The 140,328-nt window shown below is 54.2% G+C and overlaps 3 protein-coding genes across 3 annotated transcripts; all 3 read right to left on the minus strand.

Moving 5' to 3' along the window:
* Nucleotides 1–1,727: 1,727 nt before the first annotated feature.
* Nucleotides 1,728–23,761, minus strand: DNAI2 (dynein axonemal intermediate chain 2). Its single transcript, XM_047081729.1, has 12 exons — nt 23,579–23,761; nt 21,439–21,600; nt 20,367–20,488; nt 17,222–17,364; nt 16,147–16,260; nt 12,522–12,661; nt 11,301–11,423; nt 9,057–9,280; nt 5,063–5,198; nt 4,393–4,539; nt 3,474–3,698; nt 1,728–1,814 (listed from the first exon to the last, which is right to left on the minus strand). The coding sequence occupies exons 1-12, from the start codon at nt 23,759–23,761 to the stop codon at nt 1,728–1,730; spliced, it is 1,806 nt and encodes a 601-aa protein (XP_046937685.1).
* A 14,105-nt stretch (nt 23,762–37,866) lies between these two features.
* Nucleotides 37,867–75,962, minus strand: TTYH2 (tweety family member 2). The gene is made up of 14 exons (XM_047080556.1): nt 75,834–75,962; nt 68,767–68,939; nt 64,072–64,183; nt 58,994–59,214; nt 54,402–54,497; nt 53,760–53,832; nt 49,225–49,294; nt 48,915–48,970; nt 48,528–48,620; nt 48,142–48,234; nt 46,221–46,363; nt 45,351–45,536; nt 44,762–44,840; nt 37,867–39,755 (listed from the first exon to the last, which is right to left on the minus strand). The coding sequence occupies exons 1-14, from the start codon at nt 75,960–75,962 to the stop codon at nt 39,675–39,677; spliced, it is 1,605 nt and encodes a 534-aa protein (XP_046936512.1). The 3' UTR covers nt 37,867–39,674.
* Nucleotides 75,963–81,298: 5,336 nt separating this feature from the next.
* Nucleotides 81,299–86,151, minus strand: RPL38 (ribosomal protein L38). The gene is made up of 5 exons (XM_047081484.1): nt 86,089–86,151; nt 85,852–85,890; nt 85,630–85,690; nt 82,103–82,225; nt 81,299–81,373 (listed from the first exon to the last, which is right to left on the minus strand). Exons 2-5 carry the CDS (start codon nt 85,852–85,854, stop codon nt 81,348–81,350), a joined length of 213 nt encoding a protein of 70 aa, XP_046937440.1. The 5' UTR covers nt 85,855–85,890; nt 86,089–86,151; the 3' UTR covers nt 81,299–81,347.
* Nucleotides 86,152–140,328: the final 54,177 nt, after the last annotated feature.

Below are 140,328 nucleotides of genomic sequence, written 5' to 3' on the forward strand. Positions count from 1 at the left end.
CAATGTCTCATTGGGAGCAAAATCTCCCCCAGCTGAAACCACTGCTCTACAGACAGCTCCGGGGCTCCCCATGTCCCCACACAGAGAGGCACCTATCACAGGACTGTACAGAACGAGGCACGTGATGTGTGGGGACCCTCTGCTCAGAGGTCAGTGCTGGGCAAGGAGCAGAAACATGGCCGGCTCACCCCACTTCCTGGGACTCAGGCATCCCTCCCTCTCTCTCCGTCTCATGTGGCACATCAGTGACTTGGGGATCGAGGATGGGGACAGCACTCCCTCTGGGACTCTTGTGCAGGTCAAGCACCAATAAATATGTTCCTCGATGATTATTTTATCAGTCTAGCCACAGTGGCAACTTCATGTTTTTCCTTTAGTCACAAAGGATAGCTGGCCCCTCCCCAATAAGATTCTTTTCTTTTCTTTTTTCTTAATTTTCTTTTCTTTTTTTTTTTTTTTTGAGAGAGAGAGAGAGAGACAGAGCACAAATCAGAGGAGGACAGAGAGAGAGAGAGAGAGAGGGAGACACAGAATCCGAAGCAGGCTCCAGGCTCTGAGCTGTCAGCACAGAGCCCGACGTGGGGCTCGAACCCACAAACCGTGAGATCATGACCTGAGCCGAAGTCGGACGCCTAACCGACTGAGCCACCCAGGCGCCCTCCCCGCCCCGATAAGATTCTTAACACAGGCAATTTTTAAAAGGGGACTTTGGGTCCCTGTTAGGACCATCCAACACGCACAGAAGGAACGGTGGTCGAGGGACTTCGCAGGTGCCCTCTTGCCTACAGACGTTTCCGGCAATGGTCCCTAAAGGTTCCAGAGCACTGCCTTTCCTGGAGCCCCCAGTGGGCCCTGCAAGTGCCTGGCTTACCATCGATGGCTGTGCAGGGTGGGGACTGAGCCGCCCGGATTCCTGTCCCTGCTCTGCCCTGCGCTAGCTCTGTGACCCGGCCAAGTCCCCACGCTTACCCCGGAATCAGGCTGTTCCTCTGCAGAGTAAGGGTCATCAGAGTGCAGACCCTTCTAGGGATTTTATAAAAAGAATTGGACGAGGCTAACACGGAAAGCGCTCGGCACAGGTATCCAATAAGCACTGTTATAGCACCATTATCGTTAATTTAATCTAAGAATTAAGCCAGTAGAAAGCTCACAGGCGTACAGGAAGGAGCAAACTCATTCGTCCATCTGCCCTCAGAGTTGGGGGGGGGGGGCGGTGCTCAGAGACATGTTAGAAGTGGACAGACCGCCCTTCCGAGCTGTGTGTGGAGGGGAGGGTCAGGAAGGGAGGAGAAGCCCCTCTCCCCGCCCACAGGTCTTTCTGAGGCTGAGGCCAGCCCGTCGGAGGCTCTGCGAGCTTTGAGGGAAAATGACTGCCGGGAAAAACCCCGGGGAAGCAGAACCCACGGGAAGAGGCAGGGCCAGGCTGAAAGGCAGTGTGGAGCCCGTCGGGGTGTGCTCGGGCGGCTGAGAGGACGGGTACCCAGCTCGGGCACGAGCCCTGCCCCTTCCCTCCCTCCAAGAGGTCCCCTGGGCCTGGGCTCAGTGAGTAGTGGGGGCCAGCACTCGGTGGGGCGTCGGGTCGGGTCAGGACCCCTCTGCTCCCCCAGCCCTCCCTCCCTCCCTCCCTCGTGAGCTCAGCGCCCACGTGCAAAGCCAAGGCGGTGCCAGGGGATGGGAGACGGAGGTGCGGCGCGAGAGGGGCCGCGGGCAAGGCTGGCCTGCCCCTTCTAGGTCGGAGCCTGGGCACCGTCGCCTTCTTCCTCACCAAGGTCCTCTCCTTCCACCTCTTCATCTGCCTCCAGACCCGGCTGTTTCTGCCAAAGAAAGACAGTGCAGAACCGTTGGTGGGGCCGGGCCCGCCCTGCACCCTGGGAAGTTGATCCCCTGAGGCCCAAACCAGCCAACTGGTGGAGGCCCAGGAGACTGTGCTTCTGGCTCTGTGGCCTTGAGGCCCTAGCGGGTGCTCAGAGCGAGCCAGCGAGCGTGGACGGCGGGCACGGCCTCGGGCATCTCGCAGGCTGGGGTCCAAGTCCTGCTTCGGTCGCTTTGCTGCCTGGGTGACCTCGGGCTAACGCTCCTCCTGAGTCTCCTTGGTCCCCTCGCCCGTGAAGTGGACACGATTCCTCTCAGGGCTGTGGCCCAGGTTAGAGATACAGGTGTAAGGGCTCAGCACTGCTTTCTCAGCTCTGACCCCAGAGGTTCTGGCCAACTGCAGAAAACTAAGGCTAAGCGGGTTGTTCTGTGCACCTTACTCCCTCCTGAGGCCCAGCTTCTCCGCCTGGAGTGTTCAAGCAGCGGGAAGGAGTGCTTTTCGGGACTTGCAGCCCCAGGCCGGGTGTCTGTCAGGCGTACTGCGCTGTGGGAGGTGGCCACTACCAGCACTGCCTTCTGGAGGGCAAGGGTGGGGGGGCTGGGAAGCTGGGACTCCAGTCCCGTCTCCGCCGTAAGCGGAGGGAGGTCTCTGCCCCACCTTGCCACACCGACGATGGTGTGAGAACAAGGCCCCTCCTATCCAGGTGCTTCCAAATGCAACACGAGGGGCAAATGTCACAGCCTGTGGCCGGCTCCAGAGGGGGGAGGCAGAGGGGGAAGAGGTCTTGGGATGGAACCAGTCACCCCGTCCGCGTGCTCGCCCGTCTTCCGCCAGCCTGTCTGCGAGGTTGGCACCCAGGAGGCCAGCGGGCCTGACTTTGCGGGCAGGTGCCCTGCACTTACGTTTTCATTCCGCCCCAGCCCACGCCCTTGAATCGTGTTGATGCCCTTGCTCCCGGGGTAGGTCCCCCGCTGTGGTGTTCTTTGCCACCCTTGGCCTCTCATCTGGAGGCCCCTGAAGGCCATGACCCACGCCAACAATGCCTTCTTCTTCCTCTATCCCTGGGTACAGAAGAGGGCCCGGAAGGCGACCGGGCACCCCCTTTATAGCTCAACCTCCTTCTTTTCCAGATGCAAATGAAGGAGCCAAGAAGTGAAGCGACCGGCCCAGGCGATACCCCTAGAAGGTGCTCTAGAGCCAGAGAGCACGGATGGGTGAGCAGAGCACGGATGGGTGAGCTCCGCACAAACCATACCCCCGCGACACCAGGTGGGGTCAGCAGGCGGCCTCCGTGCCTCGGACCTCCCAGCCCAACCCCCCCTCCCTGGGCCTCGGGGCTCACTCTGAGCTGCCAGCTCATGCAGCCCCGGGTCTTTGTGGCACTGGCCACGCGTGTGTCCCAGTGCCGGCCGTGTCGGCGGGGAGGAGGGCCACAAGAAGCGTGGAGCGTGGCCCCTGCCCTCAAGCAGCCTACAGTCCACGTGGAGACTCAGGATTTCTCAGGAGGAAGGGAGTAATTGCTCCCATTGGCCAGATGGACAAGTTAAGGTCCATCTGCTGAGGCCACTTGCCCAAGGTCACCCAGGAGGGCAGCGAGCAGGCGGAACCCAGGCGCCAGGGCTCCCACCCGGGCCACCCGAGCCCCCGTTCGGGACCCTACAGGCTTTGTCTTCTTCATGGCTTCCGTCTCTTTCTTCTTCAGCTCCGAGTAGATGATGTTGAAGAACTCATCCTCGGCCTTGGTGACCAGCTCCTCCAGGTGGAAGGTGGGCTCCTCCTCTCTCAGGGAGTCATCCCTGCCCTCCGCCTTGCCTTTCTCCTTCAGCCGCATCTCCCGGTGCCTCGCCTCCAGAATCTTCTCCCGCCGGGTCTCCCGCTCAAATATCTGGGGTACACGGGGACAGGGAGGCCCGTGGGGAGAGGGTGGCAGCCGGCGGCCGGCTCCCAGCACGGGGCCGGGTTTAGCGCTCTTGCTTCACTCACAGCACAAGGCAGGGGTCTGTTCTCAGCGCCAAGGGCAAGAAAGGAGGGCTGGACATCGAGATCAGGAGGCAGGAGCAGAGCCACCACGTCACCCAGTCCTGAGAGGTCCCCAGAACGGAGAAGACGTGGAACAGAACAGCCACACAGCCGTGCACCGTGGGGCCCTGGGCCAGGGGAGCACCCGCTCGGTGGTGGGCCCACAACCTTGGGCAGAGCCGGGGGGCTCGCCCAGGGCCTTGGCACTGGGGGGTTCAGTGCCACGGTGTGCCCACAGTGCTGGGGTGGGGTGGGGGGTCGTCACGATGACTCTCAGCCTCCCAGCCCCCCTAGCCCCCTGCTTGGTGACCTCTGGGACCAAACAAACTGACCTAGTCAAACCACTCGGGCAGCGGGAAAGCCGAAGCCTGCGGAGGTGACAGGACTTGCCCAGGCCGGCTTGGCTCCCGAGTGGCGAAGCCAGGGCTGAGTCAGACACTCCTGACCCCACTTATGCGCTCATTTCGGGACCCCACGGCACCTCCCCAAAGGCCCACGCGTTTCTCTCTCTCTGCCTGGCCTGCTCTGCCACGGGGCCGGGGTCAGCGCCGGGCACTTACCAAAGAAGCCGTGTTCTTCTCATTCTTCTGGAGGGTGCACAGCCCATTCGAGACCTCCAGCAGCGTGGTCGTCCCCAACTGGGAGCCACAGGCGATGAAGCATCCGTTGTCCTGCACCCGGAGGCAGAAGAGGGCCTCGTCGCACACCTGTCGGAGGGGCCAGGCAGATGCGGTTGGGTTGGAGAGAGGAGCCAAGCAGCTTGTCTTGAGTCCCCGGCCCCTGGGGAGAGGGGCGCTTGGCCCGGCTCCGTGTTCGAATACCCTCGGGGACTCCCCTGACTCACAAGACGAAGTTCAGAAGTTCACGCTCTGAGATCGGCCGTCAAGACCCTTTGCCCCCCTCCGGCCTCACCTTCCGCCACACCTGACCCCACCCGCCACGCCTCACCCCTTCAGTCCAGCCCACGTCCATCCTGCAGCTTCCCAAACGCCACGCCCTTCCATGGCCCACGCCAGCGGGGCTCGGGTGTAGCTATGCCGATGTGGCCTGAGCGTAGGCTGGAAGGGTCAGCTGCCAGGAGCCCATGCCGGGGCTGCCGAAGGAATAGGTCTGCTGGGAGGAGAGGCCAGGCTTTCCGCTTTTCTTTTCTTTCTCAATTTCCCCCAGGTAATTCTGCTGGGCCACCAGGGCCCAAGGGCCTGGATGCATGGGGAGTGGGATACACGTGACCTTGAGGCTGAGGGCAGGGTCACACTGCTTGAACACGAAGTCCCAGATGTCCAGGGTCCCGTCCATTCTGGTGGTGAAGAAAACCGCTGGCCTCACTGGGCTCCAGGCGCCATCGGTGAGGTAAGCCATGTGGTACCTGTGGGGAGCCGGGTGCCAGCGGTCAAGGCCCACTGTGGTCGGGAGGCACAGAGAGGCTGCTGAGGCGCCGCTCTGCTCATCCAGGCCCCCTGGGCTCTAGGGTCTCGTCGCTGGGCAAGAAGTTCTTCCTCGTGTCTGACTTCTAGCCATGCCAGCCTCGCCCACCAGCCGTGGGCAGTATGCACTTTATTTAAAAAAAATTTTTTTTAATGTTAATTTACTTTTGAAAGAGAGTGAGAGAGGGGGAGGGGGAGTGAGACACAGAATCGGAAGCAGGCTCCAGGCTGTCAGCACACAGCCCGACACGGGGCTCAAACTCACGAACCACAAGGTCATGACCTGAGCTGAAGTCGGATGCTCAACCCACTGAGCCACCCAGGCGCCCTGATAATATGCACTTTAAAGGCTCTGGTCCTTCCCAGGGGCTGAGCCACTAGAGTTTCTCTACAGCTAACTCCAGGGGACAGGCACATGTTGCTGGATCTGGGCCCAGTCTCCCAGCAATGGGACTCACGGAAAGGAGTCAGAAGAAGAATATGCCCAAGGAAGCATATGCCCCAAGAATATGCCCAGAGGAAGAATATTAGAAGTTCCTAATATCGACATTAGAAGAACGTTATGCTTCCTACTCGGTGGGGGATCTAGATTTTCGAAGACTTCTGTGGTGAGGAATGAAATCGGACCCTTATACCATATACGAAAGTCAACTTGAAATGGATGAAAGACTTAAACATAAGACCCGAAACATAAAATTCCTGGAAATTTTATGGGAAAAGCTCCTTGACCTTGGTTTTGGTGGCCGTTTTGTAGACATAATGCCAGAAACACAAGAGAAAAAGCAAAAATGAACAAGCGGGGTACATTGACATCAAAAGCTTCTGCACAGCAAAGTCAAAAACTGAAAAAGCAAAAAAATTACAAAGAGAAGATAAAAGAAAAAGCAACCCATGGGATGGGAGAAAATATTTGCAAATCATATGTGTGATGAAGGGTTAGTATCCAAGATATACAAAGTATATAAGGAATTCATTCCAAAAAACTCAATAGTGAGAAAACAAATAACCCGATTAAAAAATGGGTGATCGACTCCCTCTCTTTCTCTGCCCCTCCCTGGCTCACACTGTCTCTTTCTCAAAAATAAAGAAGGATTAAAAAAATTTTTAAGGGGCGCCTGGGTGGCTCAGTCGGTTAAGTGACCGACTTCGGCTCAGGTCAAGATCTTACAGTTCGTGAGTTCGAGCCCCGAGTCGGGCTCTGTGCTGACGGCTCGGAGCCTGGAGCCTCCTTTGGATTCTGTGTCTCCCTCTCTCTCTGCCCCTCCCCTGTTCATGCTCTGTCTCTCTCTGTCTCAAAAATAAATAAAAAACATTAAAAAAAATAAAAAAAAAAATCTGTGCTGGCAGTTCAGAGCCCGGAGCCTGTTTCGGATTCTGTGTCTCCCTCTCTCTCTCTCTCCGACCCTCCCTGGCTCTCACACTGTTGCTCTCTCAAAAATAAATAGGCATTAAAAATTTTTTTTTAAATGGGCAATGGACTTGAACAGGTGTTTCTCCAAAGAAAACCTACCAATGACCAACAAGTACATGAAAAAGTGCTCAACATCACTCATCGTCAGGGAAACGCAAATCAAGAACCCAAGGAGATAGCTCCTCACACCTGTTAGAGTGGCTATTCTTTTTTTTTTATGTTTATTTTATTTTTGAGAGAGAGAAAGAGAGTGCAAGCGGGGGTAAAGAAGACAGAAGGAGACAGAGAATCTGAAGCAGGCTCTGACAGCAGAGAGCCAGACATGGGGCTCGAACTCACGAACCATTGAGATCATGACCCGAGCCAAAGTAGGAGGCTCAACCAACTGAGCCACCCAGGTGCCCCTAGAGCGGCTATTCTTTTTTTTTTTTTTTTTTTAATTTTTTTTTCAACGTTTTTATTTATTTTTGGGACAGAGAGAGACAGAGCATGAACGGGGGAGGGGCAGAGAGAGAGGGAGACACAGAATCGGAAACAGGCTCCAGGCTCTGAGCCATCAGCCCAGAGCCCGACGCGGGGCTCGAACTCACGGAGCGCGAGATCGTGACCTGGCTGAAGTCGGACGCTTAACCGACTGCGCCACCCAGGCGCCCCCTAGAGCGGCTATTCTTAAAAAGACAAAAGATAATAAATGTTGGCGAGGATGTGGAGAAAAGCGAGCCATTGTGCAGTTGGTGGGATTGTAAGCTGGTGCAGCCACTGTGGGAAACAGTAAGGAGGATCCTCAAAAAATTACAACTAGAACTACCATCTGGTCCAGTCATGGCATTTCTGGGTCTTTATCCAGAGGAACTAAAACCAGAATCTCAAAGAGATATCTGCACCCTCATGCGCACTGCAGCGTTATTGACGACAGCCAAGATATGGAAACAACCTAAACGTCCGTCAGCAGATGAGCAAATAAAGCAAATGGGGTATATATTCAATGAAATATTATTCAGCCTTAAAAAAGGAAATCCTTTCATTTGCAACAACGTGGATGGACCAGGAGGACATTCTGCTAAGCGAAGTAAGCCAGACACAGAAAGCCTGCGTGATCTCACGTATATGCGGAATCTAAAAAAAAAGTCAAACTCACAGCAGCAGAGACTGGAACAGTGGTTGCCAGGGGCTGGGGCGGGGGTGAGGGGGGGAAACAGGAAGGTGATGGTCGAAGGGTACAAACTTTCATTTATGCAACATGGGTCAGTTCTGGAGATCTAGCATGCAACATAGTGCCTCTAGCTAACGATACTAGACCAAATAGTAAAATTTGCTAAGAGAGTAGATCTCAAGTGAAGTGACCCCTGCCCCCACCCCCCCACCACAAGAATAATTACAATCAAGGAGGTAGGAGAAAGGTGATGGATATGTTTATGGCTTTGATGGTGGTGATGGTTTCACAGGTGTAACTTAGCCCCAAACTCACAGAGCTGTAGGCATTAAGGATGTACAGCCTTTTCTGTGTCAATGACACCTCAACAAAATGGTTGAATATGTATGTGTGTGCATATATATATATACATATATATATATATATATGTATATTTTTAATAAATCTTCCCAGGAGATCTTGATGCAACCAGATTGGGGAGCCACTAGAATAGAACATGCTCATTAGGGTCCACAGCGACACCAGCACTGCAGAGACTGTGATAGCGTGAGCTAGAAAGGAACCCCAGATTGTCACACAGGAAAGCTGAGAGGGCACCAGTCCCCCACCTGATGCCTCTGCTCCGGTCTCTTGGCTCTGCCTGCATTGCAGCATCTCTGTGGATGTGGCACTCCCTGGCTCACCCAGGGGCAGTGAGACCACCCTGAGGGGCTCAATCTCATGGCCCCCCCTTGGCCTCTCCTCCGGGCAGACTGGGAAAGCCCACAAGCTTCTCCGATCCAACTACAGTGCTCACAGCTGTGTCCCTCTCTGCTCCTATGTGCCCAGCCTTGCATGAGGGGAGACCCACCAAGCTGTCCTGATGAGGTGCCCAGATTCTCAGTCCAAGCTTCCTGGGTTCAAACCCCACCTCAACTCCTTACCAGCCGGGAGAACAGAAGCAAGTGGCTTTGCCTCCCCATGGCTCTGTCCCCTAACACACACAATGAGGGACAAGAGGAGTATTGCTACCTACTTGTAGGGTGGGCTTGAGGGTCATGAAAACACCCAAGGCTGTTATTATGACTAACACAGGCTGTTTGAAGCACATTCCTTTATGAAGTGGCTGGATTAGGCTCAGGTGTGCATGGAGGGGTGTTCTGGGTGGACACGTAGAGGCTCAGGGCACTCCTGGGCTGGCTCCCTCTGTCCCTCCCACCCTCCTACATTCCCCTCCAGCCCCAACCTCCCTCTTACTTGGTCCACATGATGGACGACTCCCGGCTGTCTTCTGACCAGATGCGGGCGGTCCAGTCGCCCACAGTCAGGAAGTTCTTAGGGTAGAATGGATTTCTCTGGAGGGCATAGATGGGGCCATGGTGGCCTGAGAAGGTGCACACAATCTTCTCGGCTGACGTTTTGGCCTTGCGGTTGCAGGAGATGACAATGCCCTGCTCGGTGCCCACCATGAACTTGGTTGGCTGTGGAAGGGGTGACACAGGAGTGAAAGGTTCCATGAAACGTCAACTCAGGGTTTATTGTCATGGTTAGCAGCCTTCTGGAGTCAGATTGGATGCGTCTAAAGGTGCTGGAAGGGACCTTCGTGTAAGCTTATGCTCAGGCTGTTGCCCAGCCCCTCCTAAGGAGCTGGCCTTGCCCTTCCTGGCTTCATCAGACCCCATCCTCTGTTAGAACCTGCTCAAGGGCGCCATGTTTAATGAAGCCCTCTCGACTCTTCTAGACCTTGGAGAAACTCATCAGCAGCTACGTGATACACACCTCTTCACGTAGCATCATTGTGTCCACTAGGCACTTTGCCATAAAGATCCCGAATGTCTGTTTATGGAAAACGTGAATGATTGAATGAATAATGTAAAACAGGAGTCTAAAAAGTCCCCTCCCCCAGCCTTCAGTTACTTCCTGAGAAACTGGGCTATACTGCATACCCATATTCATCCCACCTTTATTCACAGCAGCTAAGAGGTAAAAAGCAACTCGAGTGTCCCAACCCAAGTGACATGGATGGATTGACAAAATGTGGTCTATACCTACAGTGGAATAAAAAGGAAGGAAATTCACAGCTTTAAAATGAAGAACATTCGGACACACACAACAATGTGGGTGAACCTTGAGGACATGACGCTCAATGAAATAAACCAGTCACGGAAGGATGAATACCAGAAGAGTAGAGATGGAAAGTAGAGGGGCCAGGAGAGGAGAAATGGAATGTGAAGAGACACAGCTCGAAAGGCCCAGAAAAGCGAGTAAGGAAGTAAAACGCAAGGCTCCTGCAAGCTAGTGATGGAGAGAAGTACCCAGATCCAGATGGCCTGCCATGCCTCCACCCTTGGACTTCTTGGTGGGGTTGGAATGGTGAGCCTGGACCTTGAGTCAGAGCCCTGGGTTTGAGCCCCAGTTGCACCGTGTCCTAGAGCGTATGACTTACCACACTAAGGCTCATTTGTTTGTCTGGAAAGGAGGGACAATAACATTATGGTACAAGATGGTCGTGGGCGATTACGCAAGCTCATCACTGGAGGGAGTTACAAGTGTCCGGCACACAGAGTGTGCTCAGTGACAGGCATGGGAGAGCTGGGGGACTACTGGTGGTATTGTCATTACATCAGGCACTTGCTCTAGAAGTCCCTGATTTCAGGACAGAATGCTTTTCTGCATCCGCCCCACACTGACTCTCATGCCCAGCGTTGGGGGTCAGTTAAATTGTCTTCCACCTGACTTCCCCAGCATTCCTTCCTCAGCCTTGGGTGAGGGCTCCCAGGGCAGGGGTGAGGCCAGAGCATCTCCAGCTCCCAAGAGCCTGGGAATGATGTCACATGACCTGAAAACAAACAAGAGATGATCCCAAGGGGGAGCCAGACCTGGGCTTCGGTGACACATAAGCCAGGAACAAGCCCAAGCCAAGAGTCATCTGGGAAAGTTGTTTTCTTGCTTTGGTGGGAATCCTCATTTGCTGCTTCTAGAAGCTTCCATCCTTTGACACCTTCATGTTACTGCTCAACTTTGATCTTTCTTTACCATTCCTTCCCATTGCTAGATGCTCTAATTGTGCCTGTGCTCTGGTTTTCCAAGGAGCCTCCTCTGACCTCATTTCCCTCTCCAACACCTCTTCCTTCCCCTCAGACTGTGAAGCGACCCACACTAGGCAGGGGCAGGGCCTGGGCTCTCCATGTTGGTCCTGGGCGGGGCTCTTCCTACAGAATGGGGACCTTCTGGAATCCTGTCCTCTGCGAAAGCTTGCCTTCTGTTCAGCACAGCTGCTACCCAAGCAGTAACTTTGTGTGAATGAGGATTGGCTTCCTTCCTCGAGAAGCTCTGCTGCCCCCTGCTGGAAAGTTCCTGGAAAGACCACACACAAGCCCGACGACCACAGGAGGGAGGGCCTCCATGCCGCTGTTGGGTGCACGTGGTAGACGCTGGCTCCACCCGGCTCTGGCTGCCCCAGCATTGGAAGTCGGGGAAGGGAGAGCAGGGAACACTCACCAAAGTAGACTCGAACTCCAGGGAGATAGCCCCCAAGGCATTCTCCAACTGCTCCTTTCTGGCAATGTCCAGGATCACCACCTCGGTGGGCTCGCTCATCTTTCGGATATCCCACCACATGACCTAATGGGAGGGCGGGGCAACTTTGAGAACGGAAGTCCCTTGATTCTCCTAGCTTTTGACTTCCCTACCTTCCTGGGGCCAATCACTGGGGCCAAAGGGGTGTGTGTTAGAGATGACCAGCGATCCTTAGGACAAACACACTTGGAGAACCACTGCTCTGGCCCCACAGTCCCAAACCTGGCCGCTCATCAGGGTCATGGGCAAGCTTCATAAAATCCAGATGCTGGGGCCTCACCCCAGACCTACTGCCTCAAAATTGCCAGACGTGGGCTCTAGAATCTGAAATCTTTTTTTTTTTTTAATTTACTTATTTTGAAAGAGGGAGAGAGTGGGGGAGTGGGGGAGGGGCACAGAGAGAGGGAGAGAGAGAATCTCAAGCAGGTTCTGCATTGTCATAGTGGAGTCAGATGCAGGGGCTCGACCCCATGAACTGTGAGATCATGACCTGAGCCGAAATTAAGAGTCAGATGCTTAACAGACAGCCACCCAGGTGCCCCCTGGAATCTGAATTCTTAAAGCCTCCCACAATATGGTAATATATAGAAACATTATAAATGCCCATATGCTTTGATCAAGAAGTCCCACTGTACATTGGAGATGTATCTTCACATGTGTGCAAAAACTTAGATACAAACACACTCTGCTACACAATCATGACATTAAAATCCACTGAAATAAACTTTGGCATACCTAATGCAGTTCCTAACAGGCACGAGGCAGTGCTTTGTGAAATATGACATCATCTTCAAGATACACTAAATGAAAAACGTCAAGTGCAGACCAATGCACGAGGTGTGCAGAAAGAGTGAGGAAGACAGATGTATTTGCTCCTGTCTCCAGCGGCGGTCCCTGAAGGCGGCCGTGAGAAACAGATGAAGGTGGGTGCCTACAGGGAGGGGGGCCGGGAGGTTTGTGGGCAGAGGTGGGAGGAAGGCATTTCCCCGTCTGCCCTTTTTGCCTTCTGGACTTTGTTCCATGTGCATGTATTACCTACTCTTCAATTTAAAAATAAAATGCAAAAGGAAACGCTCCCCAAGGGGCTTCTGGAGGGGAACTGGGGAAGTATCACTGCTCCCCACACTGTGGCCGGCTGGCTACCTGCCCGTCCGTGGATGCTGAGAAGCACTCAGTGCCCGTCTTCGACTGTAGCCAGATGCTGCCGTACACGGGGTCTCGATGGCTGAACTCAATAGTGGACAGCTCCGCCACCAGGCTGCCCTTCCGGGTGTCCCAACAGGCTGGCAGGGAGAAGGGTGAGGGCAAGGTGAACGGAAGCCCAGGCTTCTTGCTCTGCGCAGGAAGCAGGGGATGGAGGGATGCTGCTTCTCTTGGTTTGGCAGGTATGTATTTTTTTTTTTTTGTTTTCTTTTTTTTTTTCAGAAGCAGGGTTCGGTCCTAATCTGCCTGAGTTTCCTCCCAACCCCTGAAGTTCCCACACAATCTCTACGGAAAGACTCCCAGAGTGCAAGCTTCACTCATTCCATTGAGTTCCTACCATGTGTTGAGCACCACACTACCTCGGGAAGCCACTGGAAATACGACCATCCCTGTCCCTGAGAGGCAGGAAGGGGGACCTGCTGTGATTTTCCTGGTGGGGAACACGTGAGGGTGGTCAGGGGGAGCTTCTTGGAAGGAGTGAGAAGGATCACAGACTGAGGAGAAGCCTGGGATGGCAGTTGGGGGGGGGGGGGGGAGCGGCCAGAGAGAAGAGTGTCTCCACCCCCAAAGAAAGGTTCCTGAAAGTAAAAAGTAAAAAGTAAAAGGTAAAAACACTGCAGCAAATCTCTTCTGCTACATAAACTCCCTTTTACCCTCTGCACTTTGGCTGCCCTGGATGGGAATGCAGATCACAGACCCTTTATTCAGATCTGTTACAAGGGCTTCACTTCTTCTGCTTTACCAAGAAAGCCTTGAAGCTTCTCTCGTTTTTGTCCTGGCAGATTTTTTATTTGGGGGTGGGGAGAGAGAGAGAGAGAGCAGGGGAGGAGCAGACAGAGATGGGGAGAAAGAATCCCAAGCAGGCTCTGCACTGTCAGTGCAGAGCCCGATGCAGGGCTCAAACTCACAACTGTGAGATCATGACCTGAGCCAAAATCAAGAGTTGGATACTTAACCAACTGAGCCACCCAGGCGCCCCGGAGAAGCTAGTTTTGTAAGAGAGCAACAAAATAACTCAATCCATAAGTTTTGATTTATGGACTCCAAGTCCGAGACCTTTGCCCCTGGACAGGACTGGCCCAGAGATGAGCTTTCTTGGCCAAGTTTGCTCGGCTAGGGACAGAGCAGCGCTTGGGGGTGGGCCCCCTGGCAGCCCCTCTCAAAGGTGGCACAGCCCCGGAGCCCAGCTGCTCTGAGCTGGCACGAAGAACCCTGAAAGGGATTATGAATAATGAGCGAGGGAAGCCTCCTGAATAAATCATGGCACAGTGGCTCGGCTCCAGTCTTCTAGAGCCCTGGCACCCAGGTAATTTGGCAGGGAGATGTGTGGGAGCCCACATCTATTCCCAGGGAGGAGATGGCAGGTCTGAGAGGGGGGTCAGAGGCTTCAGAAGAGTGTCTAAGAAGTTTCCCAGCCATCCAGCTCCTACTCTGGGAGGAATAAAGGTAAATAAAACAACATGCGAGGGTAAGATGGGAGGGGGCTCTTTTCATGCCCAAGGTCAAGTCAGGCCTGGGATGCAGTTAGGCTGAGCGTCCACTGCTTGGGGGCCAATGTGGCAGGCAGGCAGGCAGACAGGGCCCATGGGGGCAGTTTCCTTCCAAGCTCCCTAGGGATCCAAATCCCGGTTTTCTAGGTGTTCCATCAGCAAAATCAGCCGAGCAAGGGCCTCTGAAAATCTTCTCCATAAAAGCAATGAGAAAACGGGCAACAAAGTGAGTCAACTTTTTCAGGACAACTTAGTCAAAGGCTTGCAGCCATCCAGAGAATGCTTGTTCAGGAGAACCAGCTGAAAATCGGTAAGGACACTGAGTTTTGTGGCATTTTTAACTTGCCCTAGTTAAGACCCCACACTCTCTGAGTCCCACGGTAGCCTTGAAAAATAACATTCTGCCTTCCCGGTGAAAACTGGCTGCCTCACAGCAGCAGGAGGGGTAATCCGGCTGAGGTTCATTCACAGTCTTCCAACCAAAGAACGTGACTCTATGAACTGTCCGGTGGATCCCTGGATGACCATGTCCCTCCCCACCCCCTGCAAGTTATCTGTATTTAACCTGACTTAGAGCTTGCTCCGTGGGAAAAAAAAGAGGCAACTGTTGAAAATAATAATTGTAGGCAATTGATTAACTTTGCAGTTTCCTGAAGTGGTAGGTAACAGCAAACTATCCAAAAGGCTTAAAAAGGCAAGCCCGGAGGGGCACCTGGGTGGCTGGTTGGTTGAGCGTCTGACTCTTAGCTTCAGCTCAGGTCATGATCTTACGGTTCGTGGGTTTGAGCCCTGTGTCAAGCTCCGTACTGGCAATGTGGAGCCTGCTTGGGATTCTCCCTCTCTCTCTGCCCCTCCCCTGTACTCACTCTCTCTCTTTCAAAACAAATAAGTAAACTAAAAAAAAAAAAAAAAAAAAAGGACAGGCTTGGAGAACAAGGTGTCCATTGGGATGTCCACTGGGGCTTTGAAAAGCTCCACCATTTGCCTGGAGATCTGGAAGGCCACATGCCCGGGTAGGGCTGTGTGCATGCCCAGAGCTGTGCACTCGCTCAGGAAAGAACTGAGGAGGCCCTAAGCTGTCACCTCTGCTGACCCTGAGGCTTTGTGCAGAGGCACGGGTGGGGCCGGCAGCTGCCCCGCGGAGTGTCGCGGCCATGCTCAAACAAGCACACAGAGGCACTTGGCAAACACTGGTTGCCTGCAGGTGCTTGAGGAAATCTCTGTCCCGCCACTAAGCTAACCAAGCAGAGAGCATGGCGGGCACGCATGATAGAATGCAGACTTCACAGAATTAGATCAGACAATTCACTGAAGAAACAAACAGCAGCAAATAGCAACGAACACAAAGCCTACAGTGGTACAAGTACCTGATTTCCAAAACTGTCACTTTATATTGTGTAAAGAGAGAAATTTTCAACAAAAAAGTTACAAGATATACAACGAAATGAGGAAGTGTGGCCTATACACAGGAAAAAAGGCAATAAATAGAGACTGTCTCCAAGGGAGCCCAGCTGTTGGACTTACTAGACAAAGACTTTAAATCATTGTGGTTTTTTTTTCATTCTTTTCTTATTACATCAGGATCTCTTTTTTTTTTAATTTTTTTAATGTTTATTTTTGAGAGAGACAAAGACAGAGCATGAGTGGGGGAGGGGCAGAGAGAGAGGGAGACACAGAATCGGAAGCAGGCTCCAGGCTCCGAACTGTCAGCACAGAGCCCGATGCGGGGCTTGAAATCACAAACCTGTGACCTGAGCTGAAGTCGGTCACAAAATCATGACCTGAGCTGAAGTCGGACCCTTAACCGACTGAGCCACCCAGGCATCCCTTGACCTGTAGTTTTCTTAAAACTTGTTATTCTGAACTGGTCTTAGACTTACTTGAACTGTTACAATTGGAGACACTGCTGAGCTATCAGCAAAACCTGACTACCCAGATGTCTGGAGTTCATCTTCTGTGGGAAGTCCCCACCTCACTCAGTGCTCCCTGGGAAGCCCGGCCAGGTACTTGGGCCCTGGCAGACAGCAGCGGGGGGCTGGGCTTGCTCCTGGTTAAGCACCTGGGTCCCTCCTTACCCAGCTGCCCGTTGTAGCAGCCTCCCAGAAGCACGTGGGAATCTTTGGGGTTGTACTCCAAGGTGACAAGAGGTGATGATGGTTTCAGGACGATTTCAGGCTTGTTGGGATTTTCTATGAAACAAACAAACAAATTGATCCCGCCAAGTCTGGAAAGAAAAGAACGGGGTCAAACAGTTTAACCCTTCCTGAGATGGGTGATGGTAGGGGGATGTCTGGAAGTCCCTCCTGTCTTTCTCCAGGCTGCAACCTCTAGGTCCTGGGGGCCAGAATCTGGCACTCTTGGCCCTAGGGGCTCTTTTAGTGGTTTTATTTTTGGTAATCAGCAGCGTGTGTGTGTGCGTGTGCACGCGCACCCGTTTTGGAGATTCGGTAGGAAACCGGGTTTTGACCCCAAGGCTTTTCCATAAATCCAACTCTCCCTGACTTCTCCAAACCAGTTTCTTTGTCTGTATAGTGGGGCTAATGAAGGAGTCCACCCCCCCTTGCCCCCTAGGGCTGTTCAAAAGCATAATGTGCTCAGTTCTGAGCTTGGCACTCACACCTACTAATAACGGCTAACGTTTATTTTCACAATGGCCACAGTGACGGGATGTCCTAAAGTGTATCGTCCACCATCGCTGGCCACCTGACAAGGCTCGTGCCCTTAGAGTGAGTGCTTCTGTCAACAACGGTCCCTGCTCCCAAGTGGACGCATTGCCCCTACTGGCCATGAATTAAGGACCAATGCCAGGAAAGTGGGACAGAGGTGAGTCCCCTTCTCAGTCCGCTGGGGACTCTATCTGAGTCTGTGGAGTCTGGGACTGGGATTCCATGGGGTTTGGTCTTGAATGCCCTGATCAAGGATCTGGAAATGAAGGGAGTTTCCTGCTTCTAATATGGCTCTGGTTTGGCTGCTCCTGAACCCAGACAAGGAAGGGATGGGCAGCTTCCTGGGGCCCCTGGTCCCTCCCTAGAAGGGACCGGCCCTGTGAGAGTCCCCTGCCTGTGGCTTCTACCTTCCACTCTTGTGCTTTGCTGGCCTCTGCCCTGCCCCCTCAGTTTTCCTGGACCCCCGGACCCTTCTGCTTCTCACCCAGGTCCCAGATGTACGATTCATGGCTCATGCCCTCGGGCGCACGTTGAAAATTCAAGCAAGAATATGCCACTGCCAACTTTCTGTTGCCATCAGGGTGCCAGGAGAGGTGCGTGGCTGACCGCTTGATTTCCTGGGGATCCCTTTACAGGAGAGGGCAGAACACTGGCATGGAAGGCTCCCCACACCTCTTATTTACTCAGTTATATGTCTAAAAAATTCAAACGTATTTAAGCAATCACATTCACTCGGAGAAATTTATTTTTAAGAACAAAGTTTAGAAGAGCCCTTAATCCAAACCCGGATCTCACCAGCCATAAATAGAAGGTAATAATAAAAACTAAACCAGTGGGAACAAAATATCAAATTCCAGTCCGATATTTCCACTTGCTGAAAGTTTTGAGCCTGAGGCCTGATTTCCCATTGCTATTACAACGAAAGGGGAAGAGGAGAATCCAGCAATCCTCCTCCTTGGTATTTGCCCAAAAGAGTTGACAACTTTTGTCTAACAAAACATTGCAGGTGAATGTTTCCAGCAGCTTTGTTCATAGCTGCCCAGACTTGGAACCAACGAAGACATCTTTCAGGAAGTGGATGGATAGATAAGCTGTGGTCCATCCAGACAGGGGAATATTATTCAGCATTAAAAAGAAACAAGCTATCAAGCCATGAAAAGACACAGTGGAAACATAATGCACGTCACTAAGTGAAGGCAACCAGTTGGTAAAAGGCTACATACTGTATGATTCCAACTATGTGACATTCTGGAAAAGGCAAAACCATGGAGACAGTAAAAAGATCAAGCATTAGCCAAGGGCTTGGGGGTAGGGAGGGATGACTAAAAGGAACATGGGATTTTAGAGCAGTGAAACTATTCTATACGATGCAAAACCGACTGAGTGGGGCGCCTGAGTGGCTCAGTCGGTTAAGCGTTCGACTTTGGCTCAGGTCATGATCTCACGGTTCGTGGGTTCGAGCCCCGCGTCGGCTCTGGGTTGACAGCACGGAGCCTGCTTCAGATTCTATGTCTCCCTCTCTCTCTCTGTCCCTCCCCGGCTGTGCTCTGTTTCTCTCTCTGTCTCAAAAATAAACAAATATTGAAAAAATTAAAAAAAAAAAAACACCCCACAGAGTATGCAACACAAAGAGTGAGCCCTAATGGAAACAATGGACTTTGGGGTGCCACAGGTTGACTGTTGTGTCCCCCAGATTCATATGTTGAAACCTAATGTCCAATGTGATGGTGTTAGGGGGGTGGCTGTGGGAAGTGATTAGTCCTCGATAAAGGGGCTCCAGAGAGCCCTCTCACCCCTTCTGCCATGTGACTTCCGGCAGTGAAAAAATGGCCGCCTATAAACCAGGAAGTTGGTCTTCACCAGACACAGAACCCAACCACCTTGATCTGGGACTTCCAGCCTCCAGAACTGTGAGCAGTAAGCTTCTGTTGATTATAAACTACCCAAGTTATGGTACTAAGACAGTACCAGAATGCTGGTTCCTGATGGTGACAAAGGCCCCACCCTGGGGCAGAGTGTTGATAGTCAGGAAGGCTGTGTGGGCTGGGGGCGGAGGGGGCGTGTGGGAACTCTCTGTACTTTCTGATCAGTTTCGCTGTGGGCCTAAAACTGCTCTGAAACATCAACTCTTACTTCAAAAAAAGAGGGGAGGAAGGAGAATGAGCAAGAAGTAAAAAAGAATTAAGCACTTAATGGCCCAAACTGAGACTTTGCCCATGAAGTAATCAGAAGGGATGAAGGAAAGTGGAAAGCAAGATAACCTTCTTGCCCTGTGATTTCTCCACTTCACTCCTCCCCAGGAGCACGGTTAGAAGGCTGGGATCCAGGAGACCTTAGTTCCGTCCCTGGTTGGGTCACCCCTTCCCCCTCCCGTGTGCCCTGGGCACCCGCCCCTCCCTGAAGTCAGTCCCCTCATCTGTCAAACATACAGGTTGAATGGGATAATTTCTTTTTCTTTTTTAAGTGTTTATTTATTTTGAGAGAGCACATGCACACACGCAGGGGAGGGGCAGAGAGAGGGGGAGAGAGAATCCCAAGCAGGCTCCAGGCTCAGCACAGAGCCCAACGTTGGGCCAGATCTCACCACCATGAGATCATGACCTGAGCTGAAATCAAGAGACGCTTAACCGACCGAGCCACCCAGGCACCCCTGTGAGATGATTTCTAATCCATCATCCTGCTAAGGTATCCATATGTGAGGTCAGACCCCAGTAGGGCTGGGGCAGCAGGGAGGACAGCCCTCGCCCCTCCCCCCTGGCCCCTCTCCCAGAAGTGCTTGCTCCTACTCTGCACACCACAACTCAGCCATGGATCACAAAAGAGTCCTTCCTAGTTGTGCTGGGACTGGGTCAAGTACTTCCCAGGACCCTCAGTGAGCCATGGTAGCAAAAGGAATCCCCCCAGAGTTGGCATTTGAGACTAGTCCCTTCCAAAATCACAGGTATATAAACGTATTTTAAACAAACAAACAAAAAAAATAGTGCTACGCTACACGCTGTTCTGCACCTTGCTTGTTTTGCTTCACAAAGTAAATCTTGGAAACACTCCCCAGCATGCTGCCTCCTTCATCCTGACATGTGCGTGCTATCCCCCGGGTAGGCGTGTCAGAATTGCTAGAAGCACTCCCCTACCGATGGGCTTAGCTTGGTTCCAGCCTCTGGCTAGAGTGCCTTCTGCTGCAGTGAGCGTCCACACACACGGTGACTTCACACACATGTATCTGTGGGATCGAGTCCTGTTGTCAAGCTTCTGTCCTTGGAGGTCATCACCAGGTACACTCCCACGAGTGTGGGATGAGGGTCCTGTGTGCCCACAGTGCTGCCGGGTCACTGATGGTCCATACTTTGGACTCATTGTGCCCTGCGTGACTCAACCCGGCTTGCACACGGCTTTGCAAATTCGCTTAGTCTTTCCCTGGACTCTGTCCTCTCTTTCCATCAACCAGACCCGCCCCCAGGGTGGGGACCAGTTGGTTGCTGGGTGCTCTGTTGCTCTGCTCCCTACAAAGCTCAGAGCACAGAGGGCATTGCACCCACGGCATGGAGTGATCGGCAGAGAGTGACCTTGGGAAGCACACAGCCACAGGGGTGGCAGAGAGCGTCCCGACACCTGCCTAGCTAGGGAGGTACCTTAAAACATTGATGGTTTTAGCTGAAGGGGCCTCATCTGTCACCTCCACCGCATCCTCGTCATCAAAATACTCCTGGTAGATGTCAATGGCATTATTCTGCTTGATGCAGTGCTCCATGATCTGAGGAGAAAACATCAGGAGTTCTTAGCAGGAAAGAGAGGTACCTGCAGCCTGACCAGGCTGAGATGGCAAGAAATATCTAATGGTCTTTCCCAACCTTCCAGCCCGTTGCATTTTCAGTGGGGGCAGCATTGCTTCCAAGGGAAAATTGGTCTTGGAGGGTGAAATATTACTTTTCATGCATAAAGCACAGATATACATATAGTACATAAAGAAATATGCCAATGGTATTAAAATTTCATGGGGGAGGCAGTTAGGAAAAACATGAAAAGACTCGTTGGGGGACAACAATGAAAAAAAGGTGAAGAAACACGCCTCCAGTCGCACAGAACTGGTAATCGCTCCATATACAGCACCAATCTTCTGCTTCCGCCACCCAGAAGGCCCTCTCCATTTTTCCAGATGTCCACCAAGGAAAAACCTCAAGCTCAGGTGTCTCCTCTTCCAGGAAGCCTTCCCTGATCCCTTCAGCGGGAAATTGAATCTCCCTCTTTACGGAGCAAAATGGCAAGAGTCATCCCTCATAGCATGTCTTTCTACATTACACGGTGATATCTCTGTATTTGTCTCTGACCTCCAATGGATTATGATAAACTCTTTGGGGCAGGGTGCATGTGAATTTTATTTTTTGCCATCTCTCCTGTGCCTGGCAGAGACTACAGGCTCAGTCCAAACGTGCCGAATGAATGAATGATCCCTGCTGGCACGCAGCTCCTGGGTGGGGTTCTTTGGAGTCCTTCTTGCTCAAGGGGAGCACCTGTCAGACTCCTCCTCAAGCCTGTTCAGCCCTGGTACCTTCCCATCTTCCCCTCTGGTCTGTTGTTGTGGACTGGTCTGCCTGCTCCCAGACAGAAGGTTCCTTAAGGTACCTAGCGATGTTCGTCCGGGTAGCGGCAGGAGCGGAACCCCGGGGCCAGGCAGGTGGGGCACCGCAGTGATGCAAGCCTTACCGAGCCAAGCTGCGTGATGGCGTTGATGTAGTTCTCGTCCTTCTCCACCTTCTTCCGGAACCGGATCGTCTGCTCCAGCTCCAGGGGGTTCACATCCTTGGGCCAGCCCCCCTCCACGTGGTTAATCCCCCGGGACTCCATCTCAAACCGCTCCGTGTTGACCTACACAAAGCCCCAGGTGAGAAGATATCTGCCTGCCCCGGGTGTAAACATTAGGCCATGTCCCCAAACCAGGATCCTGGGGCTGCCTGCTCATGGGCCCTGAGCACACAGGGAGGGATCAGCGAGGTGCCCCTGGCCAAAGCCACTTTCAGGTTCCGGCAAGGAACTTTGTGGTCCTCGGGGGGGTCCCGGGTAGCCACGGAAGTGCCACCCTGTGGAGCTAGCAGCTTCGAAGCTGATGCCTCTGGCCGTGGAAAATCCAGTTCTGACTTTATCGAAACCCTAATGCACCAGAGGAGCCCCCCACCCCCACCCCCGTGGGCCATTCTGTGCGATCCCAAAGAAAAAGAAGTGACTAGTCCCGCTCTGCCTTACCATGTGCAATGTCATAGGATTCGAAACACAGAAATGATGAAAAGTTGGGGATTACTTTGCCCGTTCTCGGTAGTAGGGAGGATAGTATGTGCAGATGGACTTTTACCCCTTAAACTTGCCACTTTGCTTCCTTTCCATTTGTTCCCCCATTTAAAAGATTGTGGTAGGGGCGCCTGGGTGGCTCAGTCGGTTAAGCGTCCGACTTCGGCTCAGGTCATGACCTCGCGGTCCGTGAGTTCAAGCCCCGCGTCGGGCTCTGTGCTGACATCTCAGAGCCTGGAGCCTGCTTCGGATTCTGTGTCTCCCTCTCTTTCTGCTCTTCCCCTGTTCATGCTCTGTCTCTCTCTCTATCTCAAAAATAAATAAACGTTAAAAAAATTAAAATAAATAAAATAAAAGATTGTGGTAAAAGACATACAATATAAAAACTCCCATTTTAACCATTAAAAATTTTTTTTTAATGTTTATTTATTTTTGAGACAGAGACAGAGCATGAGCAGAGGAGGGGCAGAGAGAGAGGGAGACACAGAATCCCAAGCAGGCTCCAGGCTCTGAGCTGTCAGCACAGAGCCCGACGTGGGGCTTGAACTCACGAGCTGTGAGATCACGACCTGAGCCGAAGTCGGACGCTTAACCGACAGAGCCACCCAGGCGCCCCCCAATTTTAACCATTTAAAAATGTATGATTCTGTGGCATGAAGGACAATTCATACTGTTAGGCAACCACCAACACTGTCTAGTTCCAGAACTTTTTCATCACCCTAAGTGGAGCCCCCAAAGCCATTAAGCGGTCACCCCCCCCTCCTCTTTTCCTTTCTAAGCCAGAGCTCACGAAAGCTCTAAGTCGTCCCGGGATGGAGATGTGGCAAGAGACCCCAGCGCGTGTGGCCTTCACGGTGGCCATCCTGTTGAGTCAGCCACGCTGTGGACAAAATCGCCCCGGTCCCCGTGACAGCAATTAGCCCTGGGAGAGCAAGAGACTCAGTGTGTTTGAACCGTGAGTTATTGGAACCTCCCGCAACGTGTTTTGGCCGAATCAAGTGTGATTTTCACCCAGATGATTTGGGACATGACAAAGCGGGTTCTTCTCTCCTCCAAACTAGTTTTGTCTCCGCAGTGCCTGGCATAGTCCAAGGCGGATCGCGGGCTCTAGACAGGCAGGGAGCTCCGACTGCAGTGTGACGCCCAGTTCTCTCATCACATCACCAGCCCCTCTGACCAGAACTTTCCACGGCACCCTTTCCTTTCCACCAGCTGGGCAGGCGCCTGCCGATCTGAATCCTTGCCCCCTCAGGATACCTCTCCCAGCTGTACCACATGCCTAAGATGACTTAGAGGTGAGACCAGAGCCCATGGGAGAGAGAACGTCTTGATTCCCATTCACCTGGCCCAGGGAGCGGCTGGTGCTGGGTCTTTTCCCGCCCCAGGCACCGTGGTGGGTCGTGGGGGTGTCTCTGTCCTCATACTTCCAGCATCCGCCCTGGGCCATTCTAACTGGCTTCCAGTCACCCAGATGGAGCCACCCAGTCCCACTGACCACCCTGACTGGCCACCCTGCCAGACCCCACCTTCGCTGGCCCAGGCCCCGGGGCCAGGGACCCACCTCATGTTCTGACATGCTGGTGGAGCACTGGATGCCCGTGTCCACGGGGTTCCGCTCCACGAACTGCTCGGCCAGCTCCGGGTTGGGCGGGATGTTGATGTTCAGCTCGGCCTGGCGGTCGGAGAAGTTGCATTGCTTCCCGAACTCGCTTCGCTTCTTGACATACACGTACACGATCTCCATGGTCCCGGCTGCTACAGGGGCAGAGGAAGGGTGTGAGGGAAGGGGCCCCACCTGGCTGCTTCCCTGTCCCCCCGGGCCTCACCGGGGGCGGCTTCCAGGTTCCTAGTCTGGTTGGGGGGAAGGGTCCTAGGAGATTTGTTCAGAAGCTGCGTCTGCACTTTTAAAAAATCATTTATTGGGGCGCTCGGGTGGCTCATTCGGTTGAGCATCCGACTCTTGATTTGAGCTGGTCATGATCTCACAGTTTTGTGAGTTCAAGCCCCGCATCGGGCTCCGTGCCGACAGTGCGGAGACTGCTTAGGAATTTTCTCTCTCTCCTTTTCTCTCTGCCCCTACTGGGTGCACTCTCTCTCAAAATAAATAAATAAACTTAAAAAATCATTTACGGAAGGGCGCCTGGGTGGCACAGTCGGTTAAGCATCCGACTCTTGATCTCTGCCCAGGTCATGATCTCACGGTTCGTGAGTTCAAGCCCCGCAGGGGGCCGTGTGCTGATGGTATGGAGGCTGCTTGGGATCTTGTCTCTCCTCTCTGACCCGTCCTTGCTCGTGCTCTCTCTCTCTCTCATAATACACAAATAAACTTAAATAATAAAAGATCATTTATTGAGTACTGAGTACCTGCTAAGCATTATCGTGTTCAGTTCTTGCAACTGCCCTTTGAGGTAGACAATAAAATCACCATTCTACCTTTCAGGAATCTCATACTTAGCGATACCCTGGGTGTCTTGCCCAGGGCCACATACGTAGTTAGTAAGCGGTTCAGCTGCTCTGCCTGACTCCAAAGCTCTTACTCACCAAATGATGCAGTTTTTACCGAGCTAACATGTTTACTGGGAGGCAGGGAGAAACACTCATGGTGATTATGTTGAACTAAATCTCCGGCCACGCCCTGGATCTGACCCTACAGCACACAGATCGGAGAGCCCCAGGCCTCTCTGGAAACTCTCCCACCCAACCACCCGATTGTCCAAAAGGCCACCCACCCCTTCCCAGAGTTCTAGCTTACTGGGCGCTACCCTTCACCGCTCCTGGGGGGCCCTTCCGGAGACTCCCCTCTACATCACTCCGACCGCGATGGGGCTGGGAGTCTGCCTGAGAAGGGGAGAGACTGCCAGACCACTTCCTCCACAGGCAGAATAGTGGGCCTTTGAAAGACCGGTTGGGGGGCGCCTGGGTGGCGCAGTCGGTTAAGCGTCCGACTTCAGCCAGGTCACGATCTCGCGGTCCGGGAGTTCGAGCCCCGCGTCGGGCTCTGGGCTGATGGCTCGGAGCCTGGAGCCTGTTTCCGATTCTGTGTCTCCCTCTCTCTCTGCCCCTCCCCCGTTCATGCTCTGTCTCTCTCTGTCCCAAAAATAAATAAAAAACATTGAAAAAAAAATTTAAAAAAAAAAAAAAAAAAAATGAAAGACTGGTTGGGCAGGGCACAGTGTGGAACTGGAAAGCGGGCTGGGCTGGGCACTGACTTCAAGTTCTGGCCCTGCCACTTGCCAGCTGCTTGACCATGGCTAGGCCACTCTCTCTGCCCCTCTCTGGCTTGTGCTCTCTCTCTCTCTCAAAATAAATAAACTTAAAAAAAACTAATTACATAGACTTCTCTTTAAAAAATTTTTTTTGATGTTTATTTGTGTGTGTGTGTGTGTGTGTGTGTGTGAGAGAGAGAGACAGAGTGAGAGCCGGGGAGGGGCAGAGAGAGGGAGACTGAATCCGAAGCAGGCTCCAGGCTCTGAGCTGTCAGCACAGAGCCCGACGTGGGGCTCGAACCCACGAACTGCGAGATCATGACCTGAGCTAAAGTCAGATGCTTAACCGACTGAGCCACCCAGGCGCCCCGAATTACATAGACTTTTCTAGGAATGCATAGGTTTTGTGAATGCCAGACTTCATGCTTTACATTTGTTCTCATAGTTTCCCTTATTTCACCTACTCATTTGGCAAACATTCACTCAAAGCTGAATAATCAAGAAAGCGTGGTACTGGCATCAGAATAGACATATGTATCGATTGAATGGCATTGAGAGTTTAGAAATAGACTTTGATACTTATGGCCAACTGACTTTTGAAAAAGGCACTAAGGCACCTTATCAGAGAAATGACGGTCTCTTCAACAAATGGTGCTGGGCCAACTGGATGTTCCCATGCGAAAGAATGACCGTGGACCCCCTACCTCATGCCACACACACAAATTAACGCAAAATGGATCTCAGGCACCAGCGTAAGAGCGAAAACTAAGGAGAGAAACGTAGAGGGAAATCTCCGTGACGCTGATAGGGCAGATTCTTTAGACATGGCATCAGAAATATGGTCCATAAAAGCAAAAACAATGATAAATTGGACTTCTTTTGAATTAAAAGCTCTGCACCTCAAAAGATAACATCAAGAAAACGAAAAGACAAGCCACAGACTTGGAGAAAATATCGGCATATTGGGTCTGATAAAGGACTTGCATCCAGGATACACAGAGACTTGCGGGGTCCCGGGCGCCGTGGACTTCAGTTTAGAGGTTCCCTCACTGCATGCTCCCCACAACCCCCCAAACTCACAATTCTCATTCTACATATGAAGAAACAATACCCAGAGAGTTCAAACATCTTGTCAAAGGTGGTGGGTCTTAAGTTGAGGCAGAGCTGGGGCCTAGACACGTCTGGCTCTACGGCAGAGTGATTCTTAGCCTTGGCTACACAGAAACTCCCAGAGGGCTTTACAAAATCACAACCCTCAGGTTAAACTGCAGACAAACGAAATCAGAATCTCTCGGCAGTAGGTGTTAAACTCCTGGGTGAATGAATCCTAGCGTACAGCCAAGGTTGAGGAGCACCGATTTAAAGTGAGGGTTCTTAATTTCTCAGCCAGCATGCTCCAAACCTGGGATGTTCAAACTATGGAGGTTCCCAGGCCCCTCTTGCAAATGTGGACTGTATGTCTGGGGGGGGGGGGCTGGCAATTTGTGCTTTTCACAATCTGGGTGAATGTTACGACCAGACGTGTGTCTAAGCTGCCTCCTCTTACCTCCAAGGCTGCAAGGTGCCAGACCAGTGGGCCATGGCCACTGGCGCCTGAGATGCAAGGCCAAGAGTTATTGTGACAGCCCAGAAGCACTTGCTTGGAGTGGCCTTGGGCCTTGGAGCCGCTGGGGTAGGAGTGAGGGAGTGAGGGTTATCCTAGGCCCCTTTGCATCTGTGTACGATGTTCCTCGAAGGCAGCGTCATCCCAGCCTGCTTCCAGCCCCAGAACTGCTTGACCTGAGTCAGACTCACAGGAAACAGGATCTCCTGCTCTTTCTCCTGGTCTGGAAACTCTCTTGTAACCCGGGAAAGGTAGAGGCCGTGGCTCGGACAGCAGAGGATGGGAACAGAAACACAAGTGGCAGAAGTTGCCCCAGTGTGTCCATTCTACATGGGCAAGGGTAGGGCCTTGTGAAGACGACGGTCAGTTCTCGCCTTCACCAGCGCCCTGCGGAGGGGCCACAGCGCTGCTCCTGGGCCCCCACAGTGACGACGGGCTGCCTGTCTCTCCTTCTGGTAAAAGACACTTGCTGCAAAAGCCAGTTCTCTGGGGACACAAGGAGGCTTAAGAACGTGAGGAAACTCCAGGGGCGCAAAAATAGCCTCTTTAGCCCAGATCATATGTGAAACAGCTTCGCTTTCCTCCTTGGTTCCTCCCAAGGCCAAACCAGGGGCGAGAACGGAGGCATTGTTTTCTATCTGGTGGCAGACAGAGGGGACATTTAAAGGCTGGCCCGGTGACGGGAAGACAGCTCATTCAGGGACCCAGAGTGAGCTCTTTCTCCCAAGCCGGCAGGGCCCGAAGATGAATAGCGAGGTCAGAGCGGGGGTCTCAGGAGGTCTCTCCCCGCCCTGGTGAGACAGAGGCCGCCGGCTGCAGAGCTGTCTGCCTGTGGGGGGGGGGGGGATGGCAGGGGGGCTTCCAAGGGAGGCGGGGGCAGTACTGCTGCTCTTTGGGAGTCTGGGGAGGGGGGTCCCCCACCCGTGGGAACCTAGAGACCCAGGGGCAAGCGGGACTCTGCAGCGAGTCCCAAACATAAGAACACGTCTGGCTGGGGACGTGCTGGCGTGAACATCAAAACTGCAACCGTCTCCCGCGTGCCAGGACGGTCAGACTGGGACCTCCAGCAGTTAACAAAAACTCCTCTCGCGTAATGATAAGGCGCACCGTGATTCCTGGAAAGAACTTCCCTCGACTTAAGAGAAAGTGTGTTTTCCAAGCTTGGGTGGGGCTGAGGGAGCCGCGGGGCGGAGGGGCTCCGTTTGGGAGCTTAGTGTAGAGGCAAGAGGAAGGTGGCTGGCCTTCCTTCCGCGCTGGACTCCACGCGGTATAGACGCGAGAACATTTTCCCCTTCCTTGTGGTCCCTGGGGCAGCCCTTAGTCTTTGTGCCTGGGACTGATGGCCTCTATGTGGCCTCTATGTGGCCTCTATGTGCCCCTGGCTGGGCAGAGGAACACAGGTGGAGAGCTTCCTTCCCTCTTTCTTATGTCCTTGTGCACCTTCTGGAATACGGGGTCCTTCAAATGAGACAGACCTCGCTAGGAATCCACCCTGCCCTCCCTCACCAGGGCATCCCACCAGGGCAATGCTAGGCACACTGGGGTCCACCTGGGGTGAGCTCCAGGTGGAGGGGGAGGACAGGCAGAGGTGGGAGGAGGTCCCCAGAACCGAAGGGTGCTGTGTTGGTGGTAACCTGCTCTCCCCACTACAACACTGTCTCCTTGAGGGCAGACTGTGGTCTTTTCATCCATCGTCATCCCCAGTGCCTGGTGCAAGAAGGAGCCCAACACTCCCACTGTGAGCATGCTGAGGGCCAGCAGGGTCCCAGGGCTCTCTCCTAGAACTCTCTCTCCCCTCCTCTTCCTTTTCTGATTGGAAAAACAAAGCAGAGCTAGAGGTGAGAGGGGGAATCACAGGGTCTGAACGCCCGAGAATGCACTTCTGTGGTTCAAGAGAGCGTGATCAACTTCGAACACGTTGCAGGAAGGTGAAACTAAGCGTGTGACCTTGAACGTGGTATCCCAATGGGCATAAGGGGCGCCTGGGTGGCCCAGTCCTCTAAAAGCATCCGACTCTTGATTTCGGCTCAGGTCGTGATCTCACGGTTTGTGGACTCGAACCCTGCATCCAGCTCTGTGCTGACAGCACGGGGCCTGCTTGGGATTCTGTCTCCCTCTCTCTCTCTGCCCCTCCCCTGCTCGTTTTCTCTCTCTCAAAATAAAAATAAACTAAAAAAAAAATGTCCCCCTCAGGTTGGGGAGTAAATAAAATCATGCATTTTAGGGGACCTGCTGCCTAGCCTGTGCTCAGTAATTTTGAATTCCCTTCCCTCCTTTCTTATGAGAAAGCTCACCTCCCCCCAGTTCAGCCCAGACTCTACTTTCCCACCAGCCAGCTGTGAACCCTTTAGAGGTCTCCCTCCCTCCAAGAGACCCCGGGGATCAGGGCCAGACCGACTGGGAGCAGGGGGTGTAGGAGGCAAGGTGACCAGAACCTGCATGGTCCGGTGAGTCGCGAGGACTGAGGGCAGCCGGGACGAATGGGGCGCGGACACCTGGCCCCCCACCCTCCGGCAGAGCTGTCCCAGGAGGCTGCCCCCACGGAGAGTTTCTGGCACTGTCGCTGATTATTACCGTCGGGGGCTCCCTGCTTCACTCTCCTCTCCTCCTCAGCCTCGGCCTCCTCCCGGCCCGCGCCCTTACCCTCGTCAGCTCGCTCGCGTCGCCGCCTGGCCGCAGGGGAAGCACCTGAGCCCCCGCCACCGGGCTTCTCCAACGGCTCCGAGGTACGGCGTTTACCCGTTGCCTAGCAACCCCCAGCTGGGCCTGGACGCGGGGGCGGAGGGCTCCCCAGAGCACGTGACTGCCCATCCCGCTGCGTCGGAAGCACTCCCTCTTGTGGAAGTCTCCAGAGTCGGGAGAAAAATTAACCAAGCCGATCAAACACTGGCAAGAATAGACGTTTGTGTCATCTCTGCGAAGGTGCTTATCCAAGTCTACAGAAAACGCACCGGGCAAGATCCTGAGACGATGCAAACTATTGTAGACAGCGCCTCGGAAGTCATGCGCCCTGGTTGGTGATGCCGGGCTCTGCTACTTACTTCCCTGTCGCCTGGCAGGTTGTCTTCCTGTCCCTTCCGTCGGGGTCCCTCAACCGCTCACTGGGAATTAAACCCCCCCAGTCGCCCCTGTGCTACCCTATCCCGGGCACCTCGTGCAATAACCAAGCCCCGGAAAGTGGGGCGGGGTGTTTCCACAGCTTAGCTGCTGGTTGTAAACAGGCAGTAAGTGTTCACGGAATGCATGAATGAATACGATGAAGTTTCTCCTGGGGTTAAGGCAATGAAGCTAGATAATGTAAACGGGGAGCGGGGTATGGGTGGGGGGGGCTAGCTCACGTGGGTTTGAATCCCAGCTGGGCCGTTTACTGATCATATGACCTTGGGAGAGTTACTAAGACTCAACCTTCTTTAAAAAAAATTTTTTTTAATGTTTGTTTATTTTTGAAAGAGAGAGAGAGAGAGGGTGCACGAGCGGGGGAGGGGCGGGAGGGGGACAGGGGAGATAACAGCAGACAGCCTGTGTGGGGGTCAAACTCAAGAACTGTGAGATTGTGACCTGAGCTGAAGTTGGACGCTCAACCAACTGAGCCACCCGGGCGCCCCGAGACTCCTGGGGCGGACAGTGACAGAACTGGGAGACACAACTGAGACAACACAGCAGAGTGCCCATGGCTGTCAGCTCTGGACTTCCCATCTCGGGGAATCAGGCTAACCAAGTTTAGGGATGGGTGCTGGAGATCCGGACGGGGGTAGACAGGGGATGTGTCAGCCCCCAAAGTGGGATTTGGGGTTGGAACTGGTCTTGACAAATGGTGGTAAGTCGCAGGGGAAGGCGTGGGGAGAGCATTCCAGATTGGGGGGAGGGCATGGTGTATGCAAGGGAGGGGCATTTGTGATGGAAGAAAGACACTTGGGGGAGGTTGACGCATCATTGTGGCAGGAGTTGACAGTCCCTGTAGGGGAGAAAATCAGAGAGGAATTTGCAAAGGCCAGCTGGGGCCAGTTTGTGGGGTGTCCTGTGAGGAAGGCTGAGGCATCTGGACAGCTCCCTGTGGGTTTTTGGAGCTGTCAGATTACAGGAAGAAAGCAAATGTCCCCGACTCTGGCTCCCCAACTTCTCCATAGTGTGTCTTCGCCACTAGTCACCTGCCTTTAACTGGGCAGGTGCAACAGAATTCCCAGCACGATGGCACTTTGCCCAAACATACTAACAAGCCCCACAGTGACGGCTGCCACCAACCCCCCCTCCCCTCCCCCCGGCCCTTGCTCCCACCAGCGTCTCTAAGCAAAGGGTTTCCTCGGGGTGGGCGCTGAGGGTGTTGCTGGCGGCTGGGTGCAGGAGCGTCTAAAAGCCCCACCGAACTGGCTTTGTGTGCTCGGAGGCAAATCAGACGCAGACAAAACGTCCAGAAGAAACAGATCGGCTGCACAATGGAGCACTGGCTGGTTGGGGCTGGAAACATTGGCATCCTCCTCCCCCTCCCCCACCCCCAGCCCTGGAAAGAGGAGACCCTCTGTGCACACATTATTCCCTGGGTGGGGAAGTGGGAGCAGCGTACCTGCAGCCACCTTTCTCTTGGGATCGCAGTGATTTATTACAGGTTCCCTCCCCCCATCCTTCCCTGCACTCAGAAGGCCTCCAGTGCTTCCAACAGCCTTGGGCACCTCTGTTCTCTGGCACAACGGCCGTCACCCCTTGGCAGGTCTGTCTCAGCCGCGCCGGCCGGGAAAGCCAGCATGAGGTCGTATCATTAGGAGTTTGCACAGGGATCCCGTTAAAAACAATTTTCAATTCTCTCTGATCTCTGCCCAATCACAGGGCAATGGACTCCTGGAATCCTTGGCTGAAGGCGCCCCCCCCATGTCCCCCCCCCCCCCAGGCCAGTCCATGATCCATTGCACTGCTGTCTTCCCCCACCTGTTCTTTTTCCGATTTTTTTCTATCATGGTAAAATACGCAGAACACAAAACGTATCACCTTAACCATATTTAAGAGTTCAGTTCAGCAGCATTAAGTGCACTTACAACGTTGGGCCACCGACCATCTCCAGAACTTTTTCATCTTGCATAACTGAAACTCTGTAGCCATGAAACCCTAACTCCCCATTTCCCCCTCCCCCACCTCCTGCCACCCAACAGTCCTACCTTCCGTCCCTATGATTTTGACTACTCTCAGCACCTCAGAAGTGGAATCACACGTCTTTTTGTGATTGGCTTATTTCATTCAGCATAATGTCTTCAAGGTTCAGCCAGGTTGTAGCCGGTGTCAGAATTCTCTTCCTTTTGGGGTGCCTGGGTGGCTCAGTCAGGCATCTGACTTCAGCTCAGGTCATGATCTTACAGTTTGAGATCGAACCCTGCATTGGGCTGACAGCGCAGAGCCTGCTTGGAATTCTCTCTTTCTCTCTCTCTGCCTCTCCCTCACTCGTGCTCTCTCTCAAAATAAATACATAAACTTAAAAAAAAAAAAGAATTTTCAGGGTGCCTGGGCGGCTCAGTCTGTAAGCGTCCGACTTCAACTCAGGTCATGATCTCAGGTTCGGGAGTTCGAGCCCCGCGTCGGGCTCTGTGCTGACAGCTCGGAGCCTGGAGCCTGCTTCAGATTCTGTGTCTCCCTCTCTCTCTCTGCTCCTCCCTCGCTCACACTCTGTCTCTCTCTCAAAAATAAATAAACATTAAAAAAAATTTTTTTAGGGGCACCTGGGTGGCTCAGTCGGTTAAGCGACCGACTTTGGCTCAGGTCATGATCTTACGGTCAGTGAGTTCGAGCCCCGCGTTGGGCTCTGTGCCGACAGCTCGGAGCCTGGAGCCGGCTTCTGATTCTGTGTCTCCCTCTCTCTGACCCTCCCCCACTCATGCTCTGTCTCTCTCTGTCTCAAAAATAAATAAACATTAAAAAAAATTTTTTTTTAAGAATTTTCTTCCTTTTTAAAGACTGAATAATATTCCATTGCATGTATGCATTGCATTTTGTTTATATCCACAGATGGACACTAGGATTGCTTCCGCTTTTTACTACTCTGAATAATGGTGTTGTGAACGTGGATGCACAAACCTCTCTTCAAAAGTGTGCTTTGGGGTGCCTGCCTGGCTCAGTCGGTGGAGCTTGTGATTCTTGGTCTCGGGGTTGTGAGTTTGAGCCCCACGGGAGGTGTAGAGATTACTTAAAAATAAAATCTTAATGCCCCTCCCCTGCTCGTGCTCTGTCTCTCTCTCTCTCTCTGTCTCTCAAAGATAAATAAATATTAAAAAATAAAATAAAATCTTAAAAAGAAACGGTGCTTTCAAATCTTTGGGAAGGAGAATTGCTGGATTCTATGGCAACCTTATCTGCTTAATAGAATTTATTAATTTTTCCAAGAGCCACCGTACTGTTTTCTACAACAGCTGTGCCATTTTGCATTCCCATTGATAGAGCACAAGGGTTCCGGTTTCTCCACGTCCTTTCCAACAGTTGTTCCTTCCTGTTTCTTTTTTTTTTTTTAATTTTTTTTCAACGTTTATTTATTTTTGGGACAGAGAGAGACAGAGCATGAACGGGGGAGGGGCAGAGAGAGAGGGAGACACAGAATCAGAAACAGGCTCCAGGCTCCGAGCCATCAGCCCAGAGCCCGACGCGGGGCTCGAACTCACGGACCGCGAGATCGTGACCTGGCTGAAGTCGGACGCTTAACCGACTGCGCCACCCAGGCGCCCCTGTTCCTTCCTGTTTCTTGATAGTTGCCATCCTAATGGATGGGAGGCAGGACTTTACCATAGCTTTGCTTTGCATTTCCCCAGCGATTAGCGATGGGGAGCATGTTTTCATGTGCTTCTTGGCTGTTTGTGTGTCTTCTTTGGAGAAATGTCTACACAAGTCCTTTGTCCAGTTTTGAATCAGGTTTTATTTTGTTATTGTAGGAGCTCTTTATATATTCTGGATATGAATCCCTTATCAGGTACGTGATCCGCAAATATTTTCCCCCATTTTATGGGTTGCTTTTTTGCTCTGTTGATAGTGTCTTCTGATGCCTCCAATTAAAACTTTTTCATGAATTAGGGGCACCTGGGTGGCTCAGTCGGTTAAATGTCTGACTTCAGCTCAGGTCATGATCTTACGGTTTGTGACTTCAACCCCCCATCCGGGTCTGTGCTGACAGCTCAGAGCCTGGAGCCTGCTTCAGGTTCTGTGTCTCCCTCTTCTCTCTGCCCCTCCCCTGCTTGCACTCTCTCTCTCAAAAATAAATGAACATTACAAAAAAAATTAATTTTTTTTTCATGAATCCAGCTTGTCTATTTTTTCTTTCATTGTCCGTGCCTTTAGGGTCATGCTCCAGAAATCACTACCAAATCTGACGTTGTGAAGTTTTTACCTTATGCTTTCTTCTAAGAGTTTTATAACTTTAGGTCTTATTTTGAGGTCTTTGATCCATTTTTAGCTAATTTTTGCTGTATTTGCTTTTTGGTTAAGAGACCAACCTAATTCTTTTCCATGTAGATATCCAGTTTTTTCTTTTTAAGTTTATTTATTTATTTTGAAAGAGAGAGAGAGAACAGAGGAAGGGAGAGAGAGAGAGAGAGAGAGAGAGAGAATCCCAAATAGGCTGTGTGCCCTCAGTGCACAGAGCCCAATGTGGGGCTTGATCTCGTAAACTGTGAGATCATGACCTGAGCCGAAATCAAGAGTTGGTTGCTCAACCAACTGAACGACCCAGGTGACCCAGATATCCAGTTTTTCCAGCACCTTTTGTTGAAAAGATTGTCCTCTCCCCCATTGAATTACCTTGACCTTGACCTTATTGAAAATCATTTGACCACACATGTGAGAGTTAATTTCTGGACTCTGTTTTACTCTGTTGGTCTCTATGTCTGACATCATGCTAGCATTACTCTCTCTTAATTATTGTGGTTTTGCAGTAAGTTTTGAAATCAGAAGTGTGAGTCCTTCAGCTGTGTTCTTTTTCAAGATCTTTTGCCTATTTGGGGCTTGAGGAGATTCCATATGGATTTTTAGGATGGGTTTTTCTATTTCTGCAAAAAAAAAAATGTCATTTTTCAACAGGGGTTTTGTTGAGTCTGTAGATCACTTTGGGTAGTATTGACGTCTCAACAATATTGTTTTCCAATCTGTGAACATGGCATGTCTTTCCATTCATTTATTCCTTTAATTTTTTTCGGCAATGTTTTATAGATTTCATGATACAAGACTTTCATTTCTTTGGCTAATTCTTAAGGGCTTTTGGGGGGGATACTATTGTAAACATAATTATTTTTTAAATTTCCTTTTCAGATTGTCCACTGTCAGTTTTGATTTACAGAAAAGTTGTAAAGGTGGTACAAAGAGTTCCCATACACCCCTGCTATGGTTGGAATGGTTATGTCCTCCCTGAATTTATATGTTGACATCCTAATGCTCAGTGTGATGGTATTCAGAGGTGGGGCCTTTGGGAAGTGATTAGTCATGAGGAAGGTGGAACTGTCGTAAATGGGATTCCTGCCCTTATAAAAGAGACCCCACGGAACTCCCTAGCCCTTTCTACATGTGAGAACAGAGAAGAGGCACCATCTAGGAGTCAGGAAGCCTTGTCTATTTGTAAACGCTATGAAGTCAAGGCCACGATTGCCTTAGAGACTTCTGTAGTCCCAGGATTTAGAGAAGGTGATGTGCTTAGGCCAGGGGCGAGCAACCTGCAAACTACTTTAAGAGAGAGTAAATATTTTAGGCTGCAGGTTAAGGAGAAAAACCAAAGACATTTCGTAGATACTTATACGACAAGAGAAAAACATCCCCGTTGTTGATTAGCGAAATTCAAAATATTATGCTGAGTATACTTTTTTTTTTGTAGGACAGGACTGTTGATGAGAACGAAATTCTCTGGAGGGGGGACAACACCTTGTTTCACTGAGACTCAGGATTAGTATTCTCTACTGTCAAAATCAGTTGCAAGTATTTGATTAAAAAAAAAACCCATTAAAAAATACAAAAACTGCGCTCACAGAGGCCACACATGGCAACAGGTCAGACTAAGCTCACGGGAGGTAGTTTGCTGGCTCCTGTGATAAGCAATCAATGCATTTTTGAAGGAGGGAAATTGAAATTTGAAAGGGAGAAGAAAGGAAAGTAAGTTCTCCTGACCTGGGTACATCCGTCAGGGGGCACCCGAGGCCTCTTGAATGCTGACGGCTCCCCCAACACTGTAGAGCCCAGAGGCAGTGATATTGCCCCCAGTTCTTTGAGACACGAGACCCCGAAACGTTAGAGGGGGCGAAAGCACGGCACAGCACAGTTCAGGGCTCCTGGAGAGGAGTCAGCTTTGGAGAAAGGACCACGCGGTCGCCGCTCCACACGGGGGAGTTGGCCCTGAACGACAGACTCAAACGCACACCTGTTCCCGGCAGAGGCTCCCCTTACAGAGGGCCGGATGTTCATTACTTCCTCTCTGGGAGCAGGTTCCTGGGTCTGGGGTCAGTGCTGTTCAGAGGTGTTTAGAAACGCTAAAGGCTGCGCTGGTGGGCCAGGCAGGCAGAACACGGGCATGCTGGGCACCGAGGCCCTCTCACCCCACCCCTTTCCCTTGGTGAGAGATTGGTGCAGGCCAAGGCAGGAATGCAGGGGTTAGCGGGTGACACACGTGGGGACCCAAACCACCCTCAGCTGTGCATCCCCACGTGGCCTCCTTCCCACTTCATGCAGGCCCCTGCCTGCAGCGCGGGTCTCTCTGCAGCTCCCAGAGACAACGAAAGCCCCCAAAGTGAATCTCATCTGAGCATTGAACTGCAGTTACCTTTAAAGAAAGAATCAGATGGGGGGCGGGGGCGCCTGGGTGGCTCAGTCGGTTGAGCGTCTGACTTTTGATTTCAGCTCAGGTCAGGATCTCAAGGTCTGTGGGATCGAGCCCCGCATTGGGCTCTGCGCGGGCAGCACAGAGGCTACTTGGGATCCTCTGTCTCCCCCTTTCTCTGCCCCTCCCGTGCTCGCTCTTGTGTGCTTCTCTCTCTCTCTCAAAACTAAAGAAACATTTAAAAGAAATCAGATTGGTTTCTCCACTGCTTCAAGCCTTTTCCCCAGTGCTCTTGGTTTCCTGAGATGAGGGAGAAAGGTAACTCTACACGGGGTGGGGGAAACATTCTCATTTGAGAAATGCCCTAGTCCTGATGCTCAGGTTTGAGGGATGCAGAGTTCTGAGTCTGGCATGTTCTGTGGTACACAGCCCTCTGTATCACACCTCAAGTGCTCCCAAAGGATGCATAATCTACTCCCTTCAGGAAGCTCCTTACAAAGCAGTCACTTCTGGGAGCCTAGCTGCCGAACACAAGGGTCAACAGCAGCACAGGGCCACGGGCGGAGAGCCGGAGTCTGCCCTATGAAGGGTACAGGGCATCTCAGTGCCCCAGCCCAGAGGGATCGTGTTTAATTAACAATTCACATAACTATCTGGGACAGTCCTCAGTACACTGCAGGTGCTCAATAAATGCCACTACTTATTACTAGCAACATTAAGAGCACTGACCTTCAGGGGGAACTTGGGAGAAAGACTGGGGCGGGGGAAACAAGGCCTGTCCTTGGTCCTGAAGAGTAGCTGGAGGCCACACGAGAGGTCCTGTGACATTCCTTCAATAGTCCTGTCTTGGGGCGCCTGGGTGGCTCAGCCGGTTAAGTGTCCGACCTCAGCTCAGATCATGATCTCACGGTTCGTGAGTTCGAGCCCCGCGTCGGGCCCTGTGCTGACAGCTCAGAGCCTGGAGCCCGCTTCGGATTCTGCGTCTCCCTCTCTCTCTGCCCCTCCCCCACTCATGCTCTGTCTCTCAAAAATAAACAAACATTAAAAACAAGTTAAAAAACAACGTTCAAGAAAAAAATCATCCCGTCTTTCAACCCTTGCACTGAAGTCACTGAAATCTGCCGAGAAGCCCTCCCCACCAAAACCCAGCTGGAAGGGAGCGCTCGGTGCCCCTGTCACTCCCGCAGCGGAGGCAGTTAGACGGAGTGCACGCTTTAGTACAAGTGGTTTATTTCTCCCCAGGTGAGGGCGCACATGTACCAAGCAGAAGTGGGCCCACCTGGCTCCTTCAGGAACCACCCGAAGGATTCTAGTTTAGTTTACATGCATTAAAAACAACTCTACAGTTGCCAACCACAAAATGTTAAGAAGCAACATCTTGACACCACGGAGTTCCTATCTGCGTGCGATGTGGCCCCACACAGATATATTTACGGTACACGGGATGTCGAGGTTAACGCAGGTAAGACGGGAGTCCTGGATGCCCCGTGGCTCTGTTCTGTCCCGGGGCCGGGGCCGGGCGTGGACAGCCATTCTGCTGTGAGTGTTTTGATGGCAAAGTGGCTCTCCCCAAACGGAAATGGAGCCCTGGTTCCAAGCCACGCCTCCCCACGCCCCTGGCTTCGGGTGAGCAAGGCTGTGGGGGTTCAGTGTCTCGAACTCTGAGTTGACAGGAGATTAGAAGCACCAGAGACCCTAACCCTAGATCCTCAGCAGTCAGGATGGTGGGTCATTGTTTCCTCCTGGCCAACAAGCTCCTTCTCAGCGAGCAGGTACATCCCAGGACAACGGGATGGGTCCGGGGTTGGGGGGATTAAAGAGGCCCCTCTCAGGTCAAGACACAGTCGTCTCATTTTGCTGAAACCTTTTACCGCAAACTTGCTCAAAGACAAAAGGGAGGGGCGAATTCACATGGGCATTCCCCAGAACAGGGGACTCTGGTCAGCTGTCCCTCTTTGCTTCCTTCCTGTTTTAAAGGGCCTCCTCTCCGACTGGGATGAACCCACATCCCCATCGAGCAGCAGCTCGGGACAGCGTGTCTCACTTATCTTGTACTTTGTTTCAAAACCCTCCCTCCCTGCAGATGCTTAAAGACCCGGCCGATGCCAGACAAATCTGCAGCCGGGGGTAAGGAGTGAGCCCCAAGTCTATTGTAAAAACTGGATGTGCTGTGAGCTTCAATTCTTTGGATAATCAAAGTATTCAAAACACTGGGAGGAAAAAAAAGTTAAAGTCGCTTTCAAAGTGTCTATTAATACCTGAGACTGTCCCTACCTGCGGCGAACCAACTCACAGCATCGATTCTGGAATGGAGGAGAGGCGGGGAAGGGCGCAAAGGATGAGCAGAGAGTGGCTGCTGTTACCCACACTGCCCCCGGCTCTCACCTACGAGGAGCCTACGAGGGACGAAGCTGTGGTCCCTCAGCCCGGGAACCACCCACCACACAGCCTCTCCAACACCTTCCCTCTGTGGTCCAGGGAGAGTCCGTCTGGTGGCTCCGGGGCACTGATTTGGACAGTGTCTCGTCTCATCAGGGACATCACCTCCCTTAGAGGCATCTCCTGATCAGCTCTTCCGTTTTTATCCCCGGGAAAATGCCGCCCATCAGCCGGGCAGCCGAGAGGAGAGAGGGACTCAGGGCGGGTGGTCACCCGGACTTCCGGCCGTGTTAGCAAGAGGCACGGTCCTGGCAATGAGAACCATACAGCTCTCAGGTGGTGACGCCCGACCCTCCTTACTGCCGCTCCCCAACTGGCGAGGGTGGGATGTGGGGGTGAGCAGAACGAGGCTCCCCGCTTCGGCGTGGCTAAGCACCTGCGGGCGTTTCCGGTGTGGACAGGAGGGCAGAGGAGGGAGAGGCTGGCCCGAGTCACGGGTCTTCTGTCCGCCTGGGCCTTTGGTCAGGAATCTCAGCCAAGCCCGGGCTGACTCTCCCTGCTTCTCTGCAGCCCCAGGAGCCTGCCAATCCCGTGGTCCTGCGTCCAGTCTCCAGACGCCTTTGGTTTCTATTGAAGAAATGCGTGCGTTGGCATTAATTAAAAACCAAAACAGATCAAGGAGGCAGGAACCTCTGCGGAACGCGTGTTAGGCTGGAAACTCATTCCCGTAGTGCCTCAGGTGCTCATCCGCCACGGACAGGTAGGTGGCCCTCATGCTGGGAGAATACTGTGGGAGAGAGGGGGAGGGGACGAGTCAGAACAGGGTCACCTGTTACAGTGAAATCAGACCGTACTAGCAAAGGGGCCGGGGCTTCTCAGGGAGCGGGGGCCGGGCCAGTCTTTATCACAGGCATCGTGGGGACTGGCCGACACCAGAGTGGCTTGGGCAGGCTTCACTGCTGGCCATGCTTCCAGTCCCGGGGCCATCAGGACGTCTGGCTTCCAGCATCAGATGTGAGATGTACACACAGACCAGTCACCCTCCCTCTGCTATGGCTGCCACATCCACTCCAGGCCACACCACCGCCACTGGGGACAGCATCGGGGTGCACCAAGGCACTGGGGAACCTGCCTCCTGAGTAGCTGAGGGCACAGGCCCAGAGATTCAGAGACCCAGGTTCAAATCCCAGTTATGCATTTTACTCATCCCGTGACCTTGGCTGAGGCTTTCCAACCTCTGCGAGCCTCAGTTTCCACATCTGCAATCAGGGACCTAAGAGCACCAGGCAGTAACCGTGCAAGAACGAGATGCTATAAAACAGGCAAGACACCTCACACAGCGCATCTCACACACTCGGCCCAACGTTACAAACACCTGGGAGCCTAACAGTTCCTGATGCTCGGGCCACGCCCACCAGTTTTGTTTTGTTTTATTTTGAGGTAAAACCCACATAACAAAATTAACCACCTTCAAGTGCCACCAGCACTTTTTTTTAGTTTATTTAGTGCTGAGAGAGAGAGAGAGAGAGAGAGAGTGAGAGAGACCACACGTGGGGGAGGAGCAGAGAGAGAGAGGGAGACACAGAATCGGAGGCAGGCTCCAGGCTCTGAGCTATCAGCACGGAGCCCGACGCGGGGCTCAAACCTACAAACTGTGAGATCACGACCTGAGCCGAAGTCGGATTCTTAACCCACTGAGTCACCCAGGGGCCCCGCCATCAGCATGTTTTCAAAAAGCTCTTCCAAATGCAGCCAAGTCGGAGAAGCAGTGACCTAACACAAAGTGTGCTCGACGGACGTTCGTTAGCGACTGCTCGGGGAGCACAGGCCTCCAGCTGGGGGGGCGGCGGGGATGGGTGCTGGGGCTCTTTAACCCAGCGGTTCTTAACCATTTCGCAACGTCTAAGACATTTCTGGTCATCACACCTGGGGGGTAGGGAGAGTGGGCAGAGGCCAGGGATGGAGGTAAACATCCTACAGCGCCCAGGACAGCTGCCCCCCACAGAAGGACCCAGCCCGTCAGTAGAGTGGGGGAGGAAGCCTGCTTCAGACTGTGGGGGCTTCTCCAACCTGCAGCCCCAGCTTTCCCCGTGAACCCATTAGAAACGCAGATTTCCCGAATCAGAAACGGGCTGGGCCCAGGATCAGGGCGCCTGGGTGGCTCAGGAGGTTAGGTGTCTGACTTTAGCTTGGGTCATGATCTCACGGTTCCTGAGTTCGAACCCTGTGTCGGGTTCTCAAAGCGCAGAGCCTGCTTTGCATCCTCTGTCCCCCTCTCTCTTCCCCGCTCCCCTGCTCTCTCTCTCTCAAAAATAAACATTAAAAACAAAAACGAAACAAAAAACAGGCTGGGCCCAGGACCCTGTGTTGCAACATGTCCCCCGGGAGATTCTGATGCACACTCGAGTCTGAGCATCTCCCCCTCGAAGCACTGGTTCCCGAACTTCCTTGATGATAAGGATCACCTGGCTGCTCGATGCACTTGGAACTTCCCAGGTGCCTTCCCTGGACAGTCTGCGTCAGTGAGTCTGGACTGAAGTCCTGGGATCGGTATTTTTCACAATTGCCTGGGTCACTTGTGTCCGTCAAATCGAGGACACGGTGCCTGAGAGGGAAGCAGGGATTCCTGGAAGGTGGAGCCTGGGGAAAGGACATTTCCAGCCAACGGAACAGGCTGTACCTTCGGCCTGTCCTGCTTGCTATCACCCCGGGTGGTGAAATCCCCATCTGTCCCAGAGCTGGAGCTGGCAGAGGGAGGGGTGCATCTATACGTCAAACTCGCCATTAGCCGAGTGCTGATGAATATTTAGAGCAGGCGCAGGGGGAGGGCAGGGAGTGGCAGCTGCGAGGTCTATGGGGGTGCACGTCCACACACGCTGGGGGTTCCTAGGTCGGCAGCACCTGTAGATGCCTCCTCGTGCCCCTTGCCACTTGCACGGCAGGAGGTGGGGGTCGAGCTGGGTGGGCTGGGTAGCCAACTCGGCCAAAGCTCTAAGAGGCCCCTAAGCAGGTCTTAATTCTAGGGAGGAAGGTGAATTCTGTCCTTGAGCCTTGCAAATAAAGTCAGCCCTTGATTATCTCTGCTAGAGGCAGGGAGAGTGGCCCGGATCTTTCAAAACAGAAGGTAATCCCCAAATCATTTTTATTTGGCATCACAGCGCACGGACTAATTCCTCATTCCCAGCAGCAGATCGCCCCTAATTATGTTTCGCTGAGATTACAATTAATATCAATCTGTATTCCTGGGTCTATAGCAGCTGGTAGGAGGAAAAGGAACCCAGGAGGCTTCTGGGTAGAGAAAGCCAGGTTGAGATTTATTTATTTATTTATTTTTTTAAATTTTTTTTTTTTCAACGTTTATTTATTTTTGGGACAGAGAGAGACAGAGCATGAACGGGGGAGGGGCAGAGAGAGAGGGAGACACAGAATCGGAAACAGGCTCCAGGCTCTGAGCCATCAGCCCAGAGCCCGACGCGGGGCTCGAACTCACGGACCGCAAGATCGTGACCTGGCTGAAGTCGGACGCTTAACCGACTGCGCCACCCAGGCGCCCCGCCAGGTTGAGATTTAAATGGTGCCTACTCTGAATGCTGGCTTCCACTAGCCCGCGGTCCCTCCCTGAGGACCCCAGAAGCGAGAGCTAGGCCTGCGTCTAGGGCTGTGCCTAAAAGGACGGCAGGTGAGGTGCTCTGGGCAAAAATAGCAAGGTGGGGCCGTGGGCGGGGTTTCTCAATGTCCCAAAAGTGGACATTTGGGGCCGGGTCATTCTCTGCTGGGCTGAGCAGCATCCCTGGCCTTTGCCCACTAGGTGGCGGTAGCACCTGCTCCCCTCCCCCACCACCCCCAAGTTGTGACAACCCCAAATGCCTCCTGACAGGCCAGATGTCCCCTGGGGGCAGAACTGCCCCAGGGTGAGCCGCTCAAAGCTATGGTTCAAGTGCCACCTGCTGCACAGGACTCCCTCGGATCCCACACAGCAGCAGGGACAGGTCCCACCTCCAGGTCCCAAAGCACTTGTTACAAGAGCCGCGTTTTTGAGCCCTTCCCGCTGCAGGTTATGCACTTCCTGAAGACCCGGCTGGGTCCCCACCTCTCCCCCGCCGCGCCCCCCCCCCCCCAGAACAGCACTGTGGTTTCCACCGCAAGCACCACCTGTGTTTGGGGCTGACTCGCTGGATATGCGCGTGTGTGAGCACCAGGGCCCGGGCGCGTGTCATTGGCCCCATGTCCTTGGGTCCCCAGCAGCAGCCGCTCTAGTTTACAGGCTGGATGGCCCCTACCAAACCCCCTGAATTAAAATGCCTTGTCCAGGGGCGCCTGGGTGGCTCCGTCAGTTGAGCATCCGACATCGGCTCGGGTCATGATCTCACGGTTTGTGAGTTCGAGCCCCGGGTCGGGCTCCCTGCTGTCAGCGTGGAGCCTGCTTGGGGGATCGTCTGTCCCCCACTCTCTCTGCCCCTCCTCCGCCTTGCACACGCTTTCTCTCTCTCTCTCAAAAAATAAACATTAAAAAAATAAGTAAATGCCCTCTCCAGCCAAGTGGAGGCAAGGGGCACTTTAACGGACACCGGGCTCAAGAACTGTGCTGCAACCCCACCCATCACAGACTTCCGGCCTTGCTTTCCACTCGCCACCCCGGCCCCCCATCTCTTACAGATGCCGCAGCTTGTGGAGAAGGTGGCGGCGGGAGGGAGCGGGCGGGACGGTGGAGAGTAGGGGTGGAGTGAGTGGCACCCTCTTAGAGCATCTACGCACCACACAGACGCGCGTTTACAGTGACTGAGTCCTCCAACGCCCGCCACCACCGTGGGGTGTGTGCTATTATCATGCCCATTCTACGGGTGGGGAAACTGAGGCACATAGAGGCGAAGTGCCTGTCTAAGGCCACAGAGGTCAGAAGCAGTGAGCTGGTGTGAACCCGGGCATCTGGCACAGGAGTCTGTGTCCTTGGATTCCACGGTCTACTGGCTCTACTCGAAGCGATCTGTCTCAGCCAGGATTCCTGCGGCCCCCACACTTCTCTGGGAGAGGACAGAGCCTTTTCTTTCCAATATGCACCCCCTCGTGCCACAGGCTCCTTTCCCGATGCTGAGTCTCGGTCCCTTGGCTGGAAGCGGGCGTGGGCCAGAGGCCCAGGCCCCACTCAGGTACCAGCTGAGCGGGGTTAAGGAAAGCTGGTGTCCCAGACATTGCACCGCGGGGCTCCACCCCGCCGCCCACGGTGAAAGGCTAAACACCATCGGAGAGCAGAACAATTTCCTTGGAGCAGATAGGGACGCTCTCTCTTACATTATTTCGTTCAGCAAACGTATCACTGCAAATTATTTCTCTGTCCCTTTGAGATGCATATAAACCTTTTTAAGGGCTAAACCAGGCTCTTGCCAGCTTTGCAATCCATTCTTAAGGGCCTGGGAGCCACCTCTTTGGAAGGTAACCATCAAGGACTGCCCCCATCTCCGTGGCAATGAGCGACGCCGAGGGCCACCCTAACTGGCATCCATTCGGGATGGACTAGTGTGACAGAGGCGCTGTGCGGTCCTCTTGCCTGGGGACAAGCGTGCACGGGGGTGAGGCTGTCTGGCTACATGGGGGTGAGCTTTCCGTCTTTGCAATGTCTTTAGCAGATTGCCTGCGATGTGCATGGCAGTCCGGGTTTAATGCTTACTTAGTAACAAAAGTGTTTCACTTTTTCTACCTTCAGGGAGGGGATTCACCAGGTTGAGGGGAGGTCTTATCTGTCATCACTTCCCCAACAAGGGCCTAGCTCTGACTTGGCCCGGGAGCCCAGGTTACCGTGGGAGGAGGGGAGCCTCTTCCGATGAGCGGAACGTTCTCGTAGCGTGGGTTACCGCCGAAGAGCATGGCCTGGTTCCTGCGGGCCGAGAGGACAGCTCAGGACGGGGAGGCGCGGGGGTGGGGGTGGGGGCACTTGGATTTCTCCAGGAGGGGCCCGCGGGTGCGCATGTGCAAGCACGGGGTGGAAATGGACCTGGGGGAACTGTGGGCAGGAATATAAGGGAAAGAGCCCTCAGAGAGGCCCAGGGGAGAAGCCGCGGGTGGGGCACCAGGGGCCAGGAGCAGCGTGGCCCGGAGAAAGGCAGCTTCTGGGCCCTGCGGTCTGCCCTGAGGGCAAGGCTTGGCATCTACAGGGGTGCACATGTACTGGGGTGCCTAGATGGCCCTCGGGGGCCTTCCCACCAGGCACCCTCTGGCTGCAGCCGGGGGACCACGGCTGGCCTTGGATGCCTTCCTCCCAACCCGGTTCTCTGGTACCCAAATGTGCTCCAGATCCAGCTCCCCTAGGGCTGGGGCGGGGGGAGGGGTGGCGGTGCTGCCCCAGCCGCGACGTGTCGAGACATGTACAGGGGGAGCCCTGCCGTACATGTATTCCGAGACCGGGGCGTTGGAGATGGTCTGTGCTGGGGGCTGCAGGCTGGTCTGGCTGCCCAGGCCGCTGCTGTAGCTGCAGAAGCTTCGAAGCTGCCCCCGAGGGGGGTTGTGAGCGGCGATGCGTCGGGCCTGGGGGTTGAAAGGGTCGTCACCGTCGATGTCATCATAGTCTCTGTCCCTAGAACGACATACAGGACACGGCCGGCCGTGAGGGCCTGGACTCGGAGGCAGCGGGGTCCCGGCCGGCTTCCCAGGCTTCGCTCCCAGGACCCTCTCTCGCCACATGCGTGTGTCTCCCTCAGGTTCCCGAAACACACGGTCTTCAGGCCTGCCTCACACAGATCACTCCACCTGTTCCCAGCTTCACATCCACCTCCTCCAGGCAGCCCGCCATGCTGACCCCGTCACACTGACCCTCCCTGCCCTGCTTCCTTTTGTCCAATCTGCCCACAGGCACTGAAACACCTCATCTCTATCTGCTTCGTGAAAATGTAGGTGCCCCACTACCGGGGCTATAATCTACCCTTCTGGGTATTTTGGAAGCGCCCCTCCAGCACCCAGAGCCCTCATGATCTCACGTCACAAAGCCCTTCAGAGGAAGAGAGGACGAGGAAGGGGCGCCAGGTGGGGGTATGACACTGTCACCATGCTCTCGGCTCCGCTCCTGCCCCGGGCCCTTGGAACCTCCTTTTGGGGGTCTGTCTGGACTCTCAGGGAAGCTTCTGCAGAAATCCAGCCAGCCTGTTGGGGCTGAATGCCCGGAACCCCTGCGGCCTTCGTTCGGCCCAGGTTATCGGCTCTGGGCTCAGTCACAGAGCAGAGCCTCCCGCGGGCTCCCCCAGGAAGCCCCCTGGCAGCCCACCTGGTGGTAAAGTGCTTCCAGGCCCGCGGCCCCGCGCAGATCATGGTGGAAAAGGCCAGGGCGGCCAGGAGGGAGAAGAGGCCGAGGTAGAGCAAGCCCTCGATGCCGTCGTAGCAGATGCCAGCAAGGGCGTCCAGGTAGTCCTGGAGGAGGAGGGACACGTTGCTGGAAGGCGGGTCAGGGCACGCCTGGGGTCTGAGCCCACTTCTGGTGGCCCCTCTCCCCAAGCCTCGGCCGGGGATCGTCTCTATCCCGGGCGCTTTTTGTACAGCCACTAAGGGTCCACGCTCTGGAGCCCGACAGAAGGGCTTTTGGGGTTCACTCCATAAGCGTCTGCTGACCGCCTACTGGGTGCTAGGCACGCGAGGGTCGGAGTCGGCTCTGAGCAAGACAGACACGGCTGCAGGGCGGGAGAGCCAGAAGACAGGAGACATTTACGCTAAGACCAGCATGGCCAGAAGGAGTGGATTGTGCCTTGAGCAGATGGGGGAAGGGGGCACGGGTGACATGTTCGGGAAAGAGGAAAAAGGGCCAGAAGGAGACGGGATGGGGCGGGGGGGGGGGGGGCGCCAGTTCCCGCTAGGCCTTGCAGGCAAGTGAGGAGCTTGCTTTTTATCAGTAGGTGACGAGATGCGAGAGAAGGGACGCGACCCAACTTGCTTTTTACAAAGACCACTGTGGTTGCTGTGTGTGAAAGGTCATGGAAGGTCAGGGGGTGAGAAAAGGCTGGAGACCAGTTAGCAGGCCACGGCTGTCACCCAGGGGAGCAGGGCGGTGCTTGGGTCGTGGCAGAAGTGGGGAGGGGGAGAGAAGTGGACGGGTGCAAACCCATACTTGAGTCTAGATGCTAGGATTTGCTGAGGGATTGGATGTGGGTGGTGCAAAGGGAGAGAGGGTACGTGCCAATGTCCAAACCCAAGCCCTTGACCTAACAGCCTGGACCCTTCAGTGAGCCACTTTACAAATACACACGCATATAGGGGTGCCTGGGGAGCTCAGTCGGTTAAGCGTCCGACTTCGGCTCAGGTCATGATCTCACAGTTCGTGGGTTCCGGTCCCACGTCGCGCTCTGTGCTGACGGCTCGGAGCCTGGAGCCCGCTTCGGATTCTGTGTCTCCCTCTCTCTCTGCCCCTCCCTGCTCGCACTCTGTCCCTCTGGCTCTCTCAAAAGTACATAAACATTTTTAAAAAAGATATCCATATATAAATATCTATCTGTCCGCACATGCACAGTTTCCTTTTCTATAAGACTGCCCACGAAATAACACGTATTTGACAAATTTTTTTTTTTTTTTTTTTTTTTGAGACAGAGAGAGACAGAGCATGAACGGGGGAGGGTCAGAGAGAGGGAGACACAGAATCCGAAACAGGCTCCAGGCTCTGAGCTGTCAGCACAGAGCCCGACGCGGGGCTCAAACTCACGGACCGCGAGATCGTGACCTGAGCCGAAGTCGGCCGCTTAACCGACTGAGCCACCCAGGCGCCCCCGTATTTGACAATGTTAACCGTGACAACTGAATGGCTTATGGGTACAGACTGTACGGAACAAGGGTGCGCAGAATCAAGGGCTCACTACATGGAGCTGTGATCGTTATAGGACTCTCCGTGCTAAATCCATATGGAATGTGAGAAGTGTCCACACACCCTGGCTTAGTGCTTGGGGGGAGGGGAGCTCACCGCCCCCCCCCCCCCCCCCCAGAGCGTTCCCTGCATTTGGAGCTGTGTGATATGCCAAGTTCTTGGAGAGGCAACCCTGGAAATGAGCAAAGAATGTTCACTTGCAGCCGGGGAGATGGACGGTTGACCAGATGGCCAGGGAGTCTGGCCGATGGAGAGTCTCTACGGGCTGCTCTCTGGGAGAACGTGGCCGGCAGGGGTGCCCCCATCTTGCTTGCCACCCAGGGCCCCCCCCCCCAAGCACCTTGTGCAGCCCTCGGCAATCCAGCATGGCTGTCAGCTGGTGAAGGCCGGACTCCGACGAGTTCAACAGGAGCTGGATTCCGAGCAGGTCTTTCTGAAGCAGGAAGAGGCAAACACACAGACAGGCAGAGAGACGGAGAATGAGCAGTGGGGGAGGGCTTGTGGATAAAACCTCAGAGAGCGGCGTGTGCAAAGAGGCCTTTAGAACCAGAGGGAGGAGGGGGACTAGACCGCTGGGGAGGGGAGCGCTCTCCACAGCCTGGCTCTGCAAAGCCATGGGGTCCAGGAGGGGTGAGGTAGAGCGGGGAGGAGGGGAGAAGGGTTGTCGGGGTCCAGCTGGGGCTCCCCCTGTTCCGGCACGGATCCCGGGGGAGGCAGCCGCCTTACCTCCGCCGTGGGGAAGAGGGGCACGGCAAACTGTAGCAGACCAGCCACCTGTATCTGCATGGTGGTGAGCGAGCGCTGGAAGATGGTCAGTGCCTGGCCAGGAGAGACCGCAGCCCTGCCGTGAGACTTCCCTTCCCAGGCGCTGTTCCCCGGCAGTCCTGCCCCCTAGCGTCCCTGATCCCGGCCCTTCCCCTCATCCCTCAGGTTTCGCGGGAGCAGCACGGTCCCCTGGCTTCCTGCTACTCAAGGCGTGGTCCTCGGATAAGTGGCATCGGCCTCGCAATGAAGCCAAAAGCACACAGCCACCTACATCTTACTGGTCGGTGTTGGGGCTTGGGGTCAAGGGGGGGCGGTAGGCAGGGCGAGGACGGGGCTGGGTGGGCATACCTGTTGGAAGGGGCTGCTTACGCTCTGACTGCAATATAGGTAGTAACGGGTCACCTCTGCAAGGCAAAGGCGTCGGCGTCAGGCAGGAGCTCACAGGTGACCGGACCGTCATCCATCCTCAGTGGCCAAGCCAACCCCCAAACCCCCAAAGGAGGGCGCTTCTATGAAATGGCCCAGAGGTCCAGCTGGACCTGAGGTTGGGGGGTGGGGAAGGGTAGGGGACTACAGGGCCGAAAGGTACGGTTCGCCGTAGGCCTGGTCTGAGTATTTAGAGCCACTCTTGACAACACAGGGCCCGAGGGGGGGTTACCTGTGCGGATGTGGTCCTCTGTGATGTTCAGGATGAAGGTGTCGGGAGCTGAGCAGAAGTCACTGGTGCCCTGAGCCAGAGAGAGATGGGAGGGTGGAGGAAAGTTACGACACCGGGGTCCCGGCTGGAGTCAGGCACCCTCGGCCCCAGCCGCTCGGACCCCTCCGCTCAGTCCTGGGTGGAAAGCAACAGGCAGGAGCCAACTTCCCTGGGCCTGAAGCCTGGCTCTGTCCCTTCCTAGCTCGGTAAGTCTGGACAAGTGACTTACTCTTTCTGTGTCTCAGCTGCCTCGTCAATAACACGGAGAGAAAAATGCTATGCACCTTAAGAATTAATCTATGTAAAACACCCCGGGTGTTTAATGACCCTGGCTTGGTCGTTAAGCGTCTGACTTGGCCCAGGCCGTGCAGCGTTGGTAGCATAGTGGTGAGCATAGCTGCGTTCCATTAAGCATCTGACTTTGGCCCGGGGCCACGACGTCACAGTTCGTGAGTTCGAGCCCCGCTTCGGGTGAGCCCCACTTGCTCTCTCTCTGCCTCCCTCTTGCTCTCTCTCTGCCCCTCATCCACTTGCACCCTCTCTCTCAAAAAATTAAAATCGATCCATCAATCCAACACCCAGAAAAGTGACTGGCGGACAGCCAGCACTTGGCATTGTTACTGCTCTTTATTTCTCAGTGCCTGGGATGGACCCGAGGGGTCCGTGAACCTGCAAGACGTGTGATGGGGAGTTCCTGCACCACGGCCATTGCTGACCTCTGTTGTAGTTTTGCCTTGCTGTTACTAAGCCCCACATGCTTTCGGGGTGTCAATCTACGAAGCGTCCCCCGGACTCTCTTCCTAAAGGATTCTGTTGGCATCGGATCCACCTCTGAGCCTTTGGGTGCGGGTTCTGCTCAGGATAAGATGTGAAGGGGGGGGACGGAGAGTTAGACTACGGGGCTCCAGGCTCTGCCACTGACGAACCCGAGGGCCTGGGCCCCCCAGCATGGCCCGGAGAGGTGACCGCTAAGGGCCCACGGACTGTTGGGGGCCGGCCGGGGGCCCTGGGAGAGGGAGCGGCCAGGATGGCATCCTCTGAGCCAGGCCTTTCCCAGGTCCAGCCTGGGGGTACGGTGGAGCATTGGGTAAAGGAGGCCTCCCCTCTTATAGAGCAGTCAGAGTAAGCTCTGGTCCTCCAACCTGTTCTAGGGGCTCCCCGGCTCCAGGGAGTGCTCCCCGAGCAGGGACCCATCCCCACGGCCCCCGCACTGCTGGTGCCCTGCCCTCCTTCAGGAGCAGCTGCAAGCTGGGGCTTCTTCGTTCATTCATTCACAGAGTCGATAACTACTTATAAAGCACCTATCAGATGCCCTGTGCTGCTAACACTAGGCATGAGTATAGTGGCCAACTGCATCGTGGTATTTACAGGCTTTGGGTAGGGGTTGGGAAATAAGGTGCCCCTTTACGTTTTTTTTTCTTAATGTTTATTCATTTTTGAGAGAGACAGAGCACAAGCAGGGGAAAGAGAGAGAGACGGAGACACAGGATCTGAAGCAGCCTCCAGACTCTCAGCTGTCAGCAGAGAGCCCGACGCCGGGCTCGAACCCACGAACCGTAAGATCATGATGTGAGCCGAAGTCCGACGTTCAACGGACTAAGCCCCCCAGGCGCTTCTAGATGCCCCTTTAGATACGGAGCTTCCACAAGGACACATCTGTACATGCCCACGTGCTCATGTGCCCACACACAGCCACGTGCTCAGGACCCTGGGAGAATTACTCTATATGCAAATCACTAATACGTATCAATCGGACTGATTTATTACTACCAATCAGAGCCACAGCACCAGCAGGCCAGGGGGCACCCCTCCCCGGTCACTGGAGTGGCAAAGAGGGAGGAGCCAGACCTGAGTGGGGGATGGGAGGCCTTGGGAAAGAGAGAGTGAGGCTGCCATCTTGGCCTGGGTCACCTCTGCCCCGTGCAAAAATATGGGATCCAAAGGGGGACAGGAGGCCCCCTCCCAGCCCACTCAGGCCTGCCTGCTCTTCAGACCCGAGTGAGGATTCAACTTTCCTGTCCAAGGAGACAAAGGCCCACACGTGCGTTATTCACACAGTGGGGATGGGGTGGGGGGAGGCAGGGGGCACTGGGCACGGGTGGGGACTGAGCACCGGAGAAGCCCAGTGTCCAGCCCCGTTGAGGCAGCTCTGGAGAGCACAGGTGACGGTCTGAAGGAGTCCCCCGGTGCCCCTCGCCTGATGACACAAATGCACAGCAAAGCAACGGTGGCTACTGCTTACTGAACATTTCCTGTACCCCCCCCCCCCCCCCCGCCGCCGGGGGTTAACAGCCCTTCTCCTCCTCTGGAGCGAGTGCTATCCCTTCTCCCCATTCCACACTCGAGGAAGCTGAGGTCTGGGGAGCTTCAGTAACTTTCCCAGGGGTCCTGTTGGGAAGGGGTGAGGGGGGGCCGGCCTCCCCCGGGGTGGCGGGATTGGCAGGGAGTGTTCTGCTCAGCGGCCCGCTGGCGTCACCCAAAGCCCAGAGCTCAGTTCCCCCAAATTCTACTCTGAGCAGGTTCTCGGGGGGTGGGGGTGGGCGTGGGCAGAGCTCCTTCCTGAGGGAGGTCCTCTCTCGGGGACAGGGAAGGGACGGGGAGGGAGGCGCTCGGCGGGGTCTGTCCTCGGCCCCACTGGCTCAGAGAAAGGCGGCCTCCCGGGGCAGGGCAGCGGGACCACACAAAGGCTCCCACAACAGCCTGCCTCCCTCGCATCACCCTGCTTCCCATTACCATGCAGCAGGGCCCACAGCCCGCTCAAAGGCGCATTCAGCTCCCTCACAGCACTCCCTCACACAGGCCTGACTCAACAATTGGGGAAATGGCCTTTCTCACCAGAACTGGCAGCCCAGGGCGCCCAGCTGGGGGATTAAACCGCCTCTGGTCTCCCCGAACACTGAAGCCCAGTGCCAGGGAGAAGCCCCCGCTGGGAGGGAGCTGTCCCCCAAAGGGCAGCTCATGGCGGCAAGATGGAAGCTTCCGCTGCTTCCAGAAGGCAGAGGCTGCCCAAGGGGCAGCATGGGCCCCCGGAAAGCCTGCCTTCTGCAGTCTCCCCGTGCTTACAGTTGTCCCTGGAGGAGAGGCTGTCGGCCAGGCAGCTGTGCATGTGGCTCGGGCCAACAGCCACTCCCCTGCACTATGTACCCGCTCAGCTCCTGAGGACATCAGAATGCTCTGGAGCAGGACCTGGGCCCTCCTATCCTGCCCTTCCCTGCATCTGGAGGGGACCCGGCCCTCGGGACATAGGCTCCCATCTGCTTTTTCTCTCTCATGCCCAAAGTGGACACTGCACGGTGGGGGCAGGGAACAAAACAGGAGACACGCACCTCCTCTCCCTTCCGGACAAGCTCTGCCAGAAGTTGCTATGAGCTAAGCAGCACCAGGGGCCGTTCATACTGTGGGCATCACGGCGGCGAAATGCCCAAAGCCAGAACGACTAGCCGGCCCCCAAGTCCCTGGGCAAGGCGTGAGTCTGGGGAGAGCGCCCTTGACCATTCTTTTATCCCCAGGTAGCTAGGGCAGTACAGACGCAGGTCAGGGCCTTAGTTTGTGGCCCCTGAATCAGGCAGGGATTCCCTGAAATCCCCCCGTCAATCCTGCCTGCCCCTCCCAACTCTCACACTTACACACACACACACACACACACACACACACACACACACACACAGAGAGCAATGCACCTCCATGGCATCCGTTCACACGAGGTCACAGTGATCTGCCTACAAGTCTTTCTTCTGCAGGCTGAGACCATGTCAAGAGCAAACATCATGTCCTCCTGGTCTCTGCATCCCTGGGCACCTGGCACGAGATGCCACAGAGCCAGGAAGTCGGTGAACGAATGATTCATGCGACAGCTTAAATTGAGCGTTAGGTGTGTTTAAAGACCAAGCATACCTACACAGGAAGCTTCCCCTACCTTGTGTGTTTCTTTTTAGACGTTTTCAGGCACCGCATCCAGAAACATACACCATTGTGTTTTAGGCTGTGTGTGCGAGTTCAAGGCAACGGGCCGGAAGGCAGGCTAAATGCCACATTCCACATTCCCGATGCCCAGGGAAGCTGGCCAAGCAGTGTGCTTCTGAGGCCGGAGGCTTCTCCAGCCTGAGGTTGAGATCCCGCCCATCCCCACCAGACCCGGTTAGTTCTTCACACCCAGAGAGGTCGCCTGGCCATCCCAGCTTGGCCTTACTAGCAGCGGCTGGGATGCTGGAATGGGCCAGTGGGGCGGGAAAGGGATCAGGCATCTTATCTTGGTTCTGCCCCTAAAGGCCTCATGACCTTGGGTGAGCCTCTTCCTTTCTCTGGGCCTCCGTCCCCCCGGGAAGGGCAAGGGGGCCGGTGAGGACGATCCAAGCTCACTCAGTTCAGGGATTCTGGGTCAGGGACAGAGAGCAGAAGCTGGCCCCGCCCTGGGGGCTCTGGGCACGACACATCAACATGCCACCAGACAGACGGTCCTGGTCGGACCACCCACCTCCCCCCAACCCCGAACTCACCACTGCTGCAGCCGTGTCGGCTGCCAAGGACGTCCAGCTGAGGAGCAGAGCCAGCACCCCGCAGCACAGCATCCTGGGAGAGGCACAGGCACAGGCTGGCGGGCGGGAACACTGAGGGCTGTCACCCCACCAACCTCCAGTGCCCTTCCTCCTCGCCCCCATCCTGTCGGCCCTGAAACTCTTGCAGTGGCCTCTAATACCAGCCCGCTGACTGCTGGGAGAGAGGCATGGAGGCCGGACCCCTGGGCCGAACAGGGGACCCCTAAGCCCCCCCACCCCCGACAAATTGCCCCTGGCCAGCAGCAGAGTACGAGCCGTGAGGACACAAGCTACGAGGAGGTGTTGGTTAGAGACGGCAGAGGCTCTAAGGCTTGGGCCGCATTCCTTCAGCTGTTCAGCAGACAGACCCAGGGACGGAGGGGGCCCAGGGAGGAAAGCCCAGTCCTCACTCCGTGTCCAGATGGTAAGTCAGTGGCTGCTGTCTCCCTCGACTGGGGGCTGAGGAGGGGTCGGAAGGTGGCTTCAGGTTCTTGCTCCCCACCACACCCTCCGAGGCCGGCCAGGCCCCCATCTCTCTCAGACGGTGGCACCGTCACCCCTGATGCTTGCCCGGCTCTCTGGCCCACAGACGGGGATACTCACGAGGCCAAGAGTCCCCTGGAGCGCCTGGCCAGTCCCAGGCAGGCGACGAGGCAGATGAGCAGGTCCAGGATGAAGAGGAGGAGGTAGGAAAGCCATCTGGGTGGACGGGTTGGGACGGTCAGGGGGAGGTACCACCCCACCAGGGTCACCCCACCTGGTGCCTAATGGAGAAGCCTGCACGGCAACCCCGAGGCCCCCCCCTCCCACAAATTGCCCCGGGCCAGCGGCAGAGCACGAGGCTGTGCCCCCTACCCTGGATAGGAAGCACCAGTGTGCGCAGCAGATGGGCTTTTCAGGGGCTCCCGGGGCTGCACCCCCCAATTCTCCCTGGACAAAGGGGCCACCCTCCCCCGCCCAGGCCGAGGATCTAAACCAGCACTGACAGCCAGAACTTTCTGCAGTGATGGACACGTTCAATCTCTGCACTGCCCACTGTATCTGCCCCTGCCCACGCATGCCTCCGGGGAACTCGAGATATGGTTTGGGCAGTGGAGGAGACTCATCTCTAACCTTAGCTGCTTTTGATTAAATTATATCCCAGCGAGAGGCCCCTCGCTGGACAAGGCAGGTCGCCATGGTCTCCCTGCAGCCCCCCAGCAGGCACGTCTTTGGACCCCGGTTCCTGCTGCTTCGAGAACTCTCACCAGTGTCAGATCACAGCTAACATTTATGTCCACAGATCTAAGAAAGCCGCTAAGATGCTGCTTCTGTGATGAGGGCTCAGCCTGGCTTCCCATCGTCCCGGCGGCCTGGGATGCACCACTTAGCACAGTTAGGTTCATGTAAGCAATATTTGTGCCATACCCTGGGTTTAGTGCCAGGGGTGCCTGAGGCGGGGGGCTCATTTCTAGACCACCAGGGAACTTAGCAGGGGGCAAGGGAGCCCCAGGCCGGGTCATCCCAGGGCACCCCTCACTCCTCAGGCCTTTTGCTCTCACCCAGGGCTGCACTGATGGGGACAGGCAGTCACACACCATTTGGGAGACCCTGACAAGCTGCCTCCCTCCTTTAAGACTCAGTTTCCAAACCTTTACTGCTGGAACCTTTGTCTCTCAGGGCTGGATGAAAAATTAAATGCTCACTAGGGGCGCCTGGGGCGCTCAGTCGGTTGAGCGTCCAACTTCGGCTCAGGTCATGATCTCACAGTTCGTGGGTTCAAGCCCCGCCTCGGGCTCTGTGCTGATGGCTCAGAGCCTGCAGCCTGTTTCAGATTCTGTGTCTCCCTCTCTCTCTGCCCCTCCCCTGCTCACACTGTCTCTCTCTCTCTCTCTAAAATAAATAAAACATTAAAAAAAATTTAAATGCTCACTAAATGCAAAGGTTAATAAGGCATGTCATTGAGGGATTTCAAAGTCCCCGTTTTCCTGCTTCTCCAAAGCATGGGCTGAGGAATCCAGAGCGTCCAAAGTCCAAAGGCACTGATCCAATCCTAAGCAGAGCCCCCTAGCTCCTTTCGCTTCCAAACAGGATCCCAAGGGGGTCCTTACAACCGAGCGCCAGCCTCACCTAGCAACTGAGGGACAGACAGAAGGGGCTTCTCCAAGCCCCTGCAGCGGGAACACTTTTGATCATTATTTCTCTTGATGCAACAGGCAGATAAACTCATGGACCCCCTCCTCTCCAGCAATGATTTGCTGCTTCACCAGCACCGTCAGGAGGCTGAGAACCCATGTGAAGCGTAGGTGGGAGCGGACGGAGCTGGAAGAAAGTGACAGTGGCTTCCAGAGGGAGGAGAGAGCATGCTGAGGCCACCAGGCAGCCAAGGGCGTTTCTTCCCGCCTCTGGGAGTGGAGGCTGAGTGCCGAGAAAGGGGGCTAATCAAGACCCCTGACTCCCTGCACAGAGATGTACTGCAGCCTCCGGGTCTCCCAGGACTGGAGCTGGGGTTTTGGAGCAAGTGCAGGGCCCTCCCTCCACCAACGAGCCAGTTTCCTGAGAGTCAGGACAGGAAGGAATCTCAGGAACGTCACGTGTGAGGACCCCATTCTGCAGATTGGAAAGCAGACAGAGGCCCGCAGGAGGAGAGCCTGGCCCAGGAATTCTGGACTCTCCACATCTGTGAGTCTCCCCGCAAGAGACATGGCCAGGCACCTCTCAACATCCTGGTTTCATGTTTCAGTCCTAAAGGTTTCTTATTACCTCTCTCTCTGCTCTGCACATCAGCGGAAATCAGGTTAGGATTGCCTCTGTCACCCTCCATGATCGTGTTTCAATGTGTTTTCTCTGTATCCGCACCTCGTGTTGTAAGGAATTCCTGGAAATAGCTCTGTGGGGCGGATGTGTTTTCCCAGAGGAGCCCAGCGGTGATCCGGGATGTGTTTCTAACCAAGAACTTGGCTCTGGAAGGAGCTACCCGGGCCCTTACTCCCAGAGCTCTCCCGGACCCGGCCTCCGCTGATGCCTTGGTCACACCCCTTATAAGCCTCTCGAAGAGACTTGGCTTTTTATGGTCTCCGATACTTGGCCAGGCTGTGGCTACAAGTGCTAAAAAATATTTGCTTAGCTGGATGGCTGTGCTTTAGAACCATCTGGAAAGAGAAGATGGGGAGTCTGTTCAGAGGAGAACGCTGGTTAGGTTGAGGAATACATCCTCTGTTCCAGGGAAGTTGAGGCAAGGGAAGAAATGGGCAAAGAGCAGGTGAAGGAAGGGACAGAACACGATGGTTTCCAGGGGCCATGCACGGGTGCTAACCTTGGACTAGGCCTTTTTCACCTCAGCCTGAGCAAGGGGGCTGGGGATCGGGGGTTAGAGGGGACCCTTCGGTCACCCACACCGATGATGATAAGCTTCATCATCATCTTTTCTCCCTTTTTAATGAAATCGTCTTAAAAAGAAGCCTCTTTTGATAGGTAAACTCTGACTTATTTCATCTTTGTCGTTGCCGAATGCCCACACGAGGCCCTTGGGTGTACAAGGTCCTGTTCCACATCCACTCACAGAGATTGGCGGGGTCAAAGTGGACACCCGCTTTCCACCTGCCCCCGAACCCTCCTGACCAAGGTTCCAAACGTTCGGACAATGAATGGCCCTTAGGTCACGGGACTAATCGGATGCCGCTGTTTTAGGTCACGGGTCGCAGCCAAGGCCTTAAGAGTCGGGAGGTTTCTGTGGCTTGGGAGAATGGCAGTTTTGGATGTGAGGAAAAAAAAAAAAATCGGTGGGAAGCTGGATCCGTGATATCCTGGGGATGCAGGGGCTGGATGGGCTGCAGGGATGAGTGGCGAGCGCCAGCGGGGGCTGGGGACTTCGTGCGTTTCCGTTGACACGGTCTGGCTTTATCCTACCCCAGGGGAAGGGAGAGCCCTGGACTGGAGATTCCGCCAGAAGCATATCCTCTGTGTTCTTACTAGTCAGTCCGGGGTGGGACTTTCTCATAAAGGAGAAATGAATCCAGAAAACCGGTGTAAATTGTGCAACGGGGCGGCGGGTAAAGGCTCTGACCTAATGCCTTGAGGGGGAACCAACACATTTGGGGGGGGTGTGGATCCCAAGAGCTGCTGTTTGCTCTTCAGGACTCATTTATTCATTTCGACCCAGGGCCTCCCTCCGTGCAAGGTGCTGGGCCCCGGCGGCACGGCGAGGCGCACTTTGTGAGTGGAAGACTCGGGCGGGGAGCTACCCAACGCCAAGACTGCCGCCTCCTTCCTTGGCTCTCCCCAGAGTGACCTTCACTAGATGCTGCATGTAGAGGGAGGCAGCCGGTCCCTGGTCAGCTGGCCTGTGTCCAGTGCCTTCACCCGGGATGGGGTCTGGGAGGCAGGGGAGACACAGACGGACGCCCCAAGCTTAGATGACGTAGGTATGAGTTTGTACAGCTGGGTGTGGCCAAGGTGGGGTGCTGCCCCTCAGCCCCCCATCCCTCGGGTTCTGCATTAGTGAAGCTAGGGCATCTCTGCCTTTGCTAAGAAGTTGCCAAGAGCGGGGGGCGCCTGGGTGGCTCAGTCGCTCAGGCGGCCGACTTCGGCTCAAGTCAATGATCTCACAGTTCGTGAGTTCGAGCCCCGCGTCGGGCTCTGTGCTCTGACAGCTCAGAGCCTGGAGCCTGCTTCGGATTCTGTGTCTCCCCCTCTCTCTACCCCTCCCCTGCTCACGCTCTGTATCTCTCTGTCTCTCAATAATAGATGAATGTTAAAAAAAAATTTTTTTAAAAAAAGAGAAGTTGCCATGAGGGGAAGCTCTATGCAGGCGGATAGGCCACCGTCTCCCTGACCCCCTGCACCCCTGTGGCTGAGTCTTGGGGTGTAGGGAAGCCTGCTCCAGAAACCCTGGCCGGCGAGGAACCTATAAAGCCCCTACGTCTTACCCAGCACCAGCCATGGAGAATGCTGGTCCCGGAGGAGTCCCTGGAGGCCAGGCCCAGCCTCCAGCGCTGGATCCTGGCACGTCACGGCCCCTTTGCCCCTTTCTGGGCCTCTGGGCCTGTCCACATAAGGAGCGTGCTTTACATGACCACCACTCAGCACCAACACCCCTCCGATTTCAGGCATGGCTTCTTGAGGCCTTCGGGTGGGGAGTCCCCGCCTGGCCCCCAAATGCAGGCTGGGCTGAAGGAAGACGCACGGCCCCCGCTGCCCACCCCCTGGCCCCTCACCTGTAGTACTCCACGTAGCCGGTCTCGTCGGCCAGCTCGGTCAGCTCTGCGGTGACCTCCCTCCACGCCGGCAGCCCCGACAGCTGGACGATGATGTTGCCCGCCATCTGCTGCATGAACTTCAGCGTCTGGATATAATCACCCCGGGCAGCCAAGATCTCACTGAGCCGAGCTAGGTGCTGCTCTAGGTCTGCCTCCATCTTCTGGGTGGTTCCGGATACCTGGGGAGGGGCCGGGGTTGTTAAGTCTGGCCTCCTCGGGTGGGAGGAAGCTGGAGAGGTAAAAACTATCCTGACACGAGCAGGAGGGCAGAGGCCCCGATCCCCCCCACCCCCCCAGCCAGCCCTCACGTCCCTCCATCTGCCAGGGGAGGGGAGGCCCAACCTGGCCTTAACCAGGCCCCGGGCTCCCAGATGGGGAAACAAACAGGAGAGCCTGTTTCGCTTCCTTGCAGATTCTCTTAAATCTTTGAACATCTTGGAGGATCAATTCTTTTTTTTTAGACTGAGGAATAGAATATTTCACTAAAAAATTCCTCTGTTGCTACCTGACTTCTTGTTCCTACAGTCGGATCTCTAAACGCCTCACAAGAGGAAGGCTTTGTCGTGGGACCCAGCAACAGCTCCCCGGGTGTCCCGGGCCCGCATGAAGGCAGAACAATAGCACTTTGAAATGACACAGACGGACCGATCCTGCCTCCGAAGAGCCTGGCCAAGCGACAGGGGGAAATCGGGGCCCGCTCTGAGGGCTCGCACACCCGCCCCTGCTGCGGCCGTCCAGCCAGGCGGACGGACAGGTTCCCTCTCTCGGCTGGGCCGCGCCGGGGCTGAGTGGACCCTGCAGGAACAGCTTTCTTTCCAAAGGCACAGAGGGAAGGGCGATGGCACTGAACTGTCCTTGGCTTTCAAACGAGAAGCACAGATAGGGTCTGGCTCAAACAGCCCGGACTCAGGGTTCCCGCTGGACCCGGGGACGCAGCCTGGGGACCCCGAGCTCGCCCCCGCAAGCCTGCTCTGAGCCCGCGTGCCAGTGTCAGGGGGAAAACTCTCTTGTGGAAACTGGCTGGCCAAACCAACGAGCAGAATGGGCTGGAGGGTGGAGTGTGTGCTAATCCTCCTGGGGCCGCCTCAGCTCCCCCAGGTCTGGAAGGAAGATAAAATGCCAGCAGAGGGGGCAGAAGCTTCCCAGAGGGAAGGCCCATTAGGTAACACTCCTGGCCACCAGCGGTGGGGCAACTTTGTGGGGCAACTTTGAGGCTTTTCGCATCTGCGCTGCTCCATGAGCTCCGGGTTCCAGAAAAGAGAATGGCCCTCTTTGTTCCCCTTTGTTTTGTTTTTCAACGTCAGCGGCTTGTTCCATTTTCCGGCTTGCTCTCCGTTCTTACAAGTTGGGTAAGGACTAAGAGGTACCAGACGGCAGAGGTAGTCTAGATTGGGCAGTTTATAGCTTCACACGGAAGAAAAAAAAGACATACAAGCAGATTCTCTAACTCTCGCTCTAATAAACTCTCCGTTTCAATTCAGTAAGATCCGTGTCCAAAAGGCACCATTACTAAGTGCCAAGATTAGGATATGCTTTATATTCCTACATGATAGAAAACCGGCTTTAGAGCAAAGGGCTGCTAAAAATGATCTGTAAACTTTTTCTGTAAGATAATTTTTTTTCTCCTTCCATAGCTCCGTAGCTTTAACTTCTTGATTTCTTAAATCTCTTCTTGGCAAAAGACAAAAGCCCGGAAAACATCTGCCAGGCCCCTCGCTTCCCTCCTGATGTCCTCCCGAAGATAACAACAATAAAAAAATTAAAACCACAACGTTGACCTGCTTACAGCCCTGCCCCCTCCCCGTTCCCCACTCCACTCCACTCCTCCTCCATCCCCCGGCCTCAGAGGGTGACATGAGAGCTCCCAAGGGACAGGGACCAGGGACGTCCCGGAGTTGGGACAGAGTTCTCCCCCACCCCGGTGACGAGCTCTGTGAACAACAGGGGACGGATGGCTCAGCTCCCTGGGCTGGGCTGGGGTTGGGGCAAGCAAGCAGGTGTACCCCCAGACGACGGAACAGTCGTCCCTGGCCCAAGCGCCGGCTGGGTGATCAGATGCAAATTCTCAGCCTTGTGCCAGACCTACAAAATCAGAAACTCTGGGGAAGGGCCCAGCAATCTGTGTTTATTAGGCACTCAAGTTTGAAAACCTCCAGAGGGGAGGAAGCTTCCCTGCTTAATGAGGTTTTCTAGAAGGGCAGCCGCATCAGGGGGCAGAGGGGTACAGCCTCTGCAGGTGGCCACGAGGGCCCCCCCCCCCCGTCTCAGATCCTGAAGGGAGGGGCTGAGACCAGAACACCTGGGTGCAGGTTCTGGTCCCAAACACACTAGCTTCAAACCCTGTGCCCCGGATTCCTCACCCAGCAGCTGCCATGGGCTTGCTGGGGCTCTAAGGAGACAGCCCAGAGCGGCCACACTGGCCACTGGAACGGGTGCCTTAAGTCTGAATCGGCCAAGCTCATGGGGCCCTTATTTTAAGCTGAGACCCTGAGGGGTCAGAGGTGTGCCTGGTCCCCTGGGTGAGTCGCTGGAGCTCAGGCTCCCTTCACTGGAGGAGAGGAGGTAGATGAGGGGCACTGGACGAGAGAGAGGAACCCCCCGACCGGCACTCGCAAATGACCCTTTCTGACCACCCCCCAAATCAAAATGTGCGGCTGACCCAGAACCCTGCCAGGCCTGCCTGAGCCTTGAGCTGCGGCCCCCACCCACTGGGGTCCTCAGAGTGGAAGGGTGCAGGGGTGGGACTTCCGATCCAGGAAAGCCCTGAAGGGCTCATCTTGCTCTGGCCCGGTTCTGGCTGCCTGACCTGTCCTCGGAGCCCTGCCCTCCCCACTCCCACTCACCCAAGCCTCCTCTCTCCTTCACAGTGATTACAGGCACATATATAATTACAGTAATTATAATAATGGCACTCATTATCATAGTCACCCCATCTGGGGGGACTTTGTAGATTACCGGGCACTTTCATCAACATTATCGCATTGAACACCATTTCCCTGATGTAGGCCTTCATCCCTTGGATCTGGGGAGCCCTCCAAAAGCCGCTGCTTCCCTTGCAACCCTTGGGACCCAGTATGTGGGGTGCCTACCCCGAGGCCCAAACCAGCCTCACAGGCCCTGGCAAGGGCCCAGAGCCCTGCCTTTCCACCAGGGCCCCCCGTGGGCTCACCCAGAGGAGGCAGGAGGTGGTCCTGGGCAGGACAGAGGCAGCTCCCAGCTGGCTGGACCATCACAAAACCCTGGGGCTCCTGACCTCAACTTTTAGACATGGTGCATAGAAGAGGGGCTGACGTCCAGGGACACACAGAACCCTTCCCTTTGGGAACATGGGGGAGTTTGGAGACGTGGGGCTCGCTGTGGAATGTCCAAATCTGGCCTGGAGACTCAGCCCTCGGGGCAGATGGGCCAGCCTAGGGGCTTGTTCCCAGCTCCTTTTGTGTGTATATTCTCATCTTATGGGACAGGAAGAACTCAGCCTTTCCCATCAGGATGGCCCTGGCCCTGGCATTCTCGATCTCAGTCCCGGGCGGGGGGAGACAGGGGCCATTCCTTATGATGGGCACTGGTCAACTAGTGCAGGTCATGTCTCTGGGGCTTCCCCGGGCAAGGGACTCTCCTTTTGGGGCTGGGTTCCTCCTCTAGGGGGAACTGGTGCTGTGGGTGGAGAGAGAGGGGGAGGCAGAGCCTAGAGGCAGTAACCACGGAGGCCCTTCCCCGCTAGGGTAAAGGTGGGGTGGGGGGCCCAGAAAGTGAGGACCCCTCCATGCCTCTCGGCCGGCCAGGCTGTGTGCGGCCTCAAGGCTGCCCTCAGCCCCACATCCCAGCTGCCCACCCTCGCCCCACAGAGCTGCCTCTGCCCCATGTCTGGACGACTCAGTCTTCCAGGGATGGGTTCTGGTGGATGCAAGGGGTAGATGGACAGGCGCTGCAGGACAGGTGGGTCCTGGTCTGGCGTGTGACCCTCAGCTCCCCAGAAGGGCTCTCTCTGAGGCCAGAGCCACGCCAGCAGCCTTCCTGGGCGCTGTCTCTTTAAGGGGCACCACCCACCCCCTGCCAAGGGCTGCTGAGGGATTAAGGTCTTAGAGGAGCTTAGGGAGAAGGAGCGGGCAATGAGGTCGAACCCTCTTCCAGAATTGGGTCCCAGGGCAATGTCCAAATGCTCTGGCTGGGGCTGGACTTTATGGCTGAGGCTGCCCAAAGACACGACCTGGCTGTTGGCTGAGGTCACCCCTCTGCAGGGGACATGGTCCAGAGGGGACTGGGAGCAGTGGGGATGTCCAGGGACTGGCTTCCCTGAAAACTGTCCTTTGGTTTTCTACCGGAGCCTGGCTCCTAGGGGCACGGGGCTCCCTGGAAACCGGCCCAAACACCTACCTGCTGCTTACAGCAGAGGTGACAAGCACTTGGAGGCCAGGGGGTCAAGGCCAGTGTTTGAGAAAACCCCGATCCCGTGGCTCGGCCTCTCACTCAGGCCAGGCAGGGGCCCAGCAGAGTGGCTGTGGCCCTAAAATTCCGACCCCTCCTCTGGCAGCCCACCCCATCCTCCACCCTGAGCCCCAGCTGGACGCCAGAGCCCGGAGGACACCTCGTCTTCCCACCCCTCGGGGTGCTTCACTTGGTTTTGAAGCGTTTCACACCTTGACATCTTCTGGACCTCGCGGTGCCCCGTATGGAGCGTTTGAACTGAACATCAAACACCATGGGGCTGATTGTCCACGTTCAGGCTCCCCTTGGACAAACGGGGAAGTGGTCAGCCCTCCGGAAGTGGAGAGGATTGGAGTCCACGGCCATCTCCGTGTCCTCCCAGGACCCGGTCAGCCTTTCTCCTTTTGTCCTCACCACCCCTCCCTGCCCGAAGAGCAGAAATTGCCTGTTTACTCCCAGCAGAACCAAACGCAGCCCCAAGGGGTGTCCGCTCCACCCCCCCTCCCGACCCCCCGAGCCAAGCTGGCCGGGCCGTGACTGGGGCCCTTGTTCTGAGCACGCTGACCTCACGGGCTGCGCCCGGCCCGGCCAGTGCTGCCCGTGAGCCTTACCAGTGCATCTATCCCCGAGAAGGTGTGGTTCGCGTTGTCCAGGGAGTAGATCAGCTGGTACACCCCGTCATTGGTCTCGCTGTTTCCATAGAAACCGATGCCCACCGCGGCACTATAGGCGAGACCCCAAACAGAGTCAGAGGTGACACCCAGAAGAGAAAGTTTTTTGTTTTGTTTTTTCAAGCACAGTATTTTTTAGAGCGGTTTTCGAGTCACAGCAAAGTCGAGCAGAGGTACAGAGATTTCCCACATCCCCCGTGCCATTGAGAACACCTGCACGGACACGTCATTATCACCCAGCGTCCACGGCTTACCCTAGGGACCACTCTGGGTCTGGAACATTCTGTGGGTTTGGACAAACGTATCCACCATGACGGTATCCTACAGACCGGTTTTGCTGCCCTAAAAATCTGTGCTCCACCTATCCCGCCCTCCCTCCCCGGCCACCCTGATCTTTTCCCTGTCTCCACAGCTTTGCCTTTCCCGGAATGTCATATGGTTGGAATCAAACAGTCTGCATCCGCTTCAGACTGGCTCCTTTCACGCAGTGCTATGCATTTAAGGTTTCTCCACGTCTTTTCATGGCTTGATAGCTCATTTCTTTTTAGTGCTGAGTGACAGTCCAGTGTCTGGATTTACCCATTCACCTACGCGAGGGTACCTTGGCTGCATCCAAGTTTTGGCGATTACCAACACAGCTGCTGTGAACAGCCATGGAAAGCAGGTTTTTGAGTAAGGAGCTCTTTCCTCCCCAGGGAGGGAGGGGAGGGAGTTCCGGCAGGTGAGGGAGACGGGGGTGAAGGTTCACGGCCACCTTGTCCCTGGCCTGGCTGACCAGCTCTATAGTACATTTCCTTTAGGCAGAGAATACTACTGCTGTCTTCAATCCAGCAGCTCCAAAGCGGGGAAGGCTGCTGGCCTGGCCCTAGGGATTCTGCTGCTCCCCAGGTGACTGTCATAGGGAGGCTCGGGGGACCCCTGAGGTCTCTCCTGAAACCTCCAGGAGCTGGGCCTCCCTCCCACCATCCTCTACCCTTTCCCCCTGCTTCCCCACAGCACCCATGGGGCCGCCTGCCATACTGAAACCTTCCAGCTGGTAGAAAGTTCCTTCTGACATGGAGCTGCAGCCCACATCCTCACACCGCGCACCCGCTGGTTCTCGACTGTCCTGGGGGGTGGCCCGGAAAAAGCCTCCAATTCTGCAAGACGCCCCTCGGGCATCAGAATGTGGCTCCGTGTCGTGTCACCTCTTCCCTCCTGCTCTCTAGGTCAGACACGTGCCCTCCAGACCCCGGCCCACATCATCACCGTCCACCAGGTTCAACCCCTCCAACCGGTCACCGGCGCTCCTAACCACGGCCTGTGGGTGAGGCACCCACGGCCAGGTGTCCGCTCGGTTCCGAGCACCCGGGGGGCTAAGCCCCGGCAGCCCCCCTCTCCCCACCACCGACCCCGCAGCCTACGACCCCCCCACCGGATCAAGCCTGCTCTCCCCTCCTGCCTGTAGCGCCGCTCTGATTTTCGTTTTGTTTTAAGCAAAAGCAGAACTTTCAATCTGTCCTTGTGAAACCGCATCTAGTTGGTTTTGATCCAACATTCCAGCCGGGACACATCATCTCAAATCTCGCCTACGTCACGTGCCGGACTTCGTCCGACCTGAGCCACTGGGGGTTCACTGTGCAGCCTCCGAGATCTCACCCAGAACAAACACTACCTCTGGGGGGGGGGGCGGGAGATGAATGCACATGGGCACGCACTTACGTGTTTTCTTTTCTCCTTAAAGAGGAAGGATCTAGGGAGACTTCACAGAAACCTCCTCCCAGGGCGGGCTCAGCCACGAGCTCAGTGTTTCTCGGAAAGTGGCTCGTGGACCACGGGACAGAATCACCTGGAGCGCCTGTTAGAAGTGCAGGTAAGGGGCGCCCACCCTGCGCCCACCGTGTCAGTGTGCTGTGAGCACGTGCATTTATTTGACAGCGAAGTCCCTACCGCTTCCTCTGTGTCACACACACACACACACACACACACACACATGCACACGCTGGCCACGGTTTGCTGTCCCGCTGTGTGTTCCGTTCATTCAACCGCATGTTCAACCAGCTTTCATTCCAGTTCACTGCACTTAGGGGTGCCTGGGGGGCTCAGTCGGTTCAGCATCCGACTTCGGCTCAGGTCATGATCTCACGGTTCGTAAGTTCGAGCCCCCGTGTCGGGTTCTGGGCTGATGGCTCAGAGCCTGGAGCCTGCTTCCGATTCTGTGTCTCCCTCTCTCTCTGCCCCTCCCCTTGGGCTCTGTCTGTATCTCTCAAAAAATAAATAAACATTAAAAAAAATTTTTTTTTAAATTTTTATTATGCTCGGAAAAATACCTTTTGTTTGCCCCTTGTGTTTCTAACTTTCTCCTTTAGTCACCTGCGTCGTGATCTAGTGTTTTCTGGGGATTTGGCCTGAAGCCAACACCTTTCCATCTCTTGCTCTGTTTTGGGGACTGGAGGTATTCTACTTCTCCGCCTTCTCCTAGTCCGGATTTACTGGAGCTGGCCCAGGAGGGCACCTGGTCTTCAAGACCAGAAATGGCCCTGGCTGTTTAACGAGGGCCTCCCAGCTCCCGCCGGGTGTCATGGGTCCTGCCTGGGCCACGCGGACCATTCTGCTCGAGGAAAGAGACAGAATAAATGCGATGATGGCCCTGCCTATCTTTCCCAGCTATAAAATTACTGTCTCCCAAACAGAAAAACACAAGGAGCTCTCCTCATACCCCTTTTGACGTTTTGGGAACCTGCTGCTGGTACTTTCTTCTATGGATTGAATCTCCTCTCTTCTCCAGGATCCTTACTGTCAGAGCTCAACACAACATCTCCCGCCCAATCCCCCCAGCCTCACCTTGTACCCCGCTACTCCCGCTTTTTCTACTCCCCACCCCCCCTGACTCTACCCCTCCGTTCCTTCCAATCTGAGCACAACCCCAGTGAAGGTGACTGTCAGCCACTCTACTTACTGCTGTTCCCCAAGATCCCCGTAGCACCCCCACCCCAGCCCCCTCATCTGCTCTCTCTGCTCTAGCCTCACTGGCTTCTTCCAGTTCCTTAAATGTCCTGTGCTCCCTCCTGCCACAGGGCCTTTGCACGCACTCCTCTTCCTTCTGGCTGGAAGTACCTCCTCCTACCTTGCCCCCCACTTTTGCCTGGTCACCCTATGGATCTTGGCGTCCATCACCCAGTAATGCCCGACTCGAGTCGGCCATCCAACTTGACGCTTGTTCCTTTCCTCCGAACTTACTTCTCAGTTTGTAATTTAGTTTGTAATTGTAAAGAAGTGTATAATTCTCTGCCTCTCCCAGTGGACCAGGAGTCACAGAAGGCAGAATTAGCGCCTGTGCTCACCACCGGCTCGCTCTTGCCTGGTGCAAATAGCATGTAGAATTTTGAAGGATGAGTCACGTCACATTTCTGTTCTGAGTTTTCCTTAAACAGCTGGTAATTATTGCTTATTGGGATTGACCCTCGTAAAGTCATTCTCACTGTTCCAAAGTATTCTTCTGTCATTTGTAGAGGTTTTTTTGTTTTTTTTTTTTACTCTGAGTTCCCACAGAGAGGGCTCGCTGTGTGGTAAGTACTACAGTTTCCTTCACTGTCTCCTGCCCCCTGCCCCCCTCCAGCAGGCGGCCTTTATTCTGGTTACTTTGTGGGAGCTCCTCTCTGCTGGGCGTCAGACTCGTCTTTGAACTCCTGACTCAGGCAGTTTATGATTTAGGACCCGGCTGCACGTTCCCTGCTCTCCCCCCCGCCCCCCCACCAGCCCTAGTGCTCAGTACGTTGGCATCATTGCTACCCTGCTTTCAGTTCCTTCCTTCCTTGGCTTAGAGGACCCTTACGCTGCAGGCGGGACGGGACGTGACCATGTTCTAATGGAGAAGAGACCACAGTAGAGAAGTGAGGCTAACGGCCCAGGTGTCCTCACCCCCAGGATCACTGCGTCCCGCCCGCCTCTCGTCCTGCCGCTGAGGCAGAGAGCTAAGTCCCACTGTGGGTTCTTGGATACAATGGACACTTGGCAATGAGGGTCTCTACGCCTCGAGGGTGACCACCCCCAGGAGCGTCTCAGGGTGGATCCGAGGCTTTTGGAAAAACCTCTGTAGATACGAAAACAAGAAACATACAAGCAACTCCCGAAAACAGACCCAGCGTGTGTGTGGACACCGCCCGGGGGGTGCAGGCTCCGGCACGGAGTTAGAAACCCTCATGCGCCGTCTGAAGGCACTAAGAGCTATTGATCTCTTGAGAAGATGGAATTGATGGAGACTGCAGCCAAATTTTCTCTGACCTCGCAGACCAGCCGGGAGGGTACCGGGATGCAAACAGCAGACACCCCCTCCGTCCGGGAATGCCGTCTGGCAAACTGCTCCAGGAGCTGCCGATGGGGGCAGGCACGTGCCCGGCCAGGCCGCACAGGACTACACCAGGACAGAGGCGCACTAGGGAGACCCCCATCACCACCCCACGAATCCAATTCCCTCTGCTTCGCAAGAAACGCCTTCACCCTGTGAAGGGCTCTGCCATCAAGGTACCCGGAACTCGGTCAGGAGGATGTGGCCAGACAGCGGACGAACCCCTTGGGGTCTGGTGAGGGGCTGGTGGTGGAGGGAGAGGGTACATGGTCTGCAAGGCGGCACCCAGTGCACACAGGGACACTCACCAGCAGACGAGGCCGGCCACCACCGCCGTCCAGGTGACACAGCAGGAGTTGCGCCGCTTGGTCTGTATGGCCTCGTCCCGCCTGCAGCAGCATGCACAGACCACGTACGCCGCGAGGAAGATGAGGTTCAGGCCCAGGCAGACGGCGGCCACCAGCCCCAGGAACATCAGTGACTACAGGGGAGATGCCTGGGGTCAGCACTTGGTCCCAGGGCAGGTCCGGAAGGCGCCCTGCCCCGGGGCCCTGAGCTCCCACTCGGGCTGTGAGTGTAGGAGCCGTGACTGCACGTGGTCGGTCACCCATCCCCTCCTCTGCCCTTCCTCCCTCCTCCCACAGTTGAGGTTCTCGCCCTGTCCACACGGGGCCTGGCACCGGGGCTGGGCGGGGGGTGCGGGGGCGGATGTGAGGGAGAAGGAGCTGGGCTCAGGTTGGTGGCTTATGCACCTGCATGGAGATAGGGACCAGGCCCTGCCTGATGAGCAGCCCTGAGACGTCCAAGAGACGAGGCAGGAACCGCCCGCTGGCACTGGGGGCTGCGGGTGCTGAGCTGCGTGGCTGGGGGACAGACAAGGAGGGGGACATCCCCGGGGGTCCGAGGGCCGTGGTCTCCTGGAGGACACAGGGCTTGGGCAGGATGTCTCAGAAGCCAAGCGGAACCTGGGCCAGGGCCAGGAAGGGACGCCTGGAACATCTGCTTCCTCTGAGCCTTGTTCTAGATGCTGGGGTCCCTCCAGAGAAACCAGAAGCCAGCGCTGTGCTGGAGGGGGAGGGGAGAGGTCAGAACATGCACCCGGGGGGTCCCTTTCACTAAATCCATCCGTAAAGGGATAGACGTCCGCCAGGGGCCAAGGGCAGCAGCAAAGCCCAAGATTCTGAAGCCCGTCTCAGGCCAGCCGAGCTCCTCGGGGTCCTGCAAAGAGAGCTGCCGTCTGTCAGGCGGCCCGGAGGCACTCCCCTCCTTGCCCTCCAGTCTCTTGCTTCAGCCAGATGGACACCAGATGGCCCCAGGATTGGTGGCCGCCAGCCAGGGCCGGACCTGGCTGTAAGTCAGGCTCCTGAGCTGACAGCCTCACCCTGCTCCCCACGTGCCCCCGGGGCGGGGGGGGGGGGGTTCCTGGTCTGGAGCCCCCTGCCCTCTAGTCCGGGCTGGGACTGTTGGGCTGGGAGCCCAGGACCTCCTGGTCTAAGGTGGGAGACCAGACTTGAGCAGGGCCACGTACCCATAGGAGACAACCCTGAAACACAGAGGCTGCGCTCTGCTGTCCTCAGGCTGGGGGCCATTTTCGGCGGGGCGAGGGGGGAGGGGAGCGGGGGCTCAGAGAAGTGAGGCACCTGCTGGGTCCGCCCTGTCTTTCTCTGCTCGGCTGCTTGGCCCTGTGAGGTCTCGGGGACCCTGACTCCACCTGCTCTGCCCGTCGCCTGCACCTGCAGGCTTCTGAGCCTAGGGACAAACGGCCAGCGTGGTGGGGACGGTCCAGAAGCGGGCAGGGGCAATGGCTCTTTTGGGAATGGGGATGGTGGAGGGCGTAGTGTGGTTTCACCTCCACCTGGGAAAAATACATCACTGCTGTTGCAGGAACTCGCCTCTCCGCTCGCCTCCCTCCCTCAGCAGCGTGGACGGTAAGCCCACCTGCAGGCAGCTGGGAAGGCCCAGTGGGTCTGAACACATCACCCCTGCAGAAGGGTCCCTGCAGTCCTCAAGGTGTGGCCGGGCACCGCCTGTCCCGTGACTGATCCGGGAGGCCCCCACCCAGGTGAGACAGTAGAAAGGAGCGGCCCCCTTCCTGCCCCCAGCCCATTCGTCCTCACTGGAGGGTCCTGCAGCCCCGGGCCAAGGTGAAGGGGGCCAAGGAAGACTGGATGTTAGGGGCTCACTACTCAAAGTGAAGTTCACTGACCCGCTCAACATGGACCTCTCTTAGAATGCAGAATCTTGTTAGAAATGCAGGGTCTCAAGCCTCATTCTGGACCCTACTGAGTCAGAACGGCATCTAGGGATGGTCCCAGGAGATCTGTATCCCGCTCAAGTCTGGGAGCACTGATGAGCGCCGACAGACTTTTCTCAAACCTCTTCCAGCAGCTTAACGTTTGCTTCAAATGCGCTTGCTTAGCGGAGCCCCGCTATTCAGGGCCTCCTCTCACCGAGGAGTGGACCGAAAAGCCACGCTTTGTCCTGGCCACCCTCTCGCAGGCCGCCGAGGCCCCTCTGCTAAAACCCAGGGATCCCCTGACCAATCTGCAAACCACTGCACAACGAGCATACGCCCACAACCCAGCAATTCCGCTCTAGGATATTTACTTTACAGAAAGGAGGGCTTGTGTCCCCACAGGATACGGACAGGAACGTTCACCGCAGTGGTAACAGCCCAAGGGCGGAAACAATGCAAACGTCCACCAACAAGAAAACAGATACATGTGCGACGTGCTATAGTCATACACTGGAATACTACGCGGCCATGGGAAGAAAGCTGCAGCTACACACACGGCCGAACGGTGATCTCACGGGCCCAGCGGTGGGGGAGACAGGCCAGGCAAAACGGCAGACATAAAGTTCAACGTCGAAGAAACCCACCTATGGTTTTATTATTATTATTTTTTTAGAGAGAGAAAAAGTGCATGTGCCTGTGTGTGAGCAAGCGGGGAAACGGCAGATGGAGAGAGAGGGAAGGGCGGGGGCGGGGAGAAGGAGAGGGAGAATCTCAAGCAGGCTCCACACTCAGCATGGGGCTCGATCCCGCGACCCTGGGGTCATGACCTGAGCCGGAATCAAGAGTCAGATGCTCAACCAACTGAGCCACCCAGGCGCCCTAGAGAAGCGTAGCTATCTATAGTGACAAGTGGGAACAGTAATTCCCTTTGGGAGGGTATGGACTGGGAAGGAGTGTGAGGGAGCCCTGGGGAGGTGGGAATACTCTCTCAGGATGATATCACACACATGTATTGAGGTGCACACTTAAGAGTGTGCACTTTCCTTTAAGTTGTTCCTAACGGGGAAAAAAAAAGCAACCTAAACCCCAACAGACCTTTTGTATACCTCAGAGAGCCGTTCACATCCAGACCTCCTCCCAGCTACCCGTGACTTCTAGCTGGCCTCCTGGCCGGCCCCCTTCCCAACCTCTCCCTACACAGGCAAAGCCACCACTCTGCCATGCGTCCCCACCCAGCAAGGGAGGACCTCTAAGCGGTAGTCCAGACATGGGCTGGTGCCGTTTCAGTCTCTGCAAACCACAGCCAGCTGCTGCCCTTAGTCTGTGTGCTGGCTCCCCTAGGTCACGCTCTCAGAGCCCCCTGCCCCCTGTGAGCCCAGTTCCGGGGGCAGGGCCTCCCAAGCTGGGCAGCTGCCTCAGGTGGGTTCCCGGTGATGCGGCCCAGCCTGGGAGAAGCCAGGCCTGGGAAACCCAAATGCAGGGGGGCCCTTTGGTTAGCAGTTCACCTCCAGACGTCTCTCTGGGTGCTGGGGGGATAGGGTGCGACGGCGGGGAGGGCAGGGAAGGAAAGGAGGAAGTTGGGGAAGGGAGAAGAGGAGGAAGGAGGAGCTGGAGGGAGGAAGGAGCGGAAGCCTCACCAGCAGAACCCCACAGCCGCCTGGGTGTCACCTGCCACCCTGGGATAGACAATTATGTTCCTGCCCCTAATTAACACTGCAAGTCCCTATGTGCGGTGGCAGGTGGGGGTGGGGGAGAGCAAACCTCCCTTCCAAAGGGACCTGGGAGCTCTGCTCACAAGTCCCCTGCTCTCACAGAGCCTGGAAAGTAGTTTCCCACATCAGTCCCACCTCCACAGTGCCCGGCAGCTCCCACCTCCCCACTCTGCCCGACATCAGCCCACAGCAGCTCCACATCAGGGCTCGGGGCTCCCGCCTGCCCCCCCCAAAGTGATTTCAATTAGTTCTGGTTTGTCACTCTGTAATGAGAAACCCAGAGCACGAACCCAGGACCCAAGTTGAGGCGGCACTGACAGATCTGTACTCTGGGAACGCGGACCACGAGGGGCTTCTGCACTAGGCAGGGGAAGGGGCGACAGCCTGGGCCCCCCTCACCCCAAGAGGTCAGGAGACAGCTAGAAAGTGAGCGAGCCTCGGGGGCGGAGGGTGAGGCCAGAGGGAGGGGAGCTGCAGCACTGGAGGGAAGGGTTAAGCCCCCCCACCACCAGCAGGGGAGGGGGGCGCAGCGTGACTGTCCCATGACCATGACTCAGTGTTCAGACTGAATGAATGGGGCTTCCTCATTCCAACTTTGGCTCCCCGGCTCCCAGCCGGGGCCTTTCCTCCTGAGAGCTGCCCCCAAGGAAGGGGGTGGGGGGAGCCCTGTAGTTCTGGGTCCGGCCCCCACGCTGTCCCCACCCCTGGCCTGAGGTCACACACTTGGGACTCTCTGGGGAGCCCAGGAACTGAAGCACCATCCAAAATTAACATGTGGAAATCCACGTCTAAATGCAAACCGTTGCAAACCTCTCCGTCTAAACGCAAAAAGTTGAAAACCTCTCCTCCACCTCACCATGCACATCTGGAAAGGACACCCGGTCTACAGAAGCAGGGAAAGGAAAGGTGGAACAGGAAACACACGCGTGGCTCTTGCGTGTTGACCGTGGCCACTGCGAACATTTGCACGGCATCTGGAACTTTACTAAGACACTTCATCTGGTCTCCCTGCACTGGGGGGTGGGGGTGGGGTGGTGAAGGCACAGCTGAAGGAAGGAACCCCAGTAGCTTGTTCTGGAAAAGAGACACAGCCGGATGCAGTGCTCTGTCGCCCGAGAGGAGTATTGCCCTTGGACACGTTACTGAGCCCCCAGCCCATCTAATGATTTGTATCACTGGGTCCCACTACGTCCCTCTATGTACTAAGTGCGTCTCATGCAACGTCTCATTCGGTACTTGCAGATGAGGGAAGGGAGGCTCAGAGACGGACAGACACCTGCTATGACACACGGTAAGTGATAAAACTGGGATTCCAACCCAGACAGCTGGATGGCAGAACCCCAGCCCCACCTACTCAGCTGCGGTAGCCTGCCGCTCAGAAGCCCTGGCCCAGAAGCCCTGGCGGCCTTGGCAATCACGTGACCCCACGCCCAGCACAGCCCTGGCCCCAATCTAGTTTGTGGAGCACTCAGATGACTGACAGCAGAAGGTGCCCGATCCGTGGTAACTGACCTGGCACTTGGGAGGAAAGGGACTTCCAGGAGAGACCCATGGTCAGACAACTGAGGAACTCAGCCAAGTATGAGCCACCTAAAATAACACCCCAGGCCACACTTCCCATCCTGACCCCTCACACCCACCTCGCACTCGGTGCCCTCAGGAGAAGGGCCAGGAGGGCCGCTCATCACTGGGAGTCATTTGATGCCCAGTTCGGTGTGCCAGGGTCTAAACCCTGGGACGAGAGGGGCAGGGGGCTGTGAGTGGGTCCCGCTGGCTCAGCGGCCACCTGTCCATGGGACTCGGTGGGGTCGGGGAGGTTCAGGCCCTGCCAGCCACAGATGCTGGCTGGACAGGCGCTGTCTCTGGGGTCGTAGTGGGGGAGGGGGAGGGGGAGTACCCTACCCCTGCCCCCAGGGCTTCTTGTCCCAGCCAGTTTAGATTTCTTCCCGTGGAGAGAATAAAATTATGGTTGGAGACCCTGGGTTGCAGGATCTGGGAGCAGGATTTGGGACACAGCAACGAACACGAACACACACACACACACCCCCAACAACACAGCTGTCTCAGAAATCATATCCGCCTCTTTTCATGCATTCATTGGGAGCGGAAGATTCCCTGGAGCTATCCCCAGGCGGCCACATTCTCAGGGAAGGCTGACTTCCACAGGCTGGGCTCCGGGAGAGGGAGGGGCAAAAACACATTAGGAGGGAGCCTGGCTGACCCGCCCAACTGTCTTAGCAGGAAGGGGTCCTGAGAGCCTCCTCTTTCTGGAAGGGCAGGCCCCATGTGCCCAGGGCCTGAGGGCGACAGGGACACTAGGGGTTATTATTAGACTCCCGTCACCACCGGGGCACTGCACACCCTGCCAGATCAGGATCCCCGGGCCCTGCAGGAGAAAGGCCTGGTGGGGGAACAGGCGAACAGCTGACTCCAGGCTCAGCCTCCCGCTCAGCCTCTCTAGACCCAGCAGAGGCCCCGCTCTGCCCCGACCTGCCCCACACTGGCAGATCACGCCTGAGAACCTGACACTCCGCAGGCAAAGGCCACCAGGGGTCAAAGTCCCAAGACGGGTCCCGTCCTGGGCTTTTCGGCCGGAATCTTTGACCCAACAGTGAATTGACTCAGCTAGGCCACGGGAGGCCGGGGCGGCCTTGGCCAGACCCAGAAGGCTGGGAGAAATGTGCAGCTCCGCCAGGGCCTGGAGGTCTGGGGAGCCCCTCCCCCTAGGGCAGTACAGACACGGCAGAGGGGAGGGCCGGCCGAGCGGGGAAAGGGCAGAATGCGAGGATGAGGGGAGTGGCCGGCCACGAAGCCAAGACCCCAGAAATCCAGGGCCTTGGGGGGAAATCACCCCCAGCTGCCCACTCAGCCGCCTCCCCCAGCCCTGCAGACGTCCAAGAGGGGCCCAGGCAGAGGTGTCGGCAGCGGCTCCCGCCCCGCAGGCAGGGCTGGGGAGGGAGGGGCGCTGCGGAGCTGAACTCGGGGAGACCAGTTTCTGCCCAAACTTCTCCCAGGCCACACACACCCGGAAAGAGAGCGCCCGTCTTGGAACCGCAGACGGAAGAAAAGCCCGAGGCGCCTCTGGCATTCCCGGAGCTCGCTCAGGAGCTGCCCGGGTACCGCCACAAATACCCGCTCCCCCGCGCTCGGCCCCTTCCCCCGCGCGCAGCCGCCGCGCCCTTCCTCCCCGTATCCCATCCCGGGCATAACTCCCATCTTTCCAGTTTCCCCGGCCCACGAGGTTCCCAGACGGGAAGGCCGTGGCCAAGCGTCCCAGGGGAGAAAGGGAGAGGGGTGACGAGGCTGCGGGGGGAGAGTGGGGACGGGTCGGAGAGGCGTATGGAGCGCGGCGGGCCGGGAGGGGGAAGGGGTGCCGCGGGGGCTTGGGGCGCCGGCCGTGACCCGGGTCCCGGCGGCGCGAACTCACCTCCCGGTAACTCTCATCGCGGGGGTTGAATGTGCTGTCCACCGGCTGCAGGCGCAGGCCCAGGTGCGGGACGCTGTGCAGCCACGCCACCCACCAGGGCGCGACGTACTCCACGCGCGCGGCCAGCATGGCTCGACCCGAGTGCGCCCGCCTGCTGCGGCCGCCGCTACCCAGCCCGGGACGCCCCGCCCCGGCCCCGCCCCGGCCCCGCCCCAGTGCAGGCCCCGCCCCGCCTAGCTCCTCCCGGGCTCGACCCTCGCCCTGGGCGCGCCCTCGGGCTGCAGGGGGGTCGGCCCTGCAGTCAGCAGCCTTTTCCTTCTGTGGATTCTGTCCTGGCCCCGAGGGCCAAAGAGGTGGAAGGAGAAGTGAAAACATCACCCGAGCACTCCTGTTGTTTTTTTTAATTTATTTGGAGGGGGGCGGGGGGAAACAGACAGAGGGGGAGAGAGAGAATCCTAAGCAGGCTCCAAGCTGCTAGCACACACTCTAGAATCATGACCTGAATTGAAATCAAGAGTCCCAGGCTCAACCGACTGAGCCACCCGGGCGCCCCGCTCCTGTTTCTTAACAGCAGTCTCCAGGTCCCTGGGTTCTCATCACTTATTACCAAACCAAGATGTGGAGCGTCAGGGAGTACTGCGAGCAGTGCGTCCCGGCCGGAGAGTCGAAGCAGCCATTCCTAGGGCTTCCAGAGGAGAGTAAGTAAGCTGACAGACTGGGGCCTCGGGGAACAACAGTCTGCCCCTGGGTCACTAGTTCTAAGTTCACTCCCCATCATTTATGGAGCATCCGTTTTATAAACCACGCGGACTGAGATGTGGCTCTGTCCTGGGAGCCCCCAGCCACCTGCCCAAACAACTGACTTGATGTGGCTTTGGAAACACTGGGGCCTGGGAAGAGCAGCTTGATTCTTTGGGGCAGGCGGGAGGAGGTCCTGGAGGAAGGGGTCCTCGAGCTGACCAGGAGGGAGGGAAGGGCTGGACATCTGGGGGGGGGGCGGGAGGACACAAGACCGTCAACAGCATGTATTTACTGAGCACCTACTATGTGCCAGGCACCACAGGCACTGAACAGGGCCGATGGAAACCCTTGGCCGAGGGCACTGCGCTCCAGGGTGTGGCTGCTAATGGCGCACACAGAAATCTGCAGACCGCCGTCTTAGAGGGAGCTGCGGGGGAAAGCAAAGCGGAGCAGAGTCAGCAGACACGGAAGGGGTTGGTGGTAGTCGGAGATCCGGTGAAGCCTCTCGTGGTCGCCTGGCCCTGAGAATGCTGAGCGCTCACAGAGGCCCAGGTGTGAGAAGCCCGGTTCTGGAACTGCAAACAGTGTGGTGTGACCGCAGGACGCCAGGGGCGGGGGAGGAGAGGTGAGGCTTGAGGCAAGGATGAGGTCAGGGTGGAGGGCCGCCGGGGTTTCAGTGGGAGTGGAGGAGTTAAGGACGGGTCGGGCTGGGACACGGTCTTGTGGGTGGTCGTAAGGGGGCCAGGGACAGGGGTGAAGAAGGGGACTCGAAAGACTCCTGAGTTTCTGGTTGGGGAGCTGGGTGCCCTGAAAGCGTGGCTGCTAGAGGTTGCTGGACCACCGACGTCCCTACCATGACCCCTATCAAAGGGCCAGGGGCCAGAGAGGGCATGCGGATCTGTAGTCAGGGGACGGTCCCGGAGCCTGGCTGTGGCCATCTCATCTACGCATGCCCAAAGAGGCGGCGCCCAGGGGGCCACAGGAGGCCGCGGACCACGCCTTTCTCATAGGGGTTTTCATGAATTTAACAAACTTTGAGCCCCTTCTCTGTTCTAGCGGATACGGTGATGGATGAAACACGTGTTCCTCTCTGCATGGGGTCTCGAGTTTACTAGGGGGAGGAGAGGGGCGCCTGGGTGGCGCAGTCGGTTAAGCGTCCGACTTCAGCCAGGTCACGATCTCGCGGTCCGTGAGTTCGAGCCCCGCGTCAGGCTCTGGGCTGATGGCTCAGAGCCTGGAGCCTGTTTCCGATTCTGTGTCTCCCTCTCTCTCTGCCCCTCCCCCGTTCATGCTCTGTCTCTCTCTGTCCCAAAAATAAATAAACGTTGAAAAAAAAAAAATTTACTAGGGGAGGAGAGGTGGCCTTCACCCCACTCAGTGATCAGTGCTCTCAAGAGTCTGGTGTTGGGAAGGGGGGACTTGTTAACTTGGGGTGTCCTGGGGGAGGGTTCTGAGCCAATATCCGGTGTAAGGGTGTGGAAGGGGACAATCCCAGAGTCCTCTGAGGGGGGTGGGTGGCAAGGAGAGACTGGGGAACTGCAGGGACAGAGAACAGATCAGGGCTGATTGCCCCACCGGGGCAGGAGAGTGGGTAAGAGGGAACGTTTCCAGGTGATGGAAATATGGATTGCAGTGATGGTTATGTCACTATAAACGTTTGTCAAAATTCATAGACTTGCACACTAAAAAAGTGAATTTCACTGTAAATTACACCTCAGTAAGCTTTACTTTAAAATAAATACCTTTAGGGGCACCTGGGTGGCTCAGTCAGTTGAGCATCCAACTTCAGCTCAGGTCATGATCTCACAGTCCATGAGCTCGAGCCCCACGTCAGGCTCTGTGCTGACAGCTCGGAGCCTGGAGCCTGCTTCAGATTGTTTCTCCCTCTCTCTGACCCTCCCCCATTCATGCTCTGTCTCTGTCTCAAAAATAAACATTAAAAAAAATAATAAATACCTTTATTAAAAAAAAAAAAAAAAGATGGGGAGAGATATGCAAGGGCCATTTCACACATGGATTCTGGTCTCTGACGTGGCCATAGCTGCTTGCAGAGGAAAACCTACTTGGAGCGATTTCCCAGGGCCCAGGGCAGGTGCAGACAAGAGGATGTGGCCTTGGAACTCACTCCGCCCGGTGCCACCTGCACGGTTGCCCTCCCATTCCCCTCGGTCAATAGCACAGAAGGCTCTAGCTGCTGACCCTGCCTCCGGAACACCTTGGAGGCTTGAGGATTTGGCATTTCTCCAGAAGATTAGATCACAGCAGCGAACTCTAAGTGCTTTAGGGGAGAAGCCAGAGACCTCAAGTGGGAGGGGTCTGCCTCCTGGCCCCTCTCACCTTGGGGGAATTGACCTTGAACCCGGTACAGGACCCTCCTGCCAGAGCGGAGGCTTGGGCCCCAGAGGGAGGGGGCGGGGCGAGGGGCGGACCTGCACACACCTGACAAACTACAAAAGCTCGCCCTCAGGGCCATCCCTGCAGCCACTCGGGTGCAGCCTGGAACACCCAAACCTGCTGGGCCAGTCTGCACCCAGCTAGCCAGTGATCAACTGCGATCCTTCTAGCTTCTTCTCCAAGGGCCTGCTGACCTAGGCAGGCCAGCCTGTGAAGCAAAACCGCAGAACAGGAACAGGAACTCTTCACGGAGTTGACGTGAGAACAGTCCCGCGCCCATTCCAAACCGGCAGCCGTGGCCCGCACCTGGCCGTTCACCTGCTGTGCAACACGAATGGGCTCACCCGAGCCTACGAGCTGACCTCCGCGACGCAGCGGGTGACCCTGGCCACCCGAGGGCTTGGAACACACCTAGGCCTCAAACCAGCCGAATGAGAATCTCTGCAGTTGGCCTTGGCCACCATGGCGAATTTAGAAAAAGTGCCCCAAATGGCTCTGAGGCAAAAGCCAGCGCGGAGATCCACGGCAGGAAAGGGTGCCTCCTCTAGACTCCGAGGCCAGACAAATGCCCACGGGGCCTGTCTCCTAGGAGCTGGGGCTGGTCTCTGGACAATGTGCTGGGACAAAGGAAGCCCAAGTGGCAAGCCCGCCCTCTTCCTGGGAATCTCGAACACCCGAAGAATGGAGAAGACTGGAAGCCACAGAAGGTGCTCCATTCTGGGTTGGTCAATGATCACCGAGCGCCTGTGGACCCCTCCTGGAAGAAACCCGCTCACGACTAGACTCAATAACTCCCTTACGGCTTTAGAGTTTCTATAGGGAAAAGGAAAAAAAAAAAAAATTAATTCAGGCACTTAGCTGCTTGGGAATGGATTTGATCTGGTCAACCAACTCGAGACACTAGGCACTGGAGACCGCTCATTTGCTGTAGCGTGTCGCCACCTTGTGGCCTATCCTGATATGGCCCTCATTCATCTCAAAATGGCCAGGTGCCAGATAGGGTCCCAAACCTTTTACTATTTGCTCCTTTCCCCTTACAATAAACCACGGAAGCGTCAATAGTTATTTGCCTTAACGATATGGAAACTCAGGCAACGCTGGGAAAGGCGGTCTAGCAAACCCCACCCAGCCCTGCATGGGCCTTGCACACGGGAGCCCATACAACTTGTACCAGGGACCTCGTGTGGAGGCACTTTGCTGGTCGGCCTCAGTGTTTTTTCTGCTTGAAATATGTGCATCCTACAGCACCTGCCCAACCCCACTGTCCTGAGAGGGGAGGGGATCCTCGGAGGCTCACTGCCCTGCAGTGGCACAGGGAGACACCCGCTCACCACAGGACACTGCCGCCTACTGTCAAAGCCATCTCCCGGTCTCTTCTCTGAAAGCACAGTCCTATCCCTGCTGGACTTGTCCACGGTGACTGTGAGATCGAGGTGCAGTGGGCGGACAGGTTTGCAGTTCCCTGGGACTGGTTACCAGCACACAGTGCTCAGTGAGGTGATTTCTCAAGATCACGCTAATTGGCAAATGGTAGAACTTAGGATTTAATCCCCAAGGAGCCTAGGCTGGCTGGGGCCTGCACTGCTCACGCTGGGAATACCCTTATGGGCCTGTCTGAGCAGTGGGCCCCATTCATGCCCCCCACCCCTGCGAACTCGATGTGTACCCCGCTGCCGTAAGGCCCAGGGTCAGATCTTTGCGGCAGGAACCCCGGCTCCTCCCCCCTAACCATCAACTGGGTTTATCACACTTTCAGTCCCAGGATCTTGTTTCCTGTTCCCTCTTCCCTGGAAAGCTTGGCCCATTTCGTAGACTAACATTCCTCTGTTCGCGGCAACGATCTCATTACACCCGCAACGTTCTTCCTTTCCGCTCCACTTTACCCTGAGCGGGAGCACTTCGGAAACAAGTGTTTCAGTCTGAGGAAAAGCCTCATGACTACCCTGCGTCGAGCGAGACCTTCCACAGCACACAGTGGATCTGAACGCAGCCCTGCTGGGAAGATGGGCCGGCTCCGCACTTCTAAGACGGCTAATCAACTCCACCTTGTAACTACCGTTTTCGTTATCAGGAAGCTCACTTTACCCAAATGACTTCTAAGTCCCATGAGGGCACGCTGGCTTACTTCCACAAGTACCTGGCTCTTCCGTCTATTTCCATCTATTTATTTTCAAACTTAGGCTAAAAAGAGGATGGTTCTATTCGTCCACTGGGATCACGGCCAAAGATGAGGGACACCAAGTAAGTAGCAACCGGGACCCCCCAGCCTGTTCCCACCAAGAGCTGTGAGCAAGTAATATTTCCCTTCCTGCCCTCAAAGACAAAGGACGTTTTAGGAATTTTTAAAACTTTAATACAGTTCCAATCAGTGTGCTGGGTTCATTTCAGCTCCTTTACTGCCAAACCTAGGAGAAAAGAGATACAGAAGTGAGCCACCCAAAACATACATTGTATTTTGAGTTACTCTTGCTTGTCTGGATTTTGTACCTAAAACTGAACAGGGTTAACAAAACTCAGAAGTTAAGCATACCGAGGTGGTTCTGCTTAAAATAATAGTGTTTGACGACGATGGTAATAATAATAACAATAACAATAATAATAGTAATAGTAATAATAAACAAAACCCACTCCTCTTCTCACAGCCTCCATGAAGAAGTCTCAAGAGCCAGGCCCTATCGGTTAACTTCTCACGGTCAACAGGCAGACTCTGGGAGCACTGTGCTCCGGGCCGTGTCCCCCACGGCCCTCGGTCCTCCCACCAGCAGGAAGGGCCCCGTCCAACCTATGCTCACAGCCTATAGCATTTAGTTTCCCGACCTGCACCGCCGGTACAGTAAAGTAGCCACCTTGCAGGGAGAACGGACCAGTGCCCCACACGGCGTCAGCGAAGCACGAACGGGAACGAAACAAACTGCCCTCTGGCCAAGGAAACGATTCCTGGTAGGGGATGGACGCTTGGGGACCGCGACCATTCACTCCTTGCACGACCAACAGCAAAAGCAGATACTTAGGACAAGCCACACGTGCACTTTCCTAAATCTGGGGACAACTCAAGGAACAAGATGGAGACACGTGCACCTTCCACATTTCTGGTCTTACCCCCCCACCCCCCAGCCGATTCCAAACCCACTCACCCGGGGGCAGGGACTGCTTCAGTTTCTCTGCCTTCTCTTTGTCTGTGATGACCAAAGTGTAAAGGTATCTGCTGCATCGGACTTTGAACTTCACATTATCCTTATTTTTCTTGATCTTGACGGCTACCAAACAGACCAGAATGAGCAATTAAAAACTGTGTCACAGAAAAGAGATGTCATGCAGCGCACCTGCTTTGTATTTATACAGAAAGGGGCACTCTGGACTGCAACCACGGACAGGGCTGTGCTCTCCTCCCTGTACCGTGTCTCTGCTGAAAGAGAAAACAAGAGGTCCTCTAAGACTTCAGTATTTAAAAAGCTGTCAGAAACCTGCATTTCCCGGGGCACCTGGGTGGCTCAGCCGGTTAAGCGTCCCAGCTCTTGACTCTGGCTCTCATGATCTCAGGTTCACGACATTGAACCCTGTGGGCTCTGCACTAAGCGGGGAGGCTGCTTGGGATTCTGTCCCTCCCTCTTGTACCCAGGAGCGCGCGCGCTCTCTCTCTCTCTCAAAACAAAAACCACTGCATTTCCCTTCAGTTCCCTTCCAGAGAGGACAGCCCCTGGGCCAATGGGAACTGCTTGCTTCAGGATCCCATCACCTACACAGTGAGTTATATGCTAAAGCTTTTCTTAAATTCATGAAACTCCTTTTCCGGCCTCTTTCCTACTGCCAAATTCTCTCCCAGGACCACAGCACAGACAACAAAGAGTCCCAAGTGTAACTCAAACTCAGCGCTGCAAGGTCTAAGTTTTGTGGTCTGTGGATGGCGTCCATGTGCTCGCCCTGGCTGCTCTGGAGGCCACTCACTTCCCCGTATGTTACGGCCATTTCACGTGCCCATCAAAACTCCCCACCGTAACTTTAGAAACAGCCCAGACTCTCCCCAGAATTCGTTATTATCGTATCAGCGGATGATCAGTATCAGTCAAGAGTCCGCTGGCTGGGGAATGCACAGGGCTCTGGCGTCTCGGCCCCAGTACCCGACCTGACACAAGCACTCGGCCCCCGCAGAAGCAGCGCAAGATTAATTCGGACTCACAACCCACAACTCCGTCTCCGCCAGTAACTGCCGGAGAAGTTAAGACACGGCACAGGAAGAAGCCCTTCAGCCCGCCCAAGGCAGTGGCCGCCTCAGCTTATGTTTTAGTAAATCCAGAAAACTGGGTATTCATTCAAACCAACCTATCTTGCTACCTTAACGTCCCCGTTAAAGCGAAGGCACCGCACTGCCCCTAGCAGCTGCTGTTATGTCTACACACTAGGCTCAACGTGTGCGGGGAAGACCCGTGGATCTCTTAAAGAGACGTTTACTCAACATCATCAGAGCGTGCGGAAGTTCCGTTCTGGGCACGGTCCTGCACCCCGAAGGACCGAGAGCAGAAACAGGAGACTTTATGCCAGTGTCCAAGGCAACAGCATTCAAAACAGCCAGAGGAGACACCGAATGCCCACTGACGGACGAAGAAACCAAATGGGGCACGTCGAGTGCTCAGTACGACGAGTATTCAGCCTTAAAAAGCCAATTCTGACAAACGCGACGACGTGGATGAGCCACGAAGACCCTACGCTACACGAAGCAAGCCAGTCACAAGAGGACAAACACTGCTGATTTCACCTACAGGAGGGATCTAGAACAGTCCACGAAGCAGGCAGAATGGTGGCTGCCGGCGACTGGAGGGAGAGGACGGGGAGTTACTGTTTCAGGAGCGTAGTTTCAGTCTTACAAGATCAAGAGTTCTGAAGATGCAGTGAGCACGTTCTCTGGGCCAGCGAACTGCACACTTAAAAGCAGGTTTCATGGGAGCGCCTGGCTGGCTAGTTCGGTTGAGTGTCTGACTCTTGATTTGGGCTCAGGCCATGATCCACGGTTCTTGACATCAAGCCCTGCATCAGGCTCTGCACAGACAGCTCAGAGCCTGCTTGGGATTGTCTCTCTGCCCCGCCCCCACTCGTGCGTAAGCTTGCTCTCCAAGTAACTAAATAACCTTAAAAAAAAGTAAAAATAAGCTTTATATTACACATATTTATAAATTCAGTTTTAAAAAAACTTACTGAACCGACACTGAACACCCTATTATGTCTGCAGGGCAGCAACCCCGACCTCACAGGCCACAGGAAAACCACGCTCCCAAATTAAAACGCAAACCAATCTGACGGATTTGGGGCCGTTTCTTCAACATGCTGAGGTCTCTACAGGACCCTCTGATGTGATCCTTGCACCAATCCCACGGGACAGATGCTATTGTCCCGTCTTCAACTGAAGGAAAGGGGGGTGCTGTGTCTAATCTGCTGAGGACGGCCACTTACCGACAGAGCTGGGATGCGACTCAGGCAGGCAGTGTGACCACATTCCCTGGTCCGAATGAAACTGTCAAGACAACCTCTCTAAACACGACAGTACATGACACACACGCTGTCACCTGCGGTCCCCAGAACCACCAGACAGACATTCCTACCAGATGCTACTTGTTCCCACAGACGGCCACCATCTCAAGAAGTACCAGAGGCGCAAAGGTAACAAGGACACAGATGGGACCCCCCCTCCCCCAACACTGAACCCACGTGCACTTTCATCCCTCCAAGGACAGAGCACCAGACAGGACAACCAGGTCCTGAACCACGTCAATAGGTCAGCAACACGCCAGGCCACGTTCAGAGCATCTCATGTTCTCTTAATGACACGTCTGAGTGGAAAAGGAAGCTTTAAGGAGTATTTGATGTAGCAGGAAGAGGACGACTCTGGGCTAAAAAACAAACAACCCCCCCCAAAAATAAAAAAACCCAAGGGGGCTCCTGGGTGGCGGCTGAGCAGCCACCAAAGGCTCAAGTCATGATCCCAGGGTCATGAGATCGAGCCCCGAGTTGGGCTCCGTGCTCAGCGTGGAGCCTGCTTAAGATTCGCTCTTCTTCGCTCGCTCTAAATACAAAGCACCCTCCCTCCAAGGTACGAACTCAACATCTACCCCACGTTTAAGCACAAGCCCCCAAACCTCCCGCCACGACAACAAAGCGAGAACGGAACTCCCTCCCACGCGTGGTGCGAACGAGAACTGGGCACCCGGGCCGCGACCTCACCAATCCGAAGCTTGCTGTTGTAGCTTTCGGACACACCGCTTCCTTTCCCTGCTTTACACGCCGGGAAACCAAGTCCGACGACTTCGTGCGGTTCCCTGGGCGCGGGGCCAGGACCCTGACCGCCGCGGGCCCCCAGCCCAACGTGCCGCGCTGGAGTCAGGGTCCGGAGACCCGCCTTTCCCGACCTCCACCCAGCAAGGCTTCTGCTCGGAACGCACACCTTGTTCTGAACTAAGCACGGCTCTGAAAGCGTTCACCATCAGGCAGAGCAGGGAACGCGCTGCCCACCGAGGTCTTCCTTCGGAAAGCACGCCAGAACCGCCGCTCCCCGGCGGCCGGGCGCTCGCGGGAACAGCCTCCCCGGGGACACGCCGGGGGACGGCGCTCGGGGAAGGGGCCGCCCCGCGCGCCCGCCCGCTCCTCCCGCCCGGTCAGGGAGACCACTTACACTTGGCATCCTTTCGCCTGGCCGTGAGCAGAAAGTCCTTGATTTCTTCAATCTTGCGAGGCTGCAACACAAACGGGCAGTGAGCTGCACAGACACGCTTTTTCTGGCTGTGACTTAACCATCGCCACCAGTCCCTGGCGGGGATCGGAGACCCCTGCTCAGGCGCTCCCGCCCGCCAGCCCCGGGGGCCCCGCCGCCTCCCCGGGAAGGTCCCGTACTCACCATGGTTACGAGGGGCGCAGGCGAGCGCGCGGCAGGCAGCTGCGGAGAAGACAAGCGTTAGCGTCAACGGGGCGCGGGGAGGCGCGACGACCCCCGCTTCTCTCCCCCACCCCCACCCCGAAATTCCGACCCCGTCGCACTCCATCCTCCTCCCCCGCACCCTCGATCCACACCCGGGTTCCTCAGCTCTCCCCCGGTCGTGGATTACCCCGGATTACCAGCCAGAGCCCCGCTTACCGCTCAGGAGACACTCGCGGCGAGCAGCAAGAAGGGAGGACGGAAAAGAGCGAGACTTCCGTTTCCTGGCAGTTAAACCCTCCCCCGAAGGAAACTGGGTACGGTGTCTGCAAAGGGTCAAGAATTACTTAGGCGTTTGTCCTTCCCGTTGCAGCATCTCTGCCCCCTTCTGGCCTATATTAACAGTGCAGATCGAGGAATAAAGTGGGCCGCCTCCCTCCTCCCTTCACTCTCTTTACCTTCCCCATCCCCAGTCCCCCACCTAGGCTTTGTTAGGCTTTCTTTCAGATCCGGTTGAAAGACCGGACACTTATTATCGACTACTTTCATTCGATCTGTGCGTTGGGCATCTACGCAGAGATTTTCCTATTTAAATAAAGGGATCCTCTTATGTACATTTTAGAACTTTCTAGGGGTTTCTCACATTTCTGTCTGATCGCCTTCCCTGTGGACGTCTAATCCGTCATGCTGCTTCCAATTCCTTTAAGAACTGGTGTACAATAAGGGTAAATTAATACTTCCAGTAGCTGACATTTATGGAACATAACATGGGGCATCCCCTGTGCTAAGCCTCTGATCCCCAGGCGCACCTGTGACAGGTGGCTCTCGTCGTTACCCCAGTTTTTCCCACGGGGTGAATGAAGGTTTGTCCTTTTGGAGAGAGGTGAAGCCAGGACTCGAACCCACGGTGGTCAGATCCCAAGCCCAGACTCCTGGCCGCTGCTTTCGGAGGCGGTGCCCCTGAAACGGGCGGGCAGCTCTGGGCAGGCAGCGTTTCCTTTGCCCCTTTGCTTCCTCCCAGCCTCCAGCCCATGCCTGACCTCGTTTTCTCCGCAGGCCTTTACCCTCAGCTCTCACACAACGTCTTTTCAGGCAGGCTATGGGAAGCCTGAGGGTATCGATTTTATTTTTATCCTCCACTTGTCGTCTATTTTCAACCTCTCTACAAATGTCTACATTTGATTATATTTTGTTTCCCCCCAATTTAACAACCGCAGGACAGGATGTAATTGCAGCCTGCTCGTTATTATAGAGCAGCCCACCTGAAGCGAAGGAGTACTTCGCCGTGAACTTTACTTTGAACTTACTCTCCTCCATCCGTCCGGCCGTCCCTCCCTCCCTGCCTTCTGTTAGACAAGCCCAGCTTGACCATCTTCCCAGGGAACACAGGGGAGGATAAACCGACAGTCCTTGCCCCCGGGAAATCACAAAGGGCTCCAACTGTGCTAGGGAGCATTTTAAAAGAAGCCAAACTATGTGTATACAGAGGCATCTGGGTATTAATAGTAGGACACCTTAATTGGCAGGAGCCTCATTTTAGATGGTCTGAAGGTTGGGGTCCAGCCTGGGAATCATGGGAGCCTCAGCTCTGACCTGAGAAAAACACGCCCGAATGCCTCAGCCTGACTTTGCCAGCCCTCCTGCATCCCAGGCTGGTGGTGACTTTCTGGTCTTTTGTCCCCCACCGCTCAGCCGCAAGCAACCTGGTTTTCAGCCCAACCAACTGGCACCTCCTGGCTCCAGGTCTTGTCTGCGCTGCCCCCTCTGTTACTAAGTCCTGCCCGGCAGGACTCTTCACCTCTGACCCCTGTCACTTGTCACTGGCACAGCAGACACACTCCTGATAGACTGTGTGACAGCGTTAACCTTTCGAGACCTTTGTGCCGTCTTTTCTTTGAAGACCAGAGTGGGGCTCGGTATCATTTGATAAGTCTCAAAATTCAGTATATATGTGCAGGGTGGGTGGCCCCTGCTGACCTCCAACTGTGAGCTTCACCTCCCGCGGGGTCCGCCCTGGGTGGCCCCTGCTGACCTCACAGGGGTCTCCGACTGTGAGCTTCACCTCCCGCGGGGTCCGCCCTGGGCCCCTTGTGGAGTTTCCCGTGTTGTGTGGGTGTCGGCACCACCAGGGAGGATTCTGTCCTCTGAGACCACTCACTAAATGGAGTGCAAATGAAGGAAGGGAGGGAGGGAGGGAGGAATTAATTAGGACAAAGCAGCACTCGGCGCATAGTAGGTCCACAAAATATTTCTTGCATGAATGCCTGGTGTTTCTCTCCACTACAGGACCTACAGGACAGGGGCAGGGGACAGGGGACAGGGGAGGGGCTGTCCCAGAGAGACAGGTGCTCACCCTCTTGAACCGTATAATAAGAGAACATAGAGGTGTATTTACAAAGCACGAAGGCAGATTGGCTCAAGTACCTAAAGTTCCGTCCAGCTCCCCAAGGGGCACAACTAGGAAAATAAACAGCAGCTCCTGGAAGGTGAGGCTAGGAGCCTGGAGGCACGTTCGTCATGCTTCACGGGCAGATGACCCCAGATGGTCGTGGGACAGCAAAGTCCGCATCTCTGAGTGGGGGGCCGGTGCCGCACTTGACAGAATCTTCCCTGGTGGTGCTGAGACCCACGCAGCACAGGCCCTGCAGGAGATAAAGACCCCCAGACGTGAGAGCTAGGCTTCCGTGGTCCGGCGTAGCTTGGTTTCTGGAAATAGTTCAGTGTGGCAGGTACGGTCTGGGGGTGGGGGTGGGGAGAAGAGGTTGGAGGGGGCGCTGGGGGGAGGCAAGCCCTCTGGTGGTCTCATTTCAGTCTCCCCTGCACCCTTGGGGAGCCAGACAGCTTTCCGTCCTCTCCGTCTGGAAAGCCACACCTCGGGCTCCAGAACCTTTCAGACCTGCAGGGAATGGGTGATCTGGACCCACTGGGAGGGGCAGGAAGTCAGTGTGTCAGCAGGGAAAGGCTGGTGGGGTTCACATCCAGAGAACCAAGGGTGATGCCAAGTGGTGAGATGGCCAACCAGGCTTCCACTCGGGCCTTTGCGGGGCCCCCTCCAGTGGGGGGGGGAGGTCATGGTCTACACGAGGGGGTGCAGGGGTAGAGGAGTGGCACCCCAAGCTGCTCTGTGGGTCTGCCTGGCACCCTGGGCTTGCTCACCGTAGGCATCAGGGCACAATGGCCTGTGGCCGGTTCCAGGCTTGCCTCCTTCACTTACTTGCTTCAAACGCGATGTGTGGGGGGTCACCTACCTCTCTCTTTCCTCATGGGGCTGCTCAAAGCTTCCTGGAATAACTGAAATGACAGCTGAATTCCTGTTATCCCCACTCGCTCCAGGAGGTCTGGAAGCCACCCCCTGCCCGTGGGTGTAGTGTCACAACCGCCAGTGGGCGTGCCAAGGCCACGACTGGAAATGGAACGTGAGGGAACAGCCCCTTGCTGCCTTCTGAAATCCGGGCTCCCGGGACGGGTATGAAGGGACAAGTGTGGTATTTGTCCCTGAAGGCACAGGTGCTTCCGGATGTGCTATCTCGTTTAAGTCTCCGAGAGGCCTGTGAGCGTGGTCTGCACCTTTGGCCTTCAAGCCACCTCGGAAGGAAGTTGTTTATTAAACGCCGCAGGGGGCGCCCAGGGGCGCAGTCGGTTAAGCGTCCGACTCTTGGTTTTCAGCTCAGGTCATGATCTCAGGGTTCGTGGGTTCGAGTCCTGCATCAGGCTCTGCCCTGACAGTGTGGATTCATTCTCTCTCTCTCTCTCTCTCTCCCCGCCTCTCCTTCTCCCTCTCCCTGCTCCTTCCTCGCTCATGCTGTCTCTGTCTCTCTCAAAAGAAAAATAAATAAATTTTAAAAATTAAGAATAAGATACACCCTGTGTGTTTTCAGGAGGGGAGAGTCTGCCGTGTCTCTGGCTGAACGTGGTTCCCTGGGAAAAAGATGGGAGGGAGGGAAAGAGTCCAGGGCCGATGTTGGGGCCAGTGCTTTTTGGGGGGGACCCAGGATGGTGAGACTAAAGGAATACTGGTGACTCCCCTCCTCCAGTCTGCCCCCCCCAGCTGGAGAGAACCTCACGACCCCTGAGTTAGAAGCCACAAAGCATGACTGGTCAGGCTGGAATGGGGTTTCTCCAACTGGGCACTACCGACCTCCGACCTTCGGGGCTGGGGCAGGAGCTTCCAGGGCAGGAGTCGCTCTGAACGTTGTAGGATGGTTAGCAGCCCCCCGCCCCCTACCCACCCGATGCCAGACCCTCAGCAGGCCTGGTGTGGGGGAGGGTGGGGTGGGAGAAAAGCCCCCGCCCCCCAACTGCACCTGCAAGGGCCTGTAAGAGGGCGAACAACCACCTGCCCAGAGAGCTCGTTGATGGAGTAAATGGACTCCAGCCGTTTTTAGAGAGGCCGCCGTTAACCAGGCACCGCGTCGGGCGCTTTCTCTGTCCCAGCAACACCTTTCAGGACAAGTCTGTGCCGCTCGAGTTTTGTGCCAGCGCCCCCACCCCGCACAGCTGTGACAACACAGACACCAGATCCTTTCAATCTCTGTCCCCATCTCAAGGAACTCCCAGACTAGCAGGGGAGTCAGTGACGCTTCAGGGCTGTGTGTACAGTAAGTAGTGCCTCTCACTGTGGGGCCCAGGGAAAATCCTCCAGGAGGAAGTAACCATGATGCCCGATTCGCAAGGGAGAAAACCCACCCAGCACCCTGGGAGCAGCCTGCCAGAATATGCAAACCCTCAAGGCAAATGTGTTCCAGGGGGGCTGGAAGGAAGAAGCAGTCAGACTGGGTGGCAGCAATCTGAGAGGTCTTCCTGGAGGAGGCACTGTGACAAAGGATGGGAAGAAAACTGTTTCTGGAGACTGACAATCTCAGGGCAGAGCCCGTGTGTGGCTGGGTGACGTTGAGCCTCAGTGGCATCTCTGAGCCTGTCTCTATCAAACAGGGATATTATTTGCTCCTTCCAAGGCTTCTGGGCCACTGTGCCAATTGTGCGTAGGCTGTGCAACCGTCTTGCGGTTGCCCTGCTTATGAGAAACCAGAAGATACGACGAACGAGGAGCGGAAAACGCTTAGCCCAGCAGCTGGCCCTGTAACTGTTAATTGAATGCGAGTCCAGGGCGGGAATTGTGGGTGGATATGCACAGCCACAACCTGGAGAAGAGCTGGTCAGCCCGAGTGGCGGGGTCCTCCCTCCCCAGCGCTGGCGGGGGGGGGGGGGTGGGCAGGCAGAGGCACCTGCCTGGGCTTCTCCGGTGGGAGCACCAGCCGATGACACCTCCTCACCGCCCCTGCCTCCCTCCACCGGCCCCTCTCAGTCCGTGAACTGCTTCCACGGTGTCCAATCTGCTACCGTAAAAAGGATGGATTGGACGTCGTCCACCAGTGAGGAAAATAATATCGGGCGGAGGGGAATCCATCTAGAGTGTAAAAGACAAGCACCGCTCCTATATATCAACGTGGGCAGGGGTGAGGGGACGTTGGAGTGAGAGAGAGAAAGGGCGCAGTCCCTTCCAAGTAAGGGACAGGGGCCAGCCTATCAGCTTGTATATATCTTGCATTATGCAGCGGGAGAGAGAAAATCGATAGAGCTGTCAGCAGTTCAGCGTGCTCACACTGCAGACGTCCCCATCTCAGAATGCTCCAGACGGATGCTCCAAATTAAAAACCAGGGGAGGGGGAGAGGGGGCTGAAGGGGTGGGAGATAAACACCCCGGCAGACCAGAGGGAAGGAAGGGATGCGACTGAGGATCTGGGAAAATGAAAGTCCATAAATCCTGAGGCCCAGGGAGCATCTTGGGGGAGAGTGACAGCAGACCCTTCCCTCGGCAGTGGGGTCCTGGGTCTGGGGTCCCCTCTGCCAGGTGGGAGTCCCTGGGGAGGGATCGCGGGCAGGCCTCTTGGATTAGAGGTGTTAATGGAGACAGGGATGGGGGGAGGGGGGTGGGGGAGGCAGAATGACCCCGATGATACCCTCGTAACCTGGGGTGTGTGCGCGTGGGGGTCCTGTGCGTTGGGGGTGGCATTGCAGGGGCTGCAGGGGCAGGGGCAGGGGGCAGCTCTTTGCTCCTTAACTGCTCCCTCCCAAGAAGCTCTGGCTTCCTCTTAGCATCCCCCGCCTGTGTCCACCTCCCTTCTCTGTCCCTGCTTCAGCCCGTCCTTCTAGCCCCTGGATGGCAAGCCTGTGGGGGAGCCGGAGGATGTCCCCACGTCCTTCCCGGAGCTGGCCAGGAAGGACATGAGCTAGTGGGCCAAGCACCCACCGCCTTTGCCTGTCCCCGGCCACCCACCGCACGTCCTCCCCACCACCCCCTCCCAGGACCCACCTTTCCAGGGAGGGCTGACAGAAAAGAAAGCCAGAGCCAGCCCCCAGTGGGGGGAGGGTGCTGGCTCTGGGAAAGAACCACTTGCTTCCCACCACTGCTGTCCCTCCCACCCACAACGTCGGCCTCACCCTCCAATCCTTCCACCTTGCATCCTTCTAGGTCCTGACGGGGAACAGGCACAGCAAGAATGGGCGATTGGAGGATAATTTTAGTAAAAGAACTGGTTTCGAAGGTGTGGGCAGGTGCAGGGAACCGGGAGGGAGCCAGGAGGGAGGGGGCTGTGCGGAGAGAGGGGCTGCATGACTGACAGACTCAGCCCTCCAGCTGAAGCTTCAGCCACAGCAACCTCTCAGGGAGAGCTGGAGACAGTCTCTTGAGCTCAGTGTCTGTCCTCCCCCTGGCCCTCCTTCCCTCCCTGTCTCCAGTCTCCCACCAGGGCACCCCAACAGGCCCATGGTGGTCTCCCTTGGGGCACGGAGCAGGGTGGAGGTGTGGCCTCAGAGACAGCGGAAGATACTCCGCCCGCTACTCCTTCCCACAGAGGACCCCACTCCACCCTGGGGTGGCCTGATGACCTCATGTGGCCTTGTCACTGTCTGTCGCTTTTGTGGTCGCAAGGCAGAGGTCCCCCAGGGCTCACATGGCTCTCTTCTGTCCTGTTCACCATCCACACAGCCCCTACATTCCCTGACCCCTCAAAGCCAGGCCAGGTCTCCAGGTTAATGTGCCTGTCGACCGGCGCAGACACGCTCCGGCTGGCGATCATCCTGTGCACGTGAGCCCGCCCGCCCGCGTCTTGCACGCGCGTGCACCAGCACGCACACACAGCCACGCGAGTCGCCTGCGCTTCCTGAGAGACAGGCCCGCAGCTTCATGGTGTTACATCACCCAGGACAAGTACTACCAATTAAACTGGTGACCGCGTTTCCAAAAGCAATTACGGGAGCTGCAACGCCTCCCAAGATTACAGAGAACGCTCAGGGCTGCAGCGCGGCTGGAAGCAGGGGCTCCAGGGGCCTGCGGGCAGCGCGCGTCTGAGCACCAGGTGCATGTGTGCAGGTGCCTGCCTTTGAGCACGTGAGAGTCCCCCAGAGGGAGCTAGAGTTGGGGGAAGGGGACGCGAGGACTGCTGCAGGCCAGCAGCCCCACAGTTGGGGTGGGAACTGGATCACTATTCCCATCCCCTTCCTGGATCCTTCTCTGCTGTGTGTGAGCTGGGAAAACCAATCCGTACAAACCTATACTCGATCCCAAGGGCTCGGGGAAGTGGCATGCCTGAGGACTGGCAGGGGTCCCCGTGGTGACAGACCTTTGCCACGGTCATCTCCCCAGAGGCTCCCTGCAGCCACACCACTTCCTGTGGCCTGAATTACAGCATCTTTAGAGGAGGAAGGATAGAGGCAGAAGGGGCCCCGACCAACCTCCTGCCTGGCTGAGACTCCAAGAAGGGGGGCTTCCCACAGGGGGCGTGGCTGCTGTTCACAGTCTATACCTTCTGTGATGACTGCTTCCTCTCTTCTCCCCCCACCCCACCTGGTGCCTACCCGAGGAGGGGACATGGCTGTTCCTTCCTTCTGTCACTAGTAGAAGTAGCCCGTGGCCTCTGGAAGGAGGCAGCCTCAGGGGCTGAGGGACGGGAGGCAACAGAAGGTGGGGTGGAGGTGGAGGGCAGGCTGGATGCTGGATGGTCATGCCCCGGCCCCTGGCCACTTCTTTCCTACCTTCCTGTTTAGAATTTCTCGGCCCCTGCCCGATAGGCTGATCTATTAATGGAGCAAGACAGGTGCAGCTGGTTTGTTCATCACAGCGGTTGAAGTCTTCAGCCCAGACCTCCAAGGAAAGGGTTGGAGTGGCCACAGTCTGTGGTCCATGTGGTCCAACGCTTGGATTTAGTCTTCTAAGAGCAGAGGCCTGGGTGGGATTGGAAGAGCCTCAGCGTGTGTGTGGTTGACTAGAGTCACATCAGACCTGGAGAAGAAGCCTGGTGGGAGAGCCGTGAGGAACCCTCACCGTGGCTTCAGTAGACCAGGTGACAAATGTTACCTGTGTGTTGACTGCCCACTGTGTGTCAGTTGCCATCCCAGCTGGTCCGTGAAGATCATCTCCTGGAATCCTTACAACAGTGCTCAGTGAGGCAGGATTCCAACCTCCCTTTTACTGATGAAGCACAGAGAGGTTAGGCTACTTGCCCAAGGTCACATAGTTGGTAATTAGAGAGCCAGAGGTTGCCTCATTTCTTGGGCATGGAATGTTCTCTCGTTGAAAGCCTTTTGCCTCCCTGTCCAGGGACCACCTGGGCCACAGGTGGCTGAAGACAGGCCAAACTGTGAGACAATTCATTTAACCTGCAAATATTTACCGAGCACCTCGTCTGCACTGGGACTGGGGGTCTAGAGAGGCACAGACGTGTTTTTTGTCCTCACGGTCCTAGACCCCCAGCCTGGGAGATGACCTCTCTGCCCTTTGCCCTTCTCAGAGCGAGCCCTGCAGCTCCTGCTGAGGAGGTGAGGGTGGCTGTGCCCTGCTCCCGATGACCGCATGACTGCACCCATGGCCTCAGATGATTGATTGGACTAAACTGGGACACTTCTGGCTTTGGGACCGGAACCTAGAGGCTCTAGTTGGTGATGGGTTGATCTGGGATTTCGTGCAAATGAGTCTGCAAAGGGCACTTCTCTGGGGGGAAGCCGTGCATATGTGTGTGAGCAGAAGTCAGAGGCAGGGTGGCCCCGGGAGGAAGAGTGGCTGTTGGGTGCTAGTGCCCATAAGAGCAGCAGAACTTTCTTCCCCGGGGTACTGTGAGGTCCCCTCCCCACGTTTCCATTTTTGGCAACTGAATGATCCTTAAAAAAATTTTCTTTTAAATGTTTATTTATTTTTGAGAAAGCGAGAGAGACAGAGTGTGAGTGGGGGAGGGGCAGAGACGGGGGAGACACAGAATCCGAAGCAGGCGCCAGGCTCCGAGCTGTCAGCACAGAGCCCCATGCGGGGCTCGAACTCACGAACCTCGAGATTGTGACCTGAACTAAAGTCGACCGCTTACCTGACTGAGCCACCCCAGAGCCCCGGAAACTGAATGATCTTTAAGGTAGAGGTCCTGGTGGGCACATGTGATGCCTTTACTGCAGGAACAGAGAAGAGGGGACTGGCCGCCTTCCTGGGGGCCTCAGCAAGTGCCTGGGATCTCAGCAGACAAAGAAGAGAGTCAGGAAGCTTCCTGGGGAGAGGAGGAGACCCCAGCAGAGGGGACAGGGCATGCAAAGATGGGGAGGGACTCAAGACATGCCCAGCGACCTTCTGACAGGGGTATGCTGGCAAATGTTTAAAACCCGGCTTTCTAACGATGACAACAGAACTCTTAATTTGTAGCATTTGCCGATTCCTGTGGTGTAAATACTCCCACCGTGGCTGGTTTCGAGCTGTCTGTGTGATGTCGACGTCTCAATATGCAGCAAGCCGCTTTCACAAGCTGGTTCCAGCAGGGGCCATGTCAGGTCCTGTGCCATTGCCTGAATGCAGGGGACATGTGGGAGGACAGGAGAGGCGGATGGAGACACAGTCAGGAAGGGTTCTGAATGCCACATTCGGGAGCCTGAACTTCCGGATGAAGTGGCAGAAGCCCAGGCCCTGATTGGGTGACTGCGGGTGTGTGTGAATCAGCAGCTATATGGGGTGCCTCTCTTTAAACTGGTCCCCCGAAGAACCCCAGGGAGTCTGAGCCCTGTATGAGGCTTGGGAAGGGGTGCACAGAATGTGAGGTGCATTATTTTCCAATAAAGAGGAGCTCTAAGTCACCCCCAGCCGGCCGCACCTTGGGGCCATCCCTCATCTTAATGAGCCCATCCAAATCTCGTTTGCTAATGAGGAATTTAATGGTCACAGACTGACAGGCGAGACAGAGAGGGGAGACGGGAAGGTCATTACGAAAATGAGTGTGTAGCTAAGTGCCGCCCCACTGCCTTCCCACCTGCCCACCCGGAGTGCTGGTCCAGAGTGGGGGAGTTGTGGCTTGACCTCACCTCCAAACGGGGTTCCTGGCTGGGCCTGTGGTCAGCACCTCGGACAGGGGCCAGCTTTGCTCTATGCTACCGCCTTCTGGAACACCCTTCATGCTCCTTTGCTTCCCCTGTTTTCCCAAGACTCAGATGGGAGGTCACCTCCCGCTGGAAACCTTTCACGCAGTTCCGTGTGGGTCAGGGCGCACGATGTCCGCATGGCAACCTTTGCCCATTCTCATAGCACCCATGTCAAGATGCTAAAATGCTACATTTTCTTGGTTGCTTTCCCTGCTGGTTTGTAAGCAACCTGAATGCAAGGGTGTGCGTTATCCTCTCCATATCCTGAATATTGACCACATGCCCGGCACCGTGCAAGCCGTGCGGAGAGAGCTTCTTGACAGATGAACGAATGGATGGAACAGTGAATACAGGAGTAGATAGAGGAGCAAGGGAAAGAATGCATGAATCATGCGTTTGATGAATTGATCAATGGATACAGAATCATGGCCAGGCTATTGAAAGGGTGGGGAAGGATTTGGATGCAAATGAAATATCCCATCCCTTAAGTTACATACACAAGACAGAGACATTAGAACAGAGATTTCCAGAGATCCCCACATCCACATCCCCTTCTTTCATCATATAGGCCTATCCAGAATAAAAACTGCACATTCCACCACTCTTTGTAGTTATCTGTGGCCATGTGACTACCTCGTAGCCAATGGGGTATGTGGAGAAGTGGTGTAAAGGGAGGAGCCATGCTTTTTCCCTGCCTCTCTCCTTCTGTTCCTCCTTCCTGTTGGTTGAACTATGGGGGTGATGGCTGGAGCTGGGGCAGCCTTCTTAGACTCGGGAGCCAGCCAGCTTGGAGCAACATGTCAGAAGAAGGGCGAGTCTTTTGAAGACTGTGCAGAACAGAGCTTCTAGACCAGCCCTGGGCTGCTAACCTCCAGACTGCAATGGGAAAGAGAAATTAACTTCCAACCCTTTTTCCTGTTATTTTAGGTTTCAACGATCGACTGAATCTAATCCTAAGTAATATGTGCACCGCTGTGAAAGAGAGATTCCAACGTAAAGATAAAGAGCAAACCAGCACAACACAGACCACGGAAGCCAGCACTGAGCATGAATCCAGGGTGACATCTAAGTCTAGACCTTGAAGGAGGACGGAGGCATATGTGAGGAATAGTATGGCATGGTAATTGTTAGAATGGTGACCGGGCTCCCGAATCCTGGGCTCCTCCCCTCCTCCAGCCTGGAGGACCTGCTTGCGTCACGACCCTGTGCTCAGCATCCTGGGAAGAAGGAAAGTAGCCGGCCAAGGCCAGCTGGGTCAAGGCAGCCAAGAATCCTTGCCAGGGCTTGGGACATGGAGAAGACCAGAGACCAGTGAGTGTAACTCTGGTCTGGAGCAAAGAGCACTGGACAGAGAGTCAGATTGTGTCAGATCGCTGGTTGTTTTCTCCACTTCCTCTCCCATGTGGCGAGGCTCTCAGTTGGTCACAGCTGGCTGCTGGGTTGTTTGTGGGGCAGTCCTTCAGGCTGGGGCTGGAGGGGGGGGGGTGGCCTGTAGATGTGAGGCTGGCTCAGGACGGGACGTGGTCCCATGGCCTGGTTCTGGGAATTGTCTCCTGGCTCTGCTGGGGGGTGTGGTGTGGATGGCAGAATTCCAAAACGACTCTATTGACCTGCACCGTTGTATAATCCTCTTTCCTAGAGTGTGGCTAGGACCTAGAACTTGCTTCTAACCCATAGGATATGGCAAAGGTGAAGGTATTTTGCAGATGTAGTTAAGGTCTCTAAACAGCTAACTTTAGGTTTATGAAAACGGAGATTATCCTGGGTGGACCTGACCTAATCAGATGACTGAAAATCAGAGGCTTTCTTTCTTGCTACTTTTGAGGAAGCAAGCTCACAGGCTTCTACAGCTGTAAGGAAATGAATTGTGCCAAGAACTCCATGTGTCTGAATAGAGGACTCAGCCTCAGAGGGGACCCCAGTCCCAGCCAACGCCTCGAGTGCAGCCTGGTGAGCCCCCAAGCCAAACCATGATCAGACTGCTGGCCCACGGAAACTGTGAGATAATGCCTGTGTGTTGTTCTAAGCCACTAAATTTGTGGTAATTTTGTAAAACAACCATAAAAAATTCATACAGAGGGTCAGATACGCCTGGATGGACCCTGCTTTGCTTCAGCTCCGTGGCCCGCCTCTCCCAAGCTGGAAGACGAGGCTGGAATCACTGCTCATGGCGACGTGACAATGAGAGAGGAAATTAAAATCCAAGAAGGAGCGATTCACAAACCGTAATCTCGGCAAACAGTGCCACTTAGAGTTCCCGTTATTGATCTCCTCCACGGATATTCTCCAATCTCGTAATTACAGGAGGACTTTTTCAATTTGGGCTGAATCGCCTCCCCTCCCCCCCACGCCCCTCCTTGCTGTCTTTAAACTCCCCATAAAGCGCAGTAGATTGTATGCACAGTAGATTGTATGCGGAGTCTAAATAAACGGTGCTAATCGCTGTAATTGAAATCCGATCCCAGCAGCGGGAAGGCTGCTCGGAGTGGCCGGCTTCTTCTTATCTCCCTGGAGCAGGGAGAAAATCCTGCCTTTGGCTGGCTGCCAGCTCTGGGACATTTGCTTCCAGGGCTGACCCCCTGCGAATTCCCGGGTGCCCTGTGGTTGCTGGGAGATGCAGACCAGTGCTGGGACCCCCTGAGCTAAGCTAAGCTTCTTTATCTCCTTGCAGCCATCCAGGCACAATCCTGAGAGCTCACACTAGGTCCCTTATTCCCAGCTCCTGCTGGCCACTGGACAGTTCTCCCTGTCCTCACCCATGTGTTCTCAACGAGGAGTGGCTGGCTCTGTCCCCTTCCTCTAGGAGCACTGGGCAAGGACTGTAGACATTTCTGGGCATCCCGATTTGGGAGGAGGGTTTCTTTCTACTTGCGTGTAGTAGAACCAGGATAGAACCAGGGATGGTGCTAAGCAGCATACGGGGCGCAGGACAGCTCCCATCACGAGGGATCTTGCTCAAATTGTCAGTGGGTAGTGTGGGGGTTGAGGAACCCTCAAATTCTTTTTGAACTCCTCTCTTTTTGTGGAACAGAAAGGAGATCAGTAACCGGAGGTAAGAGATTTGGAGCCAACAGGAGTGGGTGGTCACACGCACACCCTTTTTCAAGACTTGGTTCAGACATCACCTCCTCTGGAATCTTCTCTGTGCCATACGCTGTGTGCTGTGTCCCTCCAGAGTGTGTGTGTGTGTGTATATATATATATATATATATGCGTATGGTTTCCACACCATTCAACATCCCCTACAAAATCTAATTGTTCAGGAAATACTAATACATGATGACAAAGGTTCAGACACTGGTGACCTTTGGAGAAGGTAGTGACAGAAAGGTCAAGAGGGGGCTTCTGGTCTCCTGTGGGTTCATAGAGCTGTCTCTTTGGTGAAAACGTGTGGTGCTCTGCACTTAGGATCTGTGCGTCTTATGCGTGTACTTTGTAATTCAATAAAAAGAGTAGAAAAATCTGGTTTCTGTTCAGTCTGGCCCACCCTGCCCTTGATGTTAACCTCATCCAGGGAGAGACTGTCTTACTTATCTCTCTGTCTTCTGTATCTTTCATCTGGAATCTTTAATTCCTCTGAGACAGCTCCTTCCTTTGTAAGGGGGTGATAGTAATGGTATTTGGTGCATATAGTTGTAAAATATTTTTTCTTTAAAAAAATTTTTTAATATTGGGCGCCTCGGTGGCTTAGTTGGTTGAGTGTCCGACTTTGGCTCAGGTTATGATCTTGTGGTTCGTGGGTTCGAGCCCCACGTTGGGCTCTGTGCTGACCGCTCGGAGCCTGGAGCCTGCTTCGGATTCTGTGTCTTTCTCTCTGCCCCTCCCCTGCTCACATTCTGTCTCTCTCTCTCTCTCTCTCTCTCTCTCAAAAATGAATAAATGTAAAAAAAATCTTTTAAAAAAAATTTTAATGTTTGTTTTTGAGAGAAAGAGGGAGACACAGAATCCGAAGCAGGCTCCAGGCTCTGAGCCGTCAGCACAGAGCCCGACGCGGGGCTCAAACTCATGAACCATGAGATTGTGACCTGAGCCGAAGTTGGTGCTTAACCGACGGAGCTGCCCAGGCACTGCCCAGGTGCCCCTAAAGTATTTTTTCATATTAAATTAAATAATGCCTATAAAGTGTTTACTTAGCACTGAGCCTGGCACATGACCTGTGCTATTAGCTACTTAGTTAAGGTTTGTTGAAAGACTGAATAATCTAACTGGAAGCATTCACACACCTAAGCACACCCCCACCCTGGCTGCCCCAAGCTCTGGTTCCCCAGGCCACCGCCATCCTCCCTTGGTCCCTGTGTGGGCCGACCTGGGTCTTCCTCCACTTCCTCAGGGAGGAGCCCTCTGGCACAGCTTCCAGACCCGGTACCTCAGTCCAGAGCCCCCCCACTACCTGCCGGCTAAGAGCATGTTAAGGAGAGATTGTCCCATAGATGTAATTACTGCCACCAGGCACCAGGGAGACATTTACTGCTCACTAAAAAATATTTTTCCCTAGCAAGCCCATTAAACGCCGGCATTTAACCAGGAACCACAAATCTCAGCCCCAGGGAGACCCTGCCATTCTGTAACCTGGGAATGCGGGGAGCCCCTGGCTTTATGGTTTTTTGCTTCTCATTGCTCTTTTCTCCAGTTTTCAGCAGGAAAAGATGACTTCCAGGCTGACTGACTGACCCCCTGTAGCTCCCGAGAGGCCTAAGAATCTCCGGCTTCTAGAACGTCTAACTGGCTGTTGCAGGGACCTCAGGGTTTCTTTCCTTCGTGCATATGACCAGCTCTCGAGGTGCTCACTAGCTTGGGCACGGTGGTACAAAGGTGAAAAACTCAGTTCTAACAGATGCTGAAGTATGCGATCCACTCACCGCCCCCCCCCCTTCGGAAGGGAGGGCTCACAGGGGGCTCCCCTCTTCTCTTTGATTGGGCTCTCCATGACTCAGAAGACTTGGCCGTGACTTTTAGGACCCCGGCTCAACATTCAAGCCCAAAGCAACTGTGCAGGTGAGACCCAAGGAGGGTCTCTGCTGGGGAGGTAGGCCTTGGTGACATCGCTCAGGAGGAGGGACACATTCCACACAGTGATGGAGGCAGCAAGGGTTTGGAGGAGGACGACCAGGCCAAAGGCCTGTAGAGGAGCAGTTGGGCCTGAGTGAGGGGCCCATTGCTCTAGGCGCCTTCAGCGTCCGCCATTTTCTTGTCTCTTCCTTTCCCCACGTCCTTTCCACAGACCCTCGCTGTGGCCTCGGATGGTTTCCTTGATGGGGTGACCACACATCCTCATTTGCCCAGGGCAGCTCTGTTTCATGTCTAGTGTTCTGGCTTAATAACTAGTACCTCTTCTTCCACTCTAAGAAATGTTCTGAGGGTGCCTGAGTGGCGCGGTTGGTCAAATGTCCGACTCTTGATTTTGGCTCAGGTCACGATCTCATGGTTTGTGGGTTTGAAACCCCACCTTGGGGTCTGCGATGATATCGCAGAACCTGCTTGGGATTCTTACTCTCCCTCCCTCTCTCTCTCTCTCTCTGCTCCTCCCCACTGCAATAAATAAATAAATAAATAAATAAATAAATAAATAAATAAATGAAATATTCTGGCTTAGACCTTAAGTACCATGAGGAGGGGGCCACCAGGACACCTGGGGGCTGCATGGACACGAGACAAGGCTGCGGAAGCCACGAGGGAGGGTATGGTCTGCGTGCTGTGGGGGTCCCAGAGCTGCTCTTTCCCTGTCCTCCACCAAGTAAGTGCAGAAATCAAGGGGAAGCATTTAGAAACTTCCATAGCAATTGACAAGGTAATTTTATGTCTGTGGATCTAATAGTGACAAAAATCAGGCTTCTTTTTGTGTTATTTAAATGTCATTTTGCTAACAATTCTTGTTTATAGTATTTGCACAGAGTAGGAATGGCACAGCCACTTTGGAAAACAGTTTGGCAGTTCCTAAGAAAGTGAAACATATGACCTCTTTGTTTAAAGCTCCCATATGATGCTATATATATATATATATATATATATATATATATACACACACACATATATATCTCCAAGGGAACTGAAAATATGCATTGCACATGATGTTCATTGCAACATTATCCACAAGAGCCAAAAAAGGGAAGCAACCTAAATGTCCATCAGCTGAAGAACGGATGCAAAAAATGTGGTCTGTTCATACCACGGAATATTCTCTGCCATACAAAGGGAAGAAACACTGATACCAGCTACAGCATGGATGAAGCTTGAAAATATTGTGCTAGGTGAAAGAAGTCAGACCCAAAAAGTGTATGATTCCAGTTTGGTAAAAAGTCTAGAATCGACAAATGTCTAGAGACAGAAAATAGGTTAGTGGTACTGGGGGCTGGGGGTGGGGGGGCGACTGCTTAATGAGGGCGGGCTTTCTTTTGGGCTGACAAAAACACTCTGGAATTAGGCAGTGGTGATGGTTGCACACCCTTGTGAATATACTAAAACCACTGAAATGCACACCTTGAAAGAGCAAACTTCATGGTGAATTACATCTTAAAATATTTTGTTTTAAATCACCGACCCACCACTGGTTGGCAACTGAAAAACTGGTCCTTCACTGCCCGTAGCTGAGAGACACTGGGCTAGTTCACGTCCAGATGAGGCAACTGACTTCCAGCCAAGCGGAGGAGAGACCCTGATTCATTCCCGTGGGAGTAATGGCGGGGGCCCGGGTCCCCGACTTCCAGCGGTGAGCCCAGCATTGCGGTCATCAGCCAGTGTCTGCTCTGCTCTGCCATGGGCAGTTCTCATGACTCAGCTCATGAGCAATGGGGCACGGGGTGTCCTGGCCTCTACACCTGCCCTCAAACACCTCGGAACAAAGCTCTGTAAGAAAAGGCTTTTTTGGGGGGAGGGTGGGAGCGGACTGGCTTTCCTGGCCTTGTCTCTCCTGCCTCTTTCAGCTGGGAGTTGGCCACCCCAGAGACCGTCTTCCCTCCGTCATGCAGAAGGCAAGCCAGGATGCCTGCAGACGCAGAGACCGGGGGGCTTGTCTCTTTGCCCCGAGGGGGCTCCCGCAGCACTGCTGAACCCAGAGGAGCCTGCAGCCACGAGAAGGTGAGGGCAGCGCCCACAGTCAAGGCTGCCTGCCCGCCCTCCACCTGGTCTGCTGGTCCCTGAGCAGAACGGAAGCATCTGGAGCCAGGGTGAATAATGATGGCAATAAATGACGGTTGCTGGAGTTACAGGTGTCCGCTCCAGGCTCGGCTCTGTGCTAAGGGCTTTACGAACGCTGTCACAATGACCCCAAGCCTCTGGGTGGCTGCTACTGTCTCTAGCCCAGTCTTTGAGGGAAGCCGAGTGGCTCGTGCGAGTCCCACAGCCACGTTGTTGCAGATGCAGGGCTGTCGGCCGTGTGTCTGCACACTGCGCTCTCTCCTGTGCCCGCACGCAGAGTGGACAGCGGGCAGCCGATGGAGGGGGGCAAGTCTGCAGAGGGGATCAGGCAGGAAGAGCCCCCTGAATATGTACGGTGGGCTCCCATGCCCGCGGAGGGTCACCCACATTTTCCCTGTCACGGCCGTGCCTGGGCGGATCTGTGGGAGGGGAGCTGGAGCTGGGGCTGAACAACCCCAGGACCCAACTGGGAGGGAGGCAGGGGGATGGACCAGATGACCCTACAGTTCCTCCAGACTCATGAGTCTGCTTTGTGTGGTTGGCACAAAGGAGGTTCTGGGGGCATCTGTGGCTTCTAGGCATTCTCTCCTAACTTCCATGCTTAGGCTCTGGCTACCGGTCGTGTGTTGGGTGGGACCTGGGGTCTTGGTCCAAATATGGGGACAGGGAGCACACAGGAGACCCAGTCCTTCTTGGGTTTCCCGGGAATCATGGCCGCCTGTTGGGGCCCTACATAGAAACTATTCCAGGGGCGCCTGGGTGGCTCAGTCGGTTAAGCGTCCGCCTTCGGCTCAGGTCATGATCTTGCGGTTCGTGAGTTTGAGCCCCGCGTCGGGCTCTTTGCTGAGATCTCAGAGCCTGGAGCCTGCTTCGGATTCTGCGTCTCCCTCTCTCCCTCTGCCCCTCCCCTGCTCGCACTCTGCCTCTTTCTCTCTCTCAAAAATAAATAAGCATTAAAAAAAAATCAAAAAAGAAAAGGAAATATTCCAAACAAGAGCAAGTTGAGGTCTCCGGGGGCGTGAGGAGCAGTTACACCAGGGAAACTTCTGGAAGAGTGCTTGGGGGCAGGGTCTGGAAGAGAAGGGAGAGAAGCCAGCAGGAGGAGAAGGGCGGAGGCTGGGGGTGGGGGAGGGCATTTCAGGACACCCCGCCATCATTTAACTTTTATTCCGTGGCTCAGAACATCACTCACTCCGAATGCAGATCATAAAAATTACAATTGATGTTTCAATTAGTTATAATTTACAGAGCGATTACATTTAATTTCTCTTTTATTGTATTTTAATGGCTTCAAATTTCTTGTTGATGAGATTCAACCTCATGCTCTGAAGGCATGGCCGGAGGCTGGGGAGGGGGCTCCCTTCTTCAGGGGGCAGGTGGGCTAGCGATGGCTCCAGGACACCTTGCTGTCTTGGGTCCCCTCCACAGAGCCTCACATCAGACTTCACAGTCCGCGGGGGTTGGGGCGTGGGCGGGAGGAGGCTTGGGGCCCTCGTCCTGCGGGCATCTGTCGAAATTATCCCCCTAATGGACAGGGAGTATTTGCATCTTTCTAAGTAAGGATCTGGGGGAAGGAGGCGAGGGGAGGCGCGGGGCGCCAGAGACCCTCTCCGGGCTGTGGCGGAATCAACGAGCTGTGCCCCTTCTCCAGGCTGCCATGAACCAGAGGCCACCTGCAGAGGGGCTCAGCGGCGGAGCCTGAAGCACAGAAGAGAGAAGCCGGCAGAACACGTTTGTATTCCTTGGTGCCGAGCTCGGTCGGCCCAGTGCTTAATAACTCTCAGATCCACGGTGTCCGTTTTCTGGCCCCGAGCTCCTGAGCAATTCCAGAAGCAGCTGCTCTCAGAAGCAGTTCTTTTTGAAGCTCCTTGTTATTAGGAAGAAGCTCCCCGAAGCCCTACCCTGGAGGCATGATGGCTGGAGGGGGTGGCGATGGGCAGCTTGGCCGCAGGGGAAGGACCCACGATGGATGTGCTCTTCTGAAACTGTGGCCTCCCAGTTCTTGCTTTGTGCCTGAGGGACTGACCCCACGCTGGGCCCCGACCCTGCTTTGTCATCGCTGGCCTTGGTGTGCGGTGAGCCCGTGGGGCTTGGTAATTGGAGGTGGCCCAGGGGTGCGGGGGCTTTTCTGCCACTTGGTGACGGTATACAATGCCACCGGCTTTGAAGGGGCTTCAAAGGGTTTCCCAGGAAGGGTCCCAAGTCACCCGAGAAGCGGCCTGGACTCTGCCAAGTCTGTGAGCAGAGAGAGAGGACAGAACCTCAGCTTCCAGGGCGGGAGAAGGGTCGGCATCTCAGAGTCCTGGGAATGGGGACCAGGAGCAGATCAGAGGTCCTGAACGAGTCGGTGGAACAGCCTGCTTTGGAGAAGCTGGCCGGTGGTTCCCAGTTGCTGTCCAGGCGGGGCTGGGAGGGTGAAGCTGGGCTCCCTAGAGATGCGCCTCTGCCCCCTTGCAGGTGGGGCAGGGGGTGGGGGTGGGGGAGGGGCTGTTGGAGAAGCCCCGACATACCCCCCTCCCAATGCTTTGGGGCTGTCCTGCACCTGCCCAGTCCCTGCCCACCCCCCACCCCCCCTGCTGGGGCAGAGCCTGGCCCGCTGGCGGGAGGGAGGCCACAGCCCCAGTGGCAGAGAGATTGCCAACCAGCAGGCGGAGGTGCCAGAAACCTTATCAAGGCAAGAAAGATGTTTCGAGGAAAATGGAAATTTCAGGCTGGAGAACAAGCCAGAAGGCGACTGACCCCACTCTCCAACTTCCAAACAATGAAATAGACGAGGAGGGTGCAGACCCCCTAGGGCTTTTGCGTCCCGCTGACCCTGTCATAATTTTAGGCCAGAGAAACAGCAGCTACGCCTCCAACGCCTCACCCACTACCCAGAAGCGTTTAGCTTTCTGACAATTCCAGTGTTTTCAGCAAGGGCTATAGCAAGTGCTCCGGGTTTTCCTAATTAATTAGATTAAAAAAAAAAAAGAAATAGATCATTTATCAAGAGGTCGTCTCTTGATTCAGAAATCCCTTAAACTATCTGAACGTGGGCAGGGTGTTTAGCCTCCCTGGGCCTCAGTTTACTCATTGTGGTGGTGGGGGGGGCGGGGGTACTAAACTAGACAAGCCTGAGGACCACCCGTCTCCACCACACCACACATGTGCGTTCCTGGGGTTCACGGCAGAAGGGGGGCGGGGTCACAATCAGTGGGCGGGGCTTCAGGACCACTATTTCCAAATAAGGTCACACTCTGGGTTCCAGGTGAGTATGAGCTTTTACGGGTGTAGGGACCAGGGCAGGCCACCCCAAGATGAGCCCCTTTGACAAGAAGCAATCAAAACCCGGCCGATCTCGTTACCTTCCCCTCAACGGCCAAAAAAGAACTTAGACAGAGGATCTGCTCCAGGGACAGAGCTGTCACCATAGATAACTTCATTGGGATACGAACAGGGAGGCTAGTCACGGAGGAACCCAGCAAGGCCTGTTTGATCCCAGCCCTCTCTGTCCCATTGTTCCCGACGGGCCCCCCGCAAACATTTGTGCGCCAAATGTTTACTGGTTTTCATCTTCCTGTGGATCGCATTCCTTCCGTTTGAAGCCTCAGGCCCTGACCCCCTCCTCCTCAGTTCAGGGTGACATATGTACCTCATTGTGCCTGACTGTCTTTGGAATTTCTGTGTCTGTGTGGATTCTCCGCACGTATGCTATTAAATTTGATTTTCTCCTGTTAATCTGTCTCGTGTCAACTTGATTCTCAGTCTGGCTAGAAGGACCTTGAAGGGGACAGGACAGGCTTGCTCCCTGACAGGGGATGCTTTTCGACTCACCGCACCTCCATAGGGTCGGCCTGCCTCTTCCTGGTCACTCCCCTGCCTTCATTTGGGGATCACCTGCCCCACTTGCCCATATTGCCCAGTGCTAGCATCCTTGCCTATCTGTCCGGCCACATGGGCAGACGTGTGACCCCTGGGCAATTGCACCTGTCTCCCAGGCCGTGGGAAGGGCTCCCAGGGCTGGGGATTTGAGCGTCGCCCCCAGACATATTCCTCAGGGTATCTTCAGTGGGAGACGGAGAGAGAGCGCTTCGGGACCCTGAGCTAGGATCCATGCCCTCCTGGGGAGGCCCCGTGGCCATCTCCCTCCACCCCCCTGCATTGGCCAGTGACAAAAAGAAGCAGAAACTGGAGATAGGGAGGGGATGGTTGGGGTTAAGAAAGACAGAGTGAGAGAAGGGGGAAAAGCCTGATGCCATCCTCCCAGAATCCAGCCAGCCCACTCCCAACTCCACTATTCATTTCCCTGCCCGGCTATGGGGGCCACTGCCCCCCCTTCTCTGCTCGAGTGAGTTTGAATTGCATTTCTGTCACTTGCCACAGAGCCCTGACTACTGAACAGCATATGAAGTAACGCGTAGCCATCAGGGGCGGATTCAAGGAGGGCTGCGTGAACAGCCTTCAGTGACGTTATCAGAAGGGATTCCTGCTTCGGGCAGGGGGTTGCCCTGGATTAATGGTTTCAATAAGCACTTATTAGGCACCTCCTGTGTGCTAGGTACTGGGGATGCATAGATGAAAGACAATGGTGAAGTTGCCTGGCGTTTATGTAAAGTAGGTCAGTTAGAGGATGCGGGGTGGGGGGGGAGGCTTAGGTAGCTAGCAGGTGGCGGAGTGGGAGCCCTCTGCAGCTCAGGGGGTGGCTCCCTATGCTGGGCACACAGCAGGTGCTCGGGAAGCATTTGTTGAATAAATGAGTTTAGATTATCGTGTGGTTCACCTGCTTGTGCCTACCAGTTATTCACACTGTGTGCATCTTCCCCTTCCTTCGCACACCCTGCAGCGAGCGCATGCGTGCATGCGTGCGGACGCGCACACACACGCACACATACACACACACACACAGTCAGCTGCCTGGTATGGCCCTGGGCACCTGGGAGTGCTGAATAAGCATCTGTGGTCCACATGATGGAGCGGCTGGCAGATGAGTGAGTGGTAGAAAGCTGCCTCCATCCATCTTGCTGTCTGTGACCCTCCCCGAGACAGCAGTAGGGGGCGAGGCCCCTGCATGGCTCCTGGAATCTGGCCTGTACTCAGCCCCTATGATTCACTTTGCGGATTATCCATGACGCGTTCCGTCCAAGGTCTCTCTCTCCTTGCCACCCAGGATGCTTCCGGGCCGTCTTTAGCAAGGCACACATGGTAATTCTTTTCTTCCTTTCTTTCCTTTTTTACACACAACACACATGGCCTTTTCAACAGTGGTTCTTGACTCCCAGGCTGCCCGGGGGTCTTGGGGGCACTTCAGGGGGATGGAGAGGGAAATTGCAGAGGAAAGCATGGGATGGGGGTCTCCATGATTCTAGATACTTCTAAAGTCCCTGCACCTGGAGGGTGATTCTGTGCTGCAGATCCTCCACAGAACCACTAGATGGCGGTGTTTCTTAATGGATGGAGGGTGGGAGTCCGGAGCAGGGATGCTGCAGAGGGAAGTTCTAGACTGTCTTAGAGGATGTGTGTCTGAGCTGTGCCCATTTTAGAGATGTGCATGGGGAGTACAGGGAACACAGCCAAGGCATAAATAAGGGTTTCTCTGGATACCACGCAGGGAGTCAAGGGACCCGAGGGTTCTGACTCCCACTCTCCTGGTTCAGCCTCTTCATTTAGCACCTTCCTCTGTGGGGGCATCTGGGAAGGAAGCAGGAGAGAGAAGGGAGCCAGCCAGGCTGAGGAAGCTCCATCTCACACCGAATTAAGTGCAGGCTGTGTCTCATTCATCTTGGGGGTCCGTCCTTCCAGGCCCCCCATGTCCTTCAGACCTGGCACCACGCCAGGTGCCTGATGGAGGTCGTGAAGACTGAGGGAGAGAGGGGCAGGCAGAGGGTGGCCACGGACGGGAGGTGGGGCCACGGACGGGAGGTGGGCTCCTCAGTGAAATGGGCAGACCCATTGTAGAACCCGAGGCAAGAATTGGCTCCTGAGTCCCCAGAACAGCAGCGATGACTCAACACCAGTCAGATGGTGATCATCGCCTCCACTGGAAGGGATCGGGACGTCTTGAGGCAGACCCCAACAGATGCTTATGTGGTTTGACCAGAGATAAGAAAGCTCTCTGTTGGCTGCAGTATGTTCCCTTTGAGCCTAAAATTCTATTATTAGAGACTGATTTATTTAGGTCAAGCTATGACTACCCCCCGCCACCCCCAGGAGTTTTACATAGTTGCTTGCATGTAATAGACCATTCAGTAAATATTTGTCAACTGAGTCTCCATTAAAATGAAAACACCCTGAGGAGGGATAAACCATTTTTTGTTTGCTAACACTTCACTGTGAATTAGTTTATCACACTAACTAGTGCCCTAACAAGTTTTCCAAGAGGAAGAGACACAGCACAAATATCTATCTATCTATCTATCTATCATCTATCTATCTATCATCTATCTATCTATATATTTTTTCTGAGGAGTAACTTCAGGAGATAAGGAGGTTTGGAATTTCGGCAGACCCCTGGGGCAGATGTGATTTGGCTAAGAGGGAGGGCCAGGGTGTTCCAGGTCAGGACAATGACATTGGGGGTGTCTGCTACCGGCCAATATGGTCGTACCCTCCCTCCGTTGAAAACTCCCGAACCATCCCCACAGTCCTCAGCAAAACATCCCAGCCCCTCACCAAGGTTACAAAGGTCCAACTCATTATTCAAATTTATCTTAGATGTCACTTCCTCTGGGAAGCCTTCCAGGACCCATCCAGTGTAGACGAGGTTTTCCTTGTCCATGGTGCTGTACTCTCCTAACCCTTACATCACAGGATTATATGAGATGTTAACAAGAAACAGTACATGTTCAGAGGTAAAGAAAAATCCTTTTGTACAGGAGGCCTAGAGTAAAAAGTTACTGTTGTCTGCCTGTCTCTGGCAGACCTTGTCTGCCTGTCAGGGTCTGGTCAGGAAAATAGAAACCATGTCAATTATTCTAGCAAGGAGCATGTAACATGGAGACTTGGCTAACCATGTATTAGAAAAGAGAAAGAACGATGAAGTGGCAAGGGCGTAGTAACTGCGGAGAGAGGCCCTCACTTCTAGGGCTGGCAGCACAAAGAGGGGAGGGTGGGGTTATGTGACCCCAGAAGCTTAAAGAAGAAGCTGCCTGGAGCCAGGCTCAGACCTCCACGGAGGGGCACTGGCCGACAGATGCTGTCTTGTCTGAAGGAGTGTGATGGGGCTATGATGATGTTTGCAAATGGCAGGGGTTCATTCTTTTTCATGGCTGAGTAGTATTCCAGTGTGCACATAGACCCCATCCCCTTTACCCATTCGTCCATCGATGGGCACTTAGGTTGCTTCGGCATCCTTGCTGTTGTGCATGCGGCCCCAGTGAACTTGGGGGTGCGTGCGGATCGGTGTTTTATTTTTGATTTGCCTTCTGCACCTGTTTCGCTCCGTTGCTGCCAACTCTTTTTCATCCTTCTTGTTCCAGTAAACAAGTCCCCTTTTTGGAGGTGCCTTTGATCCCACTTGAAGGTCCCTGTGGTGTTGCCCTCTGTCTCATCATCCCTGAGTTTCTTCACGCTCTTTTGACGTGTTTTGATTCCTGTATCCATACGCTGGCTTGTTTGCCGTCTGTCTCCCAGGTCAGAACATCATCTCTAGGAGGACAAGGCTTGCCTGGCTTGCCCACTTGCCCCTGTCTCCATGAGGGATGGACGGCAGGGGAGCGGACAGGGGCCAGGTGGCCCAGTGACACTCAGCCTGACCTCGGGGGAAGGGAAAGGGGTTGAAATTTCTGAGCACTGCCAAGGGTCAGTGGTCTGATCTTTGTATAGAAAGATGGTGGAGGGTGAGGGGAAGCCTGCATTGGGTGTTTGAGAAACCCAGCTGCTCTGTCACATCACACAGGAAGGCCTGAGGGAGGGGAGTGGAAAGGTGCTAAATAAAGCCAAAATCTCATTGTCTCTGATCTTCTGATTACCAGGTACTTAGATTGCAAGTTACACAGTCAGCAGTGATGAGCTATAATTGCAGACGTTTTCCATGGTTATTTTTTCCCCTGGAAAATAAAGTGATACCTGTAATTTCCCCAAAGATGTGCTCCAATCTTCCTGAAACTCTGTCCCAAAACAGAGGCTGAGCGGCCTTCATTACCCCCTAGACACGGGGTCCCCTTTCCCCTTCTTGGAGAACCGGTGGGCTGGCTAGGGGTTTCTGACTCTGCGTGCTGGTCTAGATCCTGGCACCAACTTGCTGGGTCATTCTGGACCTCAGTTTTCCCATCTGGGAAGTGGAGGCTGTGCTGGGGGCTTGGGGAGGCAGACGGGGTGGGGTCTGAATCCCAGTAGAGCACAAGAACCTTAAGGAAGGAGCTCAGGAGCCGAGATCAGTAAGCAAGGTAGAGAATCCAGGTGCGTAGGAGTCAGAATTAGCCACAAGGAGCCGGTGACTGTGTGGTGATCTTTAGCCCGCAGGCAGGGGCTGCCCACATCAGCCTAGGACATGGCTAGAAAGAGGTCACAGTGTCACCTTTTCCTTCCCCTCCCCCATGCCCAGAGTTCCAGGATTATTGCTAACTTCAGGGGCGGCTCAACCTCCGCCAGCTTTGTCCTGCCCCTGTTTGCTGGACCCCTTGCTCTGGTTCTGGGACTTGAGATCTAAAATTTGGAGCTTGGAAACTGCTTGGTTCCACTGCCTCTGGTTGAGGGGGTCAGTGGGGAGAATTCCTGACCTCGCTGCCCAGGGGAGTCTGTTCCTGATTCCCCCCCCGGGGTTGTAGCCCTGGCTGGACTTTCTGTGGGACCCTGTGACCTGTCCATGGTGCTGCGCTTTGGGGCTCACACTTCGGGCTTCCTGGGGGCTGGACTGGGGCCCAGGAAACTTGCTTAGTGTCATTTGAACAGGAAGATGTGCTCCAAGCTTTCCAGCTCCAAACAGCAGATTTTTCAAAGCGCTTTTGGAGCCCGGCCTATTCGCAGGCTCGGGGACAGACAGCCTGTGCTGGCTTCTGGGCTCAGAAAGACGGACAGGTGCAGGTAAGTGGGGCTTTCTGCTCTGCACGGCTTCTCCTGTCCAGCTATCCTGTTGCTGAGTTCTCTGCTCCAGCTCCCCTGAAGCTTTGCTCGGTCTCCCCATGGATTGCTCCCCTGCTCTGTACCTGTGGGGGCCCACGGGCCACCGGAGGTTTCCTTGGGCTCGTAACACAGGGAAACGATATAAAGAGGCTCCCTCTTGTACCATCCTCTCTCTCTCTTTCTTTACCGAGACCTTCAAGGGAAAGACAAACTTTCCACCTGGGCAGAAGTGATGAGTCATTCCTCAAAGGTCTGTAGGAAGATTCATCTAGTGAGCAGGCAGTCTGGTACCTGACCCACATCCACATGCCCCACCTCTGATCAGGGCCAGCCGGGAGACAGTCCCCGCAGGCTTCCTCTGGTTCGCCTGCGGTGCCTCAAGCAAGGGCACACATATGCATTTCTGCCCCAGGGCTGTTCTGCTGTGGAGGATGCTTGCAGAGCTCTGCAAGCTCTTGCTTCCTGCTGGGGAGTGCAGGGGAAACGCTGGGACAGTGGGGCAAAACTCCCGCCCCTAGTGTTACCCGGGGCACAATCCTAGGAGGTAATCTACACTCTTCTCCTGAGGTCCTGGAAGAAACCAGGTCTGCTCATCTCAATAGCCTGCCTTGTATTGGCTTTAGTCTGCCCCTGTCTCTTCCTCTCCTTTCTTTCCTTCCTGCTCCCTGGGGCCATCTCCCAAATAAAATATCTGCGCGCATGCCCTCGTCTCGGGCTCTGCTTTTGGGAGGACCAGGCCAAGACACCTACCTTTTGGAGGATCCCCGACAATAGAGAGGAGTTAAGGTTTGGAGGTCCCTGGTCAGTTCTCAGTCTGGGCTGGGATACTCCCAGGAGGCAATGCAGCGAGTAGGAGATGGGAAGGTGCATGATGACCTTACCTGACTCGGCCAGTTTAGGTTGACAGTGACCCGAGCCTCTGGACCTGAGCTCAGGGGGTCAGGGGGTGGGCCCACAGCCTGGCCACTTGTGGTTGTACAGACAAGAGCTCTGGAGGAAAGGAGCATTCTGGCCTGGGCAAGCAAGGGAACGTTCTGAAGTCCTGTCCCTGTGACGCGGTCACGGAAGTTCTGTAACATTTCCCCCAGCTCCAGCTGGGACCCTGAGCCAGGATGGTGTCCCTGGCTCCCACTTTCTTCTTTTGACTTCAACTTTCCTTTTGTTTCTTCAGTCTGATTTGATCCATTACTTTGACCAGTGCATGAATTTCCTAGGCCGTAACAAAGAACCACAAACTGGGTGGCTTAAACCACCAAAAAATGCACCGTCTCATGGTTCTGGGGGCTGAGAGTCTGAAATCAAGGTGTCAGCTGGCCATGCTCCCTCTAAACCTGTGGGAGGGATCCTTCCTTGACTCTTCTATTTTCTGGTTTTCTCCCGCATTCCTTGGCCTTCTTTCGTTTGTAGATATATCACTCCAGTCTCTACCTAGCCATTTTATACCCATGTGTTCATTTACGTCCAAATTTCTCTCTCGTTTAGGGAACAAGGTCATATTGGATTAAGACTCACCATGATGACCTCATCTTAACTTGATTACATCTGCAAAGACCCTATTTCCAAGTAAGGTCACTTTCACAGATACTGGGGATTAGGACTGCAATGTATCTTTTGGGGGGACACAATTCAACCTCTAATATTCTATTGCATTGGTACCTGGGCTGGGCTGGGCTGGCTGAGCCACAAGGGTGTTGTCCATCATCAGCATGGGGAGGACCCAGAGGGGCAGACAGGGCTTCAATGACAAGTCATATGGAGATCCAGCTTCTTCCCTGGGCAGGTGACCCCTCACGTAGCAATAGATGTCCTGGCCTTTGGGATGGCCTCCAGCTATTCTGGAATTAACATTCTTAGAAATAGGGTCACCAACCATCTTGGTTTGCCTGGGATTTTCCTGGTTTGGGCAAGGAAAGACCTCATCCTGGAACCTCTTTGGTCCTAGCAATCCAGTCCTCTTGGCCATCCTGCTTGGAGAAACCAGGGGCCACTGGCTGGGAAGTGACAGGGTATGTATCTGGTCAATGCAGATGACATCCTAGTCACTGTGAAATGTGTGCCCAGAGGCCAGCGAGGCTGTCATGGTGGCATACAGGGCCGGGGGGCGGGGGCAGGGACACCAGCCCAGAATGAGAGGCAGGTGAGACAGCAGAGTTTTATTTAAGTTATCTCTACACCCAGCATGGGGCTCAAACACATGGCCCCGAGATCAAGAGTCACACCTTCTGCTGACTGAGTCAGCCAGGCGCCCTGACAGCCGGGTGTTGAATCTGAGCTGGGTTTGTCTCAAGGTGTCTCATCCGTTTTAGGAAGGACCTTGTGCCATTTAGGCCAGAGATGTGGTTTAGGTCTGGGTTGTTGGACAGAAGTTCCCAGGGAGACCTGGGGAACCGCATGAGGTGGGACGAGAGCCCACTTCTTTCCTTAGGGGCCCAATTTATGCATTCGTTCAAGAAATATTTGTGGAGCATCTAGTATGTTCCAGAAGCAATTGTAGTCCTTTGAGATATATCAGTGGACAAAAGAGGTTGCAGTGGCTGCCCTCATGGGGCGTACTGTTCCTGGGGAGTGGAACGTGCCTAGCAATCATAACTTAGTAACTTTCGTGGCAGGTTAGGAGGCCCACGAGAGCCAACTAAGAAACCAGGAGAGATGGGAAGACTGGGGAGGAGTGGGCTGCAGATTAAATAAGTGATCAGGGGAGGACCCGGGAAGGGGAGACGTGGGCAGGAGGAGGTGAGTTGTGGCTTGCTGTGCGAGCTCTGGGGGATGGCCCCATCCTTTGTTTTTATGGGCAAATGATATGTCTGCCCCCCCCCCCCCCGCTCACTCAGGCCCCTGGGAAAGGAAGGGCCAGGACCAGGTCCCTCAGGTCCAGGTCCTTTCCCTGCAGGGAGATAACTGGTCTCCTGTCCGGGATGTCACAGCATCCGTCTTGGTGTGAGACCTCAGAAGCATGCAAGGTCATTCAAGGGGCCCCAGACTGGGTTCTTGGGGCCTCTTGGAAGCCACCCTTCCCCTCAGCACATGTGGCTTTGCCTTCATTCTCAGGCATGGTGCCCCTTCCCCCCTACGTCCCCTGTGAGGACATTCTCATAATGGGGTGATTTCATGCAAACACATTAAAAAAGCCGCAGTGCACTAAGGAAGCTGCCATAATCCTTTTGTGCAATATCTCTGTTCACTGCATTAATGATCCTCTCCAGATTACCCATTTCCTAACAAACCATTAACACAGAAAGGAGGTGGGGAGGGGAAGAGGGAAGGAAGGAGGAGGGGGCTGAGGCTTCTCCAATGTGGGGAGGAGGCAAGGGCTGGGGGGCTGGCATCTCTCCTGGGGACGAGGGCCCTCATGAGGCAAGGAGGGGTTCTCCCGGTTCTACCGTTTCTGGGGAGACATCCAGGCTCTGAACCTGGCCTCCTGGCTAGGGCAGGTCCGATCCTGGGCCGGTGCCCTAAGGGGAATGAATGAAGCAGGTCTGGATTTGCTCAGCGTCACCCAGGGTGTGAGCAGGTGGGGGCAGGGCTGGGATTTGGACCCAAGTGTCTTTATTTATTTTTTTTAACGTTTTTTTAATTTATTTTTGAGACAGAGAGAGACAGAGCATGAACGGGGGAGGGTCAGAGAGAGGGAGACACAGAATCTGAAATAGGCTCCAGGCTCTGAGCTGTCAGCACAGAGCCCGACACGGGGCTCGAACTCACGGACCGTGAGATCATGACCTGAGCCGAAGTCGGACGCTCAACCGACTGAGCCACCCAGGCGCCCCCCAAGTGTCTTGAAATGTGCAGAGCCCGCTGGGTCACCAAAGCCTCCTTCTATGGACAACCCCTTTGGGGGTGAAGTATGTGTTGCACCTGCTTTCTGGAAGATTGCTGATGGCCTCCCTGTCACCCAGACCCGGACAGGGTTGGATCGATGACGTCAGAGCCATCCTCACAAAGGATGCTTCCTGCCTCCTGCATGCCCTCTGCTCCTGTCCTCCCTGCCCCCGGAAGACCTCTGCACCCTCACGACTGTGCTGTGCCCCCCAGCAAGTGGCCCCGCGCCCGGGCGCTGTGCCGACAGGGGCCTCTGCCCCATAGGTACTGACTCCAGGCCTTTCTGGGAACGGCCTCCAGCCCTCATTTCCACGGCAAGCCTCACTTTGGCCGTTCTCATGAACCAGGGAAAGAAGTAACCCTCTCCAATAGGAAAGCGTAGTAAGATCTATGGGATTTAATAAGATCGTCCAAGCCTTGGCACCTACTGCAGTTTTCTGGTGACACCGTGTTCTTTGGGGAGGTAAATTTCCTTCTCTTTAATCCACTGTATCTTAAGCAGGTGACCCACTCCGTGTTATTACAAGCAGGTTATTATTACCATAAATCCTTCTGCTTCTATTTCTTCCATTTACATTAAATATAGTCTCTGTTATGGCGCCTAAATTAGCTTTCATACGAGGAAATTTCTGTATAATTTAAAGGAACAGGAGTGAGGTTGGGGGAGCACAGGGCAGAAGGGAAGGGAACAAAGGTACCTCACCCCAGATAGGGATGGGGGCTGGGCTGGCTTCCTCCTGATGTGCTCGAAGCCCTGGAAAATTCGAGCATCGCTGGGTCCTTTGATCCATTCATTGGCGTATTTGGAAAATACCCGTGAGTCCTGGGTGGTGCTTGGCCACAGGGATGAAAAACACTGGAGATGCTGTCTGATTCCAACTATATGGCATTCCGGAGAAGACGAGAAGGTGAAGACGGTAAAAAGATCAGTGGTTGCCACGGGCTTGGGGGAGAGAGAGAAGGGTGAATGGGTGAAGCATAGAGGATTTTAGGGCGGTGAAATTATTCTGTATGAGACAGTAACGATGGACACACGTCACTATACATTTGTCACAAAGCGTCAACCCTAATGTAAATTATGGACGTTAGCTATTATTGACGTATCAGCATTGCTTCATCATTCGTAACAAGTGCCACACTAACACAAAACATAAATAATAAGGGAGGCATGGAGGTGGCTGTAAGGGTTTGGGAACTTTCTGTACGTTCCGATCAATGTTTCTGCAAACTGCTTAAAAAAAGAAAAGGAAGTCTATTAGTTTTTTAAAAATGATGGTGAGAACGTGGGAGCCTTCAATAGTATCTCAGCCTGGTGGGGGCAGCGTTCCCACCCATCGGTTGCTCTCAAGAATTTATGGGAACGCTCTGTTCTAGGCTCTAGGGAGTCAGTAATAAATATGCCACAGTCTCTGTGCTCCTGAAGCTCACATTCAGAGGACGGGAGTTTGGCAACAAGCAAGTAACCAAATAAGCAAATAAGATGCGTTCAGACAGTGGTATGTTCTATGGAGAAAATGAAAAGGGCGCGTACAGAATGCTGTTCAGGTCAGAAGCTGGAACAGTGTCTATGCTGGATGGTCGTTGTTTGCTCCCCCAGATTCTCGTTCCACCCTTTTCCGGGGGGCCGACCTGAAGCAGACTCTGACTGAGTTCTCCCTTGGGGAGCACCAGCAGGGCTGGGGACGGGGGATGACGCTGGGTTTATTCCCTGGCTTCCACCCTGACAGGTGAACACATTCTCGAAACAGCTCCTTCTCCTTGTCCCCGCGCTTCAGCTCCAGGCATCACATCAGACCTGGCGGTCTTCCTACACCCTGGAAAGAGTGCTCCTATTGAACTGGCCTCCAATCCCCCGGTTTGACTGTGCCATCTGCCACCTCTTTTATGTCAGGACTCTGACTGATAGAACCTCTCTTAGGAACACAGTCACGCAAAGGTCTGGGGCAGAACTCCGGAAACGGGGAACCACACGAGGCCCTAAGGGTATGAGCTCGCTGCGTGCGAGAAGCCAGAAGAAAGGAAAGCTGGTCAGACCAAAGCAAGGTGAGCTGAAGAGCTGAGCTATGCAAAGTGGGGCCCGTGTCTGGTCACGGCCTCATCTTGTAGGGTCAGGCGGGCCAGGCAAAGATTGTGGTTTTCCGTTTGTTCTTTAACTTGTGATTAAAAAAAAATTTTTTTTTAATCTTTATTTATTTTTGAGAGAGAGAGAGAGACAGCGTGTGAACAGGGGAGGAGCAGAAAGAGAGGGAGACAAGGAATCGGAAGCAGGATCCAGGCTCTGAGCTGTCAGCACAGTGCCTGACGCGGGGCTCGGACTCATGGACCGTGAGATTGTGACCTGAGCCGAAGTCGGACGCTCAACTGACTGAGCCACCCAGGCGCCCCACTTGTGATTGTTTTTTAAAAGAAATTTCAGGGGCGCCTGGGTGGCGCAGTCGGTTAGGCGTCCGACTTCAGCCAGGTCACGATCTCGCGGTCCGGGAGTTCGAGCCCCGCGTCGGGCTCTGGGCTGATGGCTCAGAGCCTGGAGCCTGTTTCCGATTCTGTGTCTCCCTCTCTCTCGCCCCTCCCCCGTTCATGCTCTGTCTCTCTCTGTCCCAAAAATAAATAAACGTTGAAAAAAAAAATAAAAGAAATTTCAAAGGTAAAATTTACATAAAGGGAAATGCACAGATCTTAAATGTACAGTTTGATGAGTTTTGACAAACGAAAACGCTGGTGTATCTGAAGCCCTTTCCAATCAGAATATAAAAATTCCCTGGTGCCTCCTTTCAGTTAACCTCAGCCTCTACAGAGGTGATCACAGCTCTGGCTTCTTTCACCATTGATTAGTTTTGTCCGTTCTTGAACTTTATATAAATGGGATCCTACTGTAAGTACTCCTTTGTGTCTGTCTTCTCTATGCATCATCGGAAACACTCATGCATACTTTGCAGGCTTTAGCGGTTCGATCCTTTACACTGCTGTGTAGTACTCCACGGCACCAATATACTGTGCTGTTCTATTCATCTCTTGCTAACGGGTGTTTGGGTCGTTTCCTCTTTGTGGCTATTAAAATGCTGCTATGCATTTTCTTGTACAACTATTTTGTATGTCGTCATTTGTCCTGGGCAAATCCCGGGAGCTAAAGTGATGACCCATATGATAGGTAAATGCCTAATAGTTTTCTTTTCTTTCTTTCTTTCTTTCTTTAAATGTTTATTTATTTTTGAGAAAGAAAGTGCGAGTGGGGAAGGCGCAGAGAGAGAGGGAGACAGAGGATCTGAAGCAGGCTCCAGGCTGACAGCAGAGAGCCGGATGTGGGGCTAGAACTCATGACCCTTGAGATCATGCTTTGGGATGAAGTCAGACACTTAACCGAGTGAATTACACAGGTAAATACTTAATAGTTTCTTGATGAGACAGCTTTATAAAACTCCACCGCCGCTGTGTGAGAGTCCTTTTTGATCCAACTTCTTGTCAACACTGGTTATCACCCTTTTGATTTTAGCCATCCCGGTGAATGTGTAGTAATATCTCACTGTGGTCTTAATCGGCATTTCTCTGATGACTCATGACATTGATAATCTTCTATGCTTATTTTGCCATTCTTATATCCTCTTTTGTAAAGTATCTATTCAAAGCTTTTGCCCATATTTTTATTGGGTTGTTTGTCTTTTTTTGATTGTATTGTTCTTTGTATATTCTTTGTATATTCTGGACAGAAGTCTTTTGATATATATATATATATGTGTGTGTGTGTGTGCAATTATATTATATATAATTATATATTATAATTATTATATAATTATATATAATTACTATAATTATATATATGTGCAAATATTTTCTCTCAGGCTGTATTTTTTCTTTTCATTTTCTTTTTTTAAACTGAAGTATAATTAACACAGTGTTATATTAGTTTCAGGTGTACAATAAAGTGATTCAACAATTCTATACGTTACTCAGTGCTCATCATGATAAGTGTGCTCTTAATCCCCATCACTTCTTTCACCCATCCCCCCACCCACCTCCCCTCTAGTAAGTATCAGTTTGTTCTCTATATTTAAGAGTCTGCTTTTTGTTTGTTTGTTTGTCTCTTTTTTTCCCTTTGTTTTGTTTCTTTAATTTCACATATGAATGAAATCATATAGTATTTGTCTTTCTCCGATGGACTTATTCCACTTGGCATTATACCTCTTGTTTCAAATGGGACAATCTCATTCTTTTTTTATGATTGAGTAATATTCCATCGGATATAAACATCACTTCTTTTCTTTTTAAAAAAATTTTAAAAATGCTTGATTATTTTTGAAGGAGAGACAGAGCATGAACGGGTAAGGAGCAGAGAAAGAGGGGGACACAGAATCTGAAACAGGCTCCAGGCTCTGAGCAGTCAGCACGGAGCCCGATGCGGGGCTCAAACTCACGGACCTCAAGATCATGACCTGAACCAAAGTTGGATGCTTAACCAACTGAGCCATCCAGGTGTCCCACTTCTTCTTCTTCTTTTTTCTTTTTTTTAAATGTTTATTTTTGAGAGAGAGAGAGAGAGAGAGAGAGAGAGAGAGAGAGAGAGAGAGACAGCATGAGCAGGGGAGGGGCAGAGAGAGGGAGGGAGACACAGAATCCGAAACAGGCTACAGGCTCTGAGCAGTCAGCACAGAGCCTGACATGGGGCTTGAACTCAGGAACAGCGAGATCATGACCTGAGCTGAAGTCAGATGTTCCACGGACTGAGCCACCGGGGCGCCCCTATACCATTTCTTCTTTATCCATTCATCCATAGATGGACACTTGGGCTGCTTCTATAACTTGGCTATTGTAAATAATGCTGCTATAAACATAGGGGTGTGTATATCTTTTTGAGTTAATGCTTTCATTTTCTCTGGGCGAATACCCAGTAATGGAATTACTAGATCATACAGTGATTCTATTTCAAAGTATTTTGGGGAACCTCCATGCTGTTTTCCACAGTGGCTGCACCAGTTTGTAAGCCCACCAACAGTGCATGAGAGTTCTGTTTTTCTTTGCATCCTCTCCAACACCTGTTGTTTCCTGTCTTCAATTCTAGCCATGCTGACAGATTTTGATTGCGTTCCTTGATGTTGAGTCTCTTCATTTCCTTTTTTTCTTGTTCTTTTCCTTTATTTATTTATTTATTTATATTTTAGAGAGAGAGAGTGAGCATGCATGGAGGAGAGGGGCAGAGGGAGAGAGAGAGAGAGAGAGAATCTTAAGCCCAACACAGGGCTCCATCCCATGACCCTAGGATCATGACCCGAGCTGAAATCAAGAGTCAGATGCTCAACTGACTAACCACCCAGGTGCCCCTCATTTTCTTTTTAAAATTGATATGTAATTGACATATAACATTGTATTAGTTTTAGGTGTACAATAATAATTTGATACATATGTATATTGTGAAATGATCCCCACAAAAAGTTTAGTTAACACTCATCATCACATGTAGTTACAGTTTTTTTTCTTGTGATGAGTGTTTTTCCATTTCCTTAATGGTGTCTTTTGGTGAGCAATATATATGTTTTTATTTTGTTAAAGTTAATTTGATTATAAAAAAAGCAGTTAGTTCTTTTGTGTCTTTTGCCTATCATAAGTTCACAGAAGATTTTCCCTCAAGATTCGTGGTTTTTACCTTTCATGTGTAGGTCAATAAGCCTTTTCAAATAATTTTTGTGTAGGGTGTGAGGTAGGGGTCATGGTGCTTTTTTTTTTTTTTTTTAATATATAGATACCCAGCTATTTCAGCATGTATGTTGGAAATATATTTTTCCCACTGAATTTCCTTGATGCCTATCAAAAATCAATTGACTATGTATGTGTGAGTCTATTCCTTCCTGGACTCTTTATTCTATTTCATTGATTTATTTGTCTGCCCTTATACTAATAACATACTGTCTTGTAGCTTTATAGCAGGTCTTAAAATCAGGTAATATGAGTCTTCCAACTTTCTCCCTTTAAAAAAATTGTTTTGGCTAGTCTAGTTCCTTTGCATTTTCATATAAATTTTAGACTCACCTTGTCGTTTTCTACAGAAAAGCCTTCTGGGATTTTAATAGGGATTTTTTTGAATCTATAGACCATTTTGAGAGGTTACATCTTAAAATACAGAGTCTTTAAATCCACAAATATGGTATATTACTCCATTTATTTAGGTGTTTTTAATTTTTTTCATCAGTGTTTTGTAGTTTTCAATATAAGGGTCTTAGGAATAAATCCGACTGGATTTAGTCCTAAGTATTTTACACATTTGGATGTCATTGTTAATGGGATTTGTTATTTCATTTTCTATTTTTTTGAACTATATAAAAAAATAAATCTTTGGTATATTGGCTTATTTTCTGCAACTTTGCAAAATTAACTGTTTAATTCTATTATTTTTTAGTAGATTATTATTTTTTTTAATGTAAACAACCATGTCAAGTGTGAAAAGCGTTTTTTTCTTCTTTTCCAAGAAGTATATATTTTATTTATTTATTTTTCTTGCCATATTGCTCTGGCTAGAACTTCCAGTACAACGTTAAGTCAAAGTGGTGAGAGCAGAAATCTTTTTGTCTTTCCTAATCTTAGGGGCAAAGTATTCAGTATTTCACCATTAAATATCATAGTAGCTGTAGCTTTGTTGTACATGCCTTTTATCTGATTGAAGTATTTATCCTTCAATTCTTAGTTTGCTGAGGATTCTAAGTCAGGAGTGGGTTTTGGATTTCTGAATCTTTTGAGATCTTGTGCATTCTCTCCTTTGATTCATTAATACACTGAGTTATAATGCTTGATATTGAAATGTTGAATGAATACTACATTCCTGGGATAAACTCTACTTGGTTGAGTTTATACATTTATATACATAAAAAGTGTTATACATTTTTATATATTGCTAGATATAATTTGCTAACATTTATTAAGAGGTTTAAATTTTTTTTTTTTCAACGTTTATTTATTTTTGGGACAGAGAGAGACAGAGCATGAACGGGGGAGGGGCAGAGAGAGAGGGAGACACAGAATCGGAAACAGGCTCCAGGCTCTGAGCCATCAGCCCAGAGCCCGACGCGGGGCTCGAACTCACGGAGCGCGAGATCGTGACCTGGCTGAAGTCGGACGCTTAACCGACTGCGCCACCCAGGCGCCCCGAGGTTTAAATTTTTTTAAACTATGTTTGTTCATAAGGTATATTGATCTGTAATTTTCCTTCTCATACTGTCTTTGACAGATTTGGGGTGCAGGGTTATGCTCATTTCATAAAAAGAGTTAACAAATGTTCCCTTATTTTCTATATTCTAGAATTTTATGTAAGAGTGGTATTATTCTTTTTTTATGTTCTTGATACCTTTACTGGTGAAGTTATCTGGGTTTATAATTTTCTTTGCTGGAAGATTGTTTTTTAGTAGGATTTTTATTTCCCTTTCTTTCTTTCTTTCTTTCTTTCTTTCTTTCTTTCGAGAGAGCAAGAGTGCACATGGGGGAGGGGCAGAGAGGAAGAGAGGGAGAGAATCCCAAGCAGGTTCTATGGGGCTTGACTCAGGAACCATGAGATCATGACCTGAGCCAAAATCAAAGGTCAGATGCTTAATTGACTTAGCCACCCGGATGCCCCAGGATTTTTATTTCTTAACTAGGTATATAACTATTTTTATTTCTATTTCTTCTTGAGTTAGTTTGAAAATTTGTGTTTCTCAAAGACTTCATCCTTCTCAAATAGGTTAAAATTTTTTTTGGCATAATGTTGTTTACGGTTTTTTTTAATTATATTTTGAGTTTTTGTAGGATCTATCCTCTCTTTTACTCATTATTCTGGTGAATCGTATTTTCTCTTTTTTTTTCTTGATCAACTTTGGTTGGGGTTTATCAATTATATCAGTCTTTTAGAAGAAGCAAATTTTGAACCTTGTTAAATGTTTCCATTTCATAGATCCCTGCTATTACATTATATATTTTATCATCTTTTTTACTTCCTTTCTTCTGCTTACTTTGGTTTTAATTTCCTTGTCTTTTTCTAGCTTCCTAAAGTAGAATCTTAGATACTTGATTTTAAACCTGTCTTCTTCTAATAAAGGCATTTAAAGGTGTAAATCTCCCTAGAAGCACTGTTTTAGTGGCATCCCACAGATTTTTAAAAGTGAGCTTATTGAAGTATAAATTGTACAAAATGAAATTCACCAATTTTAAGTGTACAATTTACTGAGTTTTGACTGATGTAATTACCAATGTGACTACCACCACATCCAAAATATAAAACATTCCCAGCACCCCCACCCCCCCGCCAAAATTCCCTGTGTCTCTTTTAGCCTATCTTCTTCCCCTTCCTGCAGCTACCAGCGATGTGCTTTCTGTCACATCATTTTGCCTTTTCTAGAATTCCAGGTATATTATACAGCATATAGTTGTCTTAATTCATCTGGGCTGTTTAAACAGCATATCACAGCCTGGGTGTCTGATTAACAATAGCAATTTATTTCTTATAGTTCTGGAGGCTGGGGAATCCAGGATGAAGGCGCTGGCAGGTGTGGTGTCTGGTGGGGATCCTTCTGAGTTCACGGCCAGCCATCTTCTCACTGTGTCCTCACAGGGCAGAAGGGGCGAGGGAGCTCTCCGGAGACTCTTACAAAGGCACTTATCCCCTTCATGAGGGCTCCACTCTCACAACCTAATCACCTCCTGGAGGCCCCACCAGATTCGGCAAGAACCACTGATCTAAGCCAACTACAGATTCCTGATGGTTACATTGTTATGTGAGGTAATAAATGTTTGTTGTCTTAAGCTACTTGGTTTGGGGATAATTTTTTTTTTACACAGCAGTATATAACTATATTGATATGTATATTCATAGGTAGGTAGATAGTGCTTAAAGTTAAGGATTTAACAAAGTTAGATTTCTTTACTGTGCAACTTCTCGAAAGCATTTAATATAATGCCACACAGCGTGAATATCCAAGAGGGTGACGTAATATTTACGCTTTCCAAAATTGATTTGACTGCAGATCCCCTAGGCTCTCTGTACCCCCTTGCTTCCCCGTACTTTTACTCTTTGCAGAACATCTCTGGCAACTAGTTTGTAGGAAACATACCAGTTTTTCCTTCCTCCTTTTGGAGAGGAGGAAGAGGAGGAGGGGGGAAGGAGGAGAAGGGGAAGGAGGGAGAGGTGAAGAGAGGGGAGGAAAGGGAAGAGGGGAGAGGAAGAGGAGGGGGATATTTGTCTCTTCAGGCCTCAGTTTCCTAGTCTGCAAAAAGAAAGAGTTGGATTTAATAACCTCAGGACTCTATCTGTGCTTTAACATTTTAACTGTCCTCCTCCCCTAAGGCCCCCTCCCCCACCTGCTGTCTCCCCAGCCAGTTAGGGCCAATGGGGAGAAAACTGGGAGCCAGGTTAATCAAGGTGGCTAGAAGTCTTAGATATGCTAATGCTTTATGTTAATGACTGATGAGAGCGGGTAATTGGAGATGGCCGAAAGGTGCTGTGTTGTGAAGGAATTTCAGTTCTTAGAGAAAATATTGCATTCAAAGAGCTTGAGAATGATTAATGGAGGTTCTGGAATCACCAAGAGCAACCAGTAGAAACTGTTGGGAACAAAAATTGTTCAGGGGGAGTAACCTTGAGGAGAGTGTGGGCCCAGGCTGGGGACATTTTGTAGACCTGTTGAGTGCCTGTGAGGAAAGATGAGGAGACATGTGGCCTGGGACAGAAGTGGGCGGTGGCCCAGAAGAAGGTGAGCCCGGATGTGGCTGAGGACTTGGACAGAGGACTTGGACGTGGTCGGGGCCAGAGGGGCTGCGAGGGGCCTGAAAAGGTATACTTGTGTGTGTACCTGTCCCCTTCATTTGCATATGGTCATGTCTGGTGTCTACGCGGTGGCGGAGAGACACCATCAGCAAATCACCACGTCTGGAAGGGCACTGTTTTCAGAACTTGATTGACTGATCCCTTGGGTATTGTTGAAGGGAAGTGACCCAGGTTGAAAAGAAAATGGCCGTGAAGCTGTTTCCTTTAAAGGGGAGAAAGCCAGGGTGTCCCACCTTCCTCTTTATGAGGACAATTTGGGGAAGGGCTGGATCCAGGCATTTCTCCGGGGTGTGCTCATCTCCTGTAGGAGTCTTGAACCCTGGTTGCAAGGCCAAATGCTTGGGTCACTGGCCTTGTCTCCTCCTGTGGAGACCAACACAGTTGCGATTCCGGGCACTGCCACTGGGCATTTATAATCCTGTCTGGGGTGGATGAGGGATGGGGAAAGCATGTCCGCCCAGGGAGCCTCTGTCCTGAACCAGATGCTGCTGATCGAAGCAGCCTCCCCTCCTCTCCATCTCCTCCAGTGCCAGCCCCAGGCACACCCCACTTCCCCACCCTTCTTGCCAGGCCAATCTGGCCAGCAGGTAACCCTCCTTCCCCCACCCCTGCTCCGGGCACCTCGGGCCATCTGGCTCCAGTGTGATGGATGAGGGGGCTGCGCACGTCCTGTCCCTGCTTCTACCTCATTCCACCCTCACTTTCCACGTGCAGTGGAAAGTCGCTGGCTGTATGTGTCCCATGGGAGCCCGGAGTCACAATGCCAAGTGTGCACGGGGAAAAGGATAGGTGAGGAACTGGGGTGTGCCCAGCCCATTCTGGAGACCTGTTCTGGCCTGCTCTGGACTCCAAGAAACAGGTTCCCCATTGTCCTTGCCAGCGGGCAGAACTTTCCTTAAGAGAAACTCATGCCCCTTAGTCTGGTTCCTTCTAATCCAGGACACCTTCGAGATCTCATTCAGTTGCCTCCAGACTTCACAAAATAATCTGCAGTCTTTTACTCAAATGAAACCTAACCCGGAAGCCCAGTAGTTGAAACGGATGGAAATAGAGTTGTCTGCCTACCCGTATTAAAATAGAGAGACCTGTTTCTCAACCTGCCCTTGACCCTCTCCTTTCCCAGGTGGCCTACAGAGGTTGTGATGGCCCCCTAGAGGCCAGTTCAAAACCTGGTGAGGCAGGAAGTTGGCAATGCGGAGTTACTGTTTATTGGGTCTGGAGTTCTAGTTTTGCAAGATGCCAAGCGTTCTGGTGATGGGCGGTGGCCACGGCTGCTCAGTATGAACACATCTAATACCACTGGCCTGTGTGCTTAAAAATGCGTAAGGCGGTAAGCTTTATGTTAGGTGTATTTTACCAGAATAAAAACAAAGACAGAACACCATCCCAGTGAGGAAGCCCCATTTGCAGATGGGAAACTGAGGCCGAGAGGGGAATGACCCAGTCAGGTTTACGGGCTGCCCCCTGGGGCAGGCTAAACTCTGGTCTTTGGCTGCCCCAGTCCTGCCTCTTTCCACTGAGTCCCTCTCAGCTCAGGCCCCTACGCTGGTGGGGGTCCTGGGAACAGCTAGCTCAGTGCGGGGAGCAGAGGGGAGGCCGTGAGTGAGCAGGAGGGCGTAGGAGGCCCCGAAAAGCAGGGTGAGGTGGAGGAGGGGCCTCTTTTTGAAGTTCTTGTCAGGAGGGCTCCGGAAACCTCACTCATTTTGGGTGGGTTGCCGCATTTTCACCAAATGAGTTTTTTAATTGCTTGATTTACTTATCTCGTCTCGGATCTGCTGATCTACTCCGCTGCCATTTAATTGCTTGAAAAGTTGAGCAGTTTTTCATGTTTTAAGGAGTGCTGAATTGTATAATTAAAACACTAACAGTGTAAATCAACAGTGCAGAAGAAAGACAGCAGAGAATTAAGCAAGTCTGTTGGCATAATAATAAAATCAAACGGGCATGAAGAGGGCCCATAGTCGTGAAGATGCTGAATACTGATGGCACCTGGGCCTGGGGTGGGGGCCGGGGCTCCTGGGACCCTGACGCGCCCCCTGCTCCTTCTGGAGTGAGAGGGGAGGTCGCTGCCTGTGGAAGTCTCTGTGGCTGAGGTGCAGGGGCAGGGGCACGGCCTCTGATAGGGAATGGCTTTTAATCAGTGTGGCCTTGGGTGGGAGGCTGTGGGTGCTGGAGGCTGGGGCCCTGGTGGTGGGCGGGCGGGCGGGCTGCAGGGCAAAGTGGGAGAGGCAGAAGGGGGGGCGCCCGCCTGCAGGATCTCCCCTCCTTCCTGACCTTGGCCTTGGCCGGTTGGCATGAGCTCAAGAGGATGGGCCGCACGTGTGCTGGAAGCACGTCATGTCTTCCCTCCCTCTCTCCCTCTTTTCCTCCCTCCTGCCCTCCCTCCTCACCTCCCTCCCTCCCTCCTTCCTGTCCTCCCTCCTTCCCTCCTCACCAAAGTACTCTGTCCACTGTAAGACAAACAATATAGAAAACTGTAGTGCAGAACGTGAAAGCCCACCCTTGGCTTCTCCTGAAGGCCCTCCTACCTCTTCCTTCCCCTTCTGCAGGGTAGACTGAGCTGGGACGGGGGTGGGGGGGCAGGAGGGGGGCGGTGAGGCATGGAAGTAAAGGCTCAGGCCTGGATCCCGGTGGGACTCATCTGGACCTGCCCAGAAACTCTCAGGCTTAAAAAGGGTCAGCTTTTCCTAAAGAGCATAAAGTGGGACCCTGGTCCAGGGATGAGCTCTGAGCTCTCTCTCTTTCTCTCTCTCTCTTTCTATATATATGTATATATAAATTTATATATTAATTATATTAATTAAATATATATTATAAGTTATATGTAAATGTATAAATACAAATATATATTATATATAAATATATAATATATATATTATATATAAATATATAATATATATATTATATATATTTTTATATACATATAATATATATATTTAACTGCAGGACTTCTGCAAACCTTGAACTTGCTGATGTGCCTGTCTTCTTGCATTCTGTGCACTCTGTTGACCATGAGTCCTGTACGTTCAAGCTTTATGGATTCACAGCTCACGGTGTGTGGGTTCCAGGGATGACACTTTGGGAAATGTGGGTTCTGGTGAAAAAGCACTTTCCTTCACTTGTGGAGCTGTGGTCACATCCCAGGCTGAGTACTGACGGACCAGCTGTGTGACCTTGGGTACATCCCATAACCTCTCTGGGCTCTGGGGCCCCTGTCTGTCAAATGAGACTAGGGTGCTTGCTCTCAGGCTGGATGAGAGTGAGTGGGGCCAGGCTGGGTCTGACAGAGGCATTCTCTCTCGGCGATTCCCAGGTGGAGGGGTCTGCCCACCCCCACCCCCCCGTTTCCTACACTGCCGGACACGATGGCTAATGATCCAGGAGGGTCCTGGAACCCATGGGGCTGAAAATGAACCAAATGCAGAAAACTAAGCAGGCGGCTGCAGCAAGCTGGAGACAGCTGGGAGCAGGGTGGGTTCGAGACGACGAGGAGGAAAACTGATCTGGGAAAATGTGGCTACTGGCAGGGCAGAGATGGGGGTGAGGCGGGGCAGGCATCGCCTGGGCACAAACAGTAAGGGTGTGCCAAAACCTCAGTAATTCACGATAAATAATATTTTAATGTAACGTTTTTTAAAAGAGCCAAAATCAGTGCAAAAAACAATCTACCACCAGCAAAGTATCAAACTTCAAATCAAGGCGTGATCTGAGCCTGCACTTACATAATGCATTTCTCTGGCCTTCACCCTGATCCTGGCCCTAAGAGCTAACCCTTCTCTGCACCTGCTGAGTGTCCCCCAAGGGGCCTGATCTGGGTCCAGGCTCCCAGAAACTGAGCAGGGCCAAGCTCCTCGCCTGGGGATTCGAACACGTGTGCTGGGTGCTGTGTGGACAGTGGTGGATGTGGGCCCCAGGCTGGGGCTTTCCTGGTGGGGTCACTACCATTTAGCAGGGGGCTGGCGCCCCGTGGTGGGGGCAGCCCTGGGCTTGGGAACCTCCCTGCCCTGCACAGAGTCCAGGCTGGTGAGCTCATATGCGTCACCCCCTTCTTGTTGCCTATCGTCAGCTCATCTCTAGGAAGCCCTTCCGCTGGCCATGACCTCAGTCTCCTTGAAGTCTCCAGGGCACCGAGCCCCTCTTTCAAGGTACTGATAAGGTGATCATTGTCTTCCCCATCTCGAGCTTGAAGTTCCTGAAGGCAGAGACTATGTAAGAATCGCCCATATCCCCCGTCCCGTGCCCTGTGCGTCCGTGAACCGAGCTGGGGAGTGAGACGTGTGGCCAGGGTCAGGCTGCTCCCTCCTCAAAGCCAGACACGTCCTTGTGAGGCCATGTTGCTGGGCACACCTTCCGGGGTGGACCTGGGACAGCCGGGACCGGGCTATTTGGTGTTCTGTCCCTAGGTGGGGAGGGGTCTGACGGAACTGAGAGCCCCTGTCTGCCACCCCAGGAACACCAACCACCACGGACACCTACTTTACAGGCACTGTCCCGTTTCACCTCTACGACAACCTGGCAGGATGGCGTCAACGTTCCCGTTATACAGATGGGTAGGCTGTTGCTTACACCGGTGAAACCCGTGAAGTTTGCAAAGCTAGTACATGGTGGGGGCAGGACTTGACCCCAGCTTGGCTCACAAGCCTAACCTCTAAGATCTGTTGCTTCAGGATAGGTGGAGATGGGGACCCTCTTCACTCCTGGGTGGGTGCTTTTCCAGGCTGGGGGACCCTTGAGTAAGAGATTCGGGGGAGTCTGATGACATTCTTCCAGCTCACGGAGGAGGGGAAGAGGAGAGGATTTCTCCCTGGAATCCCTGCACTCATCCGTCTTCTTTTCCTCTGGGGGGTCCTCCCTCCATCTCCTCCTCCCCTCACTGGGTGGGCTGGCCCAGGGTTGTTCTCATTAATATAATTGCCTCCAGACCTGTCCCAGCCTTAGCCCACCTATATTGATAAGTCTTAGGTTGCAGACTTCTTATCTGATATTTATAACACACCTCACCTTCATGATGGATGGTTCGCGTGTCAGGATCAATATGGCCTTCGTAACATTTACATGTTGATATTATTAATAAACGATAAGTCACCCAGGCAGCCCTGTTCTCCTGGGTTTTCAATGTGTTCCGTGCAGACGGCGACCTGCGTCCTCTGTCTCTTGTACTAGTCCAGATGGCTGGTATTTTTTTTTTTTTTAACGTTTTATTTATTTTTGAGACAGGGAGAGACAGAGCATGAACAGGGGAGGGTCAGAGAGAGGGAGACACAGAATCTGAAACAGGCTCCAGGCTCCGAGCTGTCAGCACAGAGCTCGACGCGGGGCTCGAACTCACGGACCGCGAGATCATGACCTGAGCCAAAGTCGGCCGCTTAACCGAGTGAGCCACCCAGGCGCCCCCAGATGGCTGGTATTGATCTGCTTGGTCAGGAGGGGACAAGGAGCGGAGCACAGAGCATACGGGGACAGAGAGTCTAGAAATCACACTAGTGCCTTTTGCATAACTGCCCGCCCTCTGTTCTCACAGTCTGGTTCCTTCTTACTCTCTGGGGTGGAGGAGGACCCTTCCTGTGTTGGGGACCTCTGTGGACAGTGGTGACCAGGCTGGTGGATGGCTTTCTTCTTATGTCTTCTTATCCACCCGGCTTCTCCATGCCCACTGCCCTCACCACTCAGAGCCTCAGCAGAGTGTGCCTGGGCACTGACCAGCCTCTTAACTGGCCTTCCAGCCATCCCTGCCCCCTGTCGCACTCCCTCTGCTAGGACACTTTGCTTCCTGTCTTCCTGCGGAATGCCTGTCTGGAAGAATCACCATGAAATGCTGTCTGACTTTTCAGGTGACCATTGACTGCTCTGGCTCTCAGTACTCTCTCCTCCATTCTGTTGTCCACTCGGCAAATATTTGCCAAGTGCTTACCATGTGCCAGAGCACCAGGCTAGCTTCCTGCGTCTAGGGCAGAAGGACGCCATCCATCAAAGAGTTGCACGAAGGCTTGCAAAATTAAATGGAAGTTAGTCCCACAAGGGAGAGACACCACTTGCTATCAGTGGGGCTGCGTAGGGAGGAGTTGGTCTGGTCAGAGAGAGCACAGAAGGCTTCTTAAAAGTGGGTGCTGGAGGCAGGTGAGTGGGAGAGCATCTCAGGGTGAGGGAGCCATCGGTACAAAGGCCCTGTGGTAGGAGGGAGCGTGGAGAGTTTGGGAAGCTGAAAGAAGCCAGTGTGTCTGAAACGCAGCACTCAGAGTGGGGGGTGGGTGGGAGTAGACTGAGGCCGATTGGGTGAGGTGGGCAGGGACGAGACCTCGTGGGGCCTGTTATAGGTGGTGTTGGGGCATGGTTCTTTCTCCTAAGAGCCCTAGGAAACCAGCAGAAAGTTTTCAGCAGAGGCAGCATGATTTGATTTGTGTTTCGAAAAGCTCGTTCTTGTTGTGCACACAATAGGGAGGGGACAAGGCTGGTGGTGGGAGAGCCATTAGGGGGCCATTGCTATGGTCCAGGCAGGGGGTAGTGGGAGGGGGGTGGCAGTGGCGATGGAAAGCAATGGACCGGTTTGAATGGTATTTAGGAAGCAAAGCCATCAGGACTCAGTGACATTTGGGATGTGGGGGGTGGGGGAGGAGGCAGGGTGACCAGTTGAAGACTCATGACCCTGGGCAGAGCCACTCAGCGGCTGGGAAGAGTAGTAGGTCGAGTTGATGGTGGGGGGGTGGGTGTGGCAGAAGCCTGGACTTGGACGGATTAAGGTGAGGGTCTTTGAAGCACCCAGGAGGCATTGTTGCAGGTACAGGCGGGGACTCAGAAGAGAGACTTTGCCTGGGGATGGAGACGGTATAAGGACCGGGGTGGCAGAGGGGAGAGCCCTGGAAAGAAAGAAGACAGGGAAGAAACAGCGCCAGGACCAGCCTCCCGTGTGCTGCCCGCAGTTTCGTACTCCTTCTAGTCCTCCTTCAGGCACACCGGAGGGGCTGCTGCAGAAGGAGGTTCCGAGCAAATGAGCATCCGGTCCAGGGTTTCTGTCTGGTTCGCCCGCCAGCCGTACCGAAGGCAGGCCCGTGTTTCAGCTTGGCACCTGCCCTTGGCATCCCAGCCTCTGTTTCTAATTTGTCCCTCCCGAGGGCCATCCTGGACGACCCCCGCTCTGCTCTCCGCATTCCATCTTGTCCCGAGAGTAGCTTGGACCGGCCTGGTTGCGCACTGCTTGGTACCGCTTGTCCTATTTCCCTCCAGGCGAGGGACTGCATTCTCTAGGACGTCATCCCTTTGGATGTTTACCTGGACAGTAGTTACTTATTTTGCTCTCTGTATCCTCCCCGGTACCAGAAAAGATTTGAAGCAGACAAAGTGAGTGCATACGATACAAGAAGACCGGTGTAAATAAAGAGTTTGAAGGAAAGAAGGAAGGATGCAGGACGGAGGGGAAATAGACCCAAAAGACACGCCCTGTGGGAGAGACGTTGAACCGGATTCGCTTCAAAGTTTTTCAGTGATCAGAGCATAAGAGCTGCATGGTTGCGTACTTGTTCGCAGTCCAGAAGATGAAAAGGGCTGGGAGTTGGGAGTTATAACTGAACTGGAGGAGAAAACATTTGATCCAGAACGGAGACACTATTGCAAATAAGGCTGCTTTAGACATCCCTCTAAGCCAATCCTTGGGGGCAGTTTTGTCTCCAAGGGGAAGGCTGGTAATGCCTGGAGACATTTGGTTATCACAGCCAGGGAGGAGGAGGGCTTGCATCCAGAGAGTAGAGGCCAGGGATGCTGTAAATGTCCTCCAGTGAATGCACAGGACGGCCCCCAAACAAGGGTTGACGCGACCCAAAATATCAGCAGTGCCCGGTTGAGAAACTCTGGTCCAGCCTTTTCATTGGGTTGGAGACAAAACGCTGCCTTAAGGGCAAGTCATTTTGTCCCTTTTGTAACTAAGCCTTCTTGGAAAAGACTCAAAACTCCTGGCCTGAGATTCTCCCTTCTCTGGCAAATACTGCTTTAGACTCCTCGAGTCTTAGAATGGAAAAGCTAGATCATGGAGGTCAGCCCCCCCACTGGTCACCATGTTTATGCTACCCCCCGCCGGTGTCCCGCTCTTGGTCGGAGTTTCTGGAGGATTCAGGAGCAACCTGGGCCATGGGCCCTGCCTTTAATGGCTCACAACCCAACAGCAGAGACCTCCCCCAGGACGGCTTGGATTCTCTGCAGAGTCCGGAGACCGGCTCCGAAGGAGCCAAGAACTCAGAGCAGGAAGAGGAGACCAGGAGTCTGATGGACAGGGAGCCTTTGCAGAGGGGACCGCTGTTCCCCACACTCTTTCCCAGCCCCAGGGTTTGGCACAGACTTTCTTTGCTCCCAGGAATGTCTCTGTCTTCTCTGAAAGCTGGTGTGATTTAGAGGAAGGAAACTGGGCTTCATGGAGAGGCCTGGGTTCCATGTTCTGGAGCGGACACATCACACACACGTCACTTTTCCACCGTGCACCACGGGGGGGGCGCTCTTCCCCATGCGCTGACGAATGGAAATAGCCTACCGGGTGTTACCTTTCTCTCCCGTTCTGTACGGGGGTCTTAAAACACAGTCCTAGGGGTGCCTGAGTGGCTCAGTCAGTTAAGCATCTGACTCTTGGTTTCAGCTCAGGCCATGAGCTCACGGTTTCGTGGGTTCCAGCCCCGCGTTGGGCTCTGTGTTGGCAGCACGGAGCCTGCTTGGGACTCTTTCTCCCCCCGCCCCCACGTCCCCCACTGGCACTGTCTCAGTCTCTCTCAAAATAAATAAATAAACTTGAAAAAAAAACCCCACAGACCTAAATTATTTTGCAGCTTTCCGCATCAAAAGGTGGGGGCTATGTCTCCTCCCCTTGCATCTGGGCTCCGTCACTATTTGACCTACAGATTGCTATAGAAATGATGCCACATCAGTTCCTGGGCCTTGTCATTGAGAAGAGGGCGGCTTCAACTTCCTGCCTCACGGGACAGTCACTCGGAGACCTCAGCCATCATGCCGTGAGGAAGCCAAGAAGATCCGCACGGAGAGGCCAGTGTGGAGCTCAGGCCTACGGCCCCTGCTGAGGTCGCGGGCCGTGGCGGTAACAGCCAGCAGCCGGAAGCGAGCGAGCGAGCTTTCGGATGGTTCCATCCCCTGCTGTCAAGTCCCTCCACCTGCGAGCCACCCTGGCCCCTGCCGCGTGGAACCAGAATGAGGCGACTTCCCGAGTCCCGCCCAAGGTGCAGACTCAGGGGCCAAAGAAGTGGCTGTTGTTGTTCGAAGCCTCTCAAGTGTGGGGTGGTCTGTCACGAAGCAACAGAATCCCGAACCGTGCCCTTCATGCTCTTTCCTTCTAGTCATTCAACAAACATTTTTTAGCGCCCGACATGTGTCAGCCGCAATTCTAGGCGCTACAAATAGAACAGTGAGAAAATGAACAAGAATCCTTACCCTCTTGGAGCATCTGTTCTAGCAAAGGAGACAGACAACAAGAAGAAGAAAAATCAAATGGTGGCCGAGAGAGACGAAGCCGGGAAGGGAAGAGGGAGAGTCAGGCATCAGGGAGGACCTCAGCACGTAGGCGGCATTGCGTGAAGTCTTGGAGGAAATGAGGGAATCAGCCATGAGGGGGTCCCTGGGCGGAGGGAACCATGTGTGCAAAGGCCCCGCACAGTGATGAGTCTGGAGTGTGTGAGGAATACCCAGTACAGATGGAGTATGTGCAGGACAATTGCAGAGCGTGGGACCAGGGTGGTGGCAGTCACATCGTGTAGGCCTGTGGATCCCAGCCAGGACTTTTCTACTCTCGTGGGAGGTTTTGAGCGGAGGAGTTAACTCAGTTGAATGAGACCACTGTGGCTCAAAGATGAAATCAGCGAGATCACTCAAGAGGCCCGCTGCACCAACCCAGGTGCGAGATGCTAAACCAGGGGTCTTCGGCCAGGATAGTAGCGATGGGGGTGATGGACACTGGTCAGAATCTTGATATATTTTGAAGGCACAGCTGCCAGGATTTGCTGAAGGGTTGGCCATGAGTGGGATGGCCAGAGAGGAGTCAAAGATGTCTCCAAGGGTTTGGCCCGAGCAAATGGAAAGATGGGTTCACTGTTTACCGCAACGCAAGATGGTAGGAAAGGAGGTGGAAAGAAGTTTATGTGCACAGGGAGACTTTTCAGACACTCCATCTGGGACAAGTTCAGTTTGAGATCCTGATACAGCCTCCGTGATGACCACAATGTCCCCCTTCTTGGACCCATCCTTGTATAGTCCCCACCTCCCCCTCCCCCCACCATATTGTGCCAGGGTAGCTCTGTGTGACCCATACAATATGGCGGAGGTGATCCCGTGCCACCTTGGGGATTAGGTTGTAAAAGACTGTACCTCCTATGTGTCGCAAGCTCTGCCTCTCTTTCTCTCTCGGACCACTTGTTCAGGGGAAGGCCAGCTGCCACATCATGGCAGCCCAATGGAGAGGCCCAGGGGGTAAGAAACTGAAGCCTCCAGCCGGCAGCCATGAGAGTGACCTTGGAAATGGATCCACCAGCCAACTTGTGGACTGCAGCCTCCTGAGGGGCTCATGAGCCAGAGTCACCCAGCTAAGCCGCTCCTGGACTCTTGACCCTCAGAAGCTGTGTGGGATCATAAATGTTGGATGTTGTACGCTGCTGAGTTTTGGGGTCATTTGTAGATGATCAGTACCGATCTGTATTAAACACCCAGCAGAAATGTCAGGTAGGCAGCTGGTCTCCAAGTCTGGAATTCAGGGAGGCAGTTCAGGTCGGGATATAAATTGGGGGGCTGATATACAAGTGACACTAAAAGCCACCCAGAGCAGATTCTTCCTTCTGAGGAAGCTTTTCCAGCTTCTCCACTTCGGTGCCGGGTCAGATGGTGGCCTGGCCCTAGCTGTGACGCTGTACCGTGAGGACTTTGCTTTGTGCCCGATCCCTCATTAGGTTCTGAAACAACTTTGTTTTCTCTGTATCTGCTTCTGAGTCTGGCATAAACCGTAGGTACTCAATAAATGTTCTCGGAAAACACAAACACGTGCTGGGCCTTGGAAGGAGAAGCAGACTCTGTAAGTATTCTGGTGGAAATCCCTTTCGGGGTAATGTCCACCTGCTGGCTTTGGCCTCTCAGAGCCTATGGGGCCACTCCCTGCCTTGGAAGGCCCCGTTGCCCTCATGTGCAGCAGAAAAATCCAGCGTTAGTATTCTCCGGGAGCCCTCAATCAAGGACGCTTACCTCTTACGGAGTGTGGGGGGGTGGATCATTCCAGATCGTGTGTTTTGAATGGTTTCTTACAGTGTCCCCTTGGGATTAAGCCCAGTCACCTTTTTGTGATAGTCAGTTTATTAACAGTCCTTTCCTGGCTGCCTTCCCTTCCCTCGATCCCCTTCCCGCTCTCCCGTGGGGTCCCCTGTACTTCTAAATCCTTCTCCCAGGACCACGCTCCCACTGTGACTGTGGAGAAGCGGAATTGGGATAGCTGGAGAAGCGAAGCCTTCCCAAGCCAGGAAATGGCCCTGAGGCACAGGGCTGGGCAGCACACACAGGGTTCTGGAGGAGCCAGGTCCCCAAGAGTATGACCTTGACCGATCAGCAGAGAAGACAGGGAGCTTTCCAATGCTGGCCCCGGTTTTGGAGTGTTGCTGAGCCACAGCAGGCGGGGTGACCTCTGCCCGTGGCCTGGAGCTCTGACCAGGCAGGGTCTCCTTCTTCCTTGAAAAGGGAGAGTGGTCCAGGGTGACGCCGGCTGCCCCAGCTCGCAGCCTGCCTCTGGTTCCACTGGAGGCACAGGGAGCTGTCTGCGCGGGGAGACGCTCTCCGGCCGGAAGGCTTTGTGGACATGCTGGCAGTCAGTGCTCCCCTCCCAGCGGCTTAAGGGGAGCAGTGGCTTTGGGGTAAGACAGCAGAGGCCTCCTCATGGTGGCCGATGGCTGGTTCTTAGGGCGCCCGCTTTCCACCCAGCCTCCCCTCTGCCCGGGACCTCTTCAGCTCGGGGCTTCTAATTCTCCCACTTGGCTCTCGGTTCCTTTCATCACCTCCCCGTGTCCTGAGGGCTGTAGCCTTGGGCTGGGCCGGGCCTGGGGGCCCAGAGCAGCCTCGCAAACAGATTCATTCACCTGGCTGAGCACCCGCCGTGTGCTTTCCTGCACACAAATTCACCAAAGCCTCCTAACAAGGCCAAGGGAGTGTCAGTCCCCGGGTTCACCCTCTTCCTCTCTCCTCTGCCCTGATCCTGGGAGCCCCATGTATGCGGACCGCAGACACTAGGCTCTCTTGACTCAGGCTGCTGGTTGGGGGCTGCAGAGGGCAGCAGCTGTAAGGGCAGGGGAAAGAGAGGGTGGGGGAGCTCCCCGACACCCCCCTTTCCCCTCCATGGCCACAGCTGCCTCTTCCATCAGAAGCTCCGTTCCTCCGCTTTCTCCACGGCAGGGTGACATCTCTGATTTCCTCCGGGCCGCTCACACCTGCCACAGCTCCGGGAGTTTCGCTGCCCCTGTGGTGTCCTGTCCTTGTCCCCATCTACGTAAAAGGTCATCTCCAGGGCCAGCCACATTACAGGCGCCCTGTGCAGCCCCCTGTGGGTTAAACGCTCCCCTGTCATCGTCTTGACATTCTTAATACTTTTCGAACAAGGGGCCTGCGTTTTCATGTTGTGCCGGACCCACAAACGGCCTCTCCTGGTGCCTCAGTCCAGCTTTCCGGGTGGGCTGCAGGGGGTCATCCACTTCCTGCCAGGTCCGCTTTAGCTCAGGCAGATGGCATTTGAAAGAAGTCCAATAACTGGCCACATGGGACTCAGGGGCAGGGCTGGGATTCGAACCCAGGACCCCCATCTGCGCAGCCCATGCTCTTAGCGGTCTGAGGAGTCCAGCGGAGTGGAAATCGGCAGCATTTTGCATACACACTGATTGCTTCTCCTTTGATGGGAAAGTGACGAGGCTTCCCGGGGCCTCTATTTCTCTGCTCATGATTCCGGGTTTTTTCCTGATTGTCTCGGCCCCCGCCGGGTTCAGAGCCTCCCGGCTGCGCTGAATCACTAACGCGGCTGCCCTGACCTCCTGGTGATGGAGGGGCCGCCTCCCCCTGGGCTCCCGAACTGGGTTCCTTCCCAGCCCTGGCCCGTCACCTCCCTCCCGGGCTGCGGCCGAGAGGCTGTGTGGTCCTGACATGATAGATGAGGAACAGAAATTTGGAAGGGGCTCAATGCTCTTGCCGGCTGCCTCTAATTTTATTTTGAAGGGAAGGAGAAAGAAAGGGGGCACCAGCAGACGGGAGACATTTCCCCTGATGGGGCTGAGCGGTGAATCAAGATAAATGGAGGCTCTTTTCAAATATTTGTTCAGACCACCGGACTCTGTTCTCCAGGCAGACAAATCTGTGCCTGGGGATGCTGGGGGCAAGGTGCAGGAACCCTCGCTGCCTCTGCTGATCAGATGCTGGGGGTCTGGAAGGAGGGTTTCACGTCTCTGTCTTTGGTCCTGGCCTTTCTGGCTAATATGGTCCTTTTGGAGCCCATTGGACTTTGGGAGGTAAAAGGGAGGGACACTGGGGCTCCTGGGCGGCTCAGTTGGTTAAGCGTCCGACCCTTCATTTCAGCTCAGGTCACGACCTCGCGGTTTGCGGGATCAAGCCCTGCGTCGGCCTCTGCACTGAGAGCTCAGAAGCTGCTTGGGATGCTCTCTCTCCTTCTCTCTCTGCCCCTCCCCCACTCTTTCTCGCTCTCAAAATAAATAAATAAACTTTAAAAAAATGAGGAGGGACGCCCGACTCTGTAATCCGACAAGTCACGTTCATTCGCTCATTCATTTTTTGCGGTCCTGCAGGTACAATCCTGGATCAAACCAGAAGGTTCCTGCCTTTCCGGGAGGAAGCTTGCACATTGCTTAACCACTTCCCGGCTGGGTGACCTTGAACATGCTCCCCAGCCTCTCAGGGCTTCCTTGAATTCCTAGAGACACGGAGAAAATCACACCAATTTTCAGCGTCGATGTGAGCCTCAGAGTTTGTGCAGATAAAGCGCCTCGCCCGAGATCTGCTGCACGATTCAGACCCTAAATATATTAACTGCTACTGTTACTTGACCCGTGCTTGTAGGAGCAACAGGGCTGAAGGATGGGGAGGGTGTGAGGGAATGACCCTGTGTGTAAATGCCCGGTGATGAGGGGGTGTGGGAGGGGGGCCCCGAGGCCCCCCACCCCGAGGAAACACAGCTCTGAGAAAATCCCCCTCCCCCTGCCCGAGTCTCAGCAGTCCTGTGTTCCTGCAGGTCTGCAGCCCCAGGGGGGACCCGGCTCTCCTTTGTCCCTCTTTATTTAAAGTCG

Source organism: Lynx rufus, unplaced genomic scaffold, assembly GCF_022079265.1.
Source record: "Lynx rufus isolate CCGP_SWC_20201006 ecotype Redwood Valley unplaced genomic scaffold, mLynRuf1.p SCAF_18, whole genome shotgun sequence".
Taxonomy (NCBI): domain Eukaryota; kingdom Metazoa; phylum Chordata; class Mammalia; order Carnivora; family Felidae; genus Lynx; species Lynx rufus.

Excerpts from the sequence above, each read along its gene's own strand:
- DNAI2 (XM_047081729.1), bottom strand. The coding sequence starts at position 23,761 with ATGGAGATCGTGTACGTGTATGTCAAGAAGCGAAGCGAGTTCGGGAAG. Across the intron at positions 12,662-16,146 it reads CTGCTACAACGGGCAGCTGG|CCTGTTGGGACACCCGGAAG; the intron begins GTAAGGAGGGAC and ends TCTCCCTGCCAG. Across the intron at positions 1,815-3,473 it reads CCATGAAGAAGACAAAGCCT|AAACAGCCGGGTCTGGAGGC; the intron begins GTAGGGTCCCGA and ends TTTCTTTGGCAG.
- TTYH2 (XM_047080556.1), bottom strand. The coding sequence starts at position 75,962 with ATGCTGGCCGCGCGCGTGGAGTACGTCGCGCCCTGGTGGGTGGCGTGG. Across the intron at positions 53,833-54,401 it reads TCCAGGGGACTCTTGGCCTC|GATGCTGTGCTGCGGGGTGC; the intron begins GTGAGTATCCCC and ends TGCCTCTCCCAG. Across the intron at positions 44,841-45,350 it reads GCCCCGGTCTCGGAATACAT|GAACCAGGCCATGCTCTTCG; the intron begins GTACGGCAGGGC and ends CTCGGCCCGCAG.
- RPL38 (XM_047081484.1), bottom strand. Across the intron at positions 82,226-85,629 it reads CAGGCGAAAGGATGCCAAGT|CCGTCAAGATCAAGAAAAAT; the intron begins GTAAGTGGTCTC and ends TCTGTTTGGTAG. Across the intron at positions 81,374-82,102 it reads GAAGCAGTCCCTGCCCCCGG|GTTTGGCAGTAAAGGAGCTG; the intron begins GTGAGTGGGTTT and ends CTTTTCTCCTAG.